Source organism: Triticum aestivum, chromosome 4B, assembly GCF_018294505.1.
Source record: "Triticum aestivum cultivar Chinese Spring chromosome 4B, IWGSC CS RefSeq v2.1, whole genome shotgun sequence".
In the NCBI taxonomy this organism is placed as follows: Eukaryota; Viridiplantae; Streptophyta; class Magnoliopsida; order Poales; family Poaceae; genus Triticum; species Triticum aestivum.
Genome location: NC_057804.1, coordinates 170,458,013 through 170,602,191, shown reverse-complemented (window position 1 = coordinate 170,602,191; position 144,179 = coordinate 170,458,013). Strand labels below are relative to the sequence as shown.

Sequence of the window (144,179 nt, the reverse complement as noted above, 5' to 3'; positions counted from 1 at the left end):
CAGATAGTTTTGTGACGAGATAGTTTGTAACTGGTAACAAGCAATAAAAGTAAATAAAGTGCAGAAAGGTGTCCCAATCCTTTTTGTAGCAAAGGACAAGCCTGGACAAGTTCTTATAATGAGAAAAACGCTCCCGAGGACACATGGGAATTATCGTCAAGCTAGTTTTCATCACGCTCATATGATTCACGTTCGTTACTTTGATAATTTGATATGTGGGTGGACCGGTGCTTGGGTACTGCCCTTTCTTGGACAAGCATCCCACTTATGATTAACTCCTATTGCAAGCATCCGCAACTACAAAAGAAGTATTAAGGTAAACCTAACCATAGCATGAAACATATGGATCCAAATCAACCCCTTACGAAGCAACTTATAAACTAGGATTTAAGCTTCTGTCACTCTAGCAACCCATCATCTACTTATTACTTCCGAATGCCTTCCTCTAGGCCCAAATAATGGTGAAGTGTCATGTAGTCGACGTTCACATAACACCACTAGAGGAGAGACAACATACATCTCATCAAAATATCGAACGAATACCAAATTCACATGACTACTAATAGCAAGACTTCACCCATGTCCTTAGGAACAATCGTAACTACTCACGAAGCATATTCATGTTCATAATCAGAGGGGTATTAATATGCATTAAGGATCTGAACATATGATCTTCCACCAAATAAACCAACTATCATCAACTACAAGGAGTAATCAACACTACTAGCAACCCACAGGTACCAATCTGAGGTTTGGTACAAAGATTGGATACAAGAGATGATTTAGCATTTAAGAGGAGATGGTGCTGGTGAAGATGTTGATGAAGATTGATCCCCTCCCGATGAGAGGATCATTGGTGATGATGATGGTGACGATTTCCCCCTCCTGGAGGGAAGTTTCCCCGGCAGAACAGCTCTGCCGGAGCCCTAGATTGGTTCCGCCAAGGTTCTGCCTCGTGGCAGCGGAGTTTCGTCCCATAAGCTTGCCTATTATTTTTCCAGGGTAAAAGACTTCACATAGCAGAAGATGGGCACCGGAGGGCTGCCAGGTAGCCCACGAGGCAGGGGGGCTCTCCCAGGGGGTAGGGCGCGCCCCCACCCTCGTGGCCAGGGTGTGGGCCCCCTCTCGTACTTCTTCCGCTGAATATTTATCATTAATTCCAAAAAAGACTTTCGTGGAGTTTCATGACTTTTGGAGCTGTGCAGAATATGTCTCTAATATTTGCTCCTTTTCCAGCCCGGAATCCCAGCTGCCGGCACTCTCCCTCTTCATGCTAAACCTTGTAAAATAAGAGAGAATAGCCATAATTATTGTGACATAACATGTAATAACAACCCATAATGCTAATAAATATCGATATAAAAGCATGACGCAAAATGGAAGTATCAACTCCCGCAAGCTTAGACCTCGCTTGTCCTCAAGCAGAAGCTGATCTCAAAAAATATGTCCACATGTTTAGAGATAGAGGTGTCGATAAAATAAAATACGGACATGCGGGCATCATGATCATTCTTATAACAACAACATATATAATTTTTCATATGATTTCCTATGCTCAAGTAATAATCTATTCACAATGTCAAGCATGATTCAGAAACTTCATTGAGATCTAACAAACGATAATCTCAGTCATTGAAGCAACTGCAATTTATCATAACATCTGAAAGAGTCAATAATAGAGCTTTTCAGCAAGTCCACATACTCAACTATCATTTAGTCTTCCACAATTGCTAACACTCACGCAATACTTATGGTTCTGGAGTCTTAATCGGACACAGAGAAAGATAGGGGCTTATAGTGTTGCCTCCCAACCTTTTACCTCAAGGGTAATGTCAACAATAATAGTTCATGCTAACTTACATCCAATCGGATATATATATCAAGATCTTTCCAACACGAGGTGCTTTCCAAAGGATAAAATGAAAAAGGGAAAGGTGTAGATCACCTTGACTCTTGCATAAAGTAAAAGACATAAAGTAAAAGATAGGCCCTTCGCAGAGGGAACCAGAGGTTGTCATGTGCTTTTTGGTTGGATGCACGAAATCTTAATGCAAAAGAACTTCACTTTATATTGCGACTTGTGATATGAACCTTTATTATGCAGTCCGTCGCTTTTATTACTTCCTTATCACAAGATCGTATAAAGATTATTTTCTCCACATTAATAAGTCATATATATTTAGAGAGCAATTTTTATTGCATGCAACATGACAACTTACTTGAAGGATCTTACTCAATCCATAGGTAGATATGGTGGACTCTCATGGCAAAACTGGGTTTAAAGATATTTAAAAGCACAAGTAGTATCTCTACTTGGTGCAAGGAATTTGGCTAGCATGAGGGGGAAAGGCAAGCTCAACGTGTTTGAATGATCCATCACAATATACTTTAACTAAGATGTGAGAAAACATAACCCATTAAGTTGTCTTCCTTGTCCAACATCAACTCTCTAGCAAGTCATATTTTAATGAGTGCTCACAATCATAAAAGATGTCCAAGATAGTATATTTATATGTGAAAACCTCTCTTTCTTTATTACTTCCTATTAATTGCAACAATGACCAAAACTATGTTTGCCAACTCTCAACAACTTTTAATCATCATACTCTTTATATGTGAAGTCATTACTATCCATAAGATCAATATGATCTCTTTTATTTCTTTTTACTCTTTTATGCACTAAAGATCATAGGAAGATAGCAAGCCCTTGAATCAACACTAATCTTTATTATATATAGCTCACGGACTCGATTACATAGAGGGATCACAAAGCAAAACTCAAAACTAATTCATACCAAAACTTTATTCTACTAGATCAAGATATTACCAAAAGGATCGAACTAAGTAAAACGGTAAAGATAGGAGTGTGATGGTAATGCGATACCGGGGCACCTCCCCCAAGCTTGGCAGTTGCCAAGGGGAGTGCCCATACCCATGTGATTATGCCCTCGGAGGTGGTGATGATGATGGATAGTCGCGCATCGAGCGTAGAAGCTCTTCCAATTTGCGGATAATGCCCTTAAGTGCGACGATATGATCCTTCAACAAAATATTTTCCTGTGTGAGATACTTGTTTTGTATGTGAGCTAACTCAATCATCTTGAAAGCTTCAATCTCAGTTGGGGTAAAGAGGTTAGGAAGAGGTTGAGGGATGTTTTCTTCTTCCACCGCCGGAGCTTGATCCTCCATGGCCTACTTGATCCCTTCATCCTTGTTGGTCTCCTCAGGTTCTTCTCTCTTCAGCTCTATCTTCAATAGCCAAGCATCCTTTTCTTCATTGTTGGAGGAGGGTGCCGTCATGATGCTCTAGATCTGTCAGAAAAACAACTCGAAACAAAGACAGAAGGTTTTTGCGTGATACAGTGGTCAAAACCTTCGGGAGATTATATAATGAATTTTTACCGACCAAAAGAAGTATCGTGCAAGAAAACAGAGTCCAGAGAGCACACGAGGTGCCCACGAGGCAGGGGGGCATGCCCAGTAGGGTAGGGCACGCCCTCAACCCTCGTGGATGCCTCGTGTCCTTCCCGGACTACTTCTTATTTTCCTATTTTCTTAAGTATTCCAAAATATAGAAAAATTTCTATTAGAACTGTTTTGGAGTCGGTTTACTTACCATACCACATACCTATTCCTTTTTGGAGTCTAAAACGTTCTGGGAAGTGTCTCTTATGTATTCCTCCGGGCTTACAGTGTCAATAATATTAGTTTCAACATTTATAGGATTACCTAAGATATAATGTTTGATTCTTTGACCGTTCACCACCTTCGGATTTGTGCCTTCGAAGTTGTTGATTTTTATGGCACCAGAACGATAGACCTCCTTGATAACATAAGGGCCTTCCCATTTAGAGAGAAGTTTTCCTGCAAAAAAAATCTTAAACGAGAGTTGAAAAGCAACACATAATCACCTACATTAAACTCACACTTTTGTATCCTTTTGTCATGCCATCTTTTAACTTTTTCTTTAAACAGCTTAGCATTCTCATAGGCTTGGGTTCCCCATTCATCAAGTGAGCTAATATAAAATAACCTCTTCTCACCGGCAAGTTTGAAATCATAATTGAGCTCTTTAAGAGCCCAATATGCCTTATGTTCTAGTTTGAGAGGTAAGTGACATGCTTTTCCATAAACCATTTTATATGGAGACATACCCATAGGATTCTTATATGCAGTTCTGTAAGCCCATAATGCATCATCAAGTTTCTTGGACCAATTCTTTCTAGATCTATTAACAGTCTTTTGCAAAATTAATTTGAGCTCTCTATTACTCAACTCTACTTGACCACTTGACTGTGGGTGATATGGAGATGCAATTCTATGATTAACATCATACTTAGCAAGCATTTTATGAAAAGCAACATGACTAAAATGTGAACCACCATCAGTCATGAGATATCTAGGGACTCCAAACCTCGGAAAAATAACTTCTTTAAGCATCTTAATAGAGGTGTTATGATCAGCACTACTAGTTGGAATAGCTTCTACCCACTTAGTAACGTAATCAACAACAACTAAAATATGTGTATACCCATTAGAGGCAGGAAAAGGCCCCATATAATCAAAGTCCCAAACATCAAACGTTTCAATAACAAGAGAATAATTCATAGGCATTTCTTGACGTCTACTAATATTACCAATTCTCTGACATTCATCACAAGACAAGGCAAACTTACGGGCATCTTTGAAGAGAGTAGGCCAATAAAAACCGGATTGCAATACCTTATGTGCAGTTCTATCTCCAGCGTGGTGTCATCCATATGCCTCGGAGTGGCACTTGCGTAGGATCTGTTCCTGTTCATGCTCAGGTACACAACGTCTAATAACACCATCTACTCCTTCTTTATAAAGGTGTGGGTCATCCCAGAAGTAATGTCTTAAATCATAAAATAACTTTTTCTTTTGCTGGTATGTGAAACTAGGTGGTATAAATTTAGCAACAATGTAATTAGCATAATCAGCATACCATGGAGCAGTATGAGAAGCACTTATGACAGCTAATTGTTTATCAGGAAAGCTATCATCAATAGGTAGTGGGTCATCAAGAACATTCTCTAACCTAGACAAGTTGTCTACAACGGGGTTCTCAGCTCCCTTTCTATCAATAATATGCAAATCAAATTCTTGTAGCAAGAGAACCCATCTAATAAGTCTTGGTTTAGCATCTTTCTTTTCCATAAGATATTTAATAGTAGCATGATCAGTGTGAATAGTTACTTTAGAATCAACAATATAAGGTCTGAACTTATCACAAGCAAATACAACTGCTAAGAAATCTTTTTTAGTAGTAGCATAATTTCTCTGAGCAGTGTCTAGAGTTTTACTAGCATATTGAAGAACATTTAGTTTCTTATCAACTCTTTGTCCTAGAACAGCACCTACATCATAATCGCTAGCATCACACATAATTTCAAAGGGTAAATTTCAATCAGGTGGCTGAACAATAGGTGCAGAAATCAAAGCTTTCTTAAGTATTTCAAATGCTTTTACACAATCATCATCGAAGACAAGAGGAATATCTTTTTGCAATAAATTAGTCAGAGGCCTAGAGATTTTAGAGAAGTCCTTAATGAACCTCCTATAAAAATCGGCATGACCAAGGAAACTTCTTATACCTTTAATGTCCTTCGGACACGACATCTTTTCAATAGCACCAACTTTAGCTTTATCAACTTCGATACCTCTTTTAGAAATTTTATGCCCCAAGACAATGCCTTCATTAACCATAAAGTGGCACTTCTCCCAATTCAAAATAAGACTAGTATCTTCGCATCTCTGCAAAACTCGTTCAAGGTTGCTCAAGCAATCATCAAAGGAGGATCCATAAACGGATAAATCGTCCATGAATACCTCACAAATCTTTGCACAAAAGTCAGAGAATATAGCCATCATGCAGCTTTGAAAGGTAGCAGGTGCATTATGCTACGTCTTGAGCTTGCGTTGGTTTTCCTTGAAGAGGAAAGGGTGATGCAACAATAGTAGCGTAAGTATTTCCCTCAGTTTTTGAGAACCAAGGTATCAATCCAGTAGGAGGCTCCTCAAAAGTCCCACGCGCCTATGCAAACAAACAAGAACTCACAACCAACGCAATAAAGGGGTTGTCAATCCCTTCATGGCCACTTGCGAAAGTGAGATCTGATAGAGATAATATGATAAGATAAATATATTTTTTGGTATTTTATGATATAGATTGGAAAAGTAAAGATGCAAATAAAAGTAGATTGAAAGCTTATATGATAAAAGATACACCCTGAGGCCATAGGTTTCACTAGTGGCTTCTCTCAAGATAGCATATGTATTACGGTGGGTGAACAAATTACTATCGAGCAATTGATAGAAAAGAGAATAATTGTGAGACTATCTAGGCATGATCATGTATATAGGCATCACGTCCGTGACAAGTAGACTGACTCATGCCTGCATCTACTACTATTACTCCACACATCGACCGCTATCCAGCATGCATCTAGAGTATTAAGTTCATAAAGAACAGAGTAACGCATTAAGAAAGATGACATGATGCAGAGGGATAAACTCATGCAATATGATATAAACCCCATATTTTTATCCTAGATGGCAACAACACAATACGTGCCTTGCTACCCCTGCTGTCACTGGGAAAGGACACCGCAAGATTGAACCCAAAGCTAAGCACTTCTCCAATTGCAAGAAAGAACAACCTAGTAGGCCAAACCAAACTGATAATTCAAAGAGACTTCCAAAGATAACTTAATCACACATAAAATAATTCAGAGGAGATTCAAATATTTCTCCGAGATAAACTTGATCATAACCCACAATTCATCGGATCTCGACAATCACACCGTAAAAAGAGTTACATTGAATAGATCTCCGAGAAGATCGAGGAGAACTGTGTATTGAGATTCAAAGAGAGAGAAGAAGCTATCTAGCTAATAACTATGGACCCGAAGGTCTGTGGTAAACTACTCACAACTCATCGGAGAGGCCTTGGAGATGATGTAGAGGCCCTCCATGGTCGATTCCCCCTCCGGCGGAGCGCCGGCGAAGGCTCCAAGATGGGATCTCGCGGATACAGATGGTTACGGCGGTGGAAATAGTTTTTCGTGGTCGCATCTAATGTTTTTGGGGTACATGGGTATATGTAGGAGGAAGAAGTAGGTCGGTGGACGCCCGAGGGGACCACGAGGGTGGGGGCCGCGCCCACCTGTAGGGGTGCACCGGGCACCCTCGTGGCCGCCTCCTTTGTTTCTTGACTTCCACTCCAAGTCCTCTGGATCACGTTTGTTCCAAAAAGATCGCTCCCGAAGGTTTCATTCCGTTTGGACTCTGTTTGATATTCCTTTTCTTCGAAACACTTAAATAGGCAAAAAAAACAGCAATTTGGGTTGGGCCTCCGGTTAGTAGGTTAGTCCCAAAAATGATATAAAAGTGTAAAGTAAAGCTCATAAACATCCAAAACGGGTAATATAATAGCATGGAACAATCAAAAGTTATAGATACGTTGGAGACATATCAAGCATCCCCAAGCTTAATTCCTGCTCATCCTCGAGTAGGTAAATGATAAAAACAGAATTTTTGATGTGGAATGCTACCTAGCATAATTCTCAATGTAATTTTCTTTATTGTGGCACGAATGTTCAGATCCAAATGATTCAAAATAAAAGTTCATATTGACATAAGAAATAGTAATACTTCAAGCATACTAATAAAGCAATCATGTCTTCTCAAAATAACATAGCTAAAGAAAGTTATCCCTACAAAATCATATAGTCTGGCTGTTGCTCTATCTTCATCACACAAAGTATTTAATCATGCACAACCCCAATGACAAGCCAAGCAATTGTTTCATACTTTAGTAATCTCATACTTTTTCAACCTTCACACAATACATGAGCGTGAGCCATGGACATAGCACTATATGTGGAATAGAATGGTGGTTGTGGAGAAGACAAAAAAGAAGAAGATAGTCTCACATCAACTAGGCGTATCAACGGGCTATGGAGATGCCCATTAATAGATATCAATGTGAGTGAGTAGGGATTCCAATGCAACGGATGCACTAGAGTTATAAATGTATGAAAGCTCAACAAAAGAAACTAAGTGGGGTGCATCCAACTCGCTTACTCACGAAGACCTAGGGCATTTTGAGGAAGCCCATCATTGGAATATACAAGCCAAGTTCTATAATGAAAAATTCCCAGTAGTATATGAAAGTGACAACATAGGAGACTCTCTATCATGAAGATCATGGTGCTACTTTGAAGCACAAGTGTGGTAAAAAGGATAGTAGCATTGTCCCTGCTCTCTTTTTCTCTCATTTCTTTTTTTTCTTCTTTTTTTTATTTGGCCTTTATCTTTTTTTTATTTGGTGAGCACTTTGGCCTCTTTTTTTTATAAAGTCCGAAGTCTCATCCCGACTTGTGGGGGAATCATAGTCTCCATCATTCTTTCCTCACTTGGAACAATGCTCTAATAATGAAGATCATCACACTTTTATTTACTTACAACTCAAGATTACAACTCAATACTTAGAACAAGATATGACTCTATATGAATGCCTCCGGCGGTGTACCGGGATATGCAATGAATCAAGAGTGACATGTATGAAAATTATGAAGGTGGCCTTGCCACAAATACGATGTCAACTACATGATCATGCAAAGAGCAGTATGACAATGATGATGCGTGTCATACAAACGGAATGGTGGAAAGTTGCATGGCAATATATCTTGGAATGGCTATGGAAATACCATAATAGGTAGGTATGGTGGCTATTTTGAGGAAGGTATATGGTGGGTGTATGGTACCGGCGAAAGTTGCGCGACACAAGAAAGGCTAGCAATGGTGGAAGGGTGAGAGTGCATATGATCCATGGACTCAACATTAGTCATAAAGAACTCATATACTTATTGCAAAAATCTACAAGTCATTGAAAACAAAGTACTACGCGCATGCTCCTAGGGGGATAGATTGGTAGGAAAAGACCATCGCTCGTCCCCGACCGCCACTCATAAGGAAGACAATCAATAAATAAAATTGTGCTCCAACTTCATCACAAAGCGGTTCACCATACGTGCATGCTACGGGTATCACAAACTTCGACATAAGTATTCTTTAAATTCATAATCACCCAACTAGCATGACTTTAATATCACCACCTCTATATCTCAAAACAATTATCAAGTATCAAATTGATCATAGCATCCAATTCACTTTCTATGATAGTTTTTATTATACCCAACTTGAATGCCCATCATTCTAGGACCAATTTTATAACCATAGCAAATACCATGCTGTTCTAAGAGAGTCTCAAAATAATATAAGTGAAGCATGAGAGATCAACAATTTCTACAAAATTAAGCCACCGCCGTGCTCTAAAAGATTTAGGTGAAGCACTAGAGCAAAAACTATCTAGCTCAAAAGATATAAGTGAAGCACATAGAGTATTCTAATAAATTCCAATCAAGTGGGTTTCTCCCAAAAGGTGTGTACATCAAGGATGATTGTGGTAAACTAAAAATCACAGACTAATAGCATACAAGACCCTCCAAGCAAAACACATATCATGTGGCGAATAAAAATACAGCTCCAAGTAAAGTTACCGATAGACGAAGACGAAAGAGGGGATGCCTTCCGGGGCATCCCCAAACTTAGGCTTTTGGTTATCCTTGAATATCTTGGGGTGCCATGGGCATCCCCAAGATTAGGCTCTTGCCACTCCTTATTCCATAGTCCATCAAATCTTTACCCAAAACTTGAAAACTTCACAACACAAAACTCAACAGGAAATCTCATAAGCCCCGTTAGTGCAAGAAAGAAAAACCAGCATATAAGGTACTGTAATAAACTCATTCTTTATTTATATTGGTGTTAAACCTACTGTATTCTAACTTCTCTATGGTTCATACCCTACATACTAGCCATAGATGCATCAAAATAAGCAAACAACACACAAAAAACTGAATCTGTCAAAAATAGAACAGTCTGTAGAAATCTATAACTCCCAAATACTTCTGGAACTATAAAAATCGTACAAAACTTGGAAGTCCTGGAAAATTTGTCTATTGATCTACAGCAAAAAGAATCAACACAAAAGCATATTTCTGTGAATTACTAAAATTATTTTCGTTCGCGCAAAGTTTCTATTTTTCAGCAGAATCAAATTAACTATCACCATAGGTTATCCTATAGGTTCTACATGGCACAGACACTAATTAAAACATAAAAACACATCTAAACATAAGGTAGATGCAAATTTTTATTACTAAACAAAAGCAAAAACAAAAAACAAAAAATAAAATTGGGTTGTCTCCCAACTAGCGCTATCATTTAACGCCCCTAGCTAGGCATAAAAGCGAGGAAAGATCTAAGTAGTGCCATCTTTGGCACTCAATTCATAAGTAGCTCGCATGATAGATTCATAAGGTAATTTGACTTTATTTCTTGGAAAGTGCTCCATGCCTTTCCTTAATGGAAATTGGAATCTAATATTCCCTTCCTTCATATCAATAATCGCACCAATCGTTCTAAGGAAAGGTCTACCAAGAATAATAGGGCAAGAAAGATTGCAATCTATATCAAGGACGATAAAATCTACGGGCACATAGTTCCTATTTGCAACAATAAGAACATCATTGATCCTTCCCATTGGCTTTTTAATAGTGGAATCCGCAAGGTGCAAATTTAAAGAGCAATCATCAAGATCATGGAAACCTAGAATATCACATAAAGTTTTCGGAATTGTGGAAACACTAGCACCCAAATCACATAAAGCATAACACTCATGATCTTTAATTTTAATCTTTATAGTATGTTCCCACTCATCATAAAGTTTTCTACGTATAGAAACTTCCAAATTAAGTTTTTCATCATAAGATTGCATCAAGGCATCAACAATATGGTTGGTAAAAGCTTTATTTTGATAATAAGCATGAGGAGAATTCACAATGGATTGCAACAAGGAAATACAATCTACTAAAGAACAATTATCATAATTAAGTTCCTTGAAATCCAAGATAGTGGGTTCAATGCTATTTAAAGTCTTGACCTCTCCAATCCCACTTTTACCAAATTTAGCATCAAGATATAAGAACTACGAATCATTGGGATGCCTTTGAACTAAAGTTGACTCATCTCCAGTCCCATCATTATTAAGATTCGTATTGCAAAACAAAGATTTAATAGGGGACACATCAATAACTTTAGATCTTCATTACTATTTTCATGGAAACTAGAAGAACACGCTTTTACAAAGTGATCTTTCTTAGCACGCAATCCAGCGGTTCTTTCTTTGCACTCATCAATGGAAATTCTCATAGATTTGAGAGACTCATTGATATCAAGCTTAGGAGGAGTATATCTAAGTTTCAAAGAATCAACATCAAGCGAAAGTCTATCAATGTTCCTAGCCAAATCATTAACTTTAAGAAAAAAAATTCAAGCAAAGCATTAATTTTTTTTGAGAGATCATAAATTCTTTAACATTATTCTCAAAATCAGAGGGCATCTTATTAAAATTATCATAAGAATTATTGTAGGAATTTCCATAACTATTAGAGGAATTACTAGGGAACGGTCTAGGATTAAAGTTTCCTCTGTAAGCATTGTTACCAAAATTATTCCTACCAACAAAATTCACATCCTTAGATTCATTATTATTCTCAATCAAAGTAGACAAAGGCATATCATTGGGATCAATAGGATCACTCTTAGTAGTAAATAATTTCATAAGTTCATCCATCTTTCCACTCAAAACATTAATTTCTTCTATAGCATGCACTTTTTTACTAGTAGATCTTTCAGTGTGCCATTGAGAATAATTAGCCGTAATATTATCAAGGAGCTTAATAGCTTGTCCTAAGGTGATTTCCATAAACGTGCCTCCCGTGGCCGAATCTAAAAGATTTCTAGAAGAAAAATTCAATCCGGCATACATTTTTTGTATGATCATCCATAAATTCAAACCATGAGTAGGGCAATTGCGAATCATTAATTTCATTCTTTCCCAAGATTGGGCAACATGCTCATGATCAAGTTGTTTAAAATTCATAATATCGTTCCTAAGAGAGATGATCTTAGCGGGAGGAAAATACTTCGAGATAAAAGCATCTTTGCACTTATTCCATGAATCAATACTATTCTTAGGCAAAGATGAAAACCAAACTTTAGCACGATCTCTAAGTGAAAACAGAAATAACTTCAATTTAACAGTATCATTATCCGTATCTTTCTTCTTTTGCATCTCACACAAATCAACAAAGTTGTTTAGGTGGGTAGCGGCATCTTCACTAGGAAGGCCGAAGAATTGATCTTTCATAACAAGATTCAGCAAAGCAGCATTGATTTCACAAGACTCAACATCATTAAGAGGAGCAATCGGAGTACTAAGGAAATCATTATTATTGGTATTGGAAAAGTCACACAATTTGGTATTGTCTTGCGCCATCGCGATAAGCAATCCAACACACAAGCAAACAAAAAGGCAAGCGAAAGAGAGAGGAGGTTGGGAAAGAGAGGGCGAATAAAACGGAAAGGGTGAAGTGGGGGAGAGGAAAACGAGAGGCAAATGGAAATAATGTAAGTGCGAGGGAGATGAGTTTGTGATGGGTACTCGCTATGTCTTGACTTGAGCGAAGACCTCCCCGGCAACAGCGCCAGAAATCCTTCTTGCTACGTCTTGAGCTTGCGTTGGTTTTCCTTGAAGAGGAAAGGGTGATGCAGCAATAGTAGCATAAGTATTTCCCTCAGTTTTGGGAACCAAGGTATCAATCCAGTAGGAGGCTCCTCAAAAGTCCCACGCACCTACACAAACAAACAAGAACTCACAACCAACACAATAAAGGGGTTGTCAATCCCTTCACGACCACTTACAGAAGTGAGATCTGATAGAGATAATATGATAAGATAAATATATTTTTGGTATTTTATGATATAGATTGGACAAGTAAAGATGCAAATAAAAGTAGATTGAAAGCTTATATGATAAAAGATAGACCCGGGGGCCATAGGTTTCACTAGTGGCTTCTCTCAAGAGAGCATAAGTATTACGGTGGGTGAACAAATTACTGTCGAGCAATAGATAGAAAAGCGAATAATTATGAGATTATCTAGGCATGATCATGTATATAGGCATCACGTCCGTGACAAGTAGACTGACTCCTGCCTGCATCTACTACTATTACTCCACACATCGACCACTATCCAGCATGCATCTAGAGTATTAAGTTCATAAAGAACAGAGTAACACATTAAGAAAGATGACATGATGTAGAGTAATAAACTCATACAATATGATATAAACCCCATCTTTTTATCCTCGATGGCAACAACACAATACATGCCTTGCTGCCCTGCTGTCACTGGGAAAGGATACCACAAGATTGAACCCAAAGCTAAGCACTTCTCCCATTGCAAGAAAGATCAATCTAGTAGGCCAAACCAAAATGATAATTCTAAGAGACTTGCAAAGATAACTTAATCACACATAAAAGAATTCAGAGGAGATTCAACTATTTCTCATGGATAAACTTGATCATAAACCCACAACTCATCGGATCTCGACAAACACACCGCAAAAAGAGTTACATCGAATAGATCACCAAGAAGATCGAGGAGAAATTTGTATTGAGATTCAAAGAGAGAGAAGAAGCCATCTAGCTAATAACTATGGACCCCGAAGGTCTATGGTAAACTACTCACAACTCATCGGAGAGGCCTTGGAGATAATGTAGAGGCCCTCCGTGATCGATTCCCCCTCCGGCGGAGCGCCGGCGAAGGCTCCAAGATGGGATCTCATGGATACAGAAGGTTATGGCGGTGGAAATAGTTTTTTGTGGTCGCTTCTGATGTTTTCGGGGTACATGGGTATATGTAGGAGGAAGAAGTAGGTCGGTGGACGCCTGAGGGGCCCACGAGGGTGGGGGGGCGCCCACCTGTAGGGGGCGCTCCGGGCACCCTCGTGGTCGCCTCCTTTGTGTCTTGACTTCCGCTCCAAGTCCTCCGGATCACGTTTGTTCCAAAAAGATCGCTCCCGGAGGTTTCATTCCGTTTGGACTTCGTTTGATATTCCTTTTCTTCGAAACACTGAAATAGGCAAAAAACAACAATTTGGATTGGGCCTCCGGTTAGTAGGTTAGTCCCAAAAATGATATAAAAGTGTAAAGTAAAGCCCATAAACATCCAAAACGGGTAATATAATAGCATGGAACAATCAAAAATTATAGATACGTTGGAGACGTATCACATTACATAAACCAAAAGGCATATGTCTATATGCAAAAGTACTGAAAGGGCAAGTAAAAGTGGTATTTTCTTGATCCTTTGCTGACACAAGTATTTGAGAGAACCCGGAGTAACCATCTAGAAAGCAAAAATGTGTATGTTTGGATAGTCTTTCTAGCATTTCGTCAATAAAAGGTAACGGGTAATGATCTTTCTTAGTTGCTTTATTTAATTTGCGGAAATCATTTACCATCCTTTAACCTGTAATAATCCTTTGCGGGATCAATTCATCTTTATCATTAGGAACAACAGTAATACCTCCCTTCTTAGGGACACAATGGACATGACTTACTCACTGACTATCAGCAACGGGATAAATTATACCTACCTCAAGGAGCTTTAGTATTTCTTTTCTCACCACTTCTTTCATCTTAGGATTTAAGCGTCGTTGATGATCAATAATTGGTTTGGCGCCTTCTTCCAATTTTATTTTGTGTTGGCATAGAGTGGGACTAATGCCCTTAAGATCATCAAGAGTATATCCAATAGCAGCATAGTGCTTCTTCAGAGTTTTCAATAATCTTTCCTCTTCTTGCTCTGAAAGGTTAGCACTAATAATAACAGGATATATCTTCTTTTCATCAAGATAAGCATATTTAAGAGTATCAGGTAATGGCTTAAGCTCAAACATGGGATCACCCTTGGGTGGAGGGGGATCCCCTAGGATTTCAACATGCAAGTTGTGTTTCAAAATAGGTCCCTGTTTAAAGAAGACTTCATCTATTTCCCTTCTTTCATTCATAAACATATCATTTTCATGGTCTAGCAAATATTGTTCTAAAGGATCAGTAGGAGGCACGGCAATAGAAGCAAGACCAATAATTTCATCCTTACTAGGCAATTATTTATCATGGAGTTGTCTACAAAATTTAGCAAAATTAAACTCATGAGACATATCTCCTAAGCCAATCGTAACAACATCCTTTTCGCAATCAATCTTGGCATTATCAGTATTCAAGAAGGGTCTACCAAATATAATGGGACAAAAGTCATCTTGTGGGGAACCAAGAACAGGAAAATTAGTAGGATATTTGACTTTCCCAAACAAGACTTCAACATCTCTAACAATCCCAATTAGTGAAATAGTATCTCTATTGGCAAGCTTAATTGTAACAACAATATGTTCCATCTCAGCAGGTGCAATGTCATGAATAATTTCTTTATATAAGGAATGAGGTATTGCACTAGCACTAGCACCCATATCAGATAAGCCATGATAACAATGATCTCCTATTTTAACAGAAATAACAGGCATGCCTACAATAGGTCTATGTGCCTTAGCATCAGGTCTAGCGATTCTAGCAGCTTGTTCACGAAAGTAAATAACATGCCCATCAATATTATCAGCAAAGAGATCTTTAACCATAGAAATACTAGGTTCAACTTTAATTTGCTCAGTAGGTGTATATGTTCTAGTATTACTCTTACGAACCAGAGCTGAAGCTTTAGCATGATCCTTTATCCTAACAGGGAAATGTGGTTTCTCAATATAAGTAGCAGGAACAATAGGATCATTATAAGTGATAGTCTTTTCTTCAACTGTAATAGGTGAAACTACTTTTACTTCAGTGGGAGGATTATATTTAAACCAATTCTCCTTAGGGAGATCAACGTGAGTAGCAAATGATTCGCAGAAAGAAGCTATTATCTCAGAGTCAAGTCCATATTTAGTGCTAAATCCATGAAAAGCATCGGTATCCATAAAAGATTTAACACAATCAAACTTAGGTGTCATACCTGACTCCTTACCATCGTCGGAATCCCAATCTTAAGAGTTGTGTTTAATTATTTCCAATAAATCCCATTTGAATTCAATAGTCTTCATTATAAAAGACCTAGCACAAGAAGTATCAAGCATGGTGCGATTGTTGAGAGAAAGCCGAGCATAAAAGTTTTGCATAATCATTTCTCTTGAGAGCTCATGATTGGGGCATGAATATAACATTGACTTAAGCCTCCCCCAAGCTTGAGCGATACTTTCTCCTTCGCGAGGCCAAAATTATATATATATATATATATATAATTACAATCACGATGAACAAGATGCATAGGATAAAACTTCTGGTGAAATTCCAATTTCAATCGTTTATAGTCCCAGGATCCCATATCATCACATAGCCTATACCATGTCAATGCGTCTCCCTTCAAAGATAAAGGGAAGACCTTCTTCTTAACAACATCATCGGGCATACCTACAAGCTTAAATAATCCACAAACTTCATCCACATAGATAAGGTGTAAATCGGGATGCAATGTTCCATCTCCTGCAAAGGGATTAGCTAGCAGTTTCTCTACCATACCCAAAGGAATTTCAAAGTAAACATTTTCAGTAGGTTCAGTAGGTTGAGGAGAAACTCTTTCCTCTACTGGTCGGGGTGAAGATACCCCGAACAAGCCCCTCAAAGGATCATGTTCCATTGTAACAAGTGACAATAAATTTCAGCACACTATATAAATGTTTCCTTACCAAGTTCCACTTACCAAAGGCGCTTCACTCACCGGAAACAGTGCCAGAAAAGAGTCTTGATGACCCACAAGTGTAGGGGATCTATCGTAGTCCTTTCAATAAGTAAGAGTGTCGAACCCAAAGAGGAGCAGAAGGAAATGACAAGCGGTTTTCAGTAAGGTATTCTCTGCAAGCACTGAAATTGTAGGTAACAAATAGTTTTGTGATGATATAATTTGTAACGGGTAACAAGAAATAAAAGTAAATAAAATGCAGCAAGGTGGCCCAATCCTTTTTGTAGCAAAGGACAAGCCTGGACAAGTTCTTATAATGAGAAAAGCACTCCCGAGGACACATGGGAATTATCGTCAAGCTAGTTTTCATCACGCTCATATGATCCGCGTTCGTTACTTTGATAATTTGATATGTGGGTGGACTGGTGCTTCGGTACTTCCCTTTATTGGACAAGCATCCAACTTATGATTGACCCCTATTGCAAGCATCCGCAACTACAAAAGAAGTATTAAGGTAAACCTAACCATAGCATGAAACATATGGATCCAACTTAGTCCCTTACGAATCAACTTATAAACTAGGGTTTAAGCTTCTGTCACTCTAGCAACCCATAATCTACTTATTACTTCCCAATGCCTTCCTCTAGGCCCAAATAATGGTGAAGTGTCATGTAGTCGATGTTCACATAACACCACTAGAGGAGAGACAACATACATCTTATCAAAATATCGCATGAATACCAAATTCACATGACTACTAATAGCGAGACTTCACCCATGTCCTCAGGAACAAACGTAACTACTCACAAAGCATATTCATGTTCATAATCAGAGGGGTATTAATATTTATTAAGGATCTGAACATATGATCTTCAACCAAATAAACCAACTAGCATCAACTACACGGAGTAATCAACACTACTAGCAACCCACAGGTACCAATCTGAGGTTTTGGTACAAAGATTGAACACAAGAGACGAACTAGGGTTTGAGAGGAGATGGTGCGGGTGAAGATGTTGATGCAGATTGACCCCCTCCCGATGAGAGGATCGTTTGTGATGATGATGGTGACGATTTCCCCCTCCCGGAGGGAAGTTTCCCTGGCAGAACAGCTCTGCCGGAGCCCTAGATTGGTTCCGCCAAGGTTCCGCCTCGTGGCGGTGGAGTTTTGTCCCGTAAGCTTGCCTATTATTTTTTCCAGGGTAAAAGACGTCATATAGCAGAAGATGGGAACTACAGGGCTGTCAGGTGGCCCACGAGGCAGGGGGCGCGCCCCCACCCTCGTGGCCAGGGTGTGGGCCCCCTCTGGTACTTCTTCCGCTGAATATTTATCATTAGTTCCAAAAATGACTTTCGTGGAGTTTCATGACTTTTGTAACTGTGCGGAATAGGCCTCTAATATTTGCTCCTCTTCCAGCCTAGAATCCTAGCTGACGGCATTCTCCCTCTTCATGCTAAACCTTGTAAAATAAGGGAGAATATCCATAAGTATTGTGACATAACGTGTAATAATAGCCCATAATGCAATAAATATTGATATAAAAGCATGATGCAAAATGGACGTATCACTCCCCATTCTCCGGGTGCGGAGATCATTGTTCGATGACTCCCCAATGACTCCCCTGGAGTTCTTTTTGGAAGCAAACTTCCTAAAGAAGCTCATCTTATTCCTATAAATAAAATTCTGAACTTTTTTGTCCACAAAATTTTTGTCAACAAAACTTTGCAACATTGATAACAACTACTCATAGGGATGCATAGAGGCCATATTAAGCATTCAAACCACTTAGAACTCTAAGAATTCAACATGCAAGCTCATCTATAGTAGCACCAAGAGTAGCTAATTATTCAAAATATAATTCACTGAAGCAAAAACTAATTGGACCAATGGAGGAGTCGCCTACCAAGTAGCAATCCCCCAGAACAGTTTCAGAGACGGAGCTTCGAGCAAAGAGATCAAAATCCGTGGGTTTGAGAACAAGAACACGAGAGAGAGAGAGCAATGGTGATTTTTTCTAGAGGTACATGGTGACATGGGCTAAAGAGGTAAGTGAGGGGCCCGACATGGGGACCACAACCCACTAAGGCGCGCCTGGGGCTGCTGATGCGCCCAGGTGGGTAATGCCCACCTGGAGCACCCCCATGAGGTTATTTGCACTAAAATTTCAGAAATATTCAGAAAAAATCGTATTAAATTTTCATGGCATTCTGAGAACTTTTATTTTTGGGTCATTTTTATTACATGGTAAATTAAGAAAACAGACAAAACATGGCATTTTATTTTATTTAACTAAGAAAAACAGAAAACAAGAGTGGGAAACAGAAGGTTGTGCCTACTAGGTTCATCAACTTCATACCTCTCAAAAATGATCCATTAATAAGGTTGATCAAGTCTTATTAACAACCACTTTGGATTAGCATGAAACCGAAGAACGTTCATAAAACACTAAGCTACCTCTACGGGGATATGCATGTCCCCAACAATAAGCATTTCATATTTCTTTTTGGCAGTAGGTATAGGTAATTGAAAACTTCCAATAGTGAGTGTTGGAAATTTTTCAATGGCATTAATACCATTCACTTGGAATTGTTTCTTCGGAAAGTGCACCATATGCTCATTACCATTGATATGAAAAGTGATCTTGCTTTTATTGCAATCAATAACAGCCCCTACAGTATTCAAGAAGAGTCTACCTAGGATAATCGACATGTTGTCGTCCTCGGGTATCTCAAGTATAACAAAGTCAGTTAAAAGAGTAACATTTGCAACAACAACGGGCACATCCTCACAAATACCAATAGGTATGGTAGTTGATTTGTCAACCATTTGCAAAGATATTTCAGTAGGTGTGAGTTTATTCAAATAAAGTCTTTTATATAAGGAGGAAGGCATAACACTAACACCAGCTCCTAAATCACATAAAGCTATTTTGACACAATTTCTTTTTATGGAGCAAGGTATAGTTGGTATTCCCGGATCTCCAAGTTTTTTTCGTACTCCATCCTTACAAGAATAATTAGCAAGCATAGTGGAGATTTTAGCTTCCGATACCTTTCTCTTATTTGTGATGATGTCTTTCATATATTTTGCATAAGGGGGCATCTTTAAAATATCAGTCAAGCGAGTACGCAAAAAGATTGGCCTAAGCATTTCAGCAAAACACTCAAATTCTTCATCATCCTTTTTATTAGTGGATTTATGTGGAAAGGGCATGGGTCTTTAAACCCATGGTTCTCTTTCTTTTCCATGTTTTCTAGTAGCAAAGTCTCTTTTGTCATATCTTTTATTTTTAGATTGTGGGTTATCAAGATCAACCGTTGGTTCTATCTCAACATCATCATCTGGTTGTTTATCACTGTCTGGTTGAGTATCTTCATGAACATTATCATTATCTTTTTCACTATCACTGGATGAATGTTCATTACCAGATTGAGTTTCAGCATCAGAAATAGACACGTCATTGTTGGCTTCAGGAGGTTTTTCTATTTCAGGTTTACTAGAGGCATGCAAAGTCCTATCATTTTTCTTTTTCTTTTTCTTTTTAGAAAGACTTGGTGCATCGGTGTTGTTTCTTTGTGAATCTTGTTCAATTCTTTTAGGTCGTCCCTTAGGATAAAGTGGTTCCTGAGTCATTTTACCCCCTCTAGTTGCTACTCTAATAGCAAAGTCATGTACATTATTGTTCATTTCAGCAAGATATTCTCTTTGAGATTTAGCAACTTGTTCTACTTGAGTTTGAACCATAGAGGCATGTTTTCCTACACCTCTAACATCATTTGAGATTCTAAATAACAAGTCACTCAAGCGAGCAATCATATCAGAGTTGTATTTCAATTGTTTCATAACATTGGCATTGAAGTGGTCTTGTTTTCTAATATAGTTGTCAAACTCATAAAGGCATTGACTAGGATGTTTATTATAAGGATTATCATTGTCATTGAATTTCATTAAAGAATTTACCTCTACCACCTTAGGTGGTGGTGCTGTATCAAGCCCATGTATTTCTTCAATGGGAGGTAAATTTTTGACATCCTCAGCTTTAATACCTTTTTCCTTCATACATTTCTTTGCCTCTTGCATATCTTCAGGACTGAGATATAAGATACCCCTCTTCTTCAGAGTGGGTTTAGGCGGTGGTTCGGGAAGAGTCCAATCATCATAATTTTTCAATATGTTATTCAATAATTCTTCAACTTGTTCAATAGTTCGTTCCTTGAAAACACAACCATCACAACTATGTAGGAAATCCTTAGAAGCATCGGTTAGTCCATTATAGAAGATATCAAGTATTTAATTTTCCTTGAGAGAATGATCAAGCAAAGCATTAAGCAATTGGAGAAGCCTCCCCCAAGCTTGTGGGAGACTCTCTTCTTCAATTTGCACAAAGTTAAATATTTCCTGTATGGCAGCTTGTTTGTTATGGGCAGGAAAATATTTTTCAGAGAAGTAATAAATCATATCCTGGAGACTATGCACACAACCAGTAGCAAGAGTATTGTACCCTTTAATGAGAATGGAAATAACTTGAGGATATAATAATAGCAAATTTTCTCATCTTGAGCAAAAAGGATGGCTATGTCGTTCAACTTAGTAAGGTGTGCCACAACAGTTTCAGTTTCATAACCATGGAAAGGATCAGATTCAACCAAAGTAATTAACTCTTGATCAACAGATAATTCATAATCCTTATCATCAACAAAGATATGAGAAGTAGCAAACTGAGAATCACATTTCATTCTAGCATTGAAAGATTTCTCTTTTAGTTTGCATAATAATTTCTTAAGATCATCCCTGTCATTGCAAGCAAAAAAGTCTCTAGCTGTATTCTCATCCATAACATAACCTTCAGGCACTTTAGGCAATTCATATCTAGGAGATCTAGGACTAATAGGTGTTTCAAGATTTTAAGTTTCAAGTATTTCATCAGTTCCAATGATCTCACTAGTTTTAGTAATTCCATTCTCTCTAACTCTACAATTTGTTTATCAAGAAAATCACTTACACTACTAGACTCAAGATCTTTGCCGTCAGCTTGCTGATGGCAAAAAGGGTCTTTGCCATCGGCTTGCAGAAAACTGACGACAAAGAAGGAGCTGAAGGCAAAGATAGTGTTTGCCGTCAGCCGCCTCTTTGCCATCGGCTAGCAGACGGCAAAGACGGAGGGTCGGCCACTAGCGAGAGCCACCTAACGACCGCTTTCTTTCTCGTCTGCTAGCGAATGGCAAAGAAACTTTGCCATCCGCTAGCAGACTACAAAGAAAGTGGCCAAACTAACGTCCGTTAGCTAGGCTCTTTGCCATCTTCTAGCAGACGGCAAAGAGTTGTGCCCTATATAACAAATGGCCCTCGCTCTACCCCTCTCTCCCCTCTCTCTCCCTCCCCTCATCACTACCCGCCCCGCCGCCCCGCCCCGGCCACCCGGCACCGCCGCACCGGTCCGGCCCACCCCGTCGCGCCGTCCCAGCCGCCCCGCCTTGTTGTGCAGGCCCGGCCCACCTTTCCGCCCGGCCACGCCAATCTCGCCGCCCCGGCCGCCCCGCCCCGCCGTGCCGGCCCGGCCCGCCTCGCTGCCCCAGCAGCCCCGCCCACCGTGTCGGCCCGACCGCTCCGCCCCGCCACCCCACCTCGCCGCCCTGGCCGCCTGAAGGTGAGACATCCCTCTTCTTCTTCTTTTTTCTGTTTTTTATATTTAGTTAATTAGGTTTAGTTTATGTTTTTTAGCTTTAGGTTTAGATTTAGTTTAGTTTAAGTTAAGTTTAGGTTAAGAAGAAAGAATAAAAAAGAAAGAAGAAAGTTTAGGTTTAGTTTAGTTTAGGTTAAGTTTCTGGTTTATTTTGAACATGTCACATTTGTTGTTATATTTTTAGTTAAAGCATTTATTCCCGCATCGACGTCAACGATGCCTACCCCGCATCCTCATTGTCAACTGGGTGGAGGAGGCATGCTTGATCAGAGGGGCCATGTCCGAGACCAGGCTCTGCCGGGCTGGTACTGGGAGGTGCTACCTTCCGGGGGGCGCAACTTGGTGAGGAGCCAGCCATCTTTGACCCTAACCTTCTTTGGTGGCGGTCGCGTGGGCCAGAGACGGTGCCGATGCTTTCGGACACCGCAGAGGTGGTACGTCACTGTCTCAGCAAGGAGGACGAGCACGTCCGCCACTACATGGTTGCGTTGGAGGGGAGGTTCGACAATACGTGGCAGGTTCTTCAGGGATCTCACTAGAGCTATGATCCTATGATGGTTCCTTCCCTTTGGGTGTCCACCGCCGCGCCGATACCCGTCATTCACTAGGGTTCTAGCTGTATTATCGATGTTATTTGTATGATACTATTCGAGATGTATTAGTGATAATATTCGACGATGTACAGACGCAAGAGATGATGTAGTTTTGCTTATTGAATGCATGCTAATTTAGGGCACCCGGGGATGAGCGGGTTAGGTGGTTCCTCGGTGTCGATGGAACCCAAAATAGCAAGTATCGTCAGTGCGAGATACATGTGGCTGTCTGTGTCGAGTAGTACATCCACGTCCCACAAGTGACGCAGGCATCCTGGATCCCGCAGCAACAGTTCTCGGCGTCGATGGCGGTCGAACACCATTGCGAATTTGTCCGGTAGCCTCTAAGATGACAATTAAAAGCTGAAACTCGTAACACCCAAACTGACTCAAGTCGGTTTGGTTGTTTGAACTTTCAAAACTTGGCTTTAATCCTCATTGCAAAGGCTGCCAAACAAATTTGCCAAGTTGTTCGACCGTCATCGGCCACCAGAATTATTGTTGCGGGATGTCGGGTGCTGGCGTCACTTGTGGGACGTGGATCTAGTGTTCAACGCTGAGCGCCTCATGTATCTTGCACCGATGATACTTGCTATTTAGGGTTCTATCGACGCCGAGGAACCCCTAACCCGCTCGTCCTGTTGTAAATATTTAGTTAGGTTGACGAAAAAAAACAATATTTGTATGAAACTCATCTTTAAATTTAAATGTGCAGTTTTTTGTTGCTGCGAGGGTCTGTTCGACGAGCTATACCCTGCGTTCGTGGGTTAGCACAGATGACATCTCCACCTCCCCCCTTGACTTGCTCTATTCCGGTCTTCGTGCCAATGAAACTTGCTAGCTATAGGTGCCTTCAATCATCAGTATGTGTGACCACTATGTGTCTCCCGTTCGAAAGGGTTACATCTATAAATATGCATGCATTTGCATATTTATAACCGTGATTCTTTCGAATTGTCCAACATTATCCATGGACAGCCCGAGTATGTGTTGATTGGGTTCGTTTTCCCATATGCTCTGCTCCGTATCCGATACAGCATTTCGTTAGTGCCTCCCTGTTGTTCTCCGGGTACACATCCTCTCTGCTTATTGCCGAGACGTGTATCAGGAGAACAGCAGGGAGGTGCTGCCAAAATTTTGTGTTGGATCCAGAGCAAAGAATGGGAAAACGAACCCAATCTACACATACTTGGGTGGGATTAGGACCTATCTTTACCTATTAGCGTCTAGGTTGCATGGGCGTAATAAAAGTGAAAAACTCCATTAACTGATGAATATATACGTGCTGATTAATTTATTTATTTTTTATTTGTACAACAGCTAGGCAAGATGAGTGATCGTGCGTGGATGTACACCAGTCACACTAGTCAGAAAGACATGACCATTGAATGGTTGACAAAAACCAAGGGGTTTCTGAGAGCCCCATTTGCAAATGGCCAGAGGACAAGCTGGTGCCCCTGTGTCGGGTGCAACAATTGGTACAAGAGGACAGAGGATGAAATGGGCAAACACTTGCAGAAGAGGGGTTTTACACCAGATTATACGGTGTGGACATTTCATGGCGAGTCTGGCCAACGCGCCAGAGCTGAGGTGCTTCGTCGTCGCACCGATGAGCATCGTACCGGGATGCAAGACATGGTGCAAAACTTTGATGATGCTTGGGACTCGAACGATGAGATGGAGGAATCTGCAAAGGCCTTCAATGAGATGTTGGAGTCTTCAAAACATCCCCTCCACAAGCACACTGAGCTTTGTCAGCTGGATGCCATCTCACAAATAATGGCTCTGAAGGCTCAATTCAGCTTGGGTAGAGAATGCTATGACACGATGATGACAGTATTTGGATGTTTTCTACCGAAAGGCCATGTACTACCTGCAAACCTGTACCAGTCAGACAAAATCCTCCGTGCTCTTAAGATGCCCTATGAGAATATACATGCCTGTGAGAATGGATGTGCCTTATTTAGGCTTCAGTATGCGGACTTGAACTATTGTCCCCTTTGCAAGTCATCCAGGTATGTTGTGGTAAACAACAGTATTGGTGAGAAGACACACACCAAAATCCCCGTTAATGTTCTTCGGTATATGATACGTCTCCAACGTATCTACTTTTCAAAACACTTTTGCCATTGTTTTGGACTCTAACTTGCATGATTTGAATGGAACTAACCCGGACTGACGTTGTTTTCAGCAGAATTGCCATGGTGTTATTTTTGTGCAGAAATAAAAGTTCTCGGAATGACCCGAAACTTCACGGAGTCACGTTTCGGAATTAATACAAAATATTGGAGAAAGAATCAACAGAGGGGGACCCACTCCCTATCCACGAGGATGCAGGGCGCGCCCAGCCCCCTCGGGGGTGCCCCTGCCTCGTGGGTCCCCTGGACCTCCACCAACCTCAACTCCAACTCTATATAATCACGTTTGAGGAGAAAAAATCAGAGAGAAGGATTCATCGCATTTTACGATACGGAGCCGCCGCCAAGCCCTGTTCTTCCTCGGGAGGGCAGATCTGGAGTTCGTTTGGGGATCCGGAGAGGGGAATCCGTCGCCATCATCATCATCAACCATCCTCCATCACCAATTTCATGATGCTCATCACCGTGCGTGAGTAATCCCATCGTAGGCTTGCTGGACGGTGATGGGTTGGATGAGATTTACCTTGTAATCGAGTTAGTTTTGTTAGGGTTTGATCCCTAGTATCCATTATGTTCTAAGATTGATGTTGCTATGACTTTGCCATGCTTAATGCTTGTCACTAGGGCCCGAGTGCCATGATTTCAGATCTAAACCTATTATGTTTTCATGAATATATGTGAGTTCTTGATCCTATCTTGCAAGTTATAGTTACCTACCACGTGTTATGATCCGGCAAACCCCGGAGTGACAATAGTCGGGACACTTCTCAGTGATGACCGTAGTTTGAGGAGTTCATGTATTCACTAAGTGCTAATGCCTTGGTCCGGTACTCTATTAAAAGGAGGCCTTAATATCCCTTAGTTTCCATTAGGACCCCGCTGCCATGGGAGGGTAGGACAAAAGATGTCATGCAAGTTCTTTCCCATAAGCATGTATGACTATACTCGGAATACATGCCTACATTACATTGATGAACTGGAGCTAGTTCTGTGTCACCCTATGTTATAACTGTTGCATGATGAATTGCATCTGACATAATTATCCATCCTTGATCCATTGCCTACGAGCTTTTCACATATTGATCTTTGCTAAGTTACTTCTCCGTTGCCACTGTTATGATTGCTACAAAACTGCTACTGTTACTTTTGCCACCATTACCGTTACTTCCATACTACTTTGCTACTAAATACTTTCCTGCAGATATTAAGTCTTTCACGTGTGGTTGAATTGACAACTCAGCTTCTAATACTTGAGAATATTCTTTGGCTCCCCTTGTGACAAATCATTAAATTTGGGTTGAATACTCTACCCTCTAAAACTGTTGCGATCCCCTATACTTGTGGGTTATCAAGAGTATATGCCAATCATACCAAGACTTCAACGTCTTTTCATGATCGAAGAGATGGCAAGACAGATGAGATGGCATAAAACAGGCAGAAGAACCCAACTAGATGCAGATGGGAAGCTGATGATGGTGCACACATCGGACGGTGAAGCCTGGAAGCGCTTCGATGCATTACATGACGTCAAAGCGGCAGATCCGAGGCATCCTCGAGTCGCCATCAGCACGGATGGGTTCAGTGTGTTTGGTCTCACGGCAATCCAATACAGTTGTTGGCCCGTATTTGTCATTCCACTCAATCTTCCCCCGGACAGATTATGCAAAGAAAGAACATTTTCCTGGCGTTGATAATTCCAGGGGCCAACTATCCGGGGAAGATATGAATGTGTACATGCATCCGCTGAAGGACGAATTGCAAGAAGCCTGGGATAATGGGTTCAAGACATATGACGCCTTTATCAAAAAGAACTTCATAATGTGTGTGTGGTACATGTACTCGACGCATGACTTGCCGGCGTATGCGCTATTCGTTGGCTGGTGTGTGCATGGAAGGTTCCTGTGCCCCACATGCAAGGGAGCTCTTCAGTTTCGTTGGCTTGAGGACGGTTGCAAGTTTTCTTGCTTCGACATGCATAGACCGTTCCTGCATCCTCGCCATAAGTTCAGGAAAGACAAGCAAAACTTCATCAAATTTAGAGTTGTGAAAGACTCTGCACCACCTCCATTGATAGGCCAAGAGATCCTGGATCAGTTAAACACTCTCGAGCCAGATCCAAAGCGTCTAGGGTATTTCAAGGGGTATAATTCGCAACACGCCTAGACTCACAAGACATTCTTGTGGGATATGCCGTACTTCAAAGACCTCCTTTGTCCACACAACATTGACGTGATGCACACTGAGAAGAATATCGCCGAGGCACTTTTTGGTACATTGTTTGGCATAGATGGGAAGTCAAAGGATAATCCTAAGGCAAGGTTCGATCAGGAGGCGCTATGTCATAGACCATTACAAAACATGCAACCACCAAAAGGAAAGAAGAAATGGATAAAGCCAAAGGCATGGTTCAATCTTGGAAGGCCAGCTATGAGGGAAATAACCTTGTGGGTGAAAATGCAGTTGATGTTCCCTGATGGGTATGCAGCGAATCTAAAGAAGGGAGCGAGTCTTGGAAAATTGAAGATATTTGGTCTCGAGAGTCATGATTGGCACATATGGATTGAGCGGGTAATGCCGGGGATGTTGCATGGATTCATCCCTGAGGATGAATGGCTAGTATTGGTAGAGTTGAGCTATTATTTCTGTGTTCTTTGTGCTAAAGAACCATCGCCTGACCTGGTAGAAGAAATGGAAGAGTTGGCACCATAGTTGATCTGCAAGTTAGAGAAGATATTTCCATCGGGCTTCTTTAATCCAATGCATCACATGATTTCGCATCTCCCAATCAAGGCAAGATTGGGGGGGTGCAGAATCGTTGGTGCTATGCAACTGAGAGGATGCAGAAGACGCTTCGAGCAAAATGTAAAAATAAACGTAGAATTGAAGCATGGATGGGCGAGGCATTCATAACTGAGGAGGTGGAAAACTTCATGACAGCACACTAGAAAGCCAAAAATCGTCATTTGCATAATCCGAAGCCTCTGTACAATGTTGGTGACCCTAAAAAGGGTTGATCCAACATCAGCCTGTTCAAAGGGGATCTGGCACCAGCCGGTGCTTCTAATTCCTTAACGTTGGATTTCAAAGAATGGCAGACCATTTTGTTGTATATCTTCAACAACCTAATAGTAGTGCGGCCGTACATCGAGTAAGTTCTTGGTACATTGTTTCCCAACTTCTAATTCCTTTGAACTGCTCTTATTCCTGGATAAATTTGATATAGTCGTTATGTCGCCAAATTCTCGTATGGAGCGGTGATCCAAAAGGATTCCGTCAAAGAGTATGAGCTCTGGCAAAGCATGGAGGCGGCTATCCCGGTTTCATCTCTTGGTTCAAACAAATGGTAATTTCCATTATACCATTTCATTTCTTTGTATAATTTGTGGCTAATGCAACAATCCCTTTTGTATTAAACTTGTAGGCTAATTCAGAGCTTATGGACGCTGAACTGAGACAAGTCGCTAATGGTTTTGACTATAAGGTCCGTTCATTTGACAAATACGACATCAACGAGTATCGCTTTTGTACTTATGGCAAAGACCTATCTATGGCCGACCAAAAATCTACAAATTGTTGTGTCTCTGCTATCGGTGAAGGATATACCGAGTATTATGGAGGAGTTGAAGCAATTTATGAACTTAAATTCTATGGTGCAAACCCACCAAACGTTGTAGTCTTCAAATGTTATTGGTTCCAGCCGAAGGAGACTAGAAGGACTAATGAACATATAGGGCTAGTGGAAATCAAACAAAGCACCCATTTGGATGTTCCCGATGTCTATATTATGGCTCAATAGGCAACCCAAGTTTCTATCTACCGTGGGCCTGTCAAAGTGATCCTAATCTCAATGGTTGGGATTAAGGATGGCAATTTTACCCATGGGTACGGGTACCCGCGGGTACCGTACCCGCATGGGCAGGGTATGGGCACAATTTTATACCCACGAGTAGTACCCATACCCTACCCGTTAATTCATGCGTAGGGCACGGGTATAGCCTTTTACCCATGGATATACCCATACCCTACCCATTTAATACCGACATGTGAATCTTACCGTGATTCACAATCACAAGTGTACCTATGTTAAAGTTATGTTGTGAGCTTATGAACCTATGTTAAAGTTTTTACAAATTGTCAATTTAAATTGAGATAATTTTCAAGTACTCGGCTATTTGTTATCGACTTGAGATCATTTTTTTTGTTAAATGTGCTATAGATGAATGTAAAATTGTGAATAATTTGTGTACTGTTTGATCTACCCGTTGGGTACCCAAAGTGTATGGGTACCCATCGGGTATGGGTACGGGTAAAGTATCATACCCACGGGTACGGGTATGGGTAGGGTTTTGTACCCATTGACTACACGGGTATGGGTATGGTATTGCTCTACCTGCCCCATACCCTACCCATTGCCATCCTTAGTTGGGATGTCGTTTATGAAGTGCCGCCACGTGTTATACCACCTCCCCCCAATGAAGAGGATTTTGAACCTCACATTAACCCAGACACATATGAAGGAGAATTCTTCCAAGAAACACATCTTTCCAAAAAAACTTTCAAGAACTGCTCTACTTTCCCCCAAAACATTGAAGTAGACAATGACAGTGAACCTGACTTCACCCCTCAGCCGGAACAAGAAGAGCCAGGTTACTGATGCGGATGACCTGTCAATGCTTGACCGATTAAGTAGAGGTGGCCTTCCACATGATAATGCACTTATTAATGATGATGATGAGCACGCCATTACTGATAGTGATGATGATGATGCATCTATTGATCCCGAAGCATTTATTGAACCCGACAATCCAGATTATTACTAGGTATTAAAAAATTTATGTTGTACTTGATTTATATAGTTACTTGTATGATTGTATAATTTATATAGTTACTTGTATAATTTTCTTACTTTGTATGATTGTTTGTTATACATAGTGCCATGGTCTTGATATCTATCCCTGTTAGCCCTCGCCTGCTTTATGATGCCGATGTGGTAAATCCTCTTTTATAACTATTTGTTGCATTTCGCATTTATGACAATTATGGCCATCAAGTTGACATAGAGATATTTTAATCTAGGAGGTATGTGAACCAGAATTTACCACCGACCCTCTTGTCGAGAAGTTAAATTTAGTTGAAAAACAAAATGAGTATTTGAAAGAAAAATTTAAAAGAATTGAAGAAGAGAAGATGAAATTGGAGTTGTATGTTGCCGATGTGGGTTTAAAGGATTGTCGGGTCCAGATGCATTGCATCTATTTTCAAGCGCATTGTATGTTGCCAAATTGGAGTTGCATATCACAAGATGAAGATGAATGCAATGCGCTTGAAGATAGATGCAATGCGCTTGAAGATTAAGAAGATTAGAAATTATGCCATTGATAATGAGGCTTGGTATCATTATGTCGTTGAATCAATTGTTACCTTAGTTGTGATCTTCATCGCATTTGTTGTGATGAGGGTAAGTTTTCTCTAGTGTTTTGCTTAACAAATGCATACTTAGCTTACTTTCTTCCTAAATGGCATAAGTACCTAAGTTAGACAAAAAATGAGCTATACTTAGCTTACTTTCCTAAAAAATGTCATGATAATCTTTGTTACCTCCAAAATGATATAGACTTACCTTACTTTCTTTGAAAATGACATAATAACCTTAGTAGGATCCAAAATGACCTATTTACCTAGCTTAGCTCTAAAATGACCTACACTTAGCATTTTTACATAGCTTAGCAATAAAATGGCCTTTTTACCTACCTTAGTTAGAAGAAGATGATGATAAAAAAGAGGAGAGGAGAAAAAGAAAGAGAATAAAAAATCTTCTTCTTCTTCTTCTTCTTCTAACTTGCTTCTTTCCCAATTTGCAGATGAGGAAGCTTGCGTTGATGGAGTCTACTCTTCTCTTTATGCTTCCTTCTTGTTTTGATTTTGTAGGATGAACAATGTCAAACTTGCTACCTATATATGTATGTATGGATGAAACCATTGTATGATTGTTGTTGGATATGTTGGCTATGTACATGTGTTGGATGAAACCATTTGCTATGTATATGTTTTTGATGATCATACCATATGGCAGGGATATGATTTGGTATGTATATGTGTTGGTATGCTTGTCGAAAGTATTTTCATATGTGTATATATATGTGTGTGTGAAATTCTATGAAATTGAATGAATTTAAGAAAAAACAGGGGCTATACAGGCTCTTTGCCGTCTGCTGGTAGACGGCAAAGAGCTTTGCCATCAGCCAGCGGACGATAAATATGCCACGTGTCAGCTACCTGTGCAACCTGGTGCAGTAGGCTAGCTATTTGGATGCTTTGTCGTCCACTGGTGAATGGCAAAGGCCATTGCATCTTTGTCATCTGCTAGCGGACGACCAAGGAACCAAATAGGCCAGGCCCCCAGGTGCCGCCACGTGGCACGCTATGTCGTCCGCTGGCAGATGACAAAGCAACCAAATACGCAAAGGTCTTTTTCATCCACTGGGGGACGGCAAAGCATGCCATTAACCCGTTAACGGACCTAAGCTGACACGTGTGCCGTCCAGGCTCTTTGCCATCTGCTGGCGGATGGCAAAGACCTTTGCATCTTTGTCGTTCGTCAGCAGACGGCAAAGAAGCCTTTGTCGTAGCCTGTTCAGCCGGACGTGTTGCCATCTGCTGGCTGACGGCAAAGGCATTTGCCGTTCGCCGTGGATGCCTTTGCTGTCAGCCATGGCTAATGGCAAAGTTCCTGATTCCTATAGTGTTAGTGGCACACCATCATTAATCAAGGTACTAGCATCGTCATGAGTAGTATTCATAGAAGTAGCATCATCAATAACTTGCAACATATCAGGATTAATAGCATGTGGTGGTGTTGCAAGTCTACTCATAATAGAAGGTGAATCAAGTGCAGAGCTAGATGGCAGTTCCTTACTGTAAGTGCATCTACTGCCCCTTAGTGATTTTGGTGTATTGAAGACTTATAGGTTAAGGGACTAATATGTTTGTGAGTGTACACAGGCTCTATAAGTCAATGAGGAGTTTCATATTTACAGTGAACCCCTAAAAATGAATGTCTTCGGCTGAAGACTTTGGTTCTCCTGAAGACTTTGAAAGTGATGAAATTGGTGTGACCTTGAAGACTTGGATATTCATGCAAGGATTATGAAGCGTGAATACTTTTGTTTTCGTAGTTTCATTTTCTCTTTCTTGAGTCATAGGAAACACCGTACTGTTAAAGGGGGTCGAGGTAATACTAAGGAAACTGATTTCCAAGTGATGCTCATCTCAAAATCCTACACCTACCCAATTCTTTCGAGTGAAGCCATTGGAAATCTCATATCAGTTCAGTCAATTTCTTCAGTGACAGAGACAAAGATCTGCTGGTCTCTGAGGAATTTGTTCTGAGTGAGGAGTTAGGAATTCGCCAATGCAAATTTCCTACACAGTGAGGAACATGATAGCCCTGAGGAATTCGAACCTCAAATCCGCATGTTGTTGTGCTACGCGCCACTGTCCAAAATATTCTACCACCTAACGGTCATATCCTTGAAGGGCATTTATGTCTTATCATGTCGGGCTGCTCCCTAGGCTATAAATAGTCGCCCCCTACAACCACTAGTTGGTTGTATGCTCCGAGAGAAACTGACACTTGTTAATTGAGAGCATCCCATACTCCGAGGACTTTGAGCGAAAATCATCAAGTGAGGAAAACCCAAATCCCAAACCCAAACCTACAAACCCAAAGTGATTGAGCATCACTGAAGAGATTGTTCCTGTGTAGAACCGATGCTTGTTACCTTTGAGGACTGTGTATCCTCCAGACGGTTAGGCGTCATGGTCTGAGCATCCAAGAGGAATTGTGGATTACCGAGTGACCGAGTCTGTGAAGGTTTGGAAGTCACCTGTGAAGACTTACCATGAGTGTTGGGTGAGGTCTGTGTGATCTTAGCTCAAGGAGAATACAGTGAGGACTGTGTGTCCGGGACTGTGTGTCCGCGAGTTTAAATACTCAGCCGCTCCAACCAGATGTACAACTATCACAGCAGTTGGAACTGGTCTACCAAATCAATGTCTTCACCAAGCCTACTGGTTCTATTTCCTCAACCCTTTCATTTCCTCATTCATATGTTGATGAACCTGATCATTACTGTTTGAAGATTTTGACTGAAGACTTTCTCTATTTCTTCAATCCAATTTCTTCAGTCACATTGTCTTCAGCCTGCTTATCCTGTGTTTACGCTTTCTGTACTCTGTGTCCGTCTTTCATTTCATCATGATGACTATGTTGTTGCTCTGTTATGCTTATACCTGAGTACTTATTCCGCTGCTAGTTGTTCGTGACTTAGAAATTTCCTCACCCTGAAATTCATCAGTGAAGAATTTGTAGAAATAGCCTATTCACCCCCTTGTAGTCGACGTAACGCACTTTCAATTGGTATTAGAGCGAGGTATTCCCTTGTTCTGTGTGATTTTGGTTTAACCTCCTGGAGTTTTAGTTATGTCGACTGCAGGAATGAAGAAAGTGTATTGGCCCATCTTTGACGGTCATTAGTATCCCAAGTGGAAGGCCATGATGAAGAAGCGACTCATGGCGATGAACAACAAACTATGGACCATCACTGAGATTCGTCTTACTGATCTATGCAAGATGGCAGAGGCTGATGATATTCGCAAGTACAATCTACTCAACCTCACGGCAAAGGATGTCATCTGCTCCTATTTGTCCAAAAATCAGTTGAGGAACATCATGCATCTCAACCATGCAAAGCTTATCTGGGACGGACTCTCTGAGGTCTACGAAGGCCATCATACTCGTCATGATCCGTGGTTTGAGGATTTCAAGGAATCACTCAAGGAGATAACTTTCACACCTGAATCATATCCATTGCACCATGCCTTATGGCAAAGGATGCCAAGGTAACTGAATGCTACCATTCCGAATCTAGTGATGATGAATCGGGTGATGAATTTGGACCCAGCTATGTTAAACTTGCTTCCCTTGCCACTAAACAACAAAGAGCTCTTGAAAAAGTTCAAAACATGCTTGATGAAAGCGATGATATGTTGAATGAGGAATTGAATCGAACTAAGGCTTTGACTGATAGTCTTCAAAAACTTCAGTCTAAGTTTGACAACCTTCAAAATCATCATAACACTCTCTTAACTGATCATGAGAAGCTTTCTTATGAATTTCTTCAGAGAAAGCAAGATCTTGAGAAGTTAAAAGTGAGTTATGAGGATCTTCAGATGGAAAATGATTCATTGCTTGCTCAACAGATCAGTTCCGCTCAGGAAGAATTTATTCCACCATGTCTGAAATGCATTGAGTGTGAATCTTCTAATTCATCACCTGAATGTTCAAATGCTTCTATTCTTCAACTGTCTCTGTGGTCACGAATTCCTCATCTGAGGATACCACAAGTATCACTGACGATAATGCAGGGCTGAAGGAATTGTATGTGACAGGCATTTAGAAAAGCCTCAAAGGGCATCAGACTCTATGTGAAGTGCTCAAAAAGCAAATCTTGAACAGGAATCCTAGGAAAGAGGGTATTGCTTTTGAGAGGAAACTTAATGCTGGTGGGACCTACTGGAAACCTGAGCAGTATCCCAAAACCTCATGGGTTGCTGCTAAAGGACCTCCTATAGATCCATCCACTCTATCTGGCTTTACCTGTGATTCTTCATATTCCTCTGATGAGTCATTTGACTCCAACTATAAATTGTTCAAGAATCAGAATGGTGAAGTATTTGCTCGATGTGTTGGAACTAACTGCAGGAACGGTCCCCCTATGAAGAAAATCTGGGTTCCCAAAAGGTACGTTCAAAATCTTCAGGTGAATGTCATCATGACACCACCTATGAAGAATAGGAACTCCATATCAAATTCTTCATATGGACCAAATTCTTCACATGAATCAAAATCCTCATATGAACATCATCGTGCTAACACTTATGTTTCGCAGGGAAAGTCTAAAGGCCATGAATATGTGCATTATTCTTCAAACCATTATGTTCATAAGTCCTTGAAGAATTTCTCTCCTTATTCATATGCTTATCCTCACCACTCTTTTGTGAAACGAAGTGCACTGGCTTCAATGCCATCTTTTTCTTATGGAGCTCGCAGAATGATGAACTCTTTGCCACCCCTCCAGATGTGGGTGGTGAAGAAAAAGAACTAATCTCTTATGCAGGGTCAGGTCTCTAGACGATCTTAATCGTATGAGGAATTTGCTGGAGACCTGAATGTGCTTGAATGGACGCAAGCTAATCATAAATAAATGAATCACTCATTTCTCACATCCTCATATTAATATATCTATTAATGTTGATGAAATTGATATCATATTCTTCACTGATGAAGTATATGGGTTCGTAAGTTGCACTAATTCATCTGCAGGATGAATAACCTAAAGCTACTGAGTGGGTCCTCGATAGTGGATGTACAAACCACATGACCGGTGACAAGAACTTGTTGATGGACACTGATTTGTCACCATCTCCTCTGAAGCATATCACATACGCTGACAAAGGCAAAATCAAGGTATTGGGTCTAGGTAAGGTTGCGATCTCAAAGGATAGACACATGGACAAAGTCATGCTTGTCGAGTCCTTAGGATTCAACCTCATGTCTGTCTCAATGCTTTGTGATTTTGATATGGTTGTCGTCTATGGAAAATATGGTTGCATTGTGCTGATGGAATCTGACAATTCCAAAGTCTTCGAAGGCTTTAGGAAAGGAGACTTGTATATTGTTGATTTCTCTGCAGGACCACAGCCTGCCACATGTCTACTTGCAAAAGCTTTAGCATGCTGGCTATGGCATCGACGACTTAGTCATGCTGGGATGAGGAACTTGCATACTGATACATCTCCGTCGTATCTATAATTTTTGATTGTTCCATGCCAATATTCTACAACTTTCATATACTTTTGGCAACTTTTTATATTATTTTTGGGACTAACATATTGATCCAGTGCCCAGTGCCAGTTCCTATCTGTTGCATGTTTTATGTTTCGTAGAAACCCCATATCAAGCGGAGTTCAAACGGGATAAAAACGGAAGGAGAATTATTTTGGAATATTTGTGATTTTTGGGAAGTAAAATCAACGCGAGACGGTGCCCGAGGTGGCCACGAGACAGGGGCCCACGCCCACTCGAGGTGGGCGCGCCCCGCACCCTCTTCGGCCCCTCGTAAGGCAGTTGATGCCCTTCTTTGGCCGCAAGAAAGCTATTTTTTGGAAAAAATATCTGGGCGAAGGTTTCAAGCCAATCGGAGTTACGGATCTCCGGATATAAAAGAAACGGTGCTAGGGCAGAATTCCAGAATGCAGAAACAGAGAGAGACAGAGAGATAGATCCAATCTCGGAGGGGCTCTCACCCCTCCCACGCCATGGGAGCCAAGGACCAGAGGGGAAACCCTTCTCCCATCTAGGGAGGAGGTCAAGGAAGAAGAAGAAGAAGGGGGGCTCTCTCCCCCTTGCTTCCGGTGGCGACGGAACGCTGCCGGGGGCCATCATCATCACCGCGATCTACACCAACACCTCCGCCATCTTCACCAACATCTCCATCACCTTCCCCCATCTATATTCAGCGGTCCACTCTCCCGCAACCCGTTGTACCCTCTACTTGAACATGGTGCTTTATGCTTCATATTATTATCCAATGATGTGTTGCCATCCTATGACGTCTGAGTAGATTTTTGTTGTCCTACCGGTGATTGATGAGTTGCTATGATTGGTTTGAATTGCATGTTTTATTATTGGTGCTTTCCTATTGTGCCCTCCGTGTCGCGCAAGCATGAGGGATTCCTGCTGTAGGGTTTGCAATATGTTCATGATTTGCTTATGGTGGGTGGCGTGAGTGACAGAAGCACAGACCCGAGTAAGTAGGTTGTTTGCGTATGGGATAAAGGGGACTTGATACTTTAATGCTATGGTTGGGTTTTACCTTAATGATCTTTAGTAGTTGCAGATGCTTGCTAGAGTTCCAATCATAAGTGCATATGATCCAAGAAGAGAAAGTATGTTACACACAGCATAGGTGAACGACCTAAAGAGAAATGAATGTGCGCGATGGAGGGGACACTATGGGAGGCCGAGAGGGGGGCGGGCGTGTCCATATGCATGATAGAAAGTTAGCGCTAGCTAGCTACAAAGAGAGAGGACCGTGAAGGTGTAAAAGACGAACAAAGATCATAATTCATTATAAAAAAGTGGATTCGGATATTTGAAGAAGACATCATAGTGTTTTAAACTAATGCATGCATGAATATATATATAATGGTGATACGCATGGTGTGGTTATTAACATGTTATACTACATATAATATATAGAACATTGATTATAATTTGGGATAATGTGTGGCTTTTGCAGCTTAGGGCTAAATACTTGTCATAGTGTAGGGGGTGGGGCACTATACCTTGCGTGATAAACATGGTGTACGTATGGAACATGGTTTAGATCATGAGTACCTAGTTAGTACATCAAATGTACTATTATTTCCAATCAACATTAAGTGTGTTCAAAATTTTGAATCCGAGTTCATTCTATCTCTATAGTAATCATGTGGTGTGTTGTTAAGATAATACACGAATGATCGTTTAAGTTGGCAACAATCATGATTGTAGATTCTTATTCAAATAGAGAAACGAATTCAAATCTAGTTCGAATTGCAGCCGTAGTATAGACATTTGGAATGCACTAAAATGTTGATATGAGTAGGTTACATGCATTATACAGACAGTGAAAAAATTTAATTGGACATAACATGGATTCATACATAGCTTTGAATAGCATTTGTACAGTAAAACGGGACAAGACTCTCTCTTTGTGTGGTGTGAATAGCTTTATTTTTTTCGTTTTTTCATTGAGGGAAGTGCGAATTGATTTGGTACGTACAATATTACATGTTAGGCTTGTCCCTAAAATTCAACCCGCACCTTGTTATATCCCGAAAATTCAGATATCGTGCTCCTGAAACGCGCGCCTTCACAACCCATGCCTTGCAATCCCGAAATTACAACACGCGTGAAAACTCCCTCCAACTGCCAAATCCCGACAAGCGAAATCCCTCTTCTAACCCTGAGCCGAAAGGGTCGCTAGTTCAAATCAGTGGGGGTTCTTTTGTAACACACCCTACATTTTGGACAAGTGCGTCCCTAAGTCATGCTTCCCCCTCCCATCGCCTCCTTTTTGCCATTCGAAATCCCAGGCCGCCATAACCTCTTTGCTCCAGCCACGAAACCCCATCCTCCTCCGTCCGCCACCTCACCGCTGCCGAGCCGGAGCCTCTTCCCCGACGACATCGTCCACCGCAACAGCTCGACGTCCCTCATCCACCTCCTGAGATGAGGATCCGTCGTCTTGTCAGTTCAGCCGCCCCGTCCTCCACCTCCAAGGAGCTGCTCCGACGATCGCCTCATCTATCGCGGCTGCTCCATCCCCACAGTGCCGCCTTAACCTGCTCCATCGGAACCACAACATCCTCACCAACTCCTCGGATGAAGCCGAGGCCTACTTGGCGCCACCAAAGAGGTTGTACACTCATCGCATTGCACCTTCTCCTTAAATTGACCTCCCGGCACCGGCGGTGCTCCATCCCGCACCCAAATGGCGCGGATACCTCGAAGCCGGCGCCATGGGCGACATCTCCACAGCGGCTCTCCCCCAGCACGAGGCCCCTTTGGCGGCAGCGTCCATACCAGTCAGATCTGCTGCTGCTGCTCCGGCTCTCGCTCGCTCGTGCTGCTGCTGCTACTCTGGCGCTCCCTCACTCGCGCTGCTGCTGCTGCTCCGCCCTCGCTCGCTCGCTCGCGTTGCTGCTCTACTCTCCCTCTCATTCGTGCTGCTGCTCTGCTCTTGCTCTCACTCGCGCTGCTGATGCTAGTACACGGGCTGTTGCTGCTACGCGAGTTGCTGCTCTAGCTCTAGTTTGCGCTGCTCCTCCAGGCGCTGCTGCTCCGGCTGCTATCTGCTACAGTGTTCCCCGTCGATCGCCTGCTGATTTAGATCACTGTTTCTCTACTACTAGTGGTCGAGCAGCCTAAACTACATGTGAAGTGCCTCTCTGCTACCAGTGCATTCAGTTTCGACAGTAACATTCAGATTCCACAGTAAATTTCAGTTTCGACAGTTAAGTCCAGAGTCAACGGTTTTTACCTCATCTGTTGTAGTCAGGTGTTTCTTGGTGATGTAAATTTTACATCTATTACTTTTTGGTAATGTATTTTACAACATCTATTGGAGATGTTATTAGAATCCCACTTGAGATTAACGATGTCTGTCTTGTACTTCTTCAGCCTCGACGTCTTACGGCTCGGCTCAGTTTCTCCAACGACGGAACCATCCATCACAACAGAACAATGCCCAGGAAGCTGTCTGCAGATTCCCCAAATCTTCCTCCACACCTCCGATAGCCACCTCTGCCTCAACTTATTCAGCGACCAACCCAATGATGCCGAGGTCGACACGGCTACGACAAATATGTTGTGCACTTGTTGCATCACTTATTACTCTACATTCATGTCCATACATTAGGGCTATTTTGGTTCAAAGGAAAAACTGAAGGAAAAACATAGCAATAGGAAATTTTCCTATGGCACTCTACTATTCAATTATTCATGAATTTGGTTGAAAGGAATGGAGAAAAACATCCACCTGCACCTACTTTTCAAAATCCTATGCATCAAAACAAGACTAAGTGCATTAGTGGCAGAATAGCATTCTAACTGTACATGCTTTCATATGGTTTCACTTTAATTTGGCCATGTTTCTTTGCATTCCTCTCCTCTTCCAATTCCTATGGACCAAACATCCAAGTTGACAGAAATCCTGTGTTTACAAATGCTATGTTTCCCATGTGCATTCCTATCCTATTTCGGTGTTTTTCCTATCCCTGCATTTTTAGAATCCTGCAAGCCAAAGGAGCCCCTACAAAATTACATCAGTTACACGTAGGTGTCGAAGAAAACTTTGTGGAGTTTGTCCTGCTCCTGCCGCGACGTCGTCCACCTCACATGAGCTTCTCCATCGACAGAAGCATCCACCAAACCAGATAGCAAGACTCCTGATTGTTTTTCGCCGCCTCAGATCTCCTTCCCTGCCACCGGCACCCACCGCAATGGCATCACCATCATCGACTCAGCAGATGAACCTGAGGAGTACACGGGTCCACAAGAGAGGTCACACTATTTTGTTTCTGCTTATATTATGTATTGCTTAATATTACCTGCTACTTTATCGTCCTCTTCACCTCTTAGACTCCAAGTCTGGTCCAAATTAATGTTCAAACTTGAGTTTTCAAATTAGTTGTGGGGCACATACCAAGGCAGCAATGAATAGTATCTCTGTCTATTATCTGGCACATATCGAGGCAGCAATGAATAGTATATCTGCCTATGTTGTTCACCTTGGGTGGGAAAGAAACAGTAAAGCAATCATCATTTGTCTTTTAATTGAATTAAAGGTATCACCAGCCTACTATCATTATTTTTGGATCCATCCACTGGTTTTTACCATCACTCTAGATTTCTGCATGCTCTCCTTACACAATCTCACTATATTTTCTCCGTATGCATGTTAGATATTTTACACAGTCATGTTGAACATGTATAGAAAAATAGAAGAGTTTTGTGCGGCAATACAATGTCATGCAGACATTGCTCCCTGGTTGGTTCAATGGAAAACCCTCCCTCCCTCCCCAGATTGTAATCTAGAGGAAGATATCTGTTCTGAGGCAGATTCAGATGCAGATGACCACTCCTATTTACCCCCAAGGTGTTTGCTCTAACTTGGCATGATGATGTTAGTCATATCATGCATATGTTGCCATGCAGTGCCTACTTTCGACATCATATATGTCATCTACTCAGTTTACACATGTTCTATAATGCCACATGTTTAGTTTCTATACAATATATGGGAATTATGCAGTCTCATCTCTTTTAGCCAGCCATAATATATGTGAAATATGCAATGCCATCCTGTTTAACCAGGCATCATATATTTGAATGATATCTTGCCCATCCTTTTCTTAATTACATTTCCATTTGTTGACAATGTTTGTACATTAAACTACTCTTCCTGTGAATCAGCCATTTGAGTGGGTGATGGAAAAATCTGGAGTGAAAAGAAGGTCTTCAGAGCAGATAGTGCTACTTGTCGAAGCAGATCTCTTGCTGGTTCCTGATAGCTCCTCGGAGATGGATTCAGAGACAGATGACCAGTCCTATTCCCGCACCGAGGTGTATGCTCTAACTTGGCACGAGTATACTGCTTATATCATGCATATGATGTCTTGCATTGCATAGTTTAGACATCATATACACAATATTCAACACCATGTTCTTAGTTACGACATCATCTATGCGAATGGCCTCTACTTAGCATATAAATCACATATGTGAATTAAATCATGTGATCCTGATTACTTAGATAACATGTATGTGAATTATATCGTGCGAACTTGTTTACTAAAGACATCATATAATTATCTCATGCCATCATGTTTAGTTAGTCATCATATCATTGAATTATGTCATGCTATGCTATCCAGTTTAGATAGGCATCGTATATGTGAAAAATGTCATGTTATCCTTTTTAGTTAAACAATATACATGTCAACTATTTCGTGCCCTCTTTTTCCACACTATCTATTGCATCTATCTCTCATACAATGTCTGTACATTCAACTATGTTTTCTGTTTATCAGCCATTTGAATTGAAGCGGGTGATGGCAGTATCTAGCAGAGTAAAAACATGGTTTTCAAATGAAATAGTGCTACCTCTTGGTGGAGATAGCACCCCGGTTGTACATGCACGAGAACCAGCCCTACCCCACATAACCCACACTCTCGCAGATTGTACCCCTACTGCGATGGACAGAGAACCAGCTTCACCCAATCTAACCCCAACCCCAGCAGATCCCAGTTCCTGTTGACACAACACCATATCCACCACATAGCTCCCAAACAAGAGCAGTTGGTAATGCAGCTCTAGTGCCCAAAGCGCCAGTACTACCACGGCGAACCCCAACTCCACCAGTCAGTACACCTATTCCTGTGGAGGAAGCCCAACCAGCCATTCGTAGTTTAGCATCTATCGCATTTGATGTTGTTAAATCCTATGTGTGTATCTTCCCATCATGGAAATATTATACTGAATATGAAGGAAAATGCCGATTGCAGGTGTTTGTCCAGGAGTTATGTGTAAGTAATGTTATTCATGGCAATTACTTTGCTTTGTCCCATACATTCTACCTCCATGATGGTTATAATACAACAAATTTTCCCATTTTTCTCTATAGAGAAGGACCGATTTGGAAACACAGGATGAGGTAACCTGTGCTAATACCTCTGCTATCTTCAAGAATGCTTGGTGGCAGTATTGGAGTTACCTGAAGAAAATGTACTTCAGTGGCAAAGAAACTCATCAAATTCCCTTACGTTCTCTTGAGACACATTTACTGGACGATGACTGGGAACGCCTCATTTTGTACTAGTCCCGAACCAAGAATGTGGTAAGGTCTATGAGCTCATTTTTTATTTTTAAGTACTATATGCCTATGTCTTACTGTACTCTGTTCATGTAGAACAAGTGCTTAAACCTGAAGAACAATTGTTCTCATTTAAGATTCCATTGCTATCCTGCATACTGCTTTGCTCTTGTATCACTGTGTTTACTCATACAAACTTATTTTAAAATTAAAGGATCCAATCGAAACTCCAATGGCCCAACAAGTATGTTTACGCATGTTTATTTAACAGGCTTGCTCTTATAAATAGCTCTGTTGATTTCAATTTCAATTGTGTATATAGTTGACTTCTCATATCATGCACATTACCCGCATCACAACAGAGCCAATAGTGTTGTTGTACATGTAGACCCGTGGTACCCATCTGAAATCTTGTTGTGCCATATAGTTTCCCACACTTTGTATTCTTTTAGTGCTGCTTTGTCTTGAATTGATATGATTTGGACCATGTATCTATTTTGATTTTGCAGGACAATGCAGTGACCATAGGACATAGATATATGTTTGTTTGATGCTTTTATTATGTACTACTTGGCAATATAAGACTTGGTAGTTTAATCATGTCCACCTTACAAATGAACTGGTTCACCGAAATGAGTTTCATGTACTAGTACATGCTAAACCTGTTATGTGTCTGCTTGTTTTTCTTTTAGAATGCTGACAGAATATAAGAGAAGAGTGCCTTATTAAGCAATGGTAAAGGAAGTAATGCAGATAAGGTTCAGGATAGTGAGACATCCTTGTTGGTCTCCAACAAAGATGATAAAAGAGCTAAGGAAAACTATCTTGAAGACAGTGAGACAACCCCAAAGTCCTGTCTTGGTTTAGTGTTCGAGTTACTAGCCACTACCGCTAGCACAAGCTATTCAAACTCAGTATCTGAATCAGTTTGGTTTCTTGAGACTCAACTACAAGCTGAAAGACATCGATCCGCAGTGCTGCGACAAGAAGCCGAAGGACTGCAGAATTCCCTGGAGCATTCATACGCATACTTTCTGGTACAACAGCAAGCGTTGGAGGATTTTAGTGCCAAACGGGACAAAGCTAATAAGCGTGCTAAGCTTATTCCCAGCATGGTAGATACCCAGGATAACATTTCTTGAGCTCGTCTAAATTCGTTTCAGTTATGGACTTGTTTTGCTGCCGCATTTATTTGCACCGCTGTGCAATTTAGATGGCCAGTGTATGTAATATGCTGCTTTGGTCCCTATATTTGCACTGGTGGCGAACTTTGATGCCTAGTGGATGTAATATGTGTAGTAGCCGTAATAGCCTAGCATTAGTTGCTTGCTTATTTATTTCCTTTTTGTCATGTTTAGTTGTTTCCTTGTAGTCAGTACAGTTCTTTTTCATCGTTTTTCTGGTGGCCTATTTTTATAACTAGGCCACAATAGCCATGGCAACACATGGACTGTTGTAACCATGCTCCTGCTACCTTTTGTAGTGACCATGGCCCTCCATGCCTGTATGATCCATGGGCCTTCTACGGGCCGTAGGATCCATGGGCCTTCTACAGGCCGTAGGTTCCATAGGCCTTCTATGGGCCGTCTAATCTATGTGCCTTGTACAGTTTGTATCATCATTTCACCAAACATGGTCCGTACTATTCGTGGACCAATAACGGTCCGGAAAATGGGCCATAAACAGGCTAGAGTGGAAATCGTACGTTTTATGGCCTGACAATAACGGGTCATTAATAGGCTGTATTTGATAACGGCATGAAAACGGCCCAATGGATTAACGGGCCACAAACGGGCCGACTGTAACCACGGGCTGAATTTGGCCCACAAGCAGAAAAGGCCAGTAACGGGCCATAAGTAACCGAATACTAGAAATGAGCGCAAGAATAAATGGGCCCTAAGAAGGTTGAAAGGTAACACAGGGTGGAAACGGCCCAATGGAATAATGGGCCGTTACTGGGTATAAAGCGATACACTATTCATTACAGGCCGGTTTCACCACCGGCCGTTAATGGGCCAAGAGTTACAATTGGATGACCCAGATGACGCTATTGGGCCAAATCCGGTAGGCCATAACAGGTTGCGAGTTAGCGGGCTGTAAATGGGCTATATGCGAACATGCCATTAACAGGCTTTCCGTGGGCCGGCCCGCTACCTTTTGACCACTTCTACGACAGCACATGTATGACTATCTTTATTCTGTCATAAAATCGTCATGGATTTACATGCATGACAGAAAACGTGACCTACTGTGACAAACACGTATCATCAGAGAAGTGTATTTTTTTGTAGTGATGATTCACTTCAAATCCAAAAAAATGTGAGGAGAGTTATAGATAAAGAAAAATCTCTAGTTCCTACTACCAGTGCGAGCACAACAAGTCAAGACCATACATAAATAATTATATTTTGGACACTTTTTGACAAAACGCGAATAACTTCTGGAGGCAGGTATAATATTTCTAATGTCGGCTGCGGCTGGGGTCCACGATGTTTTGAGCCAAACCGGGAAACACACCAGGTGTCTGCCGACGATGCGGTAGTCGTAGCATTCGTGGGTTCCGAGTGGCGGCGACTCCCGAGTATACTATTCCTCGGTGTTGGCGGTGGCCACAGACGTGTTGGCCACCTCCACCAGCATGCCGCGGTTCCGCCAACGTTTACGTCGGATGGCGCGGCCAATTATGGTGCACTGGACACCGTGGTCCCCATGTGCTGGCATGCAACAACTGGCGACTCTTCTGCGAGCAGGCTTGGAGCGTTGAGTTGATGCACCAGGGGCCAGCTTGGAGTGGCGGCTTGCTTCTCCGCTTGCCTTCCTACAGCTTCGCCCATGGTACAAACGGCCTGGGGCGGGGAGGGAGTTGGGGCGGCGAGTTGCCTAACTCGTCAGGCCACCTAGCCGGCTTTTATGCCAGAGAACTCGTCTTCCTGCTCGCCGGATGCTATGGAGAGTGTGGAGAAAATGGTGCAATGAGGATATGGGGAGCGGCGGTGTGGTGCAGTTCTTGCTAGGCGTATGGCCTCGTTTAAATAGCGGGCGGACGAGAGGAGCCAACCGGCGTTGCTTTCTAAAATGTCGTCCGGCTCGCGGAAGGACGTGTTGCCCGCACACGCGTGGATTCATCAATGGAGGCAAGCGGGGCAGTCTGAAGCCGGTTGCATGCGGCGAGGAGGCATGTTCAGCCTGGCGTGCAACGAGTGGGGCCCTCTTGGTTGGCACGCCGGTTCAATGCCTGCGCTATGAGACGTCGTGTCCATGTCAGAGCAATCACTCCCTCCAGTCCTTTTTTGTTTGGGTATAACAAAATCTCGTTTTCCATTCACATTTTACAAGTAAAATCCATGGACAAACTTTGACCCAAAATATGATGGGGACTAGTAAACCAGGAAGGAGGTAGTAATTATGAGTTCCATTTTTGCTCCATACCAATCGTTCTAAAAACTAGTACTTATAACGCACCATTGAAAATCAGAACTCTTACCCCGCTAAAAAAATTGTATTTTAAACGTGGCTACTCGATCAGTGGCGACTGGCGAGCCACCGCCTCCAGGTCGTTCACCTATGGTCCCGACCATCAACTCCTACAGATCAAATTATCACGTGAGCTGATTATTCCTACAAAGTTGCGCTCCACAACGTACCTGTTACCCGCGCATGCAGCAATCGGCACTACTGCACGATGCTGCTAATGCGACACTACGATCAGAGACCCTTCAACGAAACTATGTGTGGTGCAATAATCGCAAATGGTGGTGTGCTACGTCTTGAGCTTGCGTTGGTTTTCCTTGAAGAGGAAAGGGTGATGCAGCAATAGTAGCGTAAGTATTTCCCTTAGTTTTTGAGAACCAAGGTATCAATCCAGTAGGAGGCTCCTCAAAAGTCCCACGCACCTACACAAACAAACAAGAACTCGCAACCAACGCAATAAAGGGGTTGTCAATCCCTTCACGGCCACTTGCGAAAGTGAGATCTGATAGAGATAATATGATAAGATAAATGCATTTTTGGTATTTTATAATATAGATTGGAAAAGTAAAGATGCAAATAAAAGTAGATCGAAAGCTTTTATGATAAAAGATAGACCCGGGGGGCATAGGTTTCACTAGTGGCTTCTCTCAAGATAGCATAAGTATTATGGTGGGTGAACAAATTACTGTCGAGCAATTTATAGAAAAGCGAATAATTATGAGATTATCTAGGCATGATCATGTATATAGGCATCACATCCGTAACAACTAGATCGACTCCTGCCTGCATATACTACTATTAATCCACACATCGACAACTATCCAGCAAGCATCTAGAGTATTAAGTTCATAAAGAACAGAGTAACGCATTAAGAAAGATGACATGATGTAGAGGGATAAACTCATGCAATATGATATAAACCCCATCTTTTTATCCTTGATGACAACAATACAATACGTGCCTTGCTACCCTTGCTGTCATCGGGAAAGGACATCGCAAGATTGAACCCAAAGCTAAGCACTTCTCCCATTGCAAGAAAGATCAATCTAGTAGGCCAAACCAAACTGATAATTCGAAGAGACTTGCAAAGATAACTTAATCACACATAAAAGAATTCAGAGGAGATTCAAATATTTCTCATAGATAAACTTGATCATAAACCCACAATTCATTGGATCTCGACAAACACACCGCAAAAAGAGTTACATCAAATAGATCTCCAAGACGATCGAGGAGAACATGGTATTGACATCCAAAAAGAGAGAAGAAGCCGTCTAGCTAATAACTATGGACCCGAAGGTCTGTGGTAAACTACTCACAACTGATCGGAGGGGCTATGGTGTTGATGTAAAAGCCCTCCGTGGTTGATTCCTCCTCCGGCGGAGCGTCGGCGAAGACTCCAAGATGGGATCTCGCGGATACAGAAGGTTGCGGCGGTGGAATTAGGTTTTTGCGGCTTGTTCTGATGTTTTCGGGGTACGTGGGTATATATAGGAGGAAGAAGTAGGTCGGTGGACGCCCGAGGGGCCCATGAGATAGGGGGCGCGCCCTCCACCCTCATGGATGCCTCAACTGCTTCTTGACTTGCAATCCAAGTCCTCTGGATCATGTTCGTTCCAAAAATCATGCTCCCGAAGGTTTCACTCCGTTTGGACCCCGTTTGATATTCCTTTTCTTCGAAATACCGAAATAGGCAAAAAAATAGCAATACGGGCTGGGCCTCCGGTTAGTAGGTTAGTCCCAAAAATGATATAAAAGTGTAAAGTAAAGCCCATAAACATCCAAAACGGGTAATATAACAGCACGGAACAATCAAAAATTATAGATACGTTGGAGACATATCAAGCATCCCCAAGCTTAATTCCTGCTCGTCTTCGAGTAGGTAAATGATAAAAACAGAATTTTTTATGTGGATGCTACCTAGCATAATTCTCAAAGTAATTTTCTTTATTGCGACATAAATGTTCAGATCCAAATGATTCAAAATAAAAGTTCATATTGACATAAGAAATAATAATACTTCAAGCATACTTAATCAAGCAATCATGTCTTCTCAAAATAACATGGCCAATGAAAGTTATCCCTACAAAATCATATAGTCTGGCTGTTGCTCTATCTTCATCACAAATATTATTTAATCATGCACAACCCTGATGACAAGCCAAGCAATTGTTTCATACTTTAGTAATCTCAAACTTTTTAAACTTTCACGCAATACATGAGCGTGAGCCATGGACATAGCACTATATGTGGAATAGAATGGTGGTTGTGGAGAAGACAAAAAAGGAGGAAGATAGTCTCACATCAACTAGGCGTATCAACGGGCTATGGAGATGCCCATTAATAGATATCAATGTCAGTGAGTAGGGATTGCCATGCAACGGATGCACTAGAGCTATAAATGTATGAAAGCTCAACAAAACAAACTAAGTGGGTGTGCATCCAACTCGCTTGCTCACGAAGACCTAGGGCATTTTGAGGAAGCCCATCATCGGAATACACAAGCCAAGTTCTATAATGAAAAATTCCCACTAGTAAATGAAAGTGACAACATAGGAGACTCTCTATCATGAAGATCATGGTGCTACTTTGAAGCACAAGTGTGGTAAAAAGGATAGTAGCATTGTCCATTCACTCCTTTTCTCTCATTTTTTATTGGCCTTTCTTTTTTTCGCCTTTCTCTTCTTATTATTTTTTAAGTCCAAAGTCTCATCCCAACTTGTGGGGGAATCATAGTCTCCATCATCCTTTCCTCACTGGGACAATGCTTTAATAATGAAGATCATCACACTTTTATTTACTTACAACTCAAGATTACAACTCAATACTTAGAACAAGATATGACTCTATATGAATGCCTCCGGAAGTGTAACGGGATATGCAATGAATCAAGAGTGACATGTATGAAAATTATGAAGGTGGCCTTGCCACAAATATGATGTCAACTACATGATCATGCAAAGAGCAATATGACAATGATGATGGGTGTCATATAAACGAAACGGTGGAAAGTTGCATGGCAATATATCTCGGAATGGCTATGGAAATGCCATAATAGGTAGGTATGGTGGCTGTTTTGAGGAAGGTATATGGTGGGTGTATGGTACCGGCAAAAGTTGCGTGGCACAAGAGAGGCTAGCAATGGTGGAAGGGTGAGAGTGCGTATAATCCATGGACTCAACATTAGTCATAAAGAACTCATGTACTTATTGCAAAAATCTACAAGTCATTGAAAACAAAGTACTACGCGCATGCTCCTAGGGGGATAGATTGGTAGGAAAAGACCATCGCTCGTCCCTGACCACCACTCATAAGAAAGACAATCAATATATAAAAATGTGCTCCAACTTCATCACAAAGCGGTTCACCATACGTGCATGCTACGGGAATCACAACCTTTAGCACAAGCATTCTTTAAATTCATAATCACCCAACTATCATGACTCTAATATTACCACCTCTATATCTCAAAACAATTATCAAGTATCAAATTGATCATAGCATCCAATTCACTTTCAATGATAGTTTTTGTTATACCCAACTTGGATGCTCATCATTCTAGGACCAAATTTATAACCATAGCAAATACCATGCTGTTCTAAGAGACTCCCAAAATAATATAAGTGAAGCATGAGAGATCAACAATTCTTCAAAATTAAGCCACCGCCGTGGACTAAAAGATATAAGTGAAGCACTAGCAAAAACTATCAAGCTCAAAAAATATAAGTGAAGCACATAACGTATTCGAATAAATTCTAATCAAGTGGGCTTCTCCCAAAAGGCATGTACAGAAAGGATGATTGTGGAAAACTAAAAAGCAAGGACTAATATCATACAAGACGCTCCAAGCAAAACACATATCATGTGGCGAATAAAAATATAGCTCCAAGTAAAGTTACCAATGAACGAAGACGAAAGAGGGGATGCCTTCCAGGGGCATCCCCAAGCTTAGGCTTTTGGATATTCTTGAATATCTTGGGTGACTTGGGCATCCCCAATCTTAGACTTTTGCCACTCCTTATTCCATAGTCCATCAAATCTTTACATAAACTTGAAAACTTCACAACACAAAACTCAACAGGAAATCTTATAAGCTCTGTTAGTGAAAGAAAGAAAAAACCACCACATACGGTACTGTAATGAACTCATTCTTTATTTATATTGGTGTTAAACCTACTGTATTTCAAGTTCTCTATGGTTCGTACTACTTAATACTAGCCATAGATGCATCAAAATAAGCAAACAACACACGAAAAACAGAATCTATCAAAAACAGAACATTCTGTAGAAATCTGTAACTCTCGAATACTTCTGGAACTATAAAAATCCTATCAAAATAGTAAATCCTGGGAAATTTGTCTATTGATCTACAGCAAAAAGAATCAACGCAAAATCACGTTTCTGTGAATTACTAAAATTATTTGTGTGCGTGCAAAGTTTGTGTTTTTCCACAGAATCAAATTAACTATCACCATAGGTTATCCTATAGGTTCTACTTAGCACAAACACTAATTAAAACATAAAAACACATCTAAACAGAAGGTAGATGCAAAATTTATTACTAAACAGAAACAAAAACAAAAAAGCTAAAATAAAATTGGGTTGCCTCCCAACTAGCGCTATCGTTTAACGCCCCTAGCTAGGCATAAAAGCGAGGATAGATTTAAGTAGTGCCATCTTTCGCACTCAATTCATAAGTAGCTCGCATGATAGATTCAGAAGGTAATTTGACTTTATTTCTTGGAAAGTGCTCCATGCCTTTCCTTAATGGAAATTGGAATCTCATGTTCCCTTCCTTCATATCAATAATCGCACCAATCGTTCTAAGGAAAGGTCTACCAAGAATAATAGGGCAAGAAAGATTGCAATCTATACCAAGAACGATAAAATCTACGGGCACCAAATTTCTATTTGCAACAATGAGAACATCATTGATCCTTCCCATTGGCTTTTTAATGGTGGAATCTGCAAGGTGCAAATTTAAAGAGCAATCATCAAGATCATGGAAACCTAGAATATCACATAAAGTTTTCGGAATTGTGGAAACACTAGCACCCAAATCACATAAAGCATAACAACTCATGATCTTTAATTTTAATCTTTATAGTAGGTTCCCACTCATAATTAAGTTTTCTAGGTATAGAAACTTCCAAATTCAGTTTTTCATCATAAGATTGCATCAAGGCATCAACAATATGTTTGGTAAAAACTTTATTTTGACTATAAGCATGAGGAGAATTCAGAAAGGATTGCAACAAGGAAATACAATCTTCTAAAGAACAATTTTCATAATTAAATTCCTTGAAATCCAAGATGGTGGGTTCAATGCTATTTAAAGTCTTGACCTCTCTAATCCCACTTTTATCTAATTTAGAATCAAAATCTAAAAACTCTGAATCATTGGGACGCCTTTTAACTAAAGTTGACTCTTCTCCAGTCCCATCATTATTAAGATTCATATTGAAAAACAAAGATCTAATGGGGGACACATCAATAACTTTAAGATCTTCATCATTATTTTCATGGAAACTAGAAGAACACGCTTTTGCAAAGCAATCTTTCTTAGCACGCATTCTAGCGGTTCTTTCTTTGCACTCATCAATGGAAATTCTTATTGCTTTTAGAGACTCATTGATATCATGCTTAGGAGGAGTAGATCTAAGTTTCAAATAATCAATATCAAGCGAGAGTCTATCAGCGTTCCTAGCCAAATCATCAACTTTGAGCAATTTTTCTCCAAGCAAGGCATTAAAATTCTTTTGAGAGGTCATAAATTCTTTAACACTATTCTCAAAATCAGAGGGCATATTATTAAAATTACCATAATAATTATTGTAGGAATTTCCATAATTATTAGAGGAATTACTAGGGAACGGTCACTACAAAAAAAATACACTTCTGTGATGATACGTGTTTGTCACAGTAGGTCGCGTTTTTTGTCATGCATGTACATCCATGACAAATTTATGACAGAATCAAGATAGTCATACCTGTGTTGTCGTAGAAGTGTTCCATGACATTACCAAAATTATCATCACGGACGATAAATCGCGCGTCATAGAAGTGCTTTCGTCAAGGGTGACCAACACGTGGCATCCACCATAACGGAACGCCGTTAAGCTATCGGGTCGGGTTTTGGATCCGATAACCCGTTAACAGCCCCGACCAATGGGGATTTCCCACGTGTAAAATCATCATTGGCTGGAGGAAACACGTGTCGGCTCACCGTTGGGACAGATGCCATCCACTCATTGGACAGAAGGCGCCTATGATACGTCGACACGTGGCACGGCCCAACAGAGGCCCATTCCTGTGAAAAGGCCGGCCCGTTTGACTTGGTCAAAAGGTGGCGGGTCGGCCCTTGTAAAGCATGTTAACGGCTTGTTCGCATATAGCCCATTTACAGCCCGCTAACCCAAGGCTCGTTACGCCCTATCCGAATTAGGCCCAATAGCGTCATCTGGGCCACCCAATATGATTCCAGCCCGTTTTCACTTCTGGCCCATGTATGGCCCATGACGTCTTTCGGTCCATATGAGGCCCTACGTAACTCTTGGCCTATTAACAGCCCGTGGTGAAACTGGCCCGTAATGAACAGTGTATTACTTTACACCCATTAACGGCCCGTGGTGAAACTGGCCCGTAATGAACAGTATATCACTTTATACCCATTAAGGGCCCGTTATTCCATTGGGCCGTTTCCAGCCCATGTTATCTTTCGGCCTTCTCAGAGCCCATTTATTCTTGGGCTCATTTCCAGCATTCGTTTACTTACGGCCCGTTACTGTCATTTTTGGCTTATGGGCCAAATTCAGCCCGTGGTTACAGTCGGCCCGTTTGTGGTCCGTTAACACGTTGGGCCGTTTTCATACCGTCATGAAATATGACCTATTAACAATGGCCCGTTATGGTCGGCCCATGAACGGACGATTCCAACTCTAGCCCTTTTACGGCCATTATGCGGCCTATTATTGGCCCATGTTTGGCCAATCGATCATACTGCCCTTATAAGGCCCATTGATGATACGACCCGTAGCAGGCCCATTGTTTCTGTGGCCCGTAGAAGGCCCACTATTTATACGGCCCGTAGAAGGCCCACTATTTATACGGCCCATAGAAGGCCCACTGTTTCTACGGCCCGTAGGTCCAGTGTCACTACAGTAAATATTAGCCCATGGTTATTGTGGCCTGGTTTTAAAAAATAGGTTATTGCAGCCACTAGCAAACCGCAGAAAAAGAACTGCACTGACTACAAGCAAACAAATAAACAAGACAACAAGGAAATAAATAAGCAAGCAACTTACACTAGGCTATCATGGCTATTACACATATTACATCCACTAGGCATCAAAGTTCGCCACCAGTGCAAATATAGGGAACACAGCAGCATATAAACGCCGCAGCAAAACAAGTCCAGAACTGAAACCACTTCAGAAGAGCTCAAGAAACAATATCCTGGGTACCCATAATGCTGGCAAGATGCTTAGCAAGCTTATTAACATTCTCTTGTTTGGCGCTTAAGTCCTCCAGCGCTTGCTGTTGCACCAGAAAGTATGCATCTGAATTCTGCAGGGACTTCCTCAGTCCTTCGGCTTCCTGTCGCATAACATCTGATCGATGTCTTTCAACTTGAAGTTGAGACTCAAGAAGCCGAACTGATTCAGGCAACGAGTACGAAGAGCTGGTGCCAGCAGTGGTAGCCAGTAACTCGAACACTACATCAAGACAGGACTTTGGGGTTGTCTCAGTGTCCTCAATATAGTTTTTATCAGCTTTCTTGGAGACCAACAGGGATGTCTCACTATCTTGAACCTTATCTGCAGTACTTCCTTTACCATTACATAACAGGGTACTCTTCTCCAATATTTTATCCGCATTCTAAAAGAGAAACAAACAAACACATCTCAGGTTTACAATGTAGTATATGAAACTCATTTTGGTAAACCAGTTCAGTAGTAAGGCGGACAGGATAACAGCATGAAACAAACATATATTTATGTAGTATGGTCACTGTGTGGTCTATATCATTCTAGTTTATGTTGCCAAATCAAGATAGATACAGTTCGAATCATATCTATTTAAGACAAAGCAGCATAGACAGAATATAAGTGTGGGAAACTACACAGCAATAACAACACTTGTAATGTGCATGGCATGAGAACATAACTGTTTATTCAATTGAAACTGAAATCAACATAGAGCAAGTTACAACAGCAAACAGCCAAACACGTTGAAGAAACAGGTTTAAAACATACATGTTGCGCCATTGGAGTTTCAATTGCATCCTTCAAATTTGAAATTGGTTGGTATCAATAAATACAGTGATGCAAGAGCAAAGTAGTATGAACCATAGCTACGGAACCTGACCTGAGAACAATTCTTCTTCTGCTTTAAGCGTTGACTTTGGGTTCGGAGTGGTGGTCCTCGTGATTTGGGCACTGTAGTTACCTTACTAACTGCTCGTGTTTGGGTGCTCTGTGGTGGAGACGGTGCTGTGTCAACGGGAACTGGGTGTCTATCTGCTGGGGTTGGGCTTAGAAGGGGTGTAGCTGGTTCTCTGTCCAACTGGGTAGGGGTACAATCTGCATGAGTGTGGGTTATGTGTGGTGGGGCTGATTCTTGGGCAAGTACAATCGTGGTTCTATCTGCATCAACAGGTAGCACGATCTTTTCTGAAGACCATGTTATTACTCCCTTAGATACTGCCATCATCCTCTCCAATTCAAATGGATGATAAACAAGAAAAGTAATTGAATGTACAGACATTGTAAGATAGATAGGTGCAATGGATAGTAGGGAAGAAAACAGGGCATGAAATAATTCACATTTATGTTGTCTAAGCAAACAGAATAGCAGGACATAATTTCACATATGTGATGGCTAATTAAACAGGATAGCATGACACAATTTCACATGTATGATGGCTAACTAAACAGGATAGAATGACATACTTCAAAATATGATGACTATGTAAACAGGATGACATGATATAACTATACGATGTGTCTATTAAAGTGGTTGGCATGCCATAAATCACAAACATGCCGTCGATGGAAACATGATGCCATGATATAATTCACGGATAGAATGACATAATTTAAAATATGATGACTATGTAAACAGGATGATATGATATAACTATATTATGTCTTTAGAAAATGGGTTGGCATGCCATAATTCAGATACATGCTGTTTATGTAAACATCATGGCGTGACATAATTCAAATATATGATTTATATACTAAGGAAGTGAGCAGAGGGCAATTGCATATATGATGTGTCAACTAAGGAGATGGCATTCAATATTGTGTATATGATGTAAAAACTAAGCATTACAATATAACATATGCATTATATGAGTAATATAACCCTGCCAAGTTTGAGCATACACCTCAGGGGGATAATAGGACTGGTTGACTGGTCATCTGCCTCTGAATCCTCATCTGAAGAGCTATCTGTAACCAGCAAGATATCTGCTTCAGTAGGTAGCATTGTCTGCTCTGAAGACCTTGTTTTCACTCCAGATTTCTCCATCACCAATTCAAATGGCTGATGCGCAGGAAGAGCAGTTGAATATACAAACATTGTCGACAAAAGCAATGAGAAATACAAAAAAAGGACGGCATGATATAATTAACATATATGACGCTTGCCTAAAGAGCATGGCATTGCATAATTCACATACATAATGCCTTGCAACAAGATAACATTGCATAATTCACATATATAATGTCTTGCAACAAGATGGCATTGCATAATTCACATATATGGTAATTAGACACTAAACAGGTGGCATTCACACAAAGCATGTCTAAACTAAGCAAATGACATAGCAATGCAAGATACCATACGCACGATATGAGTAACATAACCCTGCCAAGTTAGGGCATGCACCTCAGGGGGGAAATATGACTGGTCATCTGTCTCTGAATCCTCCTCTGAGGAGCTATCGGTAACCAGCAAGACATGCGCTTCGTCAGATAGCATTGTCTGCTCTGAAGACCTTGTTTCCACTCTAGATTTTTTCCATGACCGTGCCGAATGGCTGATGCACAGGAAGAGTAATTGAATGTACTAAAATTGTTGACAAATTTAACACGTAATAAAAAAATGATGGTGTGATATAATTCACATATAAGATGACTGGCTAACCAGGGTGGCATTGCAAAATTCACATACACTACTGGAATCTGGCACTTTGCCATCTGCCATGGAAGATGGCAAAGGCATGGTCGACGGATGGCAAAGGCTTTGCCATCTGCCAGCAGATGGCAAACAGTTTGTCTGAAACCCTGCCGGTAAAGGCTTCTTTGTCGTCTGCTGGTTGATGGCAAAGAGCATATGCCTTTGCCATCAGCTGGCAGATGGCAAAGCCTCTTAACGGGGTTAGCCCCGTTAGAAGGCTAACGGCATACTTTGCCATCTGCCAGCGGATGGCAAAGGCTGCAGGCTCTTTGCCGTCTGCCAGCAGATGGTAAAGGCTGCATGCTTTGCCGTCTGCCAGCAGATGGCAAAGGCTGCATGCTTTGTCGTCTGCCAGCAGATGGCAAAGAGCTTTGCCATCTGCTGACAGATGGCAAAGAGCCCAAATAAGCCAGCCCAAATTACATGTGGATGACACGTGGCCTCTTTGCCATCTGCCAGCTGATGGCAAAGCTCTTTGCCATCTGCCAGCAGATGGCAAAGTGACTATATTGCCCCATTTAATTTTGTTTTTTCTTATATCAATTCATTTTCACAGAAAATCAAACACAAATATATTTATATGACCAATATAGCGTATTCAACACATATTACCAATAGTCATGGACACATATATATCCAACACATGTTAACAATAGTAGCAAGTTTCATCCATACATATACATAGTTTCATCAATATTACACAGTTTCATCCATAGGTAGCAAGTTTCACAAGGTCAAAACAAAAACTAAATACAAGCACTCCACCAACCCAAGCTTACGTGATCTTAAGCAAATCTGTAAAATGGGAAAGAAGAAAGTTAGAAGAATTGGAAGAAAATACAAATTATGGACCTGAGACACGAGCAATGCAATTAAGTTATCTTAAGGCGAAAATCTTAAGAAAATTACACAAGGAAAGCACATGGCGCACCCCAACAAGCTGCACACCACGGGTACACTCATAACAAAGGGACACGTGTTGTCACCACATAACCAAATTCAGAAAACCTGATCAGGCATGCCGATTCAAAAACACTACCAAACGTAAGTTTCATAAAATTTATTGATCTACAACAATAGTCTACTCAACATTCTAAAATTAGAAATCACATGCAGTAATTTACAACCATATCATTAACAGAGGGACATGTATCATTTCTTCCAACATGTCTCCATGACACCACTGTCAATATATGTGTCAAAGAAGCTATATATTCAGAGTTTTTTTGTTCGAAACCAAAATACAAGTAAACCAAGCCAGTTTGGTCCACCTGACCCTCCTCAAGTGCACAGGAGCCTGCTTTGGTAGTTTTGATAGCGCCTGGCCACAGAACAGTAGCGAGCTGGCAATGCTGGGCATGTTCTACATGAACAATTTGTATCGGAACGCCATCTGGCTCAGCTGATTGAACGCCTTCCGAGAGGCACAACGCCGCAGCTTGTGGCACTAGCTAGAACACCAATAGCAGTGACACGATGCTCCACGGACATGGAGGCGCCGCTAGCGGCGATGTACAGCTCTCGGCACTGAGCATGACCACGGCAGACAGAACCATGCCGATGCCCATACAATGGAGCGAGGGTCAGGCGTCTAATAAAGTGGTTCTTCGAAGGATTTAACCCAAACAGAGTTTTGTCAAAGTGGTTTCTTGATCCAAACAAAGAATTGCGTAACAAAAAAACAACTAAAACTAGTTTTCCTAAAATTTCTCCTAAAACTGGTTTTCTAACGACCCAACTTAAATTCTCCTAATCCAAACAACCACTGATGTCCCTACTCAGGTCTTCTTCCTTTCACATCATGCCTTTTCGGTGGCCATGAGCTGGTGAAAAATATAGCTCGGAAGCGGGGAGAAGCCTGGATACATTTTCTACTAATTTATTTCAAGTCATGTTGATCTCCCCCACAGATTTCTGATTTGGCTTTCTTGTTCCACCAGTCACGTGGATGCCCTTTCTCCAAGTTCCAGGATTTGTATGTTCGTAGGCTCACTTCGGTTCAGACCGCCGGGCACAGGCGCTAGCCGGTGTTCAGCAAGCCAACCAAGCCGCTCAGGTGGTTCCTGACTTACTGTTGCGAATCGAATCAGTTGCCACATGCACACACATATACATTTGCTATGCCAACAACTGCTGGATCTGCAGGGATATAAGCAAAAATAGCACCCTACAGGATGCCATTATCTGAAGCAATTTGTAAAATAGTACCATGTCTGCTTAGCTGCAATCTACTGTATCATAACGTCATGGCGGTTCAGACGAAAAAAGTGAGAAAATCACCTTTTAGTCCATCATGGTGCCTCCGGGTTAACCTTTAATGTGGATTGTGCGGACTGAGCCGGGGAAGCATTCTTCCTTCGACGGACCTCACCTCCTGCTCTTCACTGGCTGCGGCCACTGACCTCTTGCACATAGCCAGACACGCAGTTCAAATCCTCCAGCACTCGTCGGCTTCGCCTTGTGCAGTGGCAACAGGACTAGGGGCACTGGATCTGGATGTTCCAGGCTGTTTTTTCAACTCCTGATGATGGGGAGACCTGAGAAAAGACGCAGGAATCAATGGTGGCAGGAATCAATGGCGGCGGCGAACCTAAATCAACAAACAACTACCTGGCCAACCGCAAGTAAGGACTACAGGTTGTCAAATGCGGAAGGGGAAGAGCAGTACACGGGTTCAGAGCGAGATAGTGCATAGCAAACAGCAAAATCCTGGGCGCACTACACGACTACAACATTGTAAGGAGTGCCTAGCAAATCAGCATGAACCATTTCTGAAAAATTGTACAGCTAGTTGACGCAACAGATTCAGATGTCATACCTCTTAGACCAACCAGGGGCATGAGGGTTGACCCTGTACGTTAACTGCGGATGCTGTCGGCGAAGCCCCTCGACGACACCGCTCGCTGCAGTTCGCCCTCTCAGTACCACCGCCGCCAATTTGCTACCCGCATCCAGATCCAACATTCGAGTCCGCCTGAACCGCAAGGTTAGCTTGGTCTGTCGTCAACAACGCCAAAGGTACCGGATCTGGATTTTCAAGACTGTCCTCGAACTCCTCCCTGAGAAGGACTCTAAAAACAAGAAATCATGGCTTACATGTTGCAAATGGAATGGAAGGAAAAATATGTCACCAAGAGCTTGGAAGCAATTGTACTAATTATGGTATGGCCCCTTACTCTAAGAAGCATAAGCAGCTTCTCTAGAACAATAGGAATGCTAGCTACAAAACGTTGATGAATTACTCATTGGCACGGTCTCTATTTTAACATCAGGTATCCTAGCCTTATTTCTAAAGAGTCATGTTTATCTTAATTTTCAGATATTTATTTTCAGAACCCATGGCCAGTAAAAAAATGCGGTAAATTGGTCATGTTTATTTTGCTGTGAAGGAAATAGACACATGAGTACCAAAATGCACCAAATAGTATGCAGGCAGTGCATTTCTAATAATATTAATAATCTACGAATATGTAACATTTATCCTATGTTGTCTTTTGATAATTTCTTCTCCCTGAAATTTAGCTGCAGACTTATGACTTGGCACTATTAATTCAGTAGGAGAATGCGAACTTTGCGGAGATTGTTCAGTACATAAAAATATAAGTGAAGCCCAGAAGCAAGTGGTTGAAAGCAAGATGAGGGTGCTCTCTTACTATCCGTTGATAACACTACTCTTTAAGTCTGTTTAAACTGGCTTTTAGGAGAGCACGGAAGCACCATAAAGATTTCTTCCAAGGGATAAAGCACCAGGAAGGGTAAACTGTTGATTTCTGAAAATGGTGCAAGGTATGACATTATAACTAATTACTATGTGGAATTGCAAAGACAACTCACAATAGTTGCTGACGAAAACCATTCAGAATTTAAATTATTTGGTACTGTTAGGAATAAGTACACAACTTTTCTCTGCTGGATGCGCTAATCTGAGTTTAGTAAGGTATGGCATTTAATTTGTCTTTGAAAATTCTATTTGAATGAAATCCATGCACGCAAATAATAAGTACCCTATTATTCATCTACAAATTAAGTAATGGACAGGAAACAATTTTGTACACGACGAAAGGAAAAGCACCATGATTTCTCTTCATATTACACAATGGATGTGAAGCAAACTTTTACCGAAAATAATTTAGTGGATCATTAAGATACCTGCATGTTTCTCTCACTTGAACAACAGAAGAAATTTCACTATTGAGAAGGAAGTCGATCCTGCAAGGCATGAGATGTGTTATAAATAAAAAATACAAAATAAATGCCAAGGAGTGATCCCTTGGTAGTATTTTAATTTTGGGAAAAGCTTATCTGAACCTAAGCTACATTTGATACTTGGTAGTGACAGCACTTCACTCCAATATGTGATACAAATAGGCACACTTCTATCTTACGTGATTTACTCGACAAAATTGAAAGATCGCTAGTGTTGTTACATTCATTATTTATAAAATAGAAACCATAAAATCCTCTATACACCTAATGATTATGGTCAGTTCAGTTACGAAGATATTTGTAGCACCAGTAGGCAGCAGCAGTAGCTAGTAGTATCAGCAAGTAGCAGCAGCAACAACTAGTAACACAAGCAGTAGTAGCTAGCTAGTAGTAGCACGCTAGCAGCTAACAACAAGCAGCAGCTAATAGCACCAAGCCACCAGCAGTAGCAAGCCAACAGCAGCACGTAACAACATCATCTAGCAGCAGCAAGCCAGCAACGAAATCAAGCAGCAGGCTAGCAAGCAACAACACTAGCAGTCAACACTACACTACACAGTAGCAGAGGCAGAACTTGACCAGAGGAGGAGGGACCAATTTGGGAGGGACGGGGCTCACCTGCCTGAAGAGAAGAAGAGCACGGGGGTGTCAAATCCATGGTGGGATGAGGTCGGGGACCAGCGGCCGGCGGCGCGGGGAGGAACACGAGACGAAGAAGATCTGACCGGGGTGAGGAAGAGGGGGAGGAGAAGCTTCAGATCCGGTGCAGCGGGCGTGCGGCCGCCGGCGCCACGAGATCCATGGTCTGAGCTCTGAGGTGAGGACTGGAGAGGAGAGGCGGGCTGCGGTGGCGGGGAGGGCCGCGGGGCACGCCGCGGTGGCCGGGAGGGCCGCGGTGGCCGGGAGGGCCGCGGTGGCCGGGAGGGCCGCGGGGAGGGGGCGGTGCCGCGGCCTAGAACGGTGGAGGGACGGGCGCAGGGGAGGGCTGCGGTGGCGGGGAGGGGCGGGGAAGGGCCGCGGTGGCGGGGAGGGGCGGGCCGGCGGCGGTGCTGGGCGGTGGCGGGCCGGCGGCGGTGCTGGGGTCGTCCGGCGGCTGGGGCGCGCGGGTGCGATTTGGGGTTGGTTTTTTTTAGACAAGTGGTGGGTGGGTGAGGTGGGGAGAGAGATAGAGAGGGGTGGGGCCGGGCTGGGAGAGAGAGAGAGAGGGGTGGGGCCGGGCTGGGAGAGAGGGGAGGAGAATTTTTTTTAGAAGAAGAGAGGGGAGGAGATAGTCCGACCTCTTTGCCATCAGCCAGCGGATGGCAAAGGCCCATATCTTTGCCATCAGCCAGCGGCTGGCAGATGGCAAAGAGGTGGGGCTACTGGGCCGTTACAGCGTCGTCATCCATTGGGCCCCACCCACTTCTTTGCCATCTGCCAACAGACGAAAAAGATTCTTTGCCATCTGCTGGCAGATGGCAAAGATTATTTGCCATCCACTAGCAGATGGCAAAGAATTGGCTGATGGCAACCATGTTCTTTGCCGTCTGTCAGTTCTTTGCCATCTGTTTTTTATAAGCAGATGGCAAAGACGTTCTTTGCCATCAGCTGGCAGATGGCAAAGAGCTGGCTGATGGCAAATTCCCAGTTTCTAGTAGTGATATATGATGCCTGGCTAGACAAGATGGCATTGCATGATTCACATATACGATAAAGAAACTAAACAGATGGCATTGCATGATTCACATATACGATAAAGAAACTAAACAGATGGCATTGACACAAAGCATGTCTAAACTAAGCAGATGACATCTTTAATGTATACAGTAAGCAATGCAAGGCACCATATGCATGATATTACCAACATCAACATGCCAAGTTAGAGCGAAGACCTCATGGGGTAAATAGGAGTGGTCTTCTCCTTCTGAATCCCCCTCAGAACAGTTATCTTCCTCTTGATTACGATCCGAAATGGGTGCATGGGGGGCTGCCTTTGCGCCCACCATGGAACGATGTCTGCATGAAATTTTATTGCCATGCAAGGCTCGTCTCTTTTGCTCTACATGATCAGTTCCATTGTGTACAATAACTGGCATGCATAGGAATAAAAGATAGTGAGATTATATAAGGAGTGCATGCACAAATCCAGAGTGATGGTAGCAAACTGTGGATAGACCCAAAACCAATGATAGCAGGCAGATAATAGCTTTAGTTAAAAAATACAGATAATGGCTCCTTTAATGTTTGTTTGCACCCAACATGAAACTCATAGTAGACACCGGAGATTAACTAGATAGTAGACAGATAGTACTGATTGCTGCCCCAATATGTACCCCACAACCATTTAAATACTCAAGTTTCAGCATTAGTTTGGACCTGAATCGGAGTCTAATAGGTGAACACGATGATAATGTAGCATGTCATCATATTAAGCGATGCATAACATAAGCAGACACGGAAGAGTGCGACCTCTCTTGCGGACCCGTGTAGTCCTCAAGGTCATCTGCTCAGTTGATGGTGGTAATGCAGTTGTCGTGGCTGCCGACGGCGAGGAAGAAGATCTAAGGCGGCGAAAGACAGTCTGGAGAGCGGATCCCTGCTGTGGTGAACCCTTCCATCATTGGAGCAGTTGAGCTGGCGTGGAACACAGCGTCGCAGGAGCAGGACAAACCACACAAGGTTTTCTTTGACACATATCTGTAACAGAAGTAATTGAGTAAGGGCTTGTTTGAATTTGAGGATTCTAACAATGCAGGGATAGGAAATAGACAGGAATATGATAGGAATGCACGTGCAAAACAGAGAATTTAAAAACACAAGATTTCTGCCAATCTGGGTGTTTGATTCACAACAATTGGAAGATCACAGGATGCAAAAAAGCATGGTGAGATTAAGTCAAACCACAAGAAAATGTATGGTTATAATGCTATTATGCTACAATCTCTTAGTCTTGTGCTTGATGAATAGGAATATGAAAAGGAGGAGAAGTGGAAATTAGAATTCCTACGGTTTTTCTTTCAAGGAGACACTAAAGGAACAAATCCTACAGTTTTCCTTTGCTCCATTCCTTTGCACCAAATTCATGAAAAGTAGTACCATAGAAAACTTTCCAATTCCTATGTTTTTCATTCACTTTTCCTTTCAAGCACTGGCAATTCTAGTAAGCAGGCTTGAGCAAGGAAAATCCTACACTAAAAAAATGTTTTTGTGCTACTTCTATTACTTTGGACCCAGGCCACTGCCATACTAGCTCAACTCCCAGGCCCATCGACAAATGCACAGCTCAAACGCGCAGAGATAAATAATGATGGCATTCAAGAGAGTCCATCACGGATAGCTAAGTTGCCTGGTACCTCACTGCTTGTCATATAATAGGATAAAATAATCGTATTTCCCGTTACTACGAGTGCTCAGTCGATAATATATATAACATGTAGAGTAAAAAAGAGATGCAACAAGTGTACAACCTCTTTGGCGAAGCCATGTCGATCTCAGCGTGATTGGGCTGGCCGGTGAGGATGCTCCGGCTGACTTTGCTGTCGGAGGAGAAGAAGAAGATCTTAGGCGTCTGGAGATGAAGCCCGAGGTACTGCTCCGCTGTGATGGAGGGTTTCGTCGTTGGAGCAGCTCCGGTGAGTTGTACGACGCCGAGGCTGAAGCAGGACAAGAGAGACAACGAACAACGTTAACCTGAGTGGAATTCTAATAGCATCTCAATACATGACGTAAAATACATAACCACAAAGTGCTAGATGTAAAATACATCAGCCGCTCATCTCTGAACTTAACTGTCGAAACTGAACTTAACTGTCGAAACTGAACCTAACTGTGGAAACTGAACCTAACTGTCAAAACTGAATTTTGCCGTCGAAACTGAATTTTGCTGTCGAAACTGAACGCACTAGCAAGGTGAGGCTACACATCGGTCGACTGACTTTTTCATCTCTGGTCAGTCGATTTTGCAGCCGTTGGATACGAAATCAAGGGCATGTGGTTCATTTTCAACCTCCACCCCCCTGAGCCGCCAGCCACCACCGGCCAAACAGCAGCCCCCCGCCTCCCGCGGCCGGCGGTGCGTTGTCCCGCCCGCCTCGAAAACACTCCCCACCGCTGGTCCGCCGTCGCCCCTGCCATCCCTCTAGGCCCCCCCGTGCCGAGCTTTTTCTCCGGCGATCCCCACGCCACCGCCCCGCCAACACCCCGCCACCGCCGGCGACCACCGCCCCAACCTGAACCCTAAGATAGATAGTGGGGTACCTCTCCGGCGAGCCCCCCTCCCTACTGTGGCTGGTTCTTCCTTCACCCCGGCGAGCCCACCCCTTGAAAATTGACTGACCCAAAAGTCGATCCAGTCGACTGAAGTGTAGCCAAATCGGAGCAGCATCGCAAGCAAGAGGGAGAGCGAGAGCAGCAGCACGAGCAAGAGCAATAGCAAGAGCAAACCAGGCAGGGGTCCGAGAGCAAGAGCAGAGCAGCACCGCGAGCGAGAGCTAAAGCGGCAGCAGCTCCTACTGATGTGGACATCACCGCCGAGGTAGCGACGCCATGGAGGAAGTGGCCAGCGATGCCGCCGTGTATGGAGCCGCGCCGTGTCGGCTTGGGACCGAGCGCCGGCAGCACCGTGAGATCGAATCAAGAAGAAAATGCGGTGATTAGTGTACAACCTCTTTGGTGGCGCCGATTATGCCGCAGCTTCATCCGAGGAAACGGTGATGATGATGCTCTTCCGGTGGTGTAGGTGAAGACGGCGGTGTGGGAATGGAGGTGGCGCGAAAGACGAGGGGAACGTTGGGGCAGCTCCTTGGAGGTGGAGGATGTGGTGGCTGAACCGGCGGGACGATGAGATCGACGACGGATCCTCATCCGGTACGGTGGATGAGGGACGTCGAGGTGTTGCTATGGACGACGTCATCGGGGAAGAGGCTCCGGCTGGGTGGCGGACGGAACAGTGTGTGGGGTTTCGTCGCGGGTTTTCGCGGCCTCGGTGTATGAATGGGTGGGCGGATGGGATGGCAGTGGGGAACCATGGCTTAGAGACGCGCTTGTCCGAAATGTGGGGTAAGTTATGAAAGTACCCCCACTGATTTGAGGCGGTTGTTTCGGTTCAGGGGTACCACGGGCATTTCGCGTGTTGGGATTTCACAGGAGGAGGGAGTTTTCGCGTGCGTTGGAATTTCGGAATAGCAAGGAGCGGGTTGAGATGGAGGGAGTTGTCGAAGCACAACGAGACAAAGATATATCTTAAATATTTCGGGCTAACAAGGCGCGGGTTGAAGAGGCGGGAGTTTCGCAGCACGATAGACAGAGACGCTAGCTTCAATTTTCGGCATAACAAGGCGCGGCTTGAAATTTCAGAAGAACAAGCATAACGTGTACCCAAAAAAAGACAATTTGCACCTCAACACGCACAACACACACACAAACACCATTTAGACTAGAGTAAGGTACACGTGCATTGCACGCATGAGATTTGTCGACCAAATTATGAATAAATATCACATTATAGCATGCAAGCTTTGAGTCATATATACATGATGTAGATGTTCGTTTAATTCTTATAGTTCATTTCATTCAAAACCATCTAGTTTTTATAAGAAAGCTAATCTATTTTAAGATTCATGGAATTGTGCGTTATAAGACATAAAGTAAAAACAAATAATGGCAAATCATGTAGAAAAACATTTGGGCAATTCTGATATGGAAGATTCTAGAACAAATAAGAAGTGCTTGTGTTTTGATGTTTGTGCATTATGCTTAAGTTCAACCATGGACTCTTCTAGATTATACATGTGGTGAAATCTGGTGGAATCTAGATGATATCCAACGGCCAATAGTGCTCAAATTTGCCATCTTTGGACCATCGGATTCGCCTCATCCAACGACCATCTTTCAAAGTTAAAGTTACCCGCACATAATATAAAAAAAATATATAATATATATATATAGGGGTATATATATAGATATGTGATGCGAAAGCCGCCCATCATCTCCAATTAGAATAGTGTGTCCATGCACGGATGCGACGTGGGCAAATGATGTCTGCCATTGGTATCTCAAATTCAAATCAGTCTGACCTTGTTCAATGTGTATACATTACAACATGCTCGTTTCCAAACCATACAACGCAGATCTCCGTTATATTCATGCATGCATGGTTTTCAAACATCAGGATCTCTTATTCAAATATTTGAATTCAACTTTACATTGATTATGACCTCACATATTCTTTTACATCCACACAGTAGTCTTCTCTTTATAATTGTACCACTAACTTTCTCTCGTGCATGCATGCACACACACTACCAGTCGGCATTATCTATCGCACTGCAATCTTTTTCTTCAGGTCGGTCTCCCATGAAGGCACACACCCACACACATGCCCCTCTCCATCATACCGGGAATTCTTTATCTCTCACGCGTGCATGCACAACGATCGATGTTCCTCTATGTATGTGTGTATATAGCTAGGTCTTTCATAGTTTTCCACACAAACCGATCAATCGATATATCCAGTGAGGTCCCACCCTCTTTCCCACGTCCACATCGATCAATCTATACCTCTCTATATAGGATTAACATAAATAGCTAATACACCCACATTAATTATATATCCAACGTCCCCCTCTCATCATCTATGCCTTCCGCTTCATCTCTCAGACGCGTGCACAATGGCGAAGACAGGGGCAGTAAGGGCCCTGCCCCCCCTAACATCACTATATATCGAGGCTAATATGAATGTGATCATTAGACAATTGCTGCTAAAAAAGGTTTAATTTCATGAATTGACCCTCCTCATAAAGGATTAGCAATGCTTGGCCCCCTAGCTCATTTATTTTTCATGGCTCCGCCACTGCGTGCAACAGCGCACGTGTTCGCCCCCTCTCTCTAAATATCGATCTCGCACTTGTGCATTCCTTCATAGTCTCCCTCCACTCGGCCCCTCGCACCATCTTCTAGCCCCCCACCAGATTTTGCCACATGTACAATCTAGCAGACTCCATGGTTGAACTTAAGCATAATGCACAAACCTCAAAACAACAGTGGTTCTCTTTTGTTCTAGAATCTTCCGTATCATAACTGCCCAAACTTTTTTTCTAGTTGAATTGCCATTATTTGTTTTTACTTTATGCTTTACAACACACAATTCCATGAATCATAAAATAGATTAAGGGCTTCTTTGATTCAAAGGATTCTCAAAGGAATTTTGGAGGATTCTAATCATTAGGAATTTTTCCTATCTTGGTTGTTTGATTCGTAGGATTGTAAACCATAGGAATTTTTCCATATGATTCATTTGCACTAGATTTCATAGGAAACATCCCATCCACTCAAACCTCTTTGAAAGAATTCTGTGTTTTTTCTATGCACAATCAAACACTCGTACAATCCTGTAGGATTCAAGACAACATTCCACTATAATCCCATGTTTTTCCTATTCACGCGTTCTTAGCTTTTTCATAAAAACTAATTGATTTTGAATGAGATGAACTATAAGAATTAAACGAAGGGCTACATCACGCATATATGACTCAGAGCTTACATGCTATAGTGTGGTATTTATTCATAATTTGGTTGCAAAATCTGATGCGTGCAATGCACGTGTACCTTACTAGTACTTCGAGTATGTGCAAAACACGTAAATTAGAATACCAATGGCACGCTACACAATGTCTCTCTTACAGTTCATGAAGCCACGCAGCACATGTGGAGGCGTTGTCGCGACCTCCTTGCGTGGATTGATCACAGTGACGTGCTGCTGGTTCCAGAAGAATGTACTCGTCCTCCCTGAGCCATACTGGCGGTACATGCACGAAGCGAAGATGTGCACGCATGCCACGCACGCACTCATTCCCTCGCACGCACACGCGGGTACACGGGCGGACGCAATTTTGTACCAAGATCCACCCCATGTGATAATTTAACGTGTGTAAAGTTGTTCACTTCATTGATGGTCAATTAATACAACGCATGGAAATTGAGTGGACGTGATGGCGGAAGAAAGACATTATTACTCCACTACGCGCATGCGAGTAGTTAAATCGTGGGTTGCTAGTAGTACTTCCATTGGTCTCCTTCGTATTTTGTGCCAATTTTTGACAGTAACATAATATTTACGCAGTTGAGCAGTGTAGTACTTGAAATTTATGTTCCGCTAAACTCACCGGGAGCCGTTTCGGGCCTCAAAACCAAAACCTTCAATTAATATTTACCTTGTTCCCATCACATTCAAAAGCCTGCTCACACCTACTAGTACGTACCAAACCTGAACGTGTTCCCACTATACAGGTATTAGTACTACTAGTGCTAGTACTTAGGTTATAAAAAGGGGAACTACCTAACCGAAAATTACTCTACCTTTCCTCCTCATAAGTGCTTCTTCTTCGTCCGTCGTTGCCATGGCTAGTGAGCAGAGCTCTAGGTCGAGAACTACTCGTAACAAGGGAGCGGCAACCAAGGCTGCGGAAAAAAAAGAGGGCTCGCCGCCATGCAGAGACCTTGAAAGATCTCTCACGGGCAGGCGATGGCTCCCAGGAGCGCCCTAGCCGCGGAGGCGAACATGCCGAGCCGGCAGAGCTGGAGTCGTTATCCCTCGACGGCATGCCCGATCAGCTCAATAAGCACCTCAATAAGCAGAAGGAGTTCATCCAAGGCTTGACGGAGTTGCTGAAGGAGAGCCTCGACGACATGCCCGCTGAGCTCAATCAGCAGGGGGAGTTGACTGCTGGCTTGGTAATGCTGCTGAAGAAGAGCATTGCCTCGGAGAAGAAGGCGACCGGCGAAATCCTGCGACTGCAGGAGGACAAGGCGAAGCTCTGCCATGAGATCGACCTGTTAAAGGAGAAGAACGCCGGCTGGAAGAAGCTGCATGAGAATAGTAGTTCCTCGATGAAGATGTTGCAGGCCCTCGTTATGGAACAGAAGGAGGAGTTGGCGAAGCTCCACATCGAGCACCCGGCTGCTGTCAAGGTACGTAATGCAGCCGTGGAACAGATGATGAAGGCTCGCGTCGAGAAATCCCGCATCATGGACAGAATGAAGAAGATGGCGGAGGAGAAGCGCAAGGAGATGGAGGTCATGGAGGCGATGAAGAAGCAGTTACGACTCCGCAGCGAATTAGATCATTTGGGGTGATAATCTTCCTTCTTCTTTTGCTGCTGTGTTTCATCTTTTGCTTCGGGTGTTTTGCCGCACATGTCACGTTCTGTGCGAGGCATGAATAGAACAATGGTTTTTGTTTTTTGAGGGAATGAATAGAACAATGCTAACAATGAGATGACTAGCAAATTAGATCATTTTTATTGCCATATGGCACCGGGCTGCCGTGTTTCGTGCTCCTCCGTCTCAGTACTACTCCAGTGGAAAACTTGAGTATACCGCACGGTTCTTTGCTCCTCCTCGATCAGGTCGTCAACGAATTTATACGAGCAGTCAAATCACAAGGCCCCGCCTTCCAGCAGTAATGAGCCGTCAAATCAAAAAGGCCCTCGCCTCTCGTGAAACCGACCAAGCTAGACTGCCCCGCCCTCTAGCCTTTTAAAAAATGTATACTTTTGTACAGCAGTAGTATCGATGGATTGCGCCATGGAGCAAAACTTGAAATACAAAAAGGTGGTACATATAGAGAGCGCTCGTCGCCAAATTATGCATATAGTACTATTAAAAAGGCTAGTCACAATAATGGTGTCCAGCACAACCCACCCCTCAAATAAAACTAAGCACCCTGGAATTCTTTGACAAAACTAAGCACCCTGAAAATCTTTGACAACTAAACTGCTGGCTATATGATGTTGGCCATATATATTGTACGTATATAATGTGAAGAAACGAGTGGTAGTACTATACCAACTAAAAGATGAAATGTAAGAAATACTAGTATGTACTTACTGAAGAGTTAAAGTAACAAGAAGAAACATAACATAGTTCTGCTGGGGGCTCAGCACAACACACCCCTCAAATTAAATTAAGCACACCTGAAATTAAACTTTGCAACTATTCCGGTAGACACTGCATTAGAACCACCATGAGCAACGACACTGCCACCTTACTCGGAGCCCTCGTCCACGTCCTCGACTTCGTCCTTGTCCCTCTTCCTCTTGGTCGATACTTCTTTGCTTGAACCGCCAACTTGGCTATTGCTCTTCATCCAACCCTTGTAGATATTGAAACAAAGGTAGCCATCCATTGCAGTATACTGGATGTGGTCTATATCTAGTACATTCCGCTGCCATGCATGACGATGAAACGTGTAATGAGGTTTCTCCAGTTTACCGTACGAAGGATGAACCATGGCTCCTGCCAGGGTCAGCATTGAAGGCTGATGAGAGGACACCAGCCGATTCTTTTGGAGGTCGAAGGTGTTGCCTACAACAAGGCCTATCCGATGCAAGACTTCTTTGTCATTACCAAAGTCTACAGTAATGAATTTGACACTCAACGTCGACATGGCATATGTGGTATACCAAGCATAAGTCATGCACGCAAACCTGGATCACAGTGGGCTTCTTCCTCTCTTCGTCCTTTAGATCCTTCTCTCGTCTCACGACTGTGGTGTACTCAACATCTAGCCCAGCGACCCACTCATCATGTGAGTTTTCGAACATGCGTCTGAAGCGAGAAAGGCATCCTTTCATCATCGCGGAAGTACGGGTGTAGATGACATCAAATTCATCGCCGGTGATGGTTCTAACCTTGTACTCACAGCCGATCGGGGAGATTTGGGACGCCATGGATTTGGGAGGAGGGTTAGGATTAGTGGAACTTCCATAATGTACTAATGTGAATGTACGGAACGACTAGGAGCGAACCGCCGTAGTATTAAAAGATGTGTGGGGACGAGTAGGAGCGAACTGCCAGCGTGCGAACGGCAGGGTAGTGACTTTCCATTCTCCCATGATACGGGCTTACGAGAGCCCTTGGATCTGAGATCAAACGGTTGCATTGCGTGATTCTAGACCTATGGGTGAATATCCTATCCTGGAGAGTTATCTGCAAATTTTCAGCAACTTAGCATGCGACCGTTTGATCTCAGATCCAAGGGCTGCCAGCAGCCCGTATCATGGTCGCGCCTACCACGACCGTCGCGTCGCTCGCGTGGTCGCTCCCTTGGAGATTTAACACTGTGCGTTAGGCTATCTTATGTTGGCATGTCATACATAGTCATCACTTAGTCACTCATACTACAACAAGGTTGGCTATAAGAGTATTTTTTTACTCCTCTCGTACTCCCTCCGTCCCATAATATAAGAACGTTTTTGACACTAGCTAGTGTAGTGTCAAAATGTTCTTATATAATGGGACACAGGGAGTACTAGTATTTATTGCATTTGCCAAGGAGTGACCTCTTCCAATGAAATGGTGTTGCTAAGTTTGCTTCATTTAATTAGAGGGTGCTTGGATCCAAGGGACTATTTTTAGTCTGACTAAAAATAGTCTCTTTTAGAGGCTAGCACCCCTGACTAAAGAGAGGCCAGGACTAGTCTTGAGGCTAAATTTTTTTAGTCAGGGGAAACCTACTAAAATATGGAATAGTCCTCTCTATCCTAATTTAACTCCTCTCCTTTAACACATGCGAGTTCTGGATTGGAGGGTTTGGAGGATAATAAATGCTCATTAACTTGATTTCAGTCTCTTTAGTATTTGGATCCAAGCATGGGTGAGGCTAGCAAGTTTTAGTCTCACTACTTTTAGTCATGGGACTAAAACGTATCCAAGCACCCTCTTAGCTATAGACTCAAAATTGTCTTTTCACCTAGGTACACGCGCTTAGCATTGTTTCTTCCTTGGGTCACCAAACTAGTCTCTCTCTTCTTGATTTACTTGCCACATCAGACTCTATGCCTATGTGGCAAGCTTAAGCACCTGTAGGAGCAAGTAAGTACAATAGTGCGCTTTACATGGCATTTTTGCATATGTGGAGGAAAGAGAGGCAAGGAAAAAGTGGAGAAGTGGGCTCTCATGCAAGAGCCATCCTCTACTACATGGTGGAGCATTGGGAGAGGCACCTGTATGGAGGTGGTCAGGAATCAGGAGACTCGCGCCGGTCGTAGCGCCGCAGTTAAAATGATAATGGCAAGTCAAATCATGGGGCCCCACCTGTCTAGCAGTAACTCACTGTCAAATCACACAACCCTACATTTGCAGCAGCCTACTCCCTCGTCTTCTCGCATCTCTGTCGAACCGACTAGGCGGAACTGTCCCGCCGCCTACCGGGCAGGAAAGCCCCGCCCTCGACTTTTAAATAGTATACAAATACTAATTTTGTATCCATGGATTGCGCCCGCGCCATGGAGCAAAGCATCTAGAAAACAGCGGTACACATGTACGAAGTATACAACACGCCCGTCGCGTTCGCGTCGCACCCCAGACGGTCAGTCGGTCTGGCACGCTGCTCTCCGAATGGAACACGCGTCATATTGCATTTGCACACACATGTGGGATGGCAATTGAGAACCGACCATAGGCACACTCCCCGGCCCCGCAAGTCGGGTGACTTAATAGAAGAGGGAGACGAGCGATAGTACTAGAGAAGTGTTGTACTACGTTGGTGCCTGGACGATCCGTGCAAGACACGGAAGATCAGTTCGTCCATGCATGTGACCATACTCCAGCAGACACTCCTGGATTGGCTATCGTCTACATATCTTGCAGGCTATGTTGTACATGGTTGTAGTTGTGGTGAGAAATCTAAAAAAAGTTTCTTGTCATCTCGCAAAATTATGTGTCATGTGCTTCGGATCACTGTGAGGGGCGACAACTGAGTTGGGCTAGTCATTGGGGGCACATGCACGAACAGTGACTACTCGGCTGCCATCTAGGTCAAGCCGGCTATGTTAATTAGGACATCTATCAACGGACCCCTTTTCTACGTGACTGCCGCCGAGGAGTACATGTACATCGCCGCCCTCATCGCCGCCGTCTCGCTCTTTCGCATACATTGCCACATGGCCCGCACCGTCCTCGAAATCTCCCACTCATTGCCAAACCAACTAAGGATCTCCTTCAACCTGGCTAACTTTGCCTGGTCGCCGTCGGCGATCTGCCTGATTCGCTGTTGCATCCTCTCCATAGATGTCGTTCTGAGTGGTCCGGTGCTAGCTTTGGAAGATGGGAGTAGATACGGTGGTCTTGCAATAGAGAAGAGGGAGAGGAGAGGCGGTGGTTTTGGAATGGAGATGATGGAGAGGAGAGGAGGTTGTTTTGCAATGGAGAGAAGATCATACGAGGGAGAGGTGATACGTCTCCGTCGTATCTACTTTTCCAAACACTTTTGCCCTTGTTTTGGACTCTAACTTGTATGATTTGAATGGAACTAACCCGGACTGATGTTGTTTTCAGTAGAACTGCCATGGTGTTGTTTTATGTGCAGAAAAAAAAGTTCCCGGAATGACCTGAAACTCCACGGAACACCTTAGAAAAAACAATAAAAAATCCTCGCAAAAGATGAAGACCAGGGGGCCCACACCCTGTCCATGAGGGTGGGGGGCGTTCCCCCCTGGGCGTGCCCCCTACCTCGTGGGCCCCCTGGTGGCCCTGCGACACCAACTCCAACTCTATATATTTGCTTTCGGGGAGAAAAATAAGAGAGAAGAAATCATCACGTTTTACGATACGGAGCCGCCGCCAAGCCCTAATCTCTCTCGGGAGGGCTGATCTGGAGTCCGTTCGGGGCTCCGGAGAGGGGGATTCATCGCCGTCGTCATCATCAACCATCCTCCATCACCAATTTCATGATGCTCACCGTCGTGCGTGAGTAATTCCATCGTAGGCTTGCTGGACGGTGATGGGTTGGATGAGATTTATCATGTAATCGAATTAGTTTTGTTAGGGTTTGATCCCTAGTATCCATTATGTTCTGAGATTGATGTTGCTATGACTTTGCTATGCTTAATGCTTGTCACTAGGGCCCGAGTGTCATGATTTCAGATCTGAACCTATTATGTTTTCATGAATATATGTGTGTTCTTGATCCTATCTTGCAAGTCTATAGTCAGCTACTATGTGTTATGATCCGGCAACCCCGAAGCGACAATAATCGGGACCACTCCCGGTGATGACCATAGTTTGAGGAGTTCATGTATTCACTATGTGCTAATGCTTTGTTCCGGTTCTCTATTAAAAGGAGGCCTTAATATCCCTTAGTTTCCAATAGGACCCCGCTGCAACGGGAGGGTAGGACAAAAGATGTCATGCAAGTTCTTTTCCATAAGCATGTATGACTATATACAGAATACATGCCTACATTACATTGATGAACTGGAGCTAGTTCTGTGTCACCCTATGTTATGACTGTTACATGACGAACCGCATCCGGCATAATTATCCATCGCTAATCCGGTGCCTACAAGTTTTCCATATACTGGTTCTCGCTTATCTACTTTTCCGTTGCTACTGCTACAATCACTACAAAATACCAAAAACATTACTTTTGTTGTCTTTAATTTTGTTACTATTACCACCACTATCATATTACTTTGCTGCAGATACTAAGTTTCCAGGTGTGGTTGAATTGACAACTCAGCTGCTAATACTTGAGAATATTCTTTGGCTCCCCTTGTGTCGAATCAATAAATTTGGGTTGAATACTCTACCCTCGAAAACTGTTGCGATCCCCTATACTTGTGGGTTATCAAGACATTTTTCTGGTGCCGTTGTCGGGGAGCATAGCTCTATTCATTGAGTTACTTGGGATTTATATCTGCTGGACACTATGAAGAACTTGAAAGACGATCGAACCACTATTTTGCCCTCAACTACGAGGGGAGGTAAGGGACTGCCATCTAGCCTTGCACTAGATTCTCCTTCTGTTATGAGTAAGTTTGCGACACCTAAACCTGCTACTGCTATGAATTCTGATATGTCGCATGTTATTCATGATTCCACTTCTGCTATGCATGATACTTATGAGGAAACTACTTCTATGCTTGATACTACTGTGCCCCTTGGTGAATTTCTTGATGAGCAAATTGCTAGGTCTAGAGAAAGAGAAATTATTGAACCTGAACACGATGATGTTAGTGATGATGAAAATATGCGTGCTATTCCTTAGGGTTATATTTTTGATGCGGAATCTTCTGCAGCTATTCTTGCTTGCCAGGATAGACATGAACTTAAGAGGTTGCTAGTTAAATGGAGTAAAGAATCTTATAGAGATAGGATGAGACCCGACCCTGCTTTTGCTACTTCACCTATCTGTGTTCCTAATCAGGATTATTATGATTTTTCTATTGATCCAGATATAATTACTTTGGTTGAATCTGATCCTTTGTATGGCTATGAATCTGAAACTGTTGTGGCACATCTTACTAAGTTAAATGATATAGCTGCCCTGTTTACTAATAATGAGAGATCGCGCTACCTTTATTTACTCAAAATATTTCCGTTCTCATCAAAGGGTGATGCTAAGATATGGTTTAATTCCCTTGATCCTGGTTGTGTGCAGAGTCCCCAGGATATGATTTATTACTTCTTTGCTAAATATTTCCCTGCTCATAAGAAACAAGTTGCTTTGAGGGAAATATACAACTTCGTGCAAATTGAAGAAGAGAGTCTCCCCACAAGCTTGGGGGAGGCTTCTCAAGTTACTTAATGCTTTTCCTGATCATCCTCTTAAGAAACCTAAAATATTTGATATCTTTTATAATGGACTAACTGATGCTTCCAGAGATTTCCTGTATAGTTGTGCTGGTTCTCTTTTCAGGGAAAGAACACAGGATGCCGCTGAAATTCTATTGAATAATATGTTGGCAAATAAAAATAATTGGGCACCTCCCGAGCCACCTCCTGAGCCAGTTCCAGAGCCAATTACTGAGCCTATTCCTAAACCAACTCCGAAGAAGAGAGGTGTTCTATTTCTCAGTCCCGAAGATATGCAAGAGGCAAAGAAATCTATGAAAGAAAAAGGTATTAAAGCTGAAGATGTTAAGAATTTACCTCCTATTGAAGAAATACATGGTCTTAATTTACCAACTGCTGAAGAAGTATATGATCTCAATTACTTATTTACTGAAGAACCTCCCGATATCCCGACACAGGTAGTAAAGGTAAATTCTCTCTATAGATATGATAAAGCTGAAGTTCCTCCTACTAAAATTGCTAGTCAGTGCTTGGATGAGTTTGATGACTTTATGTTTAAGCAAGATGACTTTAATGCTTATTTTGGTAGACAACTAAAACAAAATACCTTTATGATTAAACGCTTGGGTGATTATATGGCTGATATTAGAGGAGAACTTAAACTTGTTAGCAAACATGCTTCTATGGTTACCACTCAAGTAGAACAAGTACTTAAAGCTCAGAAAGAAGTGCTTGATGAAATGAATAGTAAGAAAAATGATTATGCTGTTAGAGTGGCTACTAGAACTGGTAGAATGACTCAGGAACCTTTGTATCCTGAAGGCCACCCTAAGAGAATCGAGCAAGATTCTCAGAGAAATAACATTGATCTACCTAGTTCTTCTAAGAGGAAGAAAAAGAAAAATGATAGGACCTTGCAAACTTCTAGTGAACCTATTGCTGAACCACCTGAGAATCCAAATGATATCTCTGTTTCTGATGCTGAAACACAATCAGGTGATGAACATGAACCTAGTGATAATGTTAATGATAATGTTCATGTTGATGCTCAACCTAGTAATGATAAGGATGTAGAAGTTGAACCTGTTGTTGATCTTGATAACCCACAATCAAAGAATCAACGTTATGATAAAAGAGATTTCGTTGCTAGGAAACATGGTAAAGAAAGGGAACCATGGGTTCAGAAACCCGTGCCTTTTCCTTCGAAACCATCCAAGAAAAAGGATGATGAGGATTTTGAGCGCTTTGCTGAAATGATTAGACCCATCTTTTTGCGTATGCGATTAACTAATGTGCTCAAAACAAATTCTTATGCTAAGTATATGAAGGATATCATTACTAATAAAAGAAAGATCCCTGAAACCGAAATTTCCACCATGCTTGCTAATTATACTTTTAAGGGTGGAATACCAAAGAAACTTGGAGATCCCGGAGTACCTACTATACCATGCTCCATTAAGAGAAATTATGTTAAAACTGCTTTATGTGATCTTGGAGCCGGTGTCAGTGTTATGCCTCTCTCTTTATATCATAGACTTGACTTGAATAAGTTGACACCTACTGAAATATCTTTGCAAATGGCTGATAAATCAATTGCTATACCTGTTGGTATTTGTGAGGATGTGCCTGTTGTGGTTGCAAACGTTACTATTTTAACGGACTTTGTTATTCTTGATATTCCAGAGGATGATAGTATGTCTATTATTCTTGGAAGACCTTTCCTTAATACTGTAGGGGCTGTTATTGATTGCAACAAAGGCAATGTCACTTTTCATGTTAATGGCAATGAGCACACGGTACACTTTCCGAGGAAACAACCTCAAGTTTATAGTATCAACTCTATTGGAAAAATTCCATCGATTATATTTGGAGGTTTTGAATTTCCTCTCCCTACTGTCAAGAAAAAGTATGATATTCTTATTGTTGGGGATTTTCACATCCCCATTGAGGTAACTTAGTGTTATTCGAAATTTCTCCGGATCCATGATTATCGGAATGAGTTTGTTAACAAGACTTGATCAACCTTGTTAGTGGATTCTTTTTGATGAGCATGAGATGGATGAAACTAGAAGCACAACTTTTTGTACCATCTTTATATTTCATGTTATTTAGTAGAAATAAAGTAAAATAGTATTTTCTATCTGTTTCCCGACTTATCCGTGCAATAAAAAATATCCCGAAAATAAAAGTCCTCAGAATGCCATGCCAATTTAATATGATTTTTAGGGAATATTTAAGGATTTACTGTGCAAAAATCACCGCAGGGGGAGCTGCCACCTGGCCACGAGGGTGGAGGGCGCGCCCTACCCCCCTGCCCTCCTCCACTTATTCCCGCACCCATCTTCTTCCTCTGTCTCGCACAAACACGAAAAAACAACTCAAGCATGAGTTCCAGCCCCCGTTGTTGTGATTTTCAATCTCCTTGCTCAAAGCACCTCTCGCAAAACTACTTGGGGAGATTGTTCCTTGGTATGTGACTCCTCCATTGGTCTAATTAGTTTTTGTTCTAGTGCTTTATTCATTGCAAATTTGTGCTGCATAGGTGACCATGTTCTTGAGCTTGCATGTCAAATTTATATGGTTCCAAGTAGTTCCAATGCTTTATATGGGCTCTAGGCACTTGTGGGAGTTGTTGCTATCAATTTTATTGAAGTTGGTTCACTTTTATTTGAAGTTACTAAAAATTTTAGAAAATTTTCAGAGGAAACAATATATTTAGGAGGATGTTCCAAGGTGGCCCTTCAAGGAAGCAAGGCCCCAGGCTTGCAATACGTGATGCTGACGAGGAACCACCAAGAGACGCTCATGTAAGGCCCTGTGAATGGCCTTCGGAAAATTTTATGAATCAAGTGGGAACCAAAGAAGAATTTAGTGCATATTTGAGTAACACCGGTCTTGAGGACTTTGAAGCTGACAAATGCCCCCAGTATCATGATCTCACAAGTTCATTTGTGAGGAGGTTTGAGTTTTCATCTTCACGTAATTCTCCTTCAGTCATGTTTGACCTTTACGACAAATCTTATACCATGGACTTAGAGGATTTCACTTCTGCTTGCAAACTTCCATCATGGGGTAATGTCAGGGATCCCCATAAATCCAAATATAGAGACTTTCTTGCTAGAATAACTGTGGGGGAATCTAGAGTATAACACAAGCCACTTTAGGGAGCATTCACTTTCCTGCTATACATCATTTTGCTCTCTTTATAGGTAGATGCATAAATGCTAAGGATGAAGCATGTCACTTGTGTGTCCCTGATCTTAGCATTCTCAGAAGTGCTGTGTTAGGAGACCAATCTTATCATACGGGAGCCATTGTAGCTCGTAGGTTGCATCAGAATAGACATAACAAAGATTTCTTTGGAGGAATTTATGCAACCCGCTTAGCTAATTTTCTTGAGATAGACATTCGCGAGGGTGATATGGAGTTACCCCCTTCTTATTTAGATTTTGATTCTATGGCATCTCACCAGTTTGTTGAGTGGACTGAACCACTTCTCCAGTATCGACTAATCTTTAACAAACGTCATGTAGTCCATATTGCTCTTCCTGCTCCTGCCTTCTTTGATTTTCAGACAAAAGGAAGATATATTATCACTAGAGAGGAGGCAGATGAGTATGAGAGGAGAGAGGAGGCTGCTCGACGCCACGCTACATCTCAGGCGGCGATAGCAGCTGCATCACAGTATGACCCCAGCTTCACCTACGGATATCCGCCAGGCTATCCCTGGCAATAGACCAACTTAGGCCAAAAGCCTAAGCTTGGGGGAGTACGTATTTCCCACCGACGTTACATTCATGTTCACACACACTCATTGCTAGATGTCGGTGCTCATACTCTTTCATTATATTATCCATGCTAGTTTATTTTCTTTTCTTTTTCCTACTTTCTTCTTGTGTATTTGATAAACCTTAAGAAAAACCAAAAAAAATTAGTAGTAGTTTATTTCCTTGCTGTAGTAATTAAAAAGAAAACCCAAAAATATTTCATGTTCTTCTTTTGCTTGTTGGGAGCTTTCCCGTGTAAATAGTTTTTATTTTTCTTTTCCTTTCTTTGGGGGTCGAGAAGACTCTATTGAAATTGCTTAGTGGCTCTTATATGCATGAATGATTATTTAACTTAGAGCCCATATTACTTGTCTTCTCTCTTGAGTTGAATGCTTGCAGATTCCAACTTAGTCCAATGCACGTGCACTCTTATTATTATACACATCGTTCGGTCGTGCAAGTGAAAGGCAATAATGATGATATATGATGGACTTATTGGGATGAGAAAAGCTGGTATGAACTCAACCTCTCTTGTTTTTGTAAATATGATGATTCATCGTTCCTGAGTCAGCTATTATGAAGTGAACATATTTTCAATGACATTTAGAGATTATAGTTGCTTGTGCCATGCTTGATTAGCTATGAGTTATAATGGTTTACCTTGCGTGCCAACATGCTATTAGAATGATTATGATGTGGTATAATGGGATGGTATCCTCCTTTAAATGAATTGAGTGACTAGACTTGGCACATGTTCACGCATGTAGTTGAATCAAATCAACATAGCCTTCATGATATTTATGTTGATGGTAGATTATATCCTACTCATGCTTGTATTCGGTGTAAATTAATTTTAATGCATGTTTACGACTGTTGTCGCTCTCTCAGTTGGTCGCTTCCCAGTCTTTTGCTAGCCTTCACCTGTACTAAGCGGGAATACTGCTTGTGCATCCAAACTCCTTAAACCCCAAAGTCGTTCCATATGAGTCCACTATACCTACCTATATGCGGTATCTACCTGTCGTTCCAAGTAAATTTGTATGTGCCAAACTCCAAACCTTCAAATGAAATTCTGTTTTGTATGCTCGAGTAGCTCATGTTTCAACTAGGGCTTCCCTTATCTTCCATGTTAGGCGGTTATTCTCAAGAGGAGTGGACTCCGCTCCTCATTCACGAGAAAATGACTGGTCTTCGGGATGCCCAGTCCCATGCTTTGTGCAAACTAAATCAAATTAACTGCAAACAAAACTCCCCTGGGACCCGTTGGATGTTGGAGGCACTCATTGTTTCGAGCAAGCCATGGATTGATGCTTGTGGAGGAGGGGGAGTATAAACTTTACCATTCTGTTTGGGAACCGCCTATAATTTGTTTAGCATGGAAGATATCGTCATCTCATAGTTATTGCGTTGACAGCTAAAGTATGCCGCTCAAAATGTTATTCAATCTCTATTTTAAAACTGAGCTCTGGCACCTCTACAAATCCCTGCTTCCCTCTGCGAAGGGCCTATCTATTTACTTTTATGTTGAGTCATCACCCCTCTTATTAAAAAGCACCCGCTGGAGAGCACACTCTCGTTTGCATTCATTATTATTGGTTTATATTGGGTATGACTTGACTGGATCTCTTTTACCATGAATTACAATGTTTAGTCAGTCCTTGATCTTTAAAGGTGCTCTGCATTTATGTTTTGCGGTCTCAGAAAGGGCTAGCGAGATACCATTTTGTTATATCATGTTATGATTATTTTGAGAAAGTGTTGTCATCCGAGTTTTATTATTATGTCTCGCTAGCTGATTATGCTATTGATATGAGTAATTGTCAGACCTTTGTGTTATTGTGAGTATGGTTAGTTCATAATAATTGCTGAAACTTGAATGCTGGCTTTTCATGTTTACAACAACAAGAGCAAACGGAGTTTGTAAAACTTTTTCTTTTTCTCTTTCATTTTGTCAACTGAATTGCTTGAGGACAAGCAAGGGTTTAAGCTTGGGGGAGTTGACACATCTCCGTCGTATCTACTTTTCCAAACACTTTTGCCCTTGCTTTGGACTCTAACTTGTATGATTTGAATGGAACTAACCCGGACTGACGCTGTTTTCAGCAGAACTGCCATGGTGTTGTTTTATGTGTAGAAAATAAAAGTTCTCGGAATGACCTGAAACTCCACGGAACACCTTAGAAAAAACAATAAAAAATCCTCGCAAAAGATGAAGACCAGGGGGGCCACACCCTGTCCACGAGGGTGGGGGGCGCCCCCCTACCTCGTGGGCCCCCTGGTGGCCCTCCGACGCCAACTCCAACTCTATATATTGGCTTTCGGGGAGAAAAAAATAAGAGAGAAGAAATCATCGCGTTTTACGATACGGAGCCGCCGCCAAGCCCTAATCTCTCTTGAGAGGGCTGATCTAGAGTCCGTTCGGGGCTCCGGAGAGGGGGATTCGTCGCCGTCGTCATCATCAACCATCCTCCATCACCAATTTCATGATGCTCACCACCGTGCGTGAGTAATTCCATCGTAGGCTTGCTGGACGGTGATGGGTTGGATAAGATTTATCATGTAATCGAGTTAGTTTTGTTAGGGTTTGATCCCTAGTATCCATTATGTTCTGAGATTGATGTTGCTATGACTTTGCTATGCTTAATGCTTGTCACTAGTGCCCGAGTGCCATGATTTCAGATATGAACCTATTATGTTTTCATGAATATATGTGTGTTCTTGATCCTATCTTGCAAGTCTATAGTCACCTACTATGTGTTATGATCCGGCAACCCCGAAGTGACAATAATCGGGACCACTCCCGGCGATGACCATAGTTTGAGGAGTTCATGTATTCACTATGTGCTAATGCTTTGTTCCGGTTCTCTATTAAAAGGAGGCCTTAATATCCCTTAGTTTCCAATAGGACCCCGCTGCCACGGGAGGGTAGGACAAAAGATGTCATGCAAGTTCTTTTCTATAAGCACGTATGACTATATACGGAATACATGCCTACATTACATTGATGAACTGGAGCTAGTTCTGTGTCACCCAATGTTATGACTGTTACATGACGAACCGCATCTGGCATAATTATCCATCGCTAATCCGGTGCCTACGAGTTTTCCATATACTGGTTCTCGCTTATTTACTTTTCCGTTGCTACTGCTACAATCACTACAAAGTACCAAAAAACATTACTTTTGTTGTCTTTACTTTTGTTACCATTACCACCAGTATCATATTACTTTGCTACTAAACACTTTGTTGCAGATACTAAGTTTCCAGGTATGGTTGAATTGACAACTCAGCTGCTAATACTTGAGAATATTCTTTGGCTCCCCTTGTGTCGAATCAATAAATTTGGGTTGAATACTCTACCCTCGAAAACTGTTGCGATCCCCTATACTTGTGGGTTATCAAGAGGCGAGACAGTGGTTTTGGAATGGAGACGATGGAGAGGAGAGGAGGTGGTTTTGGAATGGAGATGATGGAGAGGAGAGGAGGTGGTTTTGCAATGGAGAAGACCAGAAGAGGGAGAGGCGAGATGGTGGTTTTGGAATGGAGATGATGGAGAGGAGAGGAGGTGGTTTTGCAATGGAGAAGAGGGAGAGGAGCGTGCGGCAGTGATTTAGGATTGGGCGAGAGGGCCAGCGCGCTGTGACTGGATCAAAATCAAAATCAATTTACCCTTCAATTAAGAAAGCGACCCCACATTAACTAGTCTCCCTTTTATTCTGGGTCATAATTGACCATGATTTTCGGACATAAAATATATGTTATACGTTGCAAAAATAATATAATTTGAAAGTACATTCAGATACGAACCAAACGATACAATTTTTGGTGACATGCATTCACATTTTGCTTGTCACATACAGTACGTGGTCAAACTTTGATCCAAAATACGCAAAACAACAAAAAAATACTTCCAAGACCAGTGCCGCTCTTCCGCTCTTCTCCTCTTAAACCACCGCCGCTCCTCTCCTGTTCCAATCTAAATCCAGCGCCGCTCCTCTCCTCTTCCATTTCAAAACCACTGCCCCTCCTCTCCTGTTCCAGTCCAAAACCAGCGTCGCTCCTCTCCCGTTCTAATCCAAAATTAGCGCTGCTCCTCTCCTCTTCCATTCAAAAACCACCGCCGGCGAGTGAAGGTGCTGTGGAGAAGTAGATCGATGGAGGAGTACAACCGATACGTGAGGATCGCAGACGGCGACCCTGTGAACCTAGCTAGGATGTTGGAGATACAGTCTTGGTTTGACAACAAGGACCAACTAGCGGCGACGGCGACATCCATGGCCAAATATCTACAACAGAGCGAAAAGGCGGTGATACTCCCGGAGGGAGTCGCGTCGGAGTACATAGAGCTGCTCCTCTGGGCCATGGAGCAAACAGATTCATCGAGTCCGGTCGTGAGGGAGCGGTGGTGGGAGTATCGATCCCGGATGGAGCATCCGCCAGAGATTGAAGGATCGAGTATCTACAGGGTGCCGTTTGTGAGGGTGTCCTGCCAGAGCAAGCCGGTGGAGTCTTCGTCGACCGAACCCAACTGCAAGAGGAGAAAAGCAGTTGGCCCGATGACGCTTCCCCGCCATCGTCTCCCTCGCCGTTCACATCGTCTCACGGGGCGGCTGTCTGCCGTCGAGGAATAGGAGGGGGATTCCCCCGACCCCCCAGCCCAATAGTCGGGCAGGTTGTGAATTGTGAGGAGGAGCTTATGGTTGTCAGTATTTGCAGGTTGTGAGTTGTGTTTTGTGTTGTGTATTTTGAGAGTACTTTTAGATATGAATGTCTTTTGAATTTCAGATTTGCAGTATTGAGCATATGAAGAATTTTATGAATACTAGAGATCTATTTTTAGCACTTAAAAAAATGTAGTTTCATATGAGTATAAAAGTGCAGATGAGAAGAAACTGCAAGTTCAGTTTTAGATAAGAAACTGCAACTTTCAGAGGCGGAGCATTTATATTAACACGGCCTTTTCAAACAGGGTTAACATCATGTTGGAAGTTTTATTCATGGTCGAAAATGGAACTACCAGCCAGTTAACATCATACTGATCAACATTCATGCATAGCACATCTTCATATGATGCACAGTCAAAATGCCCACACAATGTCGAGTGTGCGAAACACAGAGAAAACGAGGGACGAAGTTTTGGCAAGTGTTGGACGTGGTTTTGGGCTGCCCCGTCTAGACTTTCATTTTTAACATGCGCAGCCCACGACCTCGGATGGGAGGGCCTGTTTGTATTTTCTTAGGGCCGTCATGTATCGACCGGCCTATGGACCTCCCATCCGAGGTTTTATTTTTGGCAGCCCAATTTATGTATTTTTTTGAAGCAAACACAAAGGTCAGTTCTATTTTTCTATATAAGAATAGGAACGCCAGGTACAACTTATGTTTCCCTTCTAACTATATTATATATATTTAAATTATTTTATATGTTATTATATATTATTTTTATTGTCATCATATAGTATTTAACAGATACTTACATATGTAAGAAAGCAATATCCCACATCTTATTAACTTATAAAAATAATTTCTTAACAAATAAAATCCTGGATTGTTTTAGCATGAAAATCCTAGTGATTGTGTACAAAAGCTTAGTAAGATTTAAGGACGAATGTAATAATACCACTTATTATTTAAATATATTTATAACAAAATGCTCAGCTCTTTTTTATTTTTTGATAACATTGCTGGCCCAACCCAACATTATAATTAGAATCAGCAAAGCAAAATCGTGTATCTAGATAAAATGCAAATGGCCTATAATTTTTTAGGAAATAAAATAAATGGGCCACATGGACGCTACATTAATTGTTCACCCAGCCCAGCTAATGATTGTAATTCAAAAAAGATCAAATTGACTGCAAATTCTACCGCGCAAAAAAAAGACTATAAATTCTGAAAAGATGGGTTGATACGTGCCACATTTTTGGAGGCTGAAATGTGGACCAATACATCGAAGCCAACGCAAGTCGTTGTCAATTTAGTCAACAAATGATTCTGACATGTTAGCCATTGGATTTACATCCAACGACCGGCATCCATCTTCAATCTCTCGTCTTCTTCCTCCAGCGCCGCCGGGACCACCTCCTACCGCCTGTTGCTAGCAACTCTGCTTAGCACGCTTCGCTATGAAGCGGTACTCCACCGTTGGCCAGGCCATCCGTCCACCCCTCCACACCTCCTGTTCTTCTCCACCGACTGCCGAACCACACCGCACTAGAACCAGTTAACCCTCGTACACCTCTTCGTCTACGGCTCTACTCCCGCGTCTTCCCATCTCCGGCTCGTTGCTGTCCGGGGCCTCGCCGTCGTCCACCACCTTGGATGCGCTCGGTGCGGCATGGTCAACGTGGTCAACGAATGACACCATCGGAAGTAGACTGTGCGTGGAGAGGCTGACAGCTGGTTCCACGCCCGCACACAAGGAAATGCCTCCTTATTACGCACAAAATAATGATTCCTCTACCTGACATCTGGGACCCACCGGAAAGGCCTCTGTATTTCGCGAAAATAACATGCCCCCCGCTGACTTGTCGGACCCACCAGTTATCTTCGCACGCAAGGAAGTGCCTCCTTATTACGCACAAAAAAATGAATACTCCCCCTGCCAGCTGGAACCCAGCATACTGGGAGGCTGTCTTGTGGGCCTACCAAGTTGACGGGGACAGAGGGCTTTGTCAACTTAGTCAATATAAACGATTCTAGCTCATGTTACCGTACGATGTTCATCCAACGGTTGTAGTGCTTCTTCAACCTCTAGTCTTCTTCCTCTAGCCGCCCAAACCAGCGCCAGTCGTGCCGCGTGCTCCTGCCTCCCGTGGCCGTCTCTGATGCCGCGGAGGCCTCACCGCCCCCTACTACACCCACCGCTGGCCCGGCCATCCCTCTACTCACCCACACCCCCTGTTATTCTGTGGCGACAGCAGCCTCACACTGCAGCCGAACCAGTGAACCCTCATACTCCTCTTCGTGTGGGCATCCACTGCTGCGTCTTCCCCGGCTCCGAGTCGTCCCCTTCCTAGGCCTCACCGTCGTCCACCGCTGTGGTGCTCTCGGCGCGGTGTGGTCAACGTGGTCAAGGAACGACTTCCATCGGACGTGGAGAGGCTGACAGGTGGGTCCACGGCCGCAGCAAGGAAGTGCCTCCTTATTATGCGGAAAATAATGATTCCTCCACCTGACAGCGGGGACCCACCGGACGGGCCACCATATTTCCCCTGACTGCTGGGACCCACCACCTACATCTTCGCACGCAAGGAAGTGCGTCCGGGCAAAAAAATGATTCGCCCCCCTGACTGCTGGGACCCACCAGCTACATCTTCACACGCAAGGAAGTGCGTCCGGGCAAAAAAAACGATTCGCCCCCTGACTGCTGGGACCCACCAGCTACATCTTCGCAAGCAAAGGAAGTGCGTCCAGGCAAAAAAAACGATTCGCCCCTCTGACTGCTGGGACCCACCAGCTACTTTTTTTCCAAAACGGACCAGCTACATTTTTGCACGCAAGGAAGTGCCTGACAGTCGGGACCCACCTGGTCGAAGCGTATGTAGCGTTGTCATTCTGGTCGCAAACGTGTACATACATACTGGTCGTTGTAGAGGCGCGCACGTGTCGTAGTAGAGGCGCGCATGTAGCATGTATACGTACGTACAACGGCGAGGGTGCAAGAATGAAAATACGGCCACATACGTACATACGGGCAGGGTCTCGAACGCCTACTCGCGCATACGTACGGCCAGGGATTGTGTACATGGCTGGGTCGGAACGGAGAAACAGTGTCGTCGTCGTGTTCATGGGGAGGCAACGGAATGCGTCGTGTTAATGGGGAGGCAACGGAATGCGTCGTGTTCATCGGGAGGCAACGTAACGCGTGGGAGCCAACCGGCTTGCACGGAACAGGCGATGGAAACGAGGCCTAGCGTACCGCACAACGGAGGAAACGGACCTCCTATGTTCGGAACGGTGTCCTATTGATCGAGAGGGGTGTGGCGTACCGCAAAACGGAGGAAACGGACCTCCTACGGTCGAAACGAGGGTCCTGTTGATCGGGAGGGGTGTGGCGTACCGCAAAACAGACGAAACGGACCTCCTACGGTTGAAACGGGGGTCATGTTGATCGGGAGGGGTGTGGCATACCGCAAACGGACGAAACAGACCTCCTACGGTCGAAACGAGGGTCCTGTTGATCGGGAGGGGTGTGGCGTACCGCAAAATGGACGAAACGGACCTCCTACGGTCGAAACAAGGGTCCTGTTGATTGGGAGGGGTGTGGCGTACCGCAAAACGGAGGAAACGGACCTCCTATGGTCGAAACGGGGGTCCTATTCATCGGGAGGGGTGTGGCATACCGCAAAACGGGACTCCACGGGATACTGTTCATCTCCACCGTCGACCTCCTCTAGCCTCCATGGGCTACCGTCGACCTCCTCCAGCCTCCACGGGCTCATGTTCATCCAGCCTCCACCGCGCGCTACTCAGCCGTCTACTGTTCAACCACCCCTCCACCATCTACTGTTCATCCAGCCCTCCATCGTCTACTGTTCATCCAGCCCTCCACACCACGGGGTCCTGTTCAACCACACCTCCACGGCCACCCCTCCACCGTCTATTTTTAATCAAACCCTCCACACCACGGGGTCCTGTTCATCCAGAGGCAATGCCACCACTCACTATTCATCCACCCCCTCCGCAACGCTCACTGTTCATCCAATCGATCGGCTTTAGTTAGCACCAGTAGCGAAGGAACCGCTCCATCGGGTTCAGTTAACCGCCATCAATCGATCGCTCGGGTTCAGTAGCGCGTAGCCTGCAGTGCAATCGCTCGGGTTCAGTTAGAGCCCAACGCCTCACTCGGGTTCAGTTAGAGCCAACGCCTCGCACACACGTGCGTATGTGTACGAGAGAAACGCGCATCGCTCGGCCCCCGACCTCCCACCGTAACCGGCAACTCCCCGTAATTTTCCTCCCCCTCGCTTCTACCACAGATTTTTCCGTCATGGACGGCCCAAAGAATGTCATGCAGTTGCGTCTCCGGCCCGCCCAGGACGAAAAGCTCATTTTCTGTCATGATTTTTTGTCATAGAAGTAGGATCCCACCACATCTATGATGATAACGGGTTTTGTCACAATTATCGTCATAGAAGTGTCATATGTAAGACAGAAAAAAATTCGTTCGGCCCAAAATGCCACGGATGTGTCTTTTTTTGTAGTGGGTCTAGCATTAAAGTTTCCTCTATAAGCATTGTTTCCAAAACTATTCCTACCAACAAAATTCACATCCATAGATTAATTATTATTCTCAATCAAAGTAGAAAAAGGCATATCATTGGGATCAATAGGAGCACTCTTAGTAGCAAACAATTTCATAAGTTCATCCATCTTTCCACTAAAAACATTAATTTCTTCTATAGCATGTACTTTTTTACTAGTAGATCTTTCGGTGTGCCATTGAGAATAATTAGCCATAATATTATCAAGGAGTTTTGTAGCTTCTCCTAAGGTGATTTCCATAAACGTGCCTCCCGCGGCTGAATCTAAAAGATTTCTAGAAGCAAAATTCAATCCACATAAAAAAATTGTATGATCATCCATAAATTCAAACCATGAGTAGGGAAATTGCGAATCATCAATTTCATTCTTTCCCAAGATTGGGCAACATGCTCATGATCAAGTTGTTTAAAATTCATAATATCGTTCCTAAGAGTGATGATCTTAGCGGGAGGAAAATACTTAGAGATAAAAGCATCTTTGCACATGTTCCATGAATCAATACTATTCTTAGGCAAAGACGAAAACCAAACTTTAGCATAATCTCTAAGTGAAAACGGAAATAACTTCAATTTAACAATATCATTATCCGTATCTTTCTTATTTTGCATCTCACACAAATCAACAAAGTTGTTTAGACGGGTAGCGGCATCTTCACTAGGAAGGCCGGCGAATTGATCTTTCATAACAAGATTCAGCAAAGCAGTATTGATTTCACAAGACTCAACATCATTGAGAGGAGCAATAGGATTACTAAGGAAATCATTATTATTGGTATTGGAGAAATCACACAATTCGGTATTATCTTGCACCATCGCGACAAGTAATCCAACACACAAGCAAACAAAAAGGCAAATGAAAGAGAGAGGATATTGGGAAAGAGAGGGCGAATAAAACGGCAAGGGTGAAGTGGGGGAGAGGAAAACAAGAGGCAAATGGCAAATAATATAAATGCGAGGCAGATGAGTTTGTGATGGGTACTTGGTATGTCTTGACTTGAGCAAGTATGTCTTGACTTGAGCGAAGACCTCCCCGGCAACGGCGCCAGAAATCCTTCTTGCTACGTCTTGAGCTTGCGTTGGTTTTCCTTGAAGAGGAAAGGGTGATGCAGCAATAGTAGCGCAAGTATTTCCCTCAGTTTTTGAGAACCAAGGTATCAATCCAGTAGGAGGCTCCTCAAAAGTCCCACGCACCTACACAAACAAACAAAAACTCGCAACCAACGCAATAAAGGGGTTATCAATCCCTTCACGACCACTTGCGAAAGTGAGATTTGATAGACATAATATGATAAGATAAATATATTTTTGGTATTTTATAATATAGATTGGAATAGTAAAGATGGAAATAAAAGTAGATTGAAAGCTTATATGATAAAAGATAGACCCATGGGCCATAGGTTTCACTAGTGGCTTCTCTCAAGATAGCATAAGTATTACGGTGGGTGAACAAATTACTGTCGAGCAATTGATAGAAAAGCGAATAATTATGAGATTATCTAGGCATGATCATGTATATAGGCATCACGTCCGTGACAAGTAGACCGACTCCTGCCTGCATCTACTACTATTACTGCACACATCGACTGCTATCCAGCATGCATCTAGAGTATTAAGTTCATAAAGAACAGAGTAACGCATTAAGAAAGATAACATGATGTAGAGGGATAAACTCATGCAATATGATATAAACCCCATCTTTTTTATCCTCGATGGCAACAATACAATACGTGCCTTGCTGCCCCTGCTGTCACTGGGAAAGGACACCACAAGATTGAACCTAAAGCTAAGCACTTCTCCCATTGCAAGAAAGATCAATCTAGTAGGCCAAACCAAACTGATAATTCGAAGGGACTTGCAAAGATAACTTAACTAGACATAAAAGAATTTAGAGGAGATTGAAATATTACTCATAGATAAACTTGATCATAAACCCACAATTCATCAGATCATGACAAACACACCGCAAAAAGAGTTACATCGAATAGATCTCCCAGAAGATCGAGGAGAACATGGTATTGAGATCCAAAAAGAGAGAAGAAGTCATCTAGCTAATAACTATGGACCCGAAGGTTTGTGGTAAACTACTCACAACTCATCGGAGGGGCTATGGTGTTGAAGTAGAAGCCCTCCATGGTTGATTCCCCCTCCGGTGGAGCGCCGTCGAAGGCTCCAAGATGGGATCTCACAGATACAGAAGGTTGCGATGGTGTAATTAGGTTTTCGTGGCTTGTTTTGATGTTCTCGGGGTACGTGGGTGTATATAGGAGGAAGAAGTAGGTCGGTGGACGCCCGAGGGGCCCACGAGATAGGGGGCACGCCTAGTAGGGGGGCGAGCCCTCCACCCTCGTGGCCGCCTCGGCTGCTTCTTGACTTGCACTCCAAGTCCTCTGGATCACGTTCATTCCAAAAATCATGCTCCCAAAGGTTTCACTCCGTTTGGACTCCGTTTGATATCCCTTTTCTTCGAAATACTGAAATAGGCAAAAAAATGGCAATACGGGCTGGGCCTCCGGTTAGTAGATTAGTCCCAAAAATGATATAAAAGTGTAAAGTAAAGCCCATAAACATCCAAAACGGGTAATATAATGGCATGGAACAATCAAAAATTATAGATACGTTGGAGACATATCATGATGTAAAAAAACCGTCAAAAAAGGTGCAAAACTTTTATGATGACAGATGCACTAAACACGGTTCAAATTTTGGTTGCGTGTGCAATGCAGGGCATACGGTTCAGTTCAGTGAACTGTTTGCGATGAGGAAGAAGAATGGAAACGGGCAGCTAGATGAAGGCGTGTGCGATATACGGCATACAGTTCACTCGGATTTACTGTTTGTGATGAGGCGGAACAACGGAAATGGGCAACTAGATAAAGGTGTGTGCGATTGAGGGCATATGCTTCAGAAGGATTAACTGTTTGCGATTAGGCAAGAGAACAGAAATGGTCAGCCAGATCAAAGTGTATGCATTGATGGCATACACTTCACATGGATGAACGGTTTGCGATTAGCCACAACAAACAGAAATAGTTAGACATATCAACGTGAGTGCGCTAGATTGGCACACATTCTAGTTAAAAGAAGCATGTGCAATGGTAATAACGAGCGAGCACGGTTCTTGGAACAAGACGTGTGTTGACATTGCCTATTGCGGTGCACCCTATGGTGCAAAACGCCATGTACGCGGCCGAGAAAGTGTGCCCACATTATAGAACCATCAATAAATTTTGAGCCTGCATCCTGTCACATTCCAAATTGCAAACCTGTTCGCATCGATCAAAACCTAAACGGTTTCCCACTTAGGAGTGTATTAGTACTCGGTTATAAATACTACTACTCCAAGATGACTGCACATTCCTCCTCAACTCCTCATCCACAAAAACAAACAAGTCATTCATCATCGTTCCCTTGCGTCTGCCATGGCCGGCGTGAGTTCCGGGTCAAGAGATTGCCACCAGGGAGAGGCGAGCATGGAAGCGGAAGCACCAAAGATGTCCCGCCTCACCGTGAAAGCAGCCGACATGTCTCGCCGCACGGCCGTAGCAGCACAGAGGTCCCGCTGCGCTGCCGAAGCAGCATGGAGGTCCCGCCGCACCGTTGATGCAGCAGACTAGTGCGGCCGCGTCGCGGAAGCAACAAAGATGTCTTCCCATGCCACGGCGGCCCAGGAAAATGTCTCGCAGGCAGGCGAGGACTCTTACCGGCGCATGCATGCGATCATCCATATCCAGATGGATCAGATCTCCGGTTGGGCGAGGTTGCAGGACGAAATGAAAGCCTCGTTTGAACAAGCTACCGGCGTTATCCGGCAACAAAGGGAGAGCAATGAGAAGCTCCAGGCCGAGCGCGACCTGTTGAGCGTGAACATTGTCGGAAATGCGGAGCAGCAGGAGGAGGCCAATGCCTTGTTGAAGAGGACTAGCATCATCGTCGAGCAACTTATGGACGAGAATGTCGTGCTGCGCATGAAGCACAAAAGGCTAGTGGAGGAATCCGTGGATGCCCTCAAGCATCATATTGAGGACAGGAAAGAGCTCATCACCACTCTCCGTGGAGGCTAGTTCCCGCGGCGTGCAACAACGCATCAAGAAAGTGGAGATCAGCGAGCTAGATTGTTGTCTTCTTTCTTATTTTGCCCTTGTGTATTTCGAGCGTTGCCGCATGTGGCTTTTTTAAATTATGTTCCTAAATATGTAAGACAATTATTATCCACTGTCATCGTCCTTATATTCATCATGCTTGCTATAAGTCGCAGTTGATGCTATATAGGTCAGTCGAATATTACATCAAGATCCATGCAAAGGTTTCTTTTCATATTTTCATTTTTATCTCTTAAATCTCAGTCCAGTGAGACATAGTCATGCCGTGAAACAGGGGCTTGGGCGCCATTAATGGAGACGTTGGGAGGGAGGTGCGCGGCAGATAGAGGTCAAAGGGCTCTGCTCCCGATGAGCACGTGCAGGGGTCTGATCGCACACCTCCCGTACTCAAATAGCTACCCCGCACGTCACCTCCTACCAATAAAAAAAGGGGACGTGTGGTAGCACGAAATTGGTAAGTAGAACGCCCACGGTTTCAATAATAGTTGTTTTGTAATGTGACAACACTTGTTCAAAAATGACGTTGTTGATTGTTAATGTGTGCGCCTTCGCAAATCGGACAGAAAAATTACCATAGGATGTTGGTGCCATGTCATGACACCATGCCAAGTTTCATGACTTTCAGGCATGTTCTGGATTTACAGGAATTAAAAAACCAAGTTTCTCAATCTTTCCGGCCAAGCCACGACGCCCAGATGTTTGAATTTCATTCCCATTTCTTGCATGGGACCTAGAAATTCACCCAAGGACACACATGTGATTTTCAACCAACTTTGGTGCACTGGAGCATGTGCTTATAGTTCAAATTTGAATTATGCATATTAAATGCCTAGAAATTCAATTAATGTATAAAAAAGGCCAAACGAGCCCGGAATAATTCCAAAAATTAGCACGATACTTCTATTTGGTCTAATCTACCAGTGTAAAAAAATTAAGGTGGGAGAAGGTAGTGTATGTATGTCGTTTCGCACACGGAGGTGACATGTTCCCTCTTGGAACCACGAGCCTTCTTGAGAGAAGGTCCGGTTTTCAAGAAGCTTATACCAAGGCTTGTCCCAATTCGGCCAAAAAAATTGTCACACCCTAGCTAGTCATGCATTAGAGTGTTGCATCATGTTTACTCTTTCATCAGAAACTTGAAATGGGGATCTGTGAAACCCTCAGAATCACTTTTGAAAATGATCCAAATAAAAATTTCTCCAAAAGGGTCCAAGAAAATGCTCACGTTGCTCTCTGAAAATATTGGACAGAGATAAAAATCAAACCAATATTTTTAAGAGCTCATAGGTATTTATTTTGGGCATTTGGAATTAATGCATAATTATTTGCATTGGAAATATATTAATTATATATATTAATATATGTCCAAATATTATGCCATTTATAAAGGAGCTCTGGAATAATATATCTAGCTCCTGCAAAAATTGGCATAAGGTAAATAAATGATTTAATATATTATTTAAATCAAAACAAATGTCAGAAATTAGAAAACAGAAAATAAATAAAAGGAGGAGCTTACCTGGGCTCCTCCCTGTGCAGCCCAGCCAGCTGGCCGGCCCAGCCAGCAGGCGGCCCAGCCCGCCTCCCTCCTCTGTCGTCTTCGTCCTCGACAGAGGGAGGGGAGTGTGGCCGGCGCGCGCGCGCGCCACCGCGCCACGCCACCTGCTCGCCTGCCTGCCTGCCCTCCCCTCCTCGCTCGATGCCCCGGACGACGCCACGCCCTCCCCCCTGCTCTCTCTCACTCTCCCGCGGTTCTTCCCTCCTCTCCCTCGCTCTCTCTCTCACGGCCGAACACCACCATCGCCGCCGTTCGCCATAGCAGCCGACACCGGCCACCCCTCGCTCCCCCGACTAGCTCAGGAGCTCCGCCTCGACCCCCTCTTCCTCCCCACCGCTCCACGGGCCTCCGGAAGCCCTGCATCGCCGCCCACGTCGCCGTTCCCCTCCTCGGCCACCGGAGACCGTCGCCGTCGAATCGGGAGCTACCGGTCGTCCCCGAGCCCGCTAACCATCCCTGCAGCTCCGCGGTGAGCCACTGACTCGATTCCCCCTTGCCCCGTCGTCCCTAGCCTCTTGTAGCTGCCGCCCCCTTGAGCTCCGAAGCTCGCCGCCGCCGTGCCTCGTCGCCGCCGTGGCTGGAGCCGTTGTAGCTCGAAGCCGAGCACACCATCGTGCTCCACACCTCACCAGGAGCACGTAGCACGCACCAACGCCTCCCCTAACGCCCTGCAACGCCGATTCCGACCGCACCCGAACTCCGGCCGCCGCTCACGAGCTCGCCGTCGACGGTACCGGCCACCCCAGGCTCGGCCACCACCACCGTTCGACGCGCGGGAGCAAGGGCTCTCCAACGAGCCCAAGCACGGCCTCGCCCGTGCCCTGTAGCGCGATTCCGCATCGCGCCGCCGTCTCGGGCCTCGCCGGCGTCATGTCGCCGGTGGGTTTGACCCACCTTGACCACGGCAGGACCCCCCTGAGTCCCTGACAGGTGGGCCCAGCCCTGTAGCTAATTAGGATTAGCGCTAACCACTGTTAGTTAACCCCCCTGACACTGACCAGTGGGCCCCAGCGCCACTAATCCCTAATTAGGATTAATTTAACCCTGTTAAACCCCCCTGTCACTGACGTGTGGACCCCACACGTCAGGTTTGACCCCAGCCAGCCGCAGTTGACCACTGACGTCATGCTGACGTCATGCTGGCGCAATATTATATTTCTGGATTTAATTTAAATCAGGAAATTCCAGAATATTATTTAAACTTCAAAAATTCATAACTTTTATTCTGTAACTCCAAATTGGACAAATTATATATGAAAAATGATCAGAAAAATCCAATCTATCCATCTGTACTATTTTCATGCATGATCAAACAAGTTAAATTGATGTTTTAAGCAGAACAAGGAAAAGCACTTTAAAAGGCCATGTTTGAGTTTGAAATTTGAATCTTTGATTCAAATTTGTTCAAACCCTTCTGGTTTTAGTTGCATTAGCCCAACACACTCATATTGCCATGTTTCATGCATGCATCATATTGTTGCACATTGTTTGGTGATGGTTGTGTATCGGTGTCCTTTGCGACAGGTTCTGCCTCCGAGGAGTACCGTGATTACCCTAACGAAGAACCGTATCAGTGCATCGAACCATCAGGCAAGCAACCAACCATTTGATCATATCGATACAATCCCATGTTCTCGCTCCTGCTCTCTTTTACTGCATTAAGACAACGCGTTTCAAACTGCTGTGTGCTACGGTAGTTGAACCCATTTCCTCTGCATGACCTGTCATTGCCACAGTAACTAGATGAAACCCACTAGCATGTGTAGGAGTTGATTGAGCCATATGTATGTGTTGTTCCTACCTTGCTATGCCTGCTATGCTTAGAGTCGTGTCAGGTCTGGTTCATCTGGGTGATGGCTAGAGTGAAATGATTATGTCGGTAATGAGAGTGGTGTGGTGAACACGATTTGGTAAAGGTATCGATGAGAGGCCATGTAGGAGTACATGGTGGGTTGTTTCATTGAAGCCGACCTTAAGCACTGAGATCTGTATGTGTGATTTAAGATACAGCTACTACCATGCATTGGGCCCTGAAATATGACCCCGCTCGACTTCTTATTCACCCTAGCTCTCTGTCCAGGAGTTGCAAGTAGTTTCTGGTGTTTGTAGCCTACTGGAGGCCGTGGACAGCGCTGACCGTAGGGGTGGGCTGTGATGCGGTAGGTACGTGGCCGGTGTACCGAATACCCGTTAGGTATCTCGGGAACCCTGTTCACATCGTTCGGGGCCGTATGGGAAACCTCGGCCGGACTCCCTGCGGATGGAACCTGGATAGGCGATAAACCTGGACTAGAGGCTTAAGTGTTTAGGTAGGTCGTGGTCTACACCCACGTCGGCTTTCGCTTGAAGTCTGCCGAGCACATGTCGTGTGCAGACGCTAAGTGGTGGAAACATGTATGAAGAAGTACACCCCTGCAGGGTTAACATGATCTATTCGAATAGCCGCGTCCGCGGTAAAGGACTACTTGGTTGCCTATACAGTTCATAGACAAGTAAATGGAAACTACTAAAAGCCTCAAGATAAGTGTGAGTGCCGAGGATGGCTCTTCCGTAGGAAGACGGAGGTGGATCCTCGGTAGTGTATTGAAGTGGTGAGTAGTGGACTCGTGTGCGCAAAACCATTTCAAGTTGGAGTATCGTAGGATAGCCTAGCCAAGAGTCAAAGCTGGCTTGCTGCAATAACTCCACCAACCCTTCTTGATAATATGCATGTATGTAGGATCTGATGTAAGTCTTGCTGAGTACCTTTGTACTCATGTTGCTATAATCTACATTTTTACAGAAGACGCTGCAACCCCTTCTGATGGGTTCTATGTAGACGTTGACATCAACGAGTAGGCTAAAGACCCAGGTGGTGACCCTGAGCTTGTGAAGGACCACGTAGTATAGCTAGGCTTTCCAAGCCTCTTTTATTTTACTAGTTGTCTGTACTCAGACAAGTTACTTCCGCTGCTGGTTTGTATGACTGTATGACTTGTATGTTGGGTCGTGAGACCCGTACCTTTGTGTATGTTATGTATGGCTCCCTGAGCCTTAAATAAAGTACTTGTGTCGTAGAGTCATGTTGTGATGCTTCGTTGTATTTGCACATATCGAGCATATTGTGTGTATGATTGAAATGCTTGGTATGTGTGGGATCTGACTATCTAGTTGTTTATCTTTAGTAGCCTCTCTTACCGGGAAATGTCTCCTAGTGTTACCGCTGAGCCATGGTAGCTTGCTACTGCTCTGGAACACTTAGGCTGGCCGGCATGTGTCCTTCTTCGTTCCTGTGTCTGTCCCTTCGGGGAAATGTCACGCTTTGAGTACCGGAGTCCTGTTAGCCCGCTACAGCCCGGTTTACCGGAGTCCTGCTAGCCCAGTGCTACAGCCCGGACCCACTTGCTGATGACCGACACGTTCGAAGCTGGGTCATGGATGCCTGTCCCTGTAAGTCTGTGCCACTTTGGGTTTACGACTAGTCATGTCAGCCCGGGCTCCTTATCATATGGATGCTAGCGACACTATCATATACGTGAGCCAAAAGGCGCAAACGGTCCCGGGCAAAGGTAAGGCGACACCCGTGGGGATACCGTGCGTGAGGCCGCAAAGTGATATGAGGTGTTACCGGCTAGATCGATGTGACATCGAGTCGGGGTCCTGACAGCGTTGGCATCAGAGCCGGACTGCCTGTAGGTTCTCCAAGCCAAACTGGTCGATGTTGAGTCTAGAAATTCTTTAGTTATATGTAGGGGAATTGTTTGTGGGTTGGAACGTAAGGCTCTTTTTACTCCTTTATCTTATGACATTCTGATCTGAGTCAGTCCATTCTTCCACCGGGGGTTAAGGAATTAGGATCTATTCTCTCTATCAGGATCACGTGTTACTAATCAGTAGTACCTTATAAGTTTGATGGATACAAGCCTAGTTCAGTTCTACTACCACATTATGTTGTTAGAATGGATTCAGAACTTTGATATGATGATGTTGAGTGTGTACGAAATCCTTTGTCAAATGTCTCAAATCCTTCTTGAGCATTTACAGCTGTTATGCTGCCGAAATTTTGCTAGAAATTCTAATGCCTTTGCATTATGATTGTGCTTTCAGATGGCCACTCGCGACCTCAATCAAGTGGTTCGCCTGACTCGATGCCTAGATGTACCCGGCCATACTGCCAAGTTGGTCAGGGTAATGACTGAGGCTGGATACCGCTGGTATCCTGAGTACACGGTCGAAGAGCAATTTCGAGACTTTAATCAAAGCCAGTATCTCTGCACTGTCAGGATATTTCCATCTTATCCTGGATCCACCGAGCCCCTTCACTGCTCCTATGGACTCGGGGTTACTATTGAGATGGCTGTGCAGGACGCCGCCTACTCTATGATGACCATTATGCGAGTCAGATCTGGTCTATTTCGGGACTCTGATTTCCGGTATATGCCAGGATCACTTCCGGGAGCACAAGGGTATCTCCAGGCTATCTATGCTGACCCCACCCAGGAGGATTCACGGACTCGCACCACTGCTGAGATGCTCGAGGATAAGGACCGTGAAAATCGGGCCTTGAGGTTAGAGCTCTTCAATACCCGTGCTGACCACTGGGCCACTTTGACTCGGTTCGCACCGGCGGTGCAAGCTGGATATTCAGATATGCGCGATCTCTATCCTGTGAGATCTGCTCTGCCAGACGTGATGGGTTGGCGTGATGTAGGAGGCATCACCCCACCTCGCGGTCCCCGCAGGCCACCGTCTGTTGGTCCAAGACCTCATCCTAGCCCCTATGGTCCACAAGCTCCGCGAGATCGTCTGTTTCCGGATGATCATGTTGAGCTTCCAGGCTATGGAGGTGACTTCTACGAGGACTACTACGGATCGGTCTGAGTTAGTGGTAGTATCACTAGTTCGCACTAGCTGTGTCGTCTATCGTCCCGCGTGACTCGTGGGATATGACCTAGTTTGTACTCTTTCCGGAGGTGTAGAAAAATAATGTATAGGAGCTTGGAATGCCTCCGATGAGATGTAATCCTCTTTTCACCGTAATAGTACTTTGTTTGGTCTTGTACTAAACCCTGTATGGTGTGTATGACGATGGAATAAAGAAGCAGTTTCTGTATCTACCATGTCATACGGATGATCATCTTGCATTTCGAGTTATTCCTTACATTTTATATCCTATGTCGGAATTTTATCATCCTGACTAAATCATTGTCTTGTTTACCTAGGATGGTCAACACGCGCACTAACCCTGCTCCTCAAGAGCAGGCCGAAGGCAGTGAAGTCAGGGATGCAAATCTGCCTCATCCTCCTTCCCTAGCCGAGGTTATGATGGAAGCTGAGAGAAACAAGCGGGAGACCAACCGTTTGTTGGAGCGTATTGAACAGAACACAGCACACCATCAGAGGACTAACGTGGTGTCACTCGGTGATTTTATCAAATTGCATCGACCCACGTTCCACCACTCCGTTGAGCCTCTCGACGCTGATGACTGGCTTCGCAGTATCGCTCACAAACTGCGTTCCGCGCTGGTAGCGGAGGCTGACAAGGTCACCTTTGCTGCATATCATCTTGAAGGCCCCGCCAGTCTATGGTGGGAGAATTATGGAGCTATGCGCCCAGCGGGCCATGTCACTACTTGGGCTGAATTCAGCGAGGCTTTCCGTGAACATCACATTCCGGAGGGTCTCATGGACCGTAAACGTGAGGAATTCTGCAATTTCACCCAAGGCCGACTTTCTGTGGATGTTTACAGCAGGGAGTTTGGTAACCTCGCACGATATGCAACTGAGGAAGTTTCTACTGATGCCAAGAAGCAAGCAAGGTTCCGTAAGGGCCTTAGTCCTGAGCTTCGCCGTGACCTCCGTCTGCATGAGTGCACATCTTTTCAGAAACTTGTCAACAAAGCCATCAGTGCTGAAACTGGTCAGACTGACTATGACGCAACACGCAAGCATGGCCGTGACATGGGTTCCTCATCCGGTGCTGGTCCTCAGAAGCGCCGCGTGTGGGTGCCCAACACCGCCCTGCCACCCAGGTTCACACCGAGGCCATCCTTTCCAGGCGCCTCGCCCTGTTCAACAGTCTGCTCCAGCCAAGCCCTATGGGGGTCCAACTAACAATGCTCCTCCACGTACCAGTTCCGTGACTTGTTTCAAGTGTGGGGAATCTGGTCACTATATGCGTGAGTGTCCCCAGACCAACCCCAACCAGTCTGCTAAAGCTGTTGGCCGTGGCAAGCCGACAGGAAAAGTTTCCACGCCAAGCCGGTCACCGCTTCACGTGGCCATGTCAACTGTATCTCTGCCGAAGAAGCTCAAGAGGATCCCAACGTCGTTCTCGGTACGCTTCTTGTTAATTGCCACCCGGCATCTGTTCTTTTCGATACAGGAGCCTCTCATTCTTTTATATCTGAAAATTATGCTCGTTTGCATAACGTTGCATTCTGTGATATGCCAATCCTCTATGGTAATTCAACTCCGGGATCCAAATGGCAAACTTCTAGAGTAAGCCATGGAAATGAAATCCAAGTCGACAGACTTGTTTTCCTTGCATCTTTGATAGCCCTTAAATCTTCAGATATTAATATCATTCTGGGTATGGACTGGATGTCAGCTCATCATGCCCAAATTGATTGCTTCTCTAGGACTGTTCAACTCACCCATCCTTCGGGGAAGATAGTCAATGTCTTGACCCGAATAGCCAAGCGACAATTATATTCTCTTAACGCCAGCCCTTTGCCAGACCTTGAGGACATTCCGGTAGTCCGTGACTTCCCGGATGTCTTTCCAGAGGAATTGCCAGGTGTTCCACCTGACAGGGATGTTGAGTTCGTAATAGACCTCATTCCAGGAACCGTTCCGATTGCTAGAAGACCTTATAAGATGGCACCCCTAGAACTAGCCGAGCTTAAGAAACAACTCGATGAGTCCTTGAAAAAGGGTTTCATCCGACCTAGCTCATCTCCGTGGGCTTGCCCCGTCCTATTCGTCAAGAAGAAGGATGGTACGGACCGGATGGTTGTAGATTACCGACCTGTCAATTTGGTCACAATCAAGAACAAATATCCACTTCCCAGGATCAACGATCTGTATGATCAGCTCGCTGGATCCTCAGTCTTCTCCAAGATGGATTTGAGGTTGGGCTACCATCAAATCAAAATCAGAAACGGGGACATTCCTAAAACGGCCTTTGTTACTCGTTATGGCCAATACGAGTACACCGTCATGTCCTTCGGTTTAACCAACGCTCCAGCCACCTTTTCTCGGTTAATGAACTCAATCTTCATGGAGTATTTGGATAAATTCGTCGTAGTTTATCTCGATGATATACTCATCTACTCCAAGAACGAGGAAGAACATGCCGAACATCTAAGGCTAGTGTTGAAGAAACTTCGAGAGCATCGCCTTTATGCCAAATTTTCTAAATGTGAATTCTGGTTGTCAGAAGTGACCTATCTGGGTCATGTAATATCTGGTAAAGGTATTGCTGTTAACCCTGAGCGAGTTCAAGCCGTCCTTAATTGGACTCCACCTGAATCGGTCAAGCAAGTTCGGAGTTTTCTAGGCTTAGCGAGCTATTGTCGTCGCTTTGTCGAGAACTTCTCCAAAGTTGCTAAACCTCTAACCGAACTCCTCAAGAAAGATAAGAAGTTCGAATGGACTCCACAATGTGAGCACAGCTTTCAGGAACTGAAAAGACGCCTGACCTCTGCTCCCGTACTGGTACCGCCAGACTTCTCCAAGGACTTTGTTATCTACTGCGACGCCTCGCGACAAGGACTAGGTTGCATTCTCATGCAAGATCGACACGTAATTGCCTACGCTTCACGGCAATTGCACCCACATGAGGAGAATTATCCTACTCATGATCTAGAGCTTGCAGCCGTAGTCTATGCACTTAAGACCTGGCGACATTACCTCCTCGGTAATCGTTGCGAAATATTCACTGATCACCAAAGTCTGAAGTACATCTTCACCCAACCGGATCTGAATCTCAGGCAAAGACGTTGGGTTGAGTTGATCACAGACTTCGACTTAGGAATAACCTACACCCCAGGGAAAGCCAACGTCATGGCTGATGCGCTAAGTCGTAAATCTTATTGTAACAACCTGATGTTACAACAAAGTCAACCGCTTCTCCATGAGGAATTTCGGAAGCTTAACCTTCACATTGTTCCTCAAGGTTTTCTTTCCACCTTGGTGGCAAAACCTACTCTTACGGATCAAATCATCGCTGCCCAAAAGCGAGATAAGGGAATATCTAAAATCAAAGAGAACATTGCTAGCGGAGGTGCTAGTTGTTTCTCCACAAATGATCATGGTGTTGTGTACTTTGAGGAACCGTCTAGTGGTTCCCAAGAACCAGCATCTACGGCAGTTGATCCTTAAGGAGGCTCATGAATCTCCTCTCACCATTCATCCCGGTAGTACTAAGATGTATCAGGACCTACGCCAGAGGTTCTGGTGGACTAGGATGAAGAGAGAAATTGCTCAGTATATTGCTAATTGCGACGTCTGTCGTCGTGTAAAAGCAGAGCATCAACGGCCTGCTGGCACCCTTCAACCCTTAGCTATTCCTGAATGGAAATGGGATAAAATTGGTATGGATTTCATTACCGGTTTTCCCAGGACCAAGAGAGGGAATAATGCTATTTTCGTCGTGGTCGATCGTCTTTCCAAAGTAGCCCATTTCTTACCTGTTCGTGAGAGTATAACCGCTAGCCAGCTGGCAGACTTATACATCTCCCGAATAGTGTCCCTCCATGGTGTTCCTTTGGAAATTAACTCGGATCGAGGAAGTCTTTTCACCTCTCGATTTTGGGAAAGTTTCCAAAATGCTATGGGAACCCGTCTCTCCTTTAGCACCGCTTTCCACCCTCAGTCGAGTGGTCAAGTGGAACGCGTCAACCAGATTCTAGAAGACATGCTTCGAGCCTCTGTTATCTCATTCGGAATGGACTGGGAGAAGTGCCTTCCATTTGCCGAATTCGCTTACAACAACAGCTATCAATCTAGCTTGGGTAAAGCCCCTTTTGAAGTTCTCTATGGACGACGGTGTCGAACACCCCTTAACTGGTCAGAGACCGGGGAAAGACAATTCTTTGGCCCGGATATGATTCAGGAAGCAGAAGAACAAGTTCGTATCGTTCGTGAAAAGTTGAAAACAGCCCAATCTCGTCAAAAGAGTCAATATGACCGAAAACATAAGGCTATGACTTTCGAGGTTGACGAGAAGGCTTATCTTCGGGTCACCCCTCTGAAGGGAACCCATCGTTTCGGTATCAAAGGCAAATTGGCTCCTCGTTACATTGGACCTTTTCGCATTCTCGCCAAACGAGGAGAAGTTGCCTACCAGTTGGAACTACCTCCGCACCTCTCCAGAGTCCACGATGTCTTCCACGTTTCTCAACTCAGGCGTTGCTTCTCGGATCCTATCCGTGAAGTGGACCACGAAACGCTTGATCTCCAAGATAATCTTACATATCGAGAGTACCCCATTCGTATCCTCGATCAGGCCGAACGTACCACCCGACGTCATAATATCAAGTTTCTCAAAGTTCAATGGTCGCACCATTCTGAGGATGAAGCAACCTGGGAAAGGGAGGATCGTCTTCGACTTGAATATCCCGCCTTCTTCCCGGAGGAACCCAAATCTCGGGACGAGATTCTTTTGAGTGGGGGTGAGTTGTCACACCCTAGCTAGTCATGCATTAGAGTGTTGCATCATGTTTACTCTTTCATCAGAAACTTGAAATGGGGATCTGTGAAACCCTCAGAATCATTTTTGAAAATGATCCAAATAAAAATTTCTCCAAAAGGGTCCAAGAAAATGCTCATGTTGCTCTCTGAAAATATTGGACAGAGATAAAAATCAAACCAATATTTTTAAGAGCTCATAGGTATTTATTTTGGGCATTTGGAATTAATGCATAATTATTTGCATTGGAAATATATTATTATATATTAATATATGTCCAAATATTATGCCATTTATAAAGGAGCTCTGGAATAATATATCTAGCTCCTGCAAAAATTGGCATAAGTTAAATAAATGATTTAATATTTATTTAAATCAAAACAAATGTCAGAAATTAGAAAACAGAAAATAAATAAAAGGGAGAAGCTTACCTGGGCTCCTCCCTGTGCAGCCCAGCCAGCTGGCCGGCCCAGCCAGCAGGCGGCCCAGCCCGCCTCCCTCCTCTGTCGTCTTCGTCCTCGACAGAGGGAGGGGAGTGTGGCCGGCGCGCGCGCGCGCCACCGCGCCACGCCACCTGCTCGCCTGCCTGCCTGCCCTCCCCTCCTCGCTCGATGCCCCGGACGACGCCACGCCCTCCCCCCTGCTCTCTCTCACTCTCCCGCGGTTCTTCCCTCCTCTCCCTCGCTCTCTCTCACACGGCCGAACACCACCGTCGCCGCCGTTCACCATAGCAGCCGACACCGGCCACCCCTCGCCCCTCCGCTGAGCTCAGGAGCTCCGCCTCGACCCCCTCTTCCTCCCCACCGCTCCACGGGCCTCCGGAAGCCCTGCATCGCCGCCACGTCGCCGTTCCCCTCCTCGGCCACCGGAGACCGTCGCCGTCGAATCGGGAGCTACCGGTCGTCCCCGAGCCCGCTAACCATCCCTGCAGCTCCGCGGTGAGCCACTGACTCGATTCCCCCTTGCCCCGTCGTCCCTAGCCTCTTGTAGCTGCCGCCCCCTTGAGCTCCGAAGCTCGCCGCCGCCGTGCCTCGTCGCCGCCGTGGCTGGAGCCGTTGTAGCTCGAAGCCGAGCACACCATCGTGCTCCACACCTCACCAGGAGCACGTAGCACGCACCAACACCTCCCCTAACGCCCTGCAACGCCGATTCCGACCGCACCCGAACTCCGGCCGCCGCTCACGAGCTCGCCGTCGACGGTACCGGCCACCCCAGGCTCGGCCACCACCACCGTTCGACGCGCGGGAGCAAGGGCTCTCCAACGAGCCCAAGCACGGCCTCGCCCGTGCCCTGTAGCGCGATTCCGCATCGCGCCGCCGTCTCGGGCCTCGCCGGCGTCATGTCGCCGGTGGGTTTGACCCACCTTGACCACGGCAGGACCCCCCCTGAGTCCCTGACAGGTGGGCCCAGCCCTGTAGCTAATTAGGATTAGCGCTAACCACTGTTAGTTAACCCCCCTGACACTGACCAGTGGGCCCCAGCGCCACTAATCCCTAATTAGGATTAATTTAACCCTGTTAAACCCCCCTGTCACTGACGTGTGGACCCCACACGTCAGGTTTGACCCCAGCCAGCCGCAGTTGACCACTGACGTCATGCTGACGTCATGCTGGCGCAATATTTATATTTCTGGATTTAATTTAAATCAGGAAATTCCAGAATATTATTTAAACTTCAAAAATTCATAACTTTTATTCTGTAACTCCAAATTGGACAAATTATATATGAAAAATGATCAGAAAAATCCAATCTATCCATCTGTACTATTTTCATGCATGATCAAACAAGTTAAATTGATGTTTTAAGCAGAATAAGGAAAAGCACTTTAAAAGGCCATGTTTGAGTTTGAAATTTGAATCTTTGATTCAAATTTGTTCAAACCCTTCTGGTTTTAGTTGCATTAGCCCAACACACTCATATTGCCATGTTTCATGCATGCATCATATTGTTGCACATTGTTTGGTGATGGTTGTGTATCGGTGTCCTTTGCGACAGGTTCTGCCTCCGAGGAGTACCGTGATTACCCTAACGAAGAACCGTATCAGTGCATCGAACCATCAGGCAAGCAACCAACCATTTGATCATATCGATACAATCCCATGTTCTCGCTCCTGCTCTCTTTTACTGCATTAAGACAACGCGTTTCAAACTGCTGTGTGCTACGGTAGTTGAACCCATTTCCTCTGCATGACCTGTCATTGCCACAGTAACTAGATGAAACCCACTAGCATGTGTAGGAGTTGATTGAGCCATATGTATGTGTTGTTCCTACCTTGCTATGCCTGCTATGCTTAGAGTCGTGTCAGGTCTGGTTCATCTGGGTGATGGCTAGAGTGAAATGATTATGTCGGTAATGAGAGTGGTGTGGTGAACACGATTTGGTAAAGGTATCGATGAGAGGCCATGTAGGAGTACATGGTGGGTTGTTTCATTGAAGCCGACCTTAAGCACTGAGATCTGTATGTGTGATTTAAGATACAGCTACTACCATGCATTGGGCCCTGAAATATGACCCCGCTCGACTTCTTATTCACCCTAGCTCTCTGTCCAGGAGTTGCAAGTAGTTTCTGGTGTTTGTAGCCTACTGGAGGCCGTGGACAGCGCTGACCGTAGGGGTGGGCTGTGATGCGGTAGGTACGTGGCACGGTGTACCGAATACCCGTTAGGTATCTCGGGAACCCTGTTCACATCGTTCGGGGCCGTATGGGAAACCTCGGCCGGACTCCCTGCGGATGGAACCTGGATAGGCGATAAACCTGGACTAGAGGCTTAAGTGTTTAGGTAGGTCGTGGTCTACACCCACGTCGGCTTTCGCTTGAAGTCTGCCGAGCACATGTCGTGTGCAGACGCTAAGTGGTGGAAACATGTATGAAGAAGTACACCCCTGCAGGGTTAACATGATCTATTCGAATAGCCGCGTCCGCGGTAAAGGACTACTTGGTTGCCTATACAGTTCATAGACAAGTAAATGGAAACTACTAAAAGCCTCAAGATAAGTGTGAGTGCCGAGGATGGCTCTTCCGTAGGAAGACGGAGGTGGATCCTCGGTAGTGTATTGAAGTGGTGAGTAGTGGACTCGTGTGCGCAAAACCATTTCAAGTTGGAGTATCGTAGGATAGCCTAGCCAAGAGTCAAAGCTGGCTTGCTGCAATAACCCCACCAACCCTTCTTGATAATATGCATGTATGTAGGATCTGATGTAAGTCTTGCTGAGTACCTTTGTACTCATGTTGCTATAATCTACATTTTTACAGAAGACGCTGCAACCCCTTCTGATGGGTTCTATGTAGACGTTGACATCAACGAGTAGGCTAAAGACCCAGGTGGTGACCCTGAGCTTGTGAAGGACCACGTAGTATAGTAGGCTTTCCAAGCCTCTTTTATTTTACTAGTTGTCTGTACTCAGACAAGTTACTTCCGCTGCTGGTTTGTATGACTGTATGACTTGTATGTTGGGTCGTGAGACCCGTACCTTTGTGTATGTTATGTATGGCTCCCTGAGCCTTAAATAAAGTACTTGTGTCGTAGAGTCATGTTGTGATGCTTCGTTGTATTTGCACATATCGAGCATATTGTGTGTATGATTGAAATGCTTGGTATGTGTGGGATCTGACTATCTAGTTGTTTATCTTTAGTAGCCTCTCTTACCGGGAAATGTCTCCTAGTGTTACCGCTGAGCCATGGTAGCTTGCTACTGCTCTGGAACACTTAGGCTGGCCGGCATGTGTCCTTCTTCGTTCCTGTGTCTGTCCCTTCGGGGAAATGTCACGCTTTGAGTACCGGAGTCCTGTTAGCCCGCTACAGCCCGGTTTACCGGAGTCCTGCTAGCCCAGTGCTACAGCCCGGACCCACTTGCTGATGACCGACACGTTCGAAGCTGGGTCATGGATGCCTGTCCCTGTAAGTCTGTGCCACTTTGGGTTTACGACTAGTCATGTCAGCCCGGGCTCCTTATCATATGGATGCTAGCGACACTATCATATACGTGAGCCAAAAGGCGCAAACGGTCCCGGGCAAAGGTAAGGCGACACCCGTGGGGATACCGTGCGTGAGGCCGCAAAGTGATATGAGGTGTTACCGGCTAGATCGATGTGACATCGAGTCGGGGTCCTGACAAAAATTATCGCATCATGTTGGTGCCATGTCATGACACCATGCCAAGTTTCATGATTTTCAGGCGTGTTTTGGATTTACAAGAATTAAAAAACCAAGATTCTCAATCTTTTTGGCCGACCTACAATGCCCAGATGTTTGAATTTCATTCCCATTTCTTGCATGGGACCTAGAAATTCACCCAAGGACACGCATGTGATTTTTCAACCAACTTGGGTGCACTGGAGCATGTGCTTGTAGTTAAATTTTGAATTATGCACATTAAATGACCAGAAATTCAATTAATGTATAAGAAAGTCCAAATGAACCCAGAATAATTCCAAATTTTAACACGACACTCATATAGTTCTATGTTGACTCTGTAAAAACAAGGGGGGGAGGCAGCGTATATCGTTTTGAACACAAAGGTGGCATGTCCCCCCTGGGGAACCACGAGCCTTCTCGAGAGAAGCTCCGGTTTGCAAGAAGCTTATACCAAAAAGTTGTCCAAATGCGGCCATTTTTTTGCCACATCATGTTGGTGCCATGAAATGACACCATGCCAAGTTTCATGATTTTCAGGCTAGTTTTGAATTTCCAGGAATTTAAAAACCAAGTTTCTCAATATTCCCGGTCGAGCCACGACGCCCAGATGTTTGAATTTCATTAATATTTCTTGCATGGGACCTATACATTCATCCAAAGACACACATATGATTTTTCAACAAACTTTGGTGCACTGGAGCATGTGCTTGTAGTTCAAATTTGAATTATGCACATTAAATGCCGAGAAACTCAATTAATCCATAAAAATGCCAAACGAACCTGGAATAATTCCAAATTTAAACACGATACTCATGTAGTTGCATGTTCACTGTATATAAATGTTCTAGAAATTCAAACACCATCCTTACCCTCCGTAACACCATTTTGTCTTTCAAAACATAATGAAAAAATCAGGTATACCATAAACAGTTTACTAGAAAGAATCGTGTGGGATGCGATATAAAATATTTTGGTGCACCGTCTTGTCTGGCTTATGCAGGAAGCTTCGTCGTCTACAGTCCACCGCCCCCGCTCGAACCACACTTGCGCGCCAGTTTCTCGTGGCATTGAGCGGATTTTTTTTGCCACCGCGGAAATATCTATCTCCCTGCCCCCTCCCTCCCACCAAAAGCCATATTTCCACTGTTCCACCATGCTTTCCAAGCTCAAACCTTCGCCGCTGCTTACTGGCAGCTCAGCCTCCTTGCCAGCGACCCTTCTTCTTGTTGCGCCGCCTCATCTCCGGTTACCCTACTTCTTGCAGCGCCGCCTCCTCGCTGGCGACCCTTCTTCTTGTAGCGACGCCTCCTCGCCGGCGACCCTTCTTCTTGCTGTGCGGCCTCCTCGCCGCCGACCCTTCTTATTGATGCGCGGCCTCGTCGATATGGTTAGGTAATCCACACCCCACCCACACCATCCTCCTCCTTTCCCTTTCCACATGCCCCGACCGGCGGCATGAAACCTTCCGCCGAAATCACTGTCCCCCTCCGCCAATTAAGCACCACCCACAACCATTTTGCACACAGTATAATGTGGAGCTCAGTAGCATCTGGCAGTGAAGAAGCAAATCATGGTCGCACGCGCGCACGTGCTCTCTACGGCTGCCATGCGTGCCGACCGCTAGATCTTGGAGGAGCACCTCATCTTCGAGGCCACCGTCGACACCACCACGCGGTTGTTGATACGTCTCCAACGTATCTATAATTTTTTATTGTCCCATGCTATTATATTATATGTTTTTGATGTTTAATAGGCATTTATATGCTATTTTATATTATTTTTGGGACTAACCTATTAACCAAGAGCTGAGTTCCAGTTTTTGTTTTTTGCCTGTTTTAGAGTTTCGCAGAAAAGGAATACTAAACGGAGTCCAAACGGAATGAAACTTCCGCGGTGATCTTTCTTGGACCAGAAGCAAACCAGAAGACTTGGACATGAAATCAGAGATGCAACAAGGCGGCCACGAGGGTGGAGGGCGCGCCGAGGGGGGTAGGGCGCGCCCCTACCTCGTGGGCCCCTCATGGGTCTCCTAACCTAGTTCCTTCGCCTATATATACTCTTATACCCAGAAAACATCCACGGGAGCCATGAAACCACTTTTCCACTGCCACAACCTTCTGTCCCCGTGAGATCCCATCTAGGGGCCTTTTCTGGCGTCATGCCGGAGGGGGATTCGATCACGGAGGGCTTCTACATCAACACCATTATGCTTCCGATGAAGAGTGAGTAGTTTACCACAAACCTATGGGTCCATAGCTAGTAGCTAGATGGCTTATTCTCTCTCTTTGATTCTCAATACCATGTTCTCCTCGATGTTCTTGGAGATATATTCAATGTAATATTCGTTTGCGCTGTGTTTGCCGAGATCGGATGAATTGTGGATTTATGATCAGATTATCTATGATTATTATTTGAGTCTTCTCTGAATTCTTATATGCATGATTTGATATCTTTGCAAGTCACTTCGAATTATCGGTTTAGTTTTGCCTACTAGATTGGTTTTTCTTGCAATGGGATAAGTGCTTAGCTTTGGGTTCAATCTTGCGGTGTCCTTTCCCAGTGACAGTAGGGGCAGCAAGGCACGTATTTTATTGTTGCCATCGAGGAAAAAAAGATGGGGTATTCATCATATTGTTTGAGTTTATTCCTCTACATCATGTCATCTTACTTAATGTGTTACTCCGTTCTTTATGAACTAAATACTCTGGATGCATGCTGGATAGCGGTCGATGTGTGGAGTAATAGTAGTAGATGCAGAATCATTTTGGTCTACTTGACACGGATGTGATGCCTATATTCATGATCATTGCCTTAGATATCGTCATAACTATGCGCCCTTCTATCAATTGCTCGGCAGTAATTTGTTCACCCACCGTAATATTTGCTATCTTGATAGAAGCCATTAGTGAAACCTATGGCCCTGGGGTCTCTTTTCCATCATATAAGTTCTCTTTTACATCATACTAGTTTCCGATCTACTATTTTGCAATCTTTTACTTTCCGATCTATAAACCAAAAGTATCAAAAATATTAATTTGTCGTTTATCTATCTCTATCAGATCTCACTTTTGTAAGTAACTGTGAAGGGATTGACAACCCCTTTATCGTGTTGGGTGCAAGTTGTTGAGTGTTTGTGCAGGTATTTGCTGACTTGTGCGTTGTCTCCTATTGGATTGATACCTTGGTTCTCAAACTGAGAGAAATACTTACTCTACTTTGCTGCATCACCCTTTCCTCTTCAAGGGAAAAACCAACGCAATCTCAAGAGGTAGAAGGAAGAATTTCTCGCGCCGTTGCCGGGGAGATCTACGTCAAGTCAAGCCATACCAAGTGCCCATCATAAACTCTTCTCTCTTGCATTACATTATTCGCCATTCGCCTCCTGTTTTCCTCTCCCCCACCTCTAAAACGATTTTCGAAAAGATTTGCCTTTTTATTCGCCTTTCTTCCGTTCGATCTTGGTTTGCTTGTGTTACGATGTTCCTTCTTTTTGCTTGCATCTTCGTTTGCTAAAAGTTTATGGATCCTCATCCACTTGCTAATCTTTTTAAGAGATCCAATTATGATGAACCAATTGCTAGTGAGTTCTGTGCACTAGATCATCTTTATGAAGTTTTGCTTGAAATTCGTGAATCTGAAAATTGTGACGAAGAAATTTATGAAGAGATTCATGAAAGCTCCCTGAATAAAAAGCATGATTGCAATGATTTTACTATAAATTCTATTAATGTCAATTGTGTTAATGATATGCAAAACCCTAAGCTTGGGGATGCTAGTTTTGCTATGTTTACTACTTGTTGCAATGATCATGATTGGGGTGATTCTTCTTATGATCTTGAAAATTTATTTAAGTCCCATGATGAATATGAGATTGATAATAATGTTTGCAATAATATCAAAAGTGGGTTTGGAAGAGTGTCAACTTTAGATCCCACATATTTGGAGAATGTTCAATCTTATGAAATTTTTGATAAAAGTGGGTTTGGAGAGTTCATGACTTTAGTTAATTTTAATCCCACTATTTTGGAAGTGTGTCAACTTCGCATGCATGTGGGTCATTTTGAGAATATATTATGTGATAGCTATATTGTTGAATTTGCTTATGATCCTACATGTAATTATTATGAGAGAGGAAAATATGGTTGTAGAAATTTTCATGTTACTAAATTACCTTTCTTCATGTTGAGATTGCTATCATCTCTTTCTTCTCGCTTGCATATGCTAGTTTTTGCTTACCTCGATAATTTGTTTGCTTAATGCCTATGCATAGGAAGTATGTTATAATTAGATGTGTTTGTCACCCGTTTTATGATGCTCTTTTTGTGCTTCAATTCTTCTCTTTTATGTGAGAATCATTGAAATTATCGATGCCTAGCCAAGGGCGTTAAAACAATAGCGCATGTTGGAAGGCAACCCATTTTTATTTTTGTTCTTTGATTTTTATTCCTGTTTAGTAATAAATAATTCATATAGCCTCTGGTTATATGTGGCTTTATGTTTTAATTAGTGTTTGTGCCAAGTTAAACCTTTACGATAGCTTACAGTGATAGTTGTGTTGATCCTGCTGAAAATCAGAAACTTTTGTGCCCAGTAAATTAGTTTTAATAATTCACGAAAACGTGATTTTGGTATGATTCTTTTTGCTATGGATTGGTACACAAATTGCACAGGTGTTCCTAACTTGGCCGGATTTTTGGAGTAACATAAGTATTCTAGAGTTCTAGATTACTATAGACTGTTCTGTTTTTGACAGATTCTGTTTTGTGTGTGTTGTTTACTTATTTTGATGAATCTATGGGTAGTATCGGGGGGGGGGGTATGAACCATGGAAAAGTTGGAATACAGTAGATATTACACCAATATAAATAAATAATGAGTTTGCAACAATAGCTTAAAGTGGTGATTTATTTTTCTTATACTAACGGAGCTCATGAGATTTCCTGTTGAGTTTTGTGTTGTGAAGTTTTCAAGTTCTGGGTAAGGATTTCATGGACTATGGAATAAAGAGTGGCAAGAGCCTAAGCTTGGGGATGCCCCGGAAGTCATCCCCTCTTTTTTCTTCATCTATCGATAATTTACTTCAGGCTATATTTTTATTCACCACATGATATGTGTTTCGCTTGGAGCGTCTTGTATGATTTGAGTCTTTGCTTTTTAGTTTACACATCCTTGCTGTACACACCTTTTGGGAGATACACGCATAAATCCTGATTTATTAGAATACTCTATGTGCTTTACTTATATCTTTTCAGCTAGACAATATTGCTCTAGTACTTCACTTATATCTTTTTAGAGCACGTCGGTGGCTTTATTTTTTAGAAATTGTTGAACTCTCATGCTTCAATTATATTATTTTGAGAGTCTTTTATAATAGCATGGTAATTTTCTTTGGTTATAAATTTAGTCCTGATATGATGGGCATTCTAGAGGGATATAATAAAAACTTTCATATGAAGTGCATTGAATACCATGAGAAGTTTGATTCTTTATGATATGAAGATGGTGATTAGAGCCATGCTAGTGAAGTCGTTGTGAATTTGAGAGATCTTGTGTTAAAGTTTGCGATTTCCATAGCATGCACGCATGGTGAACCATTATGTGATGAAGTTGGAGCATGATTTATTTATTGATTATCTTCCTTATGAGTGGCGGCCGGGGACGAGCGATGGTCTTTTCCTACCAATCTATCCCTCTAGGAGCATGCGCGTAGTACCTCATTTCGATAACTAATAGATTCTTGCAATAAGTATGCGATTTCTTTATGACAATGTTGAGTCCATGGATTATACGCACTCTCACCCTTCCACCAAGCTAGCTTCTCCAGTACCGCACAACTTTTGCCAGTACCATACACCCACCATATACCTTCCTCAAAATAGCCACCATACCTACCTATTATGGCACTTCCATAGCCATTCCGAGATATATTGCCATGCAACTTTCCACCTTTCCGTTGGTTATGACACACTTTATCATTGTCATATTGCTTTGCATGATCATGTAGTTGACATTGTATTTGTGGCAAAGCCATCATTCATAATTCTTTCATACATGTCACTCTTGAGTCAATGCACATCCCGGTACACCGCCGAAGGCATTCACATAGAGTCATATTTTGTTCTAAGTATTGAGTTGTAATTCTTGAGTTGTAAGTAAATAAAGGTGTGATGATCTTCATTATTGGAGCATTGTCCCATGTGAGGAAAGGATGATGGAGACTATGATTCCTCCACAAGTCGATATGAGACTCCGGACGAGAAAAAAGAGGACATAAAAAAAGAAAAAGAGAGAAAAAGAGAGAAGGGGCAATGTTACTATCCTTTTACCACACTTCTTCTTCAAAGTAGCACCATGATCTTCATGATAGAGAGTCTCCTATTTTGTCACTTTCATATGCTAGTGGGAATTTTTCATTATAGAACTTGGCTTGTAGATTCCAATGAGGGGTTTCCTCAAATTGCCCTAGGTCTTCGTGAGCAAGCAACTTGGATGCACACCCACGTAGTTTCTTTTTGAGCTTTCATACACTTATAGCTCTAGTGCATCCGTTGCATGGCAATCCCTACTCACTCACATTTATATCTATTGATGGGCATCTCCATAGTCCGTTGATACGCCTAGTTGATGTGAGACTATATTCTCCTTTTTGTCTTCTCCACAACCACCATATTTTGTTATACCATAGTGTTATATCCATGGCTCACGCTCATATATTGCGTGAAGATTGAAAATGTTTGAGAACATCACAAGTGTGAAACAATTGCTTGGCTTGTCATCGGGGTTGTGCATGATTTAAATATTTTGTGTGATGAAGATAGAGAATAGCTAGGCCATATGATTTTGTAGGGATAGCTTTCTTTTGCCATGTTATTTTGAGAAGACATGATTGCTTTGTTAGTATCCTTGAAGTATTACTGTTTTTATGTCAATATTAAACTTTTGTTTTGAATCTTTCGGATCTGAACATTCATGCCACAATAAAGAAAATTACCTGGATAAATATGTTAGGTAGCATTCCACATCAAAAATTCAGTTTTTATCATTTACCTACTCGAGGACGAGCAGGAATTAAGCTTGGGGATGCTTGATACATCTCCAACGTATCTATAATTTTTTATTGTTCCATGCTATTATATTATCTGTTTTGGATGTTTAATAGGCATTTATATGCTATTTTATATTACTTTTAGGACTATCCTATGAATCGAGAGCCCAGTTGTCGGTGTACAGAAGTAGGGGCTCTACTCTGTACCCCTTTACCTGTGCATGGGCAGTACGAGCCACGCCCACGGCCACACTTAGCAGGGCAGGTGTGGGAAGCTGAAGCCACAAGACAATCAAAGCAATGCCAAGACATAGACACAGAGAGCAAGAGGGTGAGGTGGACTCCGCCGGCAAGACCCTTGCCAGGGCGGCCTCCACGGCTCCGACAAGGGCCTTGCCGGGGCGACTTGCCCAGCACCAGCGGAACGCGCCACCCTTGAGCCCGAGGTTTCCAACACTATCAATAACGTTGGAACCAAGGCTCGAGAGGCACCTCCATGGTGGCCTGCAGATCTTTGTGAAGATCATTAACACACAAGAACAGATGAGGACCAGAGGACGAGACCTCCGGCATCATCCTTGCCGGGGACGACCGCGGCGCCACGGCAAGACCCTTGCCGGGGCCCCCGGCAAGACCCTTGCCGAGGACATCAGCGGGCGCCAATACCCCGCCGCTGTTCCCATGCAGCTGCCATCCCAGCCAGCCAGGCGAGCACCTGCGTGGCGACATGCGGTCCCAAGGCCAACTTAGCAAGCACATGCGTGGTGGCATGCAGATCTTTGTGAAGATGCTGCCACCGCACCACCTCAGCAGCCTGCCAGCCTGGATGGCGCTAACCGCCTCGCTGGCCTGGGCACGTGTCGAAGCAGGGGGAGGCGGCAATAAAGCAAGGGGGACACCTCAGGGGCGCATTTAATGTGTCTTGTCCCATAATAACAAGCGATAAGCTTGTACACTGTACCCTTTCCACCTCCTGTGTGCCACTATAGCGCCTCCTTCGACTATAAAAGGAGGCCCGAGGCGTACTAGAGAGGGATTCGGCTCTTTGAGAAAGTCACGCTCGATAGCTAGCTCAAGAACATTCATATACACACTAAAGCAGGACTAGGGTATTACGCAATCTCGGCGGCCCGAACCTGGGTAAATGACCTTTGTGCTGGCTCTTAGACCTGCTCTTCTCACAACCCCGCGCCCGCCGACCATAGTAGGGATTCTTGTGATCCCATAGGTGTCGTTCCCACCGACATCTTTGGCGCGCCAGGTAGGGGGCGCAGTTGTGAAAATCTGGTCTAGTAGATGTCTAGTAGTTCTTCATCGCCATGGCTCCCAAGAGGAAGACGGCTACAACGATCGGTTCATCCGAAGCCGGACTACCCGTACCGGTGTGGGCTAGTAGCGGGCCGGTTGCAGACAGAACCCGAGGCGTGACCCGTGAACACCCACATCGCCCTGGCAGTCCAGACCTAGCGTGCGCCGTCGTTCGTGCGCGAGACGACGGGCTGCACACCGCAAATTCCAGAGACGAAGTTGGGCCCCCCGCAGGCGGCACCGGGCCCTCCAGGGGCGGCGCGCTGCCACCCACCGGTGGCGCAGCGATCTCCAAGATGCCTGCGCCAGCGCCCACGACGCGCTCCTCCCAAGTCGTGTGCGACGAGCAGCGTCACCATGCTGGTGACCCTGGGCGCCGACCTAGGAAGAGTCCAGTGCACCATACGCAGGACGAAGGAGGTCAGCATGCACGCCGAAGTACTGGTGAAAATGGCGTACTGCCGCAGGGCCATGGTAGAACTCCTTCTAACGTGGTTAGAAGTCGAAGCGCGTCACGGTCCACACCAGCAGAAGCTTTGGCACGCACACAGCTGCTCCTTGACTTTCCTCCTGTTGCGGAGAAGCTCAACAAGTGGAGAGCCACTGTCCGGAGCCTCTTCAGCAACGCCAACAAAGATGAGCCGCTACTAGCAGGGCCCGTGGGCCGCCGCTCTATCGAGCCACTGCATGCCAGTAGTGGAAGGGCTGGGGGTGATGCAGCCACGGTGCACTCTCCTCCCCCACACCAGCTACCACGGGTGTCAATCCGTCGTGATGGCCCTTGTGATAATATTTCCATAGCGTCATCCGATCCACGGACCCACCGCGATCAGCGTCAAGTTCTTCAGGAGCGAGCCCTTGAAGATGCTCGAACCACCATCGAGCGCCGGCGTGATGCATGCCACCGGCCAGACAGGCGGGCAGGACCCACTATGGACCACCCGGCATCGGGAGGCTACGGTGGCCTACCCTACGAGGTGGGTCGTCTGGCCTTCACCCATGAGCTGCGGCAGTTCCAATGGCCCTCCCACCGCACGTTCAAGACCAACGTTGGCGAGAAGTACAACGACAAGACTCACCCGTTAGAGTTCCTCGGCATCTACACCATCGCGATGCAAGTTGCTGGAGCCCGCGATGATCAGGTGCTTGCCGATTATTTCCCATTGGAGCTCAAGCCCAATGTCATGTCATGGTTGATGCACTTGCCGGTGGACTCCATTTCTTCTTGGTCAGATCCATGTCATGAGTTTGTTAGCGCCTTCACTGGAGGCCATCAAGCTCATGGTCAGGAAAGCGATCTGCATATCATCACCCAGAAGGAAGGAGAAAACCTGCACAAGTACATCCAAAGGTTTAGCAGAGTGCAGTACAACATCCCAAACGTTCATCCCGCCGCTGTGATTAGTGCATTCCATCAGAATGTGCGCAACCGCAAGATGCGTGAAGAGCTGGCGATGAACAAGGTCAAGGATGTGGTCGAACTTTATGTTCTGGCCGACAGATGCGCTCGAGCGGAAGAGGGGAGGAAGTACCCCGGCAACGACACCGGTGCGGAAACCGACTCCATAGACGATGACACCGCCGCCCAGACGAAGAAGGGTCGGTGCCGTAACAGGAAGCGCAAGGGCAAGGTTGTGCTTGCCATCGAGGGATCCGACGACACCGGCGCCGCCAAGAAGGCCAAGGTGAGCGACCCCGCAAGGAAGTTCCCGGGTGTGCTGCTTGCCGGGCCTTGGCGGCTGCCGACAAGCCAGGAAGCTTTGACAAGCAGTACCGCAAGATCCACCGCACCAAGGGCCACGACCTCTAAAACTTCTAACAAGTTGAGCTGCTTGCTGAGAAGCAAAAAGCTGAGTATGAGAGGCGGGACAAGGAGAAGGGCCAGGGCGGTGCCGAAGGATCCGACAAGAAGCGTGGCGGCCAAGGAGGCCGCCACGGCAAGGATAACCAGCAAGAGAGGCCCACTCGGGGCCGCAATAAGAAGCAGGAAGATGATGATCATGACGAGGACGACGAGTCCAGCGACCACGAGTTCCAGAAAGCTACAGAGGCCATGTGCGTCGACAGTGGCACCTCGCTGCACACCTCTCACCGCCAGCTCAAGCAATGGGCACATGAGATCACAACGGTGGAGCCATCGCTCGACGTGCGGAAGCCACTAAAGTGGTCCAGCATGCCTATCATCTTTGACTCTGAGGACCACCCTGATCGCACTTCTGCGGTCAGGTGTGTGCCTTTGTTGGTTTCACCAACGATCCGCAACCTCAAGGTGACAAAGATGCTAGTTGATGGTAGGGCCGATCTGAACTTGATCTCGCCTGTTGTGGTCAGAAGGCACCAGATTCCTGATGGAGACCTCAAGGAGACGGGTACGTTTCAAGGGGTCAACCTGGGAAGAAGCCAGCCGAAGGGTAAGGTCACGCTACCCGTGACGTTTGGAGGAGAATTGAATCACCGGACGGAGAGGATTGTCTTTGACGTAGCCGAGATCCCCTTGCCCTACAACGGGATCCTCGGCTGCCCGTCACTAGCCAAGTTCATGGCGGCGTCACATTACGCCTACAACACGCTGAAGATGCCTGGGCCGATGAACATCATCACCGTCCCCTCTGACAAGAAGGACGCGCTGATCTGCGCTGACCAACTCTAGCGGGAAGCAGTTGCAGCAGTTGCCGCCAAGGCACTTGCTCCTGCCGCTGAAGCCCCAGGAGGGAAGAAGACCGGCGAGACCTCTCACACCCACTCCGACATGCGCACCTCTCCGGAGTGTTGTGCTCCCGTTGAGGATGTGCCAGAGAGCTCCACCGGCAAGAGCAAGAAATCCAGAGCTGCACCACCAGAGATCAAGAAGGTGCCCGTCAAAGAGGACGTCACGGGATGGCTTTCACCTTAAGCTCCACCCTCGATGGCAAATAGGAAGGTGAGCTTGTCACTTTCTTGTGGGCAAATGTCGATGTGTTTGTGTGGCAGGCATCCGGCATTACCGGCGTTCCCAGGGACGTGATTGAGCACCATCTTGCTGTTTGTCCTCATGTGCGGCCCGTCAAGTAGAAGGTCAGGAAGCAAGCTCTGGAGAGGCAGAAGTTCATCACGGAGGAGATCAGAAAGCTGGAAGCGGCGGGCTTGGTAAGAGGGGTACTCCATCTGACGTGGTTGGCCAATCTGGTTGTAGTGTGCAAGGCGAATGGGAAGTGGAGGCTGTGTATTGATTACACAGATATCAATAAGGCTTGTCCAAAGGACCCTTTCCCGTTGCTGAGCATCGACCAGATTGTTGACTCCACGGCCGAGTGTGACCTATTATCATTCCTCAATGCCTACTCGGGATACCATCAGATTTTCATGACGAGAGAAGATGAAGAGAAGACAGCATTCATCACCCCATGTGGTACGTACTGCTTTTTACGTATGCCTTTCCGGTTGAAGAGTGCTGGCTCGGCCTTTGCAAGAGCAGTCCAAATTAGTTTTGAGCCTCAGCTACATAGAAATATGGAAGCTTATATGGATGACATAGTGGTCAAAACCAAGCACAAGGCAACACTTGTGCAAGGTCTGGAAGAAACGTTTGCAAACCTGCGCAAGATCAACCTCAAGCTGAATCCTGAGAAGTGTATCTTTAGTGTCCCGTCCGGCAAGCCTCTCGGGTTCTTTTTGTTGCAGCGTGGGATTGAGGCGAACCCGGACAAGATCAAGGCCATTGAGCAGATTGAGGCACCTAAGCGAATCAAGGATGTGCGTCGGCTCACTGGCTGCGTCACCGCCATGAGCATATTCATATCCAAGTCTGCTGAGTGTGCCCTTCCCTTTTTTATAATCTTGAAAAAGGCGGGCCCAATGGAGTGGACCCTGGAGGCCGAGGCAGCACTCCAAGATTTAAAGAAATACCTCTTGTCCATGCCAATACTGGTTGCGCCTAAGACACAAGAGCTGATGTTGCTGTATCTAGCGGCGACGAATCAAGTGGTTAGCGCCGCACTGGTGGCTCGGAGGGAGGTCGATGAAGGGGCAGTGGCAATGGTAGAATTGACGAATGGCGAACCAGAGCATCCCCCGGCGGGGCCTGCTCCCGGCAAGGCTGGGCCCCTGGCAAGTTCTGGCGCTAGTGAGACAGGGCCCACGCAACCAGGTGAAGTGGTGCAGAAGAATAAAATGATGCAGCACCGAGTTTACTTTGTCAGCTCCCTCTTGCAGGGGGCTAGGTCAAGGTACTCCGGTGTGCAGAAATTGCTCTTCGGCCTTCTTATGGCCTCGAGGAAGCTACATCATTACTTCCAAGCGCACGAGATCACCGCCATCACCCGCCTTCCGTTGCAACGGATATTGCATAACCCAGATGCGACGGGGAGGATTGTGGAATGGGCCTTGGAGCTCTCAAGCTTTGGTTTAAAGTTTGAAAGCACCTCGACGATCCAGAGTAGATTCTTGGCAGAGTTCATCACAGAGTGGACCTCGACGCCCGACGAAGAGGTCCAGGAAACCGCTCTTCCCGGCAAGGAAACAAGTCGCAACTGGGTTATGTACTTTGGCGGGGCTTTTTTGCTACAGGGCGCCGGTGCCAGTGTGCTGCTCGTCGCACCCACCAAAGAGCACCTCAAGTATGTGATCCAGATGCACTTTCCTAGGGAGATGTCGACGAACAACACTGCTGAATTCGAGGGGTTGCTTGCCGGTCTCAGGATCGCGGCAGACCTCGGGGTCAAGAAGCTCATCGTCAGGGGTGATTCATAGCTTGTCGTCAGGCAGATCAACAAGGATTATCAAAGCCCGTTGATGGAAGCCTACGTGGATGAGGTGAGGAAACTAGAGGAGCGCTTTGACGGTATATAGGTGGAGCATGTCCCCCGAGTGGAGAACAACATTGCCGACTACCTGCCGAAGCGCGCTGCCCTCAAGCTACCTATGGAACTAGGTACTTTTGTGCTTCGGTTAACTAAACCATCTGTTGCACCAACAACAGAGCAGAACAAGCGGAGGAAGTCAGGCCCCGGCAAGTACTTCCCCACCGAGCTCCCTAGAGCCGCTGGCGAAGATATTGCCATGGATGCCGAGCCTGCCACGGGGCAACCGACTCTGACAGGGCGCCAAGTCCTGGCCGTAGAGGCAGGCGTCCCCATGGCAGAGGAGATGCCTTTGGTCCTTGCCGTCGAGCCCCAGGCTCTGGCATAGGCACATCATACCGTCTGATTCCTCCAAATAGGGGAACTTCCTAAGGAGCAGGAAGAAGCGGAGAAAGTAGCATGTCGGTCTGCCCTGTACCAGTTCATTGACAACGTTCTATACAAAAAAAGATCAAACTGAGTGAAATTGAAGTGCATTCCTCGGGAGTAAGGACTGAAGTTGTTGGCGGAGATACATGGAGGCATATGTGGCTCCCATATAGGGTCGACGGCCCTTGCCGGCAAGGCTTTCCGGCAAGGATTTTTCTGGCCCACTGCCCTCCAGGATGCGACGACACTAGTAACCAAGTGTGAAGCGTGCCAGTTCCATTCAAAGAAGCTTCATCAGCCAGATCAAGCCCTTCAAACAATTCCTCTCTCCTTGCCATTCTCAGTCTAGGGGCTCGACATACTAGGCCCCTTCCCCTGCGTCGTCGGGGGCTTTGAGTACTTGTACGTTGCAATTGACAAGTTCACAAAGTTGCCGGAGGTGGAAGCAGTGAGGAAGGTGACAGCGCAGTCAACCGTCAAATTCTTCAAGGGGCTAGTTTTCCGCTTTGGTGTGCCAAACAGAGTCATCACCAACAACGGCACGTAGTTCACAAGCCACACCTTCATGAAATACATTGAAGACCTCGGCAGCAAGGTCTATTTCGCTTCCGTGGCACACCCACGGAGCAACGGCCAAGCGGAGAGGGCGAATGCTGAAGTGCTACGGGGCCTGAGGAGAAAGACTTTTGATAGGATGCACAAGAGCGGAAGGCGCTGGATTGATGAGTTGTCGGCTGTTCTTTGGTCAATCAGAACGATGCCAAATCGAGCCACCGGCCAGACACCTTTTGCCTGGTATACGGGGCAGAAGCAGTTCTCCCCATGGAACTCATATACGGGTCACCCCGAGTGCTCGCTTATGATGAACTTGAGCAAGAGCAATTGCGGCAAGATGACGCAACGCTCCTCGAGGAAGATCGTCTTCGAGCGGCTGTGAGAGCAGCATGCTACCAGCAAGCCTTGCGCCGCTACCATAGCCACAAGGTTCATGCCCGAAGCTTTGCAGAAGGCGACCTTGTTCTTCGGCACGTTCAGACGGCCAAGAATTCCAACAAGTTGACGCCAAAGTGGGAAGGCCCTTATCGGGTAATACGAGTCACCAGGCCTGGCGCAGTCCACCTGGAGACCGAAGATGCCATTCTAGTGAGCAACTCCTGGAACATCGAGCATCTTCGCAAGTTTTACCCATAAGGCGTGGTTGCCGCCCCCCCAGCAAGCCACCTTTTGTACAAGCCTTGCCGGCAAGGCATGTAACCCTCTGTACAAAGCGAGGCATAGACCCTGAGCATAAAATAAACGAAGCGCTGGCGGCCTAAGTCGTAGCATGCATGCTAGGTTGAGTATCTCCCTCGGTTAGGGTTGATAGTGCTTAGCGGAGACTAACCCCTAGCATAGAGGTCGAGTCTGCGTCTCTCTGTTCCTTTCCGTCCTCTTTGGTTCGTAGGGTACATGAATGTTTCTGCCGAGCTATATGGAAGAAAGAGAACAAGCCGGCGCTCCGGCCCCGGCAAGCCAAGGTTGCCGGGGGTTGTAGACACAAGGTTCCACCCACGACAAACCAAGGATGTCGGGGGGCTACAGATTCAGATAAGTTTTTCTTCCCCTGTTTTGCATTTCCGTATGGGTTGGGACGTATGAAACCTCGTTTTGTTCCTAGGTTACCGTGCTCCCCTTCGCCCGCACCCAAGAAACTATCCTCTTGGGTCAGAGTCTGGTTGTAGCCGTGGTGGCAAGGAAGGAAGCGTGGGGCCTAACCCTACTTCACCCCTGTCTCCGCCAAGAGCACGAGTATGGTCGAATGAAGAAAGGGAGTGGCAAGGCTCATTGCCGGGCAACAATGTTTATATTACAAATAACAAGGATTAGTCCCTTGGTATGGGCTTCGCTCACACACAAAGAAACCCGGCAAGCACCCTTTTTCATTAATACGTCCCATACATGTACATTTCGTACGGAATGTGAACATGAGCAAGGGGATTACAAGTTTTAAATTTAACTAAGGCCCGTAGGCTTACAAACTAAAAAGAGATAAGGTGCTCGTAATCCCTTGCTTGTCCCTCTCCTCAGGAAATGGAACAAGAAGGCAAGAGGGTAGAAGGAGCACCTAGGCGAGGTACGAGAAGCAGAAGGTGCCAAGAGAACATGTCGGCAGCCGCCTAGGGGAGGGCTGGTGATGATGGTGTCGGGAGAAGAGCTAGAAGATGAGGCAGCGGTCCGTAAATATGCTACGAAGGCGTCGGTGCCATCATACTCTGACTTGACGGCTCGCCACCCGCCTTCTTCGCCTTCTCTGGCCTTCCCAGGCCAGCCGCACAAGGAGGCGACCCCGAGAAGTTCAAGGAGACGGCCCCACCGGAAGAAGGGGCCCGGTGCAGATGTTGCTGCTGCCGGCACCGCCCGGGGACGGCGGGTCCGACGCCTAGTCGGACCCGTCATCCTCCCGCCTGCTACCCTCATCATCGCTACCGCTGTCCTCCTCGTCACTCTCTCTCGAGGACGAGTCCTCGTCATCAGAGGAGTTCTCCATGCAGCACTTCAGGCGAGTCCCGAAGTCTCCAACGACCTTGACGGAGAGCAGGCCAGTCTCCATTAGTTTGAAATAGAGAATGAGCCCCGCCATCAGGCTGTGGATGTGAGCGAAGGTCTTCCATCCTCGACGGAGATACATGACATGGGGGGCTGGGAAATCAACGTTGGCCCATGTGCCGCTATTCCTGCAGCCCCTCATATGCAGTCTCAGCGCCTGCGGTTGGTCGAGCTCCATCTCCCGAGCAAATGGAGTAGGGAGACGAAGACGACGACATGCCGGCTTGCGCAGCCCGATGAAGAATTCGCGGGGCCGGTCCCCGACGTGGCTCTCCATTGGGGGAGGGACCACCGGCGGAGGCGAGGCCGATGCGCTGCCCCGTCCTCCTATTCCCCGAGCGCCACAACAACCTCGGCCTCGCCCCCTCCCCCTTCCCCTCATGGCCGGCTCTATCGCCACGGGCTCTTGGTGAGGAGGGGCTCGTTGTCGAGCGGAGACCCTCGCCGTCACTGTCGAAGCATCAGCACGCCCTCTCGCCATGACAGAAGGGAGGAAGAAGCCAAGATGGGAGGAAGTGAATGGCGAAAGATTGAGGGGTGCCGTACCTCCCCCTCCCCTCCTTATAAAGGGGCGGGATCAGGACCCGGCTGCCCCTCTCAGCCAATCCACCTCATTAAGATAGCAGCAGACGAGGCCGTCGACCGCCCTCCTCTCCCAATTGAAGGCATGCGGGTATCCATGTTGGGGAATGTAGCAGAAATTCAAAAATTTCTACGCATCACCAAGATCAATCTATGAAGTAATCTAGCAACGAGGGAAGGGGAGTGCATCTACATACCCTTGTAGATCGCTAAGCGGAAGCATTCAAGTGAACGGGGTTGATGGAGTCGTACTCATCGTGATCCAAATCACCGATCATCCTAGTGCCGAACGGACGGCACCTCCGCGTTCAACACACATGCAGCCTGGTGACGTCTCCCATGCCTTGATCCAGCAAGGAGAGAGGGAGAGGTTGGGGAAGACTCCGTCCAGTAGCAGCACGACGGCGTGGTGGTGGTGGAGGAGCGTGGCAATCCTGCACGACTTCGCCAAGCACCGCGGGAGAGGAGGAGGACTTGGGAGAGGGGAAGGGCTGCGCCAGAACTTGGTTGCGGCTGCCCTTCCACACCCCACATATATATAGGGGCAAGGGAGAGGGGGGCCGACCCCCTCAGATCCAATCTGAGGAGGGGGCGGTGGCCAGGGGGGTTGCCTTGCCCCCCAAGGCAACGGGGGGCGCCCCCTTTTAGGGTTCCCCAAACCCTAGGCGCCTTGGGCCCTAGTGGGGGGCGCACCAGCCCACCTGGGGCTAGTCCCCTCCCACACTTGGCCCACGCAGCCCTCTGGGGCCGGTGGCCCCACTTGGTGGACCCCCGGGTCCCTCCCGGTGGTCCCGGTACGTTACCGATAGCACCCGAAACTTTTCCGGTGACCAAAACAGGACTTCCCATATATAAATCTTTACCTCCGGACCATTCCGGAACTCCTCGTGACGTCCGGGATCTCATCCGGGACTCCGAACAACATTCGGTAACCACATACAAACATTCCCTATAACCCTAGCGTCATCGAACCTTAAGTGTGTAGACCCTACGGGTTCGGGAATCATGCAGACATGACCGAGACGTTCTCCGGTCAATAACCAACAGCGGGATCTAGATACCCATGTTGGCTCCCACATGTTCCATGATGATCTCATCGGATGAACCATGATGTCGAGGATTCAATCAATCCCGTATTCAATTCCCTTTGTCTACCGGCATAGTACTTGCCCGAGATCCGATTGTCGGTATCCCGATACCTTGTTCAATCTCGTTACCGGCAAGTCTCTTTACTCGTTCTGTAACACATCATCCCGTGATCAACCCCTTGGTCACATTGTGCACACTATGATGATGTCCTACCGAGTGGGCCCAGAGATACCTCTCCATCACATGGAGTGACAAATCCCAGTCTCGATACGTGCCAACCCAACAGACACTTTCGGAGATACCTGTAGTGCACCTTTATAGCCACCCAGTTACATTGTGATGTTTGGTGCACCCAAAGCATTCCCACGGTATCCGGGAGTTGCACAATCTCATGGTCTAAGGAAATGATACTTGACATTAGAAAAGCTTTAGCATACGAACTACACAATCTTTGTGCTTGGCTTAGGATTGGGTCTTGTCCATCACATCATTCTCCTAATGATGTGATCCCGTTATCAACGACATCCAATGTCCATGGTCAGGAAACTGTAACCATCTATTGATCAACGAGCTAGTCAACTAGAGGCTTACTAGGGACATGGTGTTGTCTATGTACCCACACATGTATCTGAGTTTCCTATCAATACAATTATAGCATGGATAATAAACGATTATCATGAACAAGGAAATATAATAATAATAACTAATTTATTATTGCCTATAGAGCATATTTCCAACAGTCTCCCACTTGCACTAGAGTCAATAATCTAGTTCACATCGCCATGTGATTAACACTTACAGGTCACATCACTATGTGACCAACATCCAAAGAGTTTACTAGTGTCACTAAACTAGTTCACATCATCATGTGATTAAGACCCAATGAGTTCTGGTGTTTGATCATGTTTGGCTTGTCAGAGAGGTTTTAGTCAACGGGTCTGCAACATTTAGATCCGTATGTACTTCGAAAATCTCTAGGTCATATTATAAATGTTGCTTCCACGCTCCACTTGGAGCTATTCCAAATGGTTGTTCCACTATACGTATTTGGCTTCTCTACTCAGAGCTATCCGGATAGGTGTTAAGCTTGCATCGATGCAACTCTTTACGTCGAACTCTTTATCACCTCCATAACCGAGAAACATATCCTTATTCCTCTAAGGATAATTTTGACTGCTATCTGGTGATCCACTCCTTGATCACCTTTGTACCCTCTTGCCAGACATGTGGCAAGGCACACATCAGGTGCGGTACTCAGCATAGCATACTGTAGAGCCTATGTCTAAAGCATAGGGGACGACCTTCGTCCTTTCTCTCTCTTCTGCCGTGGTCGAGCTTTAAGTCTTAACTTCATACCTTACAACTTAGGCGAGAACTCCTTCTTTGACTGATCCATCTTGAACACCTTCAAGATCATGTCAAGGTATGTTCTCATTTGAAAGTACCATTAAGCGTTTTGATCTATCCTTATAGATCTTGATGCTCAATGTTCAAGCAGCTTAATCCAGGTTTTCCCTTGAGAAACACTTTTCCAATAACCCTATATGCTTTCTAGAAATTCTACAACATTTCTGATCGACAATATGTTAGCAACATATACTCATCAAAAATTCTATAGTGCTCCCACTCACTTCTTTGGAAATACAAGTTTCTCATAAACTTTGTATGAATCCAAAATCTTTGATCATCTCATCAAAGCGTACATTCCAACTCCGAGATGCTTACACTAGTCCTTAGAAGGATTTTTGGAGCTTTGCATACTTGTTAGCGTCTTTCAGGATTGTCAAAACCTTCTGGTTGTATCACATACAACCTTTCCTCAAGAAAATTGTCGAGGAAACAATGTTTTGACATCCTATCTGCAAGATTTCATAAATAATGCAGTAACTGCTAATCCAACTCCAACAGACTCTTAGCATCGCTACGAGTGAGAAAGCCTCACCGTAGTCAACTCCTTGAACTTGTCGGAAAACATCTTAACGAAAAGTCGAGCTTTCTTAATGGTGACACTTACCATCATTGTCCGTCTTCCTTCTAAAATCCATCTGTACTCAACAACCTTACGACCATCGGGTAGTTCTGCCAAAGTCTACACTTTGTTTTCATACATGGATCCTCTCTCGGATTTTATGGCCTCGAGCCATTTGTCAGAATCCGGGCCCACCATCTCTTCTCCATAGCTCGTAGGTTCATTGTTGTCTAGCAACATGACCTCCTAAGACATGATTACGTACCACTCTGATGCAGTACGCATCCTTGTCGACCTATGAGGTTTGGTAGTGACTTGATCCAAAGTTTCATGATCACTATCATAAGCTTCCACTTCAATTGGTGTAGGCGCCATAGGAACAACTTCCTGTGCCCTGCTACACACTAGTTGAAGTGATGGTTCATTAACCATATCAAGTCTCCACCATCCTCCCACTCAATTCTTTTGAGAGAAACTTTTCCTCGAGAAAGGACCCGTTACTAGAAACAATCCCTTTTGCTTCCGGATCTGAGATAGGAGGTATACCCAACTATTTTTGGGTGTCCTATGAAGATGCATTTATCCGCTTTGGGTTCGAGCTATCAACCTGAAACCTTTTCACATAAGCGTCGGAGCCCCAAACTTTTAGGGAACGACAGCTTAGGTTTCTCCAAACCATAGTTCAAACGGTGTTGTCTCAACGGAATTACGTGGTGCCCTATTAAAGTGAGTGTGGTTGTCTCTAATGCCTAACCCATGAACGATAGTGGTAATTAGATAAGAGACATCATGGTACGCACCATACCCAATAGGGTGAAACTATGATGTTCGTACACACCATCACACTATGGTGTTCCAGGCGGTATTAATTGTGAAACAATTTCCATAATGTCTTAATTGCGTGCCAAAGCTCATAACTCAGATACTCATCTCTATGATCATATCATAGACATTTTATCCTCTTGTCACGATGATCTTCAACTTCACTCTGAAATTACTTGAACCATTCAATAATTCAGACTTGCATTTCATCAAATAAATATACTCAGTATCTACTCAAATCATCCATGAAGTAAGAACATAACAATATCCACTGCGTGCCTCAGCACTCATTGGACTGCACACATCAAAATGTACTACTTCCAACAAGTTGCTTTCTTGTTCCATTTTACTGAAAACGAGGCTTTCAGTCATCTTGCCCATGTGGTATGATTTGCATGTCTCAAGTGATTCAAAATCAAGTGAGTCCAAACGGTCCATTTGCATGGAGTTTCTTCATGCATATACACCAATAGACATGGTTCGCATGTCTCAAACTTTTCAAAACGAGTGAGTCCAAAGATCCATCAACATGGAGCTACTTCATGCGTTTTATACCAATATGACTTACATGGCAGTGCCACAAGTAGGTGGTACTATCATTACTATCTTATATCTTTTGGCATGAACATGTGAATCACTATGATCGAGATTCAATAAACCATTCATTTTAGGTGCAAGACCATTGATGGTATTATTCAAATAAACAGAGTAACCATTATTCTCCTTAAATGAATAACCGTATTGCGATAGACATAATCCAATCATGTCTATGCTCAACGCAAACACCAAATAACAATTATTTAGGTTTAACACCAATCTCGATGGTAGAGGGGGCGTGCAATGCTTGATCACATCAAGCTTGGAAAAACTTCCAACACATATCGCCAGCTCACCTTTAGCTAGTCTCCGTTTACTCCGCAGCCTTTTATTTCGAGTTACTAACACTTAGCAACCGAACCGGTATCTAATACCCTGGTGCTACTAGGAGTACTAGTAAAGTACACATTAACATAATGTATATCCAATATACTTCTATCGACCTTGCCAGCCTTCTCATCTACCAAGTATCTAGGGTAATTCTGCTCCAGTGGCTGTTCCCCTTATTACAGAAGCACTTAGTCTCGGGTTTGGGTTCAACCTTGGGTTTCTTCACTAGAGCAGCAGCTGATTTGCTGTTTCATGAAGTATCCCTTCTTGCCCTTGCCCCTTTTTGAAACTAGTGGTTTCACCAACCATCAACAATTGATGCTCCTTCTTGATTTCTACTTTCGCGGTGTCAAACATCGCGAATATCTCAAGGATCATCATATCTATCCCTGATATGTTATAGTTCATCACGAAGCTCTAGCAGCTTGGTGGCAATGACTTTGGAGAAACATCACAATCTCATCTGGAAGATCAACTCCCACTTGATTCAAGTGATTGTTGTACTCAGACAATCTGAGCACAAGCTCAACGATTGAGCTTTTCTCCCTTAGTTTGCAGGCTAAGAAAATCGTCGGAGGTCTTATACCTACTGACGTGGGCACGAGCCTGAAATCCCAATTTCAGCCCTCAAAACATCTCATATGTTCCGTGACGTTTCAAAATTGTCTTTGGTGCCTCAACTCTAAACCGTTTAACTGAACTATCACGTAGTTATCAAAATGTGTATGTCAGATGTTCGCAACATCCACAGACGACGTTCGAGGCTCAGCACACTGAGCGGTGCATTAAGGACATAAGCCTTCTACGATGCAACGAGGACAATCCTTAGTTTACGGACCTAGTCTGCATAATCGCTACTATCAACTTTCAACTGAATTTTCTCTAGGAACATATCTAAACAGTAGAACTAAAGCGCGAGCTTACGACATAATTTGCAAAGATCTTTTGACTATGTTCAGGATAATTAAGTTCATCTTATTAACTCCCACTCAGATAGACATCCCTCTAGTCATCTAAGTGATTACATGATCCAAGTCAACTAGGCCGTGTCCGATCATCACGTGAGATGGACTAGTCATCATCGGTGAACATCTTCATGTTGATCATATCTACCATACGACTCATGCTCGACCTTTCGGTCTGTTGTGTTCCGAGGCCATGTCTGTACATGCTAGGCTCGTCAAGTTAACCTAAGTGTTTCGCGTGTGTGAATCTGGCTTACACCCGTTGTATGTGAACGTTAGAATCTATCACACCCGATCATCACATGGTGCTTCGAAACAACGAACTTTCGCAATGGTGCACAGTTAGGGGGAACACTTCCTTGAAATTTTAATGAGGGATCATCTTATTTACTACCGTTGTTCTAAGCAAACAAGATGCATAAACATGATAAACATCACATGCAATCAAAAAGTTACATGATATGGCCAATATCATTTTGCTCCTTTTGATCTCCATCTTCGGGGCTCCATGATCATCATCATCACCGGCATGACACCATGATCTCCATCATCGTGTCTCCATGAAGTTGTCTCGCCAACTATTACTTCTACTACTATGGCTAACGGCTTAGCAATAAAGTAAAGTAATTACATGGTGTTGTTCAATGACACGCAGGTCATACAATAAATTAAGACAACTCCTATGGCTCCTGCCGGTTGTCATACTCATCGACATGCAAGTCGTGATTCCTATTACAAGAACATGATCAATCTCATACATCACATATCATTCATCACATTCTTTTGGCCATATCACATCACATAGCATACCCTGCAAAACAAGTTAGACGTCCTCTAATTGTTGTTTGCATGTTTTATGTGGCTGCTATGGGTTTCTAGCAAGAACATTTCTTACCTACGCAAAACCACAACGTGATATGTCAATTGCTATTTACCCTTCATAAGGACCCTTTTCATCGAATACGATCCGACTATAGTGGGAGAGACTCGCACCCGGTAGCCACCTTATGCAACAAGTGCATGTCAGTCGGTGGAACCTGTCTCACGTAAGTGTACGTGTAAGGTCGGTCCGGGCCGCTTCATCCCACAATACCGTCGAAACAAGATTGTACTAGTAACGGTAAGCATATTGAACAAAATCAACGCCCACAACAACTTGTGTTCTACTCGTGCATAGAAACTACGCATAGACCTAGCTCATGATGCCACTGTTGGGGAACGTAGCAGAAATTCAAAATTTTCTATGCATCACCAAGATCAATCTATGGAGTAATCTAGCAACGAGGGAAGGGGAGTGCATCTACATACCCTTGTAGATCGCTAAGCGGAAGCATTCAAGTGAACGGGGTTGATGGAGTCGTACTCGTCGTGATCCAAATCACCGATGATCCTAGTGCCGAACGGACGGCACCTCCGTGTTCAACACACATGCAGCCCGGTGACGTCTCCCATGCCTTGATCCAGCAAGGAGAGAGGGAGAGGTTGGGGAAGACTTCGTGCAGCAGCAGCACGACGGCGTGGTGGTGGTGGAGGAGCATGGCAATCCTGCACGGCTTCGCCAAGCACCGCGAGAGAGGAGGAGGACTTGGGAGAGGGGAAGGGCTGCGCCAGAACTTGGTTGCGGCTGCCCTTCCACACCCCACATATATATAGGGGCAAGGGAGAGGGGGCCCGCCCCCCTCAGATCCAATCTGAGGAGGGTGCGGCGGCCAAGGGGGTTGCCTTGCCCCCCAAGGCAAGGGGGGCACCCCCTTTTAGGGTTCCCCAAACCCTAGGCGCCTTGGGCCCTGGTGGGGGGGTGCAATAGCCCACCTGGAGCTGGTCCCCTCCCACACTTGGCCCACGCAGCCCTCTGGAGCCGGTGGCCCCACTTGGTGGACCCCCGAGACCCTCCCGGTGGTCCCGGTACGTTACCGATAGCACCCAAAACTTTTCCGGTGACCAAAATAGGACTTCCCATATATAAATCGTTACCTCCGGACCATTCCGGAACTCCTCGTGACGTCCGGGATCTCATCCGGGACTCCGAACAACATTCGGTAACCACATACAAACATTCCCTATAACCCTAGCGTCATCGAACCTTAAGTGTGTAGACCCTACGGGTTCGGGAACCATGCAGACATGACCGAGACGTTCTCCGGTCAATAACCAACAACGGGATCTGGATACCCATGTTGGCTCCCACATGTTCCACGATGATCTCATCGGATCAACCACGATGTCGAGGATTCAATCAATCCCGTATTCAATTCCCTTTGTCTACCGGTATAGTACTTGCCCGAGATTCGATCGTCGGTATCCCGATACCTTGTTCAATCTCGTTACCGGCAAGTCTCTTTACTCGTTTCGTAACACATCATCCCATGATCAACCCCTTGGTCACATTGTGCACACTATGATGATGTCCTACTAAGTGGGCCCAGAGATACCTCTCTGTCACACGGAGTGACAAATCCCAGTCTCGATTCGTGCCAACCCAACAGACACTTTCGGAGATACCTGTAGTGCACCTTTATAGCCACCCAGTTACGTTCTGACGTTTGGTACACCCAAAGCATTCCTACGGTATCCGGGAGTTGCACAATCTCATGGTCTAAGGAAATGATACTTCACATTAGAAAAGCTTTAGCATACGAACTACACGATCTTTGTGCTAGGCTTAGGATTGGGTCTTATCCATCACATCATTCTCCTAATGATGTGATCCCGTTATCAATGACATCCAATGTCCATGGTCAGGAAATCGTAACCATCTATTGATCAATGAGCTAGTCAACTATAGGCTTACTAGGGACATGGTGTTGTCTATGTACCCACACATGTATCTGAGTTTCCTATCAATAACATTATAGCATGGATAATAAACGATTATCATGAACAAGGAAATATAATAATAATAACTAATTTATTATTTCCTCCATAGAATATTTCCAACAATCGACCCACATGCGCGTCTTCCCATATTCCAGATGCCTGTCACCCGCCCTGCGCCGTGCATGCGGCGTACGTGGCGCAAGGGGCGGGCGTAGTGAGAAACATGGACGACGGTTCCAAGACGAAGAAAGTAAATGAGCAGCGGCCCTGCGGTCTTGAAGGGGCATGCAAGCCGACTCTTTACTATTCACTGCAAGATGACACAAGCATGCTTCGGTCACCCCCACGCACGATCCCCATGTCACGCATTCAACGCAAGTCGTGAGGAAACACAGCAGACAAATGGGTTATTGCGGTAAAAATTGGCCCCGCCTGCCCACGCACCATTCTAGGCCTAGCCCAACAATGTGTCACGCTCATGTGTGGCCCAGGCCCGGGGGCTCCTGTCGGTGTATAGAAGTAGGGGCTCTACTCTGTACCCCTTTACCTGTGCACAAGCGGTACGAGCCACGCCCACGGCCACACTAAGCAGGGAAGGTGTAGGAAGCCGAAGACACAAGACGATCAAAGCAATGCCAAGACATAGACACAGAGAGCAAGAGGGCGAGGTAGACTTCCCCGGCAAGACCCTTGCCGGGGCGGCCTCCACGGCCCCGGCAAGGGCCTTGCCGGGGCGACTTGCCTAGCACCAGCGGAACACGCCACCCTTGAGCCCGAGGTTTCCAACACTATCAACAACGTTGGAACCAAGGCTCGGGAGGCACCTCCATGGTGGCATGCAGATCTTTGTGAAGATCATTAACACACAAGACCAAATGAGGACCAGAGGACGAGACCTCCGGCAACATCCTTGCCGGGGACAACCACGACGCCTCGGCAAGACCCTTGTCGAGGACATCAGCGGGGCCGCGGCCAGGCCCGCGCACGCCAAGACCCCACCACCGTTCCCATGTAGCTGCCAGCCCAGCCAGCCAGGCGAGCACCTGCGTGGCGACATGCGGTCCCAAGGCCAACTCAGCAAGCACCTACGTGGTGGCATGCAGATCTTCGTGAAGACGCTTCCACCGTGCCACCTCAGCAGCCTGCCAGCCTGCATGGCGCTGGCCGCCTCGCTGGCCTGGGCGTGTGTCGAAGCAAGGTGTGGCGGCAATAAAGCGAGGGGGACATCTCAAGGGCGCATTTAATGTGTCTTGTTCCGTAATAACAAGCGATAAGCTTGTACACTGTACCCTTTCCACCTCCTGTGTGCCACTGTAGCGCCTCCTTTGACTATAAAAGGAGGCCCGAGGCGTACTGGAGAGGGATTCAGATCTTTGAGCAAGTCACGCTCAATAGCTAGCTCAAGAACATTCAAATACACACTAAAGCAGGACTAGGGTATTACGCGATCTCTGCGGCCCGAACCTGGGTAAACGACCTTTGTGCTGGCTCTTAGACATGCTCTTCTCACAACCCCGCGCCCTCCGACCACACTAGGGATTCTTGTGGTCCTATAGGTGTCGTTCCCACCGACACTAGTGCCAGTTTCTGTTTTTTTGCCTGTTTTAGAGTTTCGCGGAAAAGAAATACCAAACGGATTCCAAACAGAATGAAACTTTCATGATGATCTTCTTGGACCAGAAGCAAACTAGAAGACTTGGAGATAAAGTTGGAGACGCAACGACGCGGTCACGAGGGTGGAGGGCGTGCCCAGGGGGTAGGGCGTGCCCCTGCCTTATGCGCCCCTCGTGGGTCTCCTGACCTAGTTCCTTCACCTATATATACTCTTATACCCTAAAAACATTGAGGGGGTCCACGAAACCACTTTTGCACTGTCGCAACCTTCTGTACCCGTAAGATCCCATCTAGGGGACTTTTCCGGTGTCCTGCCGGAGGTGGATTCGATCACGGAGGGCTTCTAAATAAACACCATTACCCTTTCGATGAAGCATGAGTAGTTTACCACAGACCTACGGGTCCATAACTAGTAGCTAGATGGCTTCCTCTCTCTCTCTTTGATTCTCAATACCATGTTCTCCTCAATGTTCTTGGAGATCTATTCTATGTAATATTCTTTTGCGGTGTGTTTGCCGAGATCCGATGAATTTTGAATTTATGATTAGATTATCTATTATTGTTATTTGAGTCTTCTCTGAATTCTTATATACATGATTTGATATCTTTGCAAGTCTCTTCGAATTACCGGTTTAGTTTGGCCTACTAGATTGGGTTTTCTTGCAATGGGAGAACTACTTAGCTTTTGGTTCAATCTTGCGGTGTCCTTTCCCAACGACAGTAGGGCCAGCAAGGCACGTATTGTATTGTTGCCATCGAGGATAAAAAGATGGGGTTTTCATCATATTGTTTGAGTTAATTCCTCTACATGATGTAAACTTACTTAATACATTACTCCGTTCTTTATGAACTTAATACTCTAGGTGCATGCTGGATAGCAGTCGATGTGTGGAGTAATAGTAGTAAATGCAGAATCGTTTTGGTCTACTTGACACGGACGTGATGCCTATATTCATGATCATTGCCTTAGATATCATCATAACTATGTGCTCTTCTGTCAATTGCTCGACAGTAATTTGTTCACCCACCATATATTGCTATCTTGAGAGAAGCCACTAGTGAAACCTATGGCCCCATAGTCTCTTTTCCATCATATAAGTTCTCTTTTACATCATACGAGTTTCCAATCTACTATTTTGCAATCTCTTACTTTCCGATCTATAAACCAAAAATACCAAAAATATTTAGTTTACCGTTTATCTATCGCTATTAGATCTCACTTTTGCAAATAACCATGAAGGGATTGATAACCCCTTTATCACGTTGGGTGAAAGTTGTTGATTGTTTGTGCAGGTATTCGGTGACTTGTGCGTTGTCTCCTACTGGATTGATACCTTGGTTTTTAGTTAACAGTTTGGTCCTCTGAAATGTAATGTTCAGTTAACACTTTGGTCCTCTGAAATGTAATGTTCAGTTAACAGTTTGGTCCAACAATTGCTACATTTCATAGTAGTGTTCTCAAGCATTCTTTGTTTTGTTAACTGTCTTATGTTCTAGTACATGTTTCTATTCTGCAATGTCGTGCTCAGTTAACTATTTTGGTTCATTTGGTCGACTGTCCATTTAACTATTTGGTTCAGTTCTGCAATTTGATTTTCATTTGCTGTGGGTACAATTTTGTATTTATATGCATGTGAAATAAAGTGAATTTGGCTGTACTCAATACATATTCTACTGATAGTATGGCGACTCTCAGTTAACCTGATCAAGATCTTCCATATGTGTGTTGCAGGGAAACAATGGGAGCCACTGCGGTTTACCATCGAGGTTTGTTCAAGCATAGTCCTCTGGCTGATAGCACATTATTGTGCAGTTGCAGGAATCATTCTAATATTTAGGTTTCTTACAATTTGGTCTTGCACATGTAGGTCCTGCTATCAGAGGCTTAGACCCATTGTTCGACCCATTTTGCATATGGGGAAATGAGATGTCCATGAATGTCAGTCAAGTCAAGAAACTCAGAAAGATTGTTAGGATGAAGAAACTTGCGACGAATAATAGCAAGATCTTTGTTTGCACAATGAAGAAGACATCAATCAACTATAGGATGGTACTAACTCTTTTATCTTGTTTTTACCCCTTCCACCATTTCAAAATTTATAACAGTGATTTATGCATATCTTTGTTTTCAGTACTTTTCAAAGCAGTTCACGGATGATTACCTCTCAAACCACCTTCATGGTCAAGAGGTGAGGAAGCTATTCATTCAACACCCACGGTACAATATTGAAGTCTTGCTGAAGAGGACGAAGGTTGGGCGGGCAATTATCCATAGCCACTGGCCTAAAGTTGCAAGGACATTCAACATCACTGAAGGCTCAATATTTGCCTTCCACTTTTGCAGTTTCCCAGATGAGATTCATCTGTCTATTTATCGTGTATGATGCTACTTTCCAAAGGTTTTTAATGTTGCATGTGAAACTTGGTGCTGTTGTGTAATGGCGTAACTGAGTGCCGAAGCTATTTGATATAATCCGGTTATGAAATCCTAGTTGCTGTTATAAGGATATGAAATATCAGGTGTGTTTTATAAGAAATATCAATTTGATTAGTACATGGATTATCAATAATAGGCTAATTACCCTGCTTATTGGGATTTTCTATTGCAGACGGTTACTCAGACAGCACCGTGGGTGATGAACTCAAACAACCCACACGGTTTCTAGAAAGTAGGCATGTTCGATCAACTAACAATCACACACGGCTTCCGGTAGAGAACAGTTTGCGTTAGGCCACCTTGTACAAACGTTTCCACAAAAAAAATGTGTGTGTGATATACATACGGATGGAAATGTTTTTCTAGGATTCACCGTGTGGGATGTACATACGAACGGAAACAATTTGGTTTTGATGCCCCACCAGATCGCACACGAGCTCATTTTGCCCTAGCCTGTTTGCCAGGAGGGCCTATCCCCGACGGTTTCTAGGTCGTGTGGGAAGGACCCCCCCTATCACCCACAATCAATTGGCGACGGTTCCAAACGCTGTCGTGGAAAGGGGTTAAACACCGTTTGTATAGCAGGTCTCTGCACCAGTGCGTGCACCTAGGGTTTTAGGGTTTATTTGTTTAAGGTGCCTTTACGTAACTCTCATGTATGCGAGATAGTGAGAGACCAACTGCGTGTGTGCGCCTCTTCTCTTCGTATATGTACTCCATCGTTTATCTGGTGTCCAAAGAATTATACAGTAGTAATAACTAGCAATGCGCCAATGCGTTGCCACACGATCAAAGTAGATTAATACATATTCACCGATTTGATAGAAAAGAGTCTAGTTTTGAAATATGTATATCAGTAAAAATATGTTATGTTTCACCCCAAATATATTCCTTTGGCGGTTTTGATGAGATAAGGTAGGAATATGGTTGGTTTCAAGATTTGAGAAGTGGTATATCTTTACTCTCATAAAAAACAAAGTTGGTGATGATGGTGTGCGTGCCATCCTGCAATATAGGCCATCCAATTTATATTTGACGGATAGGAAGGAAACTATGGCAATTTTGCAAAAAGATACCCACACCCCTCTCCACATTTGCAAATAAGGCCTTCCCTCGTTCATCCTTTTCGCCCACAAGATAAACTACTCATACAAATGCATCTTGATGTTCCATGCAACACATGGGCATCTTGCTAGTTGTTGCAAAAAGGCCATGTGTTTGTGTGTGGTGTGTGTGAGAGAGAGGGAGAGAGGAGGAGGATGGAGTGCCTGTGTGACAAAGACACAAAGAGTGTGTGTGCGAGAGGTATTACCATAAAATGACGGTATAGTGTGTGTGTGCACGATCGAGAGGGCATGTCTCAAGAAGGGACGAAAAATCTACATAGATACAAGGAGCGCGAGAGAGACATGTATGAGTGAAAGGTAGAGTTTTGTGTGCGTGTGTGAGAGAGAGACGGTATTTGGGAAGGGGAGTGGAAGCAAGAGTTGTGTGTGTGTGTGTGAGAGAGAGAGAGAGAGAGAGAGAGAGAGAGAGAGAGAGAGAGAGAGAGAAAGGGAGGGGGAGAGTTTGTCTGATCGGTAACAAATGAATAATGTCAGTTTTATAACTGGGAGAAATCGAAAAGGACTAAAACAAGTGTTGTGTGTGTGGGAGAGAGTAATTTTGGTGGTAGGAGTCATATCTAGAGAGATATAGGGTGCATGAGAGAACCCTAGAGAGAAAGACAAAGTGAAAGACGAGTAAGAGTGTGTGTGTGGCGGTGAAAAAAAGCTTACGTACCTAGTGATACCAGAGAATGATAGGGACGTGAGAGATAATGAAAACCTTTTAATGTATAATGATATGGAGAGTGTGACACTTCTCAAGGGAGACGTCGAGAGACCATGTTTGCGAAAATAGGAGAAACATGAAGTGAGCATGCGGGTGAGCTGGAGAAAAGAGAGTGATAGCTACATGAAGGAGCATGCGAGAGAGATGGGTGCGAAAGGAGATTCAAATATTTAGTTGCGTGTATAGAAAATGTCAACATAAAAGGAATTCAAATATTTGAATTCGAGATGATGATACATGTAATTCATACTCGAACCAAAATTGATCTATCAAACATGCGTACTCATATGAATTCATGCGTATCTATGTTATTTAATATGTAGATATTACTGATCCATACATTTTACTAGAACATAATTTGGTTTAATTTTTTGAATTCAACCGTATAATTTGAGATCATTGTATTTGTAAATCATATTATATACATAAAGGAGCAGAATTCTTTTTTGTGCTTCTGAAAGTATATATAAAAATGATGTATATAGAATTTTGTTCCAATCGAAAATGGATCCTGCCCGAACAAAAATATAATACAAAATGGATTCGAATTGAGTTGGCACGATGAACGTGCAAGCTTTTTCTAGAAAATATTGAACTAAGTGGCGAAACTCGCAGTAACCACCCGAAACCAAAATATGGGAGATGGAAATTACCGCATGTCCCTGACATGCAACACATGTCGGCTCAATTTTAATAGGTCTTGATAGGGGCAGGTGTGTAATTTCACTCAAACGTGACATAACCGCCTCTCACCTAGATTCATACATGGTGTGCGCCAAAACAAACTGCCTCTTCGGCCGAAATTGCCTCTCACCCAGATTCGTACATGGTGGGCGCCAAAACAAGCTCTCCTCGACCGAAATCTCCGTCCGCAAATATTCGGTGTATGCGAGATTACCGTCATATCCCCAACCAACTAATATTGTTGTGATGTAGGAAATTTTAAACAGGGGCTAGTTTTCTAAATTTCCTCACTTTTGAGACAAGCGCGCCCTGAAGACATGGTTCCCCCTTCCTCTCTCCCTTCATTTCCCCATTCGTACTCCGTGGACGCCAAAACACCCTCTCCACCCTAGCCTCCTCCGTCCGCCACCCCATCCACCGTCGTCCTCCTCCACCATGTCGGAGTTGATACCCCAACATCGTCGTCCATTACAAGAGATCGACCTCTCTCATCCATGGCTTCGAACCAGGATCCTTGCATCCCATCCTCTCGCTTCATCCATGTTGTCGTCCACCTTGTCGGTGCCACTCCTACGATCGCCTCGTCCATCGCGCCGGGATACTTCGCCCACCACCACTGTCTACCCTCCTAGATCTACTTCCACGTTGCTGACAGCCATCGCTACCACAACACCGTCAAATTCTCAGTAGATGCATACACGGCGCCGCACCAGAGGCGGCACTCTTTCATATATGCTCAACTTATTTATCACAGCAAGATAATATATCACCACTGCTTTACTGTGATTTCTTGTCCATCACTTAGGAGCTTACTTGTTAGTTTAAAGCAAACATTGGTTGCGAAGTTTCCTTTGTCCGGTATGCACCTTCAGATCCGCCATGCATGCTCAACACTATACTCGCAATGCTTATGGTTTTCCCCTTTTATATTCCACACTAGTTAAATGGCAGTAGGCTAAATTTCAAATTTGGGTCAGCCGATTTTTGAGAGCTCGCCGGAGTTCGCCGGAGGGAAGGAAGGGGCTCGGGTGGGGATGTTGGTTGTGGGGGCGGTGGCCTGGCAGTGGTGGGGACTCCCCGAACAAAGAAAACTCGGCACGAGTGGGGGTGGGGGTGGGGCTGGCAGAGGAACACACGCGGTGGGAGCAGTTCAGGGGAGGGCGGCGGGGGGAGGGGCGCGGCTGGTGGTTCGGCTGGCAGCCCGTGCAGTGTTCTGTAGGGGAAGAATCAGAGACAAGTAAGAAGAAGGGTTAGGAGACGTAGGATCTTCATCCAACCACCTGAAATGGTCGATTGACCCAAATGACAAAAGTCACATGACTTGCATGCAGACATTCCTTTATATTCAGTACCATCATCGTAGCTGCTTAGCACTGCTCCTCAATCCATCAAGCTAAACAACGTGCCACTCATAATTCCAAACTTGTTGCTCAAATACGAATCTTATATGATGATGATATTACTAAAACATATAACGTTTAATTGGTCAGCTAATGTTCCTTCTTTACTTTCTAAAAGCACGTGCACCACATATACAAAGACAGCATGGAGTTGCATTCTTAATGTGCTCTAGTTCATCATGTGTGGGCACTATGCAATGAACATTTTATTATCCAAAATATGTTTGCTCTTCTTTAGCATGTTCCTCTTCTGTTCTTCTTAAATAAATACTCTCTCCGTTCCTAAATACAAGTATTTGTATAGATTCCACCATGGACTGCATATGGAGCAAAATTTGTGAATCTACACTCTAAAATGTATCAGTAAACATCTGTATGTGATCCATAGTGAAAGTCTCTACAAAGACTTATATTTTGGAACAGATGGAGTATGATAGTAGTACAGTATGTTCCTTGTAGTGAAGAGGAGCAGGGACATTTGCAGTGTAGAGGTCTATTCGGTCAGTTGTGATGGACACTTTCAACTCTTCAGGCCTCTTTGATTCGTACGATTTTGTAAATATAGGAATAGGAATTGTAGTGGCCTTCCCACTTGAATCCTATAAGATTAGCAAGGAAATGCGAGGCGCTATGTCGCCTTTGAGAGTTACATTGATATTAACAGTACCGCACCTTCAGTTGAAGAGCTGGTATCCGAAGCCTTTCTAGCCATACCGCCAATAGTAGCCCATATTTTCCAGCAATTTCCACTTTCTTGATTTTACTTGAGATGCTTACGGTTTTCCCGTTATATCTATACTATGATCTGTGTAGCTGCTTTGTGTTGCACTAGCAGTAGTCCACTCTTGAAGAAAAACAACACACCAATCATAAGCCAAAGTTTAGTTCTTCAAATACGGTTTGTGCTATGATACTGATATTCATTAACAGACACACATTTAATTTGTCAACTAATGCTCCTGACAAATCTCCATCGTATCTATAATTTTTGATTGTTTCATGCCAATATTCTACAACTTTCACATACTTTTGGCAACTTTTTATATGATTTATTGGACTAACCTATTGATCCAGTGCCCAGTGCTAGTTCCTGTTTTTTTGCAAGTTTTTTGTATCGCGGAAAATCCATATCAAACGAAGTCCAAACGTGATAAAAATCTATGGAGAATTATTTTGGAATATTTGTGAATTATAGGAGGTGGAATCAACATAAACGGAGGCCCGACACCTCCACAACCCACTAGGGCATGCCTTGGTGTATCGTGCCCTCCTCGAACATTGGTTGGAGACCTTCTTATGGCGCAAGAAAGATAATTTATGGAAAAAATCGTGTAGAAATTTCAGCACAATGTGAGTTACGGATCTCCGGGAATTTAAGAAACCGTGAAGGGCTAGATCTGGGGAGTGCGAAACAGAAGAGAACAGAGAGGGAGATCCAATCTTGGAGGGGCTCCTACCCCTCCACCTCCATGGAGGCCATGGACCAGAGGGGGAACCCTCCTCCCATCTAGGGGGGAGGCCAACGAAGAAGAAGAAGGAGGGGGGCTCTCTCCCCCTCTCTCTCGGTGGCACCAGAGTGTCGTCGGGGCAAGGATCGTGATGGCGATCTACATCAACAATCTTGCTATCATCAACACCAACTCTCTCCCCCTCTATGCAGCAGTGTAATACCCCTTCTCCCCACTGTAATCTCTACTTAAACATGGTGGTCAACTCCATATATTATTTCCCAATGATCTATGGTTATCCTATGATGTTTGAGTAGATCCGTTTTGTCCTATGGGTTAATTGTGATCTTGGTTGGTATGATTGTATATTTTATTTATGGTGTTGTGCTACGGTGCCCTCCATCTCACGCAAACGTGAGGGCCCCCCACTGTAGGGTGTTGCAATGTGTTCATGGTTTGCTTTTTGTCAGCGTTGCGGGGGATGCTAAACACGGATAAGTGGGTCATGGCGTATGGGAGTAAAGAGGACTTGATACTTAATTCTATGGTTGGGTTTCACGGCCGTAATGATATTTAGTAGTTGCGGATGCTTGCTAGAGTTCCAATCATAAGTGCATATGATCCAAGTAGAGAAAGTATGTTAGCTCATGTCTCTCCCTCATATAAAATTACAAGAATGATTACCCGTACTTGTTATCGGGACAAATGACTTTCTTGTTGACAAAAGCTATCCACTTTTACTACCTTGCAATTGATCCATAGTTTTATTCTGGCAAAGTACTCGTAGTTTTATTCTTGCAAAATAGTTTCATACTTGTTTTAGGGAAAGCAAACGTCAAGTGTGCGTAGAGTTGTATCGGTGGTCGGTAAACTTGAGGGAGTATTTTTTCTGTCTTTAGCTCCTCGTTGTGTT

General features: G+C 44.4%; 1 protein-coding gene across 1 annotated transcript; it reads right to left on the bottom strand.

Moving 5' to 3' along the window:
* Window positions 1-56,880: 56,880 nt before the first annotated feature.
* On the bottom strand, window positions 56,881-92,718 carry LOC123090044 (serine/arginine repetitive matrix protein 1). Its single transcript, XM_044511531.1, has 6 exons — window positions 92,661-92,718; window positions 61,099-61,573; window positions 60,424-60,483; window positions 59,093-59,345; window positions 58,555-58,811; window positions 56,881-57,069 (listed from the first exon to the last, which is right to left on the bottom strand). The coding sequence occupies exons 1-4, from the start codon at window positions 92,716-92,718 to the stop codon at window positions 59,216-59,218; spliced, it is 723 nt and encodes a 240-aa protein (XP_044367466.1). The 3' UTR covers window positions 56,881-57,069; window positions 58,555-58,811; window positions 59,093-59,215.
* Window positions 92,719-144,179: the final 51,461 nt, after the last annotated feature.

Coding starts and splice junctions, on each gene's coding strand:
- LOC123090044 (XM_044511531.1), bottom strand. CDS start 92,718: ATGGGAAGACATCTTTGTTGCTTCCGCGACGCGGCCGCACTAGTCTGC. Junction 61,574..92,660: donor ACTAGTCTGCTGCATCAACG/GTGCGGCGGGAC, acceptor CGCGCGCCCCAG/CCGCCGGACGACCCCAGCAC. Junction 59,346..60,423: donor CAAGTGAGAGAAACATGCAG/GTATCTTAATGA, acceptor TCTTGTTTTTAG/AGTCCTTCTCAGGGAGGAGT.